The sequence below is a fragment of the Triturus cristatus genome, chromosome 8 (assembly GCF_964204655.1).
Source record: "Triturus cristatus chromosome 8, aTriCri1.1, whole genome shotgun sequence".
NCBI classification, from domain to species: Eukaryota; Metazoa; Chordata; class Amphibia; order Caudata; family Salamandridae; genus Triturus; species Triturus cristatus.
The window spans coordinates 1,494,738,449-1,494,882,627 of record NC_140591.1 but is presented as its reverse complement, the minus strand read 5'-3'; the positions used below and the strand labels follow the sequence as shown (position 1 = coordinate 1,494,882,627).

Here is a 144,179-nt window from a genome sequence, read left to right as displayed (position 1 = left end):
AACTTAGACCCTGTCAGAACCCCTTTCGGAGCATGCATGTATTACTGGGCCAAGCTGTGGGGGTTGAGACCTTTTACTCATGATGTCCTAGATTCTCAGCAACTAGGCCAAGTACCCCGTCTGCACTAGACGCTCAGTGGCAGCATGATCAAGCAGTCAAAGGCTCCCTCAAGAGGGGTAGACACAGGAAAGTAGACACAGGCTCACAACTCAAAATGTGCATAATAGCAGCAATAAACCATTGTCCATCGAAATAATCTCTTTTGTAGAAAAAGATGAGTATTACATCTCTGCCTTTAAAACATAGGAGAAATACAGCATGGACACACCAACATACAGTTTCTTGAAGTCAGGGCTCTAGACTCTCTTTAGGTGGTTTCCCCAGGTCCCATTTCCTCCTTGTGATAGTTATTTCCCATTCACTATAAGCAACATCTAAGGCAAGCCCAACTAGTAGTTCCAGTCTCAAGAGTCCACTTTTACTCTAATTTAAAGTCAACAATGTTCCAGCACTGAACCACTAGCTAGCAGCATGTTCTCTGGGATTGAGAGGATACAATCAAGCTTACCTGCACCAGCAAGTGTGAAGTATCTGTAGTTCTTGAGCGTATTCAATCCAAGGTCGATTTGAAAGGCAGCAGGTGAGTTCAGGTGAGTTTGCTGCATGCATACCAGGTGGGCTGCACTCACAGGGTACAGTGTTCCTCACATACAGTTGAGCTCCCGAAATAACCAGAGGTTCTTTGTGAGTCCTACTATAGGGTAACAAACTGATCCATCTCCCAGTGAGGATTTGCTCTGATGATCCTGTTGCAGGTCTTTATCCTTTGTAATTTTGTCTCACTTTTCTGGTGGAAGGTTGCAGATCAGGTCATACTTTTTGATGTTCCTGCATACCCCCTCTGGCATATGGGGTTACTGTATCCTCACAGTTGACAGGTTCCCGGTCGATCATCACAGTGCTATGCATGGCTTAATTCACTGCAGCTCTCCTCTGGTACAAGGGAGTCACCAAATTCATCCTGCACACAGGCAATGACTAGGGGTGGAGGGGACCAGCAGAGTCCATGGATTTTCGCCCACTTCACGCTCCGCTTGGAGCGTGGTGGAGTTTTTTCTCAAACGTGACTCACTTATGGTAAGTTGGCAAGTGCAAGCATGAAAATTGAGAGCTAGACCACCTCCAGGTGAGATTTCTCCATGCAGGTGATCACATCAGGTCGCACCCACTTATGTTGAGAAAGCTGATGCTCACGTTGAGAAAGCTGCAGCTTGAATAGAAAATCTACTTGAGCGGCAGAAAGAAGCCGCGCCCTCTGACACGCTATGTGGTCCTACTCACAATGATTTTACGGTACAGGACAAGCTCCCAGTGCAAAAAATCAGAGAAAGCAGTGTGGCATACCGAAGTCCGCCACTCACGTATCTCTGCGGAATACTACAGAGTTTTAGATAACTCCGCTGAATTCTGCAGAGTGAAATTCTGTAAGTTCCGCCCACCTCCAGCATTGACCCAATCGGGTCTGCTTCTTTTGCGGTGCCCACACCTCTGCTCTTTCTTCCTCACAGGAGGAGCAACACCAAAGCTAATACCCCACAACACAGGCCATAGGAGTGATTAGAGTTTATACCTGAATGTCGGCCACAGTGATATGTGATTCAAAACGTTAGCCCTGGGCCCCAGCAGATCTCTTTATGATTCTCTTGTTAACGTCATCTACCTCCTGAGATGTGTCCTGGCTCCTTCCTTATGATCACTCACAGAATCGAAAAGCACTCTATGAAGTGTACAGTGTTTGTCACAACAATCTTACAGGAATGCAGCAATACACAAATCTGTCTAGGGCAATTGACCTACTGCCTCTTCTCATATTTCCATGCAGACATGAGTCTCCCAGAATGGAACACAGGGCCCTTCATGTATTGTACCATTCACAGGCACACATATACCTAGTTCACGTATTCAGCATACATACACTGCACAGCACAGTATCTTCCCTGCACTGTAGGGCTCATAGGCACACATACATTTAACATGCATGCACTGCTTAGCACTGTTTTCCTTTATGTATTGTATCCTTCATAGGCACATTTATACCCAGTGCCTACATTTACCATGCACACACTGCCTAGCGCTTTATCCTTTGTGTATGGTACCACTCATAGTCACACATTCATCCAGTACATATATCTAACATCATGCACTAGAAAAGGCTACATCCTTCATGTTGTGTACCACTTGCAGGCACACATACACCCAGCATATGCACTCAACCTGCACACACTGCACAGCACATCATTGTCATTGTATTGTATCCTTCAAAGGCATACATACACCCACCACAGAGACAACAATCATGTGCTGCACAGCACTACACATCAAACCAGTGTAGGCAAAGGGATGAGTCAAGCACACAGCAGCTGGACTTTAAAGTGAGTGAGCCTGTAGCCCCCATTCCTGTGACATAGGTTTAAAATGACCTGTCACTCTTATTGAATACTACATGGTATGCTGTCCCCACTGCACTCATGCTGCTTAACTCCTGATGAAGGCAGTAGCCTTTCATCACCATGAGGTTGTTCCAAATTGGGTTACTGATTGAATGGAGTGTGAGCCCTGGCCAAGCAGCAGCCACAATCCTAGCCAGGGTAAGGCTTAAGCAAACCCCAAATTAACCTGCGCTAAACTCCCTGGTAGCTTGACACAGAGCAGTCAGGCTTAACTTAAAAGCAATGTGCAAAGTATGTGTGAAACATTTTAAACAGTAACACAGTGAAAACACAACACAAAACGATCTCACTCCAGGTTAGGAAAATGGAGCTACCCCCTCTTCATTGAATGAAATGCCCATCTTACTAGAAAGCAGCAATAAACAAATCTGTCTGGGGGCATTGCTCTACTCCCGCTCCTTATGTTTCACCATGCAGGCTTAGCTCTTCCAAAATGGAACTCAAGGGCCTTCCGTGTTTTGTAACATGTACATACACACATACTGAGTGTAGGTATACATCATATATACACTGCACAGCACTCTATCCTTCCTGTACTGAACCACACATATATTTAATGTGCATGCACTGCTCAGTACTGTTTCCTTTATTTATAGTGCCCCTCATAAGTACACAATTACCATACAAGACCTGCCTAGCAATTTATCCTTTGCTCATGGTCCACTTACATGTACACATACACCCAGCACAGGCATTCAACATGCATGTACTACACAGTACTCCATTATCCTTCACATTCTGTACTACTCATAGGCACACATACATCCAGTATATGCATCTAACATACACACACTGCACAGCACTACATCCTTCATGTACTGTACCACTTGCAGCCACATATACATACAGCACATGCACTCTTCATACACACACTGAACGGAAATGAGTTGTCCTTGTATTGTGCAATTCCCAAGCATACTTACACCCAGTGCAGAAACACAACTCATGCACTGTGTAGCACTACACACCAAACCAATGAAGGCCAACGGGTGAGTCAACCACACAGCAGCAGAATTTTAAAATGAGTGAGCCTGTATGCCTCACTCCCATAACACAGGTTAACAAGCATTGGCATAGCCAATAGGTCTTGCTTTTGGGACCGTATAGGTATTTAGTTATGCAGCACAATATCCTTGGTGCAACAACATCAACTGTTGCATGGCTAAACACATATAAGGTTCCAAAGGCGAGATCTATTGGCTATGCCAATGCTTGTTTTGTTTGATGTGGTCTGTTAGGGTTTTTAGATCTATTGTGACATCATTCACTGAACGGCCCATTTAAAGGAATGTGGTGAAAGAGTTGACCCTGGCAGCTTTGTGGGTGCTGTTACATGCACATGAAGGGGAATTCTCATCTCTCGTGGCTTTGATTACATTACTTCGGTGTTAATGCCTCAGGACAAGGGTCAGTGGTGCCCGAAACAGTATATATTAAGGGCCCATCTAATGCAAAACACACCAGGTGACTCAGCGAGGAAGCAGGTAAGCTTTTTCGGGCACAGACCTGTGTAAAACGCTCAGGGGCCCGATTTGGCCTTTTAGGTACTTCTATAAAACATTGAAATAAATAAATACGGAATGTTGACAAACGGAAAAATCCCACTGTATCGTGCAGCAAAAGAGGCACATTTGTCAAGGCAATCCGTGCACAGTGCTGTTCCCAGCAGCCTCAAATAGTCCATCAGGGGACCATGAGTCTCAAACACCAGGCAGCCATCAGCAAAGCAACATTCTAGAACGCCAATTGTTGGGGAGTATTAGAAAAGCTGGACTGGGTAAAGAGAAGTTTTTTTCTCTGCACACAATCTCTCAAGGTACCAGCTGATGCTCCGAGTATGCAAATATTTGATCCCCAACTAACCTCATGCTAATTAATGCCTGCCAAAGTCAGACTTCTCTCAAACATGTCCAATTATCACTGACAGATTTTTGTCCTGTTGGGGGTTCTTGGTGTGAGGATGATGGAAAAGGCCCCTATTTTTCAACCAGTAATGTTTCGTGTTTGATCTTCCTAGGAGTGAGGGGTTTGACAACGTGTTAATACTTCTGCAGGAATAAGAGTGGCAGCTGTAACCCGCCCAGCCCAGTCTCGTGGGACAGGTAAAGGTGAAAGAAAGTAAAGAATATTTGTAGAATGTCTGCGTGAGTAAATGTTCCGAATTAACGAGAGGATGTTTCCATGGGTACTTGTATTTCAATAGCTGGCCTGTGTCTAAAGTAATTAGGAAGCCCGCAGACCTGCGATGAATGACGGCGGATTATGTTTGTGCCAAAATTACATAATATATGTGTAACAATACCCTGAAGTATGTAAACAGGAAAAAAAAAGTTTCCTTCTTTTCCGGATCACGGTTTGTGTTGTGTTTTGTGTACACTACCTTAGAAACAAGTTTGACGAGAAGAGGAGGAGGCAGCAGGGGGAGGGGAGAGAGGAGGGGGACTGTGCCTGGTTAACGAGGGGGTGTTTCCATGGGTACTTGTATTTTACTGGCTTGCCTCCCTCTTACCTAAATTGGAAGCCCTCAGGCCTGCAATGAATGACGGCAGCTGATGTTCATGCCAAATTTGCATAATGTTTGTGTAACAATACCCTGAAGTATATAAATAGGAAAAAAAGTTTACTTATTTTCCGGAACACGGTTTTTGTCGTGTTTTGCGTACACTACCTGAGAAACAAGTTTGACAAGGAGAGGAGGAGGCAGCAGGAGGAGGGGAGAGAGGAGGGGACCTGCGCCTGTTTCCCTTACAAGTTAATTAGAAACAGATGGTTTCAAAGCTCGCTCCCGCATTGAAAGCAATGCAAAGAGGGCACGTTTTTGGCCCAAAAAGTGAATCTATTCCTAAAGGTCTCCTCCTTTGCAAAGCATGCGTGCTGCGTAGGCGAGACCTAAAAAGGACCTGCTCACTCTTACTTATCAGTACACTGTAGGCTACCACCACAGCGCTCATGCTGCTTTCGTCATGGTGAAGGCAATAGCCTTTCACCACAATAACGGTTGCGCATTGGGAGCCCCTCCAGATCCAACAAGCCTACAATCCATGAGATAGGCTTATTTCATTTCGCACATACATAATCAGTGTTTGCCTTTGATAGCAAAAATTAGAATAAGGGATCCTAACAGCAATACAGTTGGGCTCTCAGGGCATGGATGCAGGTCCATTAACAAGGATGTTTTGTCCCAATATTCACATCATAGAGAGGGTACAAAGAATGAGGAAAAATACCCTAATTTTATTGCTTGACAGTGTGAAGGCATTTGACAGAGTGAATTGGACATACATGACAACACTTCTTCAAAAGAAGGGTATGGGGCATTGTTTTCTTTGCTGGATTCAGGTGAACTATCAAGCTCCTTGCCCTTGGATTAGGGTAAATGAGAGAACCTTAAACAATTTCAATAAAGAGGGGAACAAGACAAGAGTGTCCTGTATCTCATCTCTTGCTTGCCCTCACCCTGTAATGGTTCACAAACACTGTTTGACATAATAAAGACATTGAAGGGGTTACCATAGGGAAAGGCACGTTTGAACTTATCATGCACGCAGATGATATGCTTTTATCTTCAAAACTGGAACGCTCGCTACCCCGATACTGCAGACAATCCAAAGGGTCTTTGAATAGCAAATTAATATATGTAAGTCTGAGTCCCTGCTAAACCCAACCCCACAACAGCTATAACACTAACAGCCCTGCCCAACACAGTCAAGAAACTCTAGCAAGAGATTAACTCCTATGTGTTGCATGGAAAACCCCCCCACATTGCGGCTAAAATACTTTATAGGCTCCCGTAGCTTGCAGGACTGGTGATCCCGCACATAAATTCCTACATCCAAGCAGCACAGTTCCATTTTCTGAAAGAATGGAGAAGAAGGAAACCTCAAAACAATGGTGTTTTATTTCAATCAATAGCTGGAACTCCACTGTGGCTCACCCCATGGTTGAAGAGGCTGCGAAGAAAAGTTTTTTTCCACAGTTTTATATAGCACAAACTTGACCCGAAGGTATCAGATATCCGAGTGCTTTACATGAGCACCAGTTGCATTACACAAGGACACATTCATTTTTGTTAGGCATGGGCATTTTCCCAGAATCACAGGATGTTAAGCATCATCGCCGAGACTCTGACATGGTTCCCCAGATTTGAGATTGACCGCCCTAGCTGTTAGGCCACATCCTCTTGGGGTCCATACTCAACCCACATCACCAGGGTTACTTTTGCATTCTATTGTAGTCTGAGATAAAATGCATATTAGGGCAAGCTTTGCCAAATTTTCCTCCCCGTTCACACCTGTCCCCTTGAATATGGATTGTACTCCTGGAGTGGACCACAGAATATTTAAATTGTGGAAGGAAATGGGGTGTCTGATAGTAGGCTCGCTTTTTAAAACCACACAGTTTCTCCTGTTTGAATCTATTCGACAAACATTTGGTCTTCCACAATAGGAGATGTTTGCCTACATACAGGTACATCATTGACCCAGCAATGGAAGAGGGAACCTCATAGCATTCATCCCTGTAGGGTGCTGGTTAAAGGACACTCTGTTAGAGGGGATGTGGACTAGGGGTGGGCGGAATTTGCAAAGTCGCATTTAGGCCTGGGCGGTAAATTCCGTTCCGCTTGCGGAATTTGCGTAATTTGCGTAATTTCGCGTTCCGCGGAGAACGCGAAATTGCTAAAAAGTCTGCTTTCCGCGATTTCGCGAAATTTTTGCTTGTTCGCGATCTCAAAATGCGTGTTCGCGAGATATTTCTCCCCGAGCACGCAAACAGCAATTGTGAACAGGAAAAAAGCATCGCGAACAAGCAATTCCGCGTGTTCGCGGAATTTCTGCGTGTTCGCGGAGATTTTTTACCGTTTCGCGGAGATTTGCGTAACGCCATTCCGCAAATTCCGCCCACCCCTAGGCGCATTACGCAAATCTCCGCGAAATGGTTTAAAATCTCCGCGAACACGCAGAAATTCCGCGAACACGTGGAATTGCTTGTTCGCGATGCTTTTTTCCTGTTCGCGACCTCTGTTTGCGTGCTCGGGGGAAAATATCTCGCGAACACGCAGTTTGAGATCACGAACAAGCAAAAATTCCGTGAAGCCGCGGAAAGCAGAATTTTGGACAATTCCGCGTTCTCCGCGGAACGCAAAATCACCTAAATTCAGCAAGCGGAACGGAATTTACCGCCCAGGCCTAATGTGGACCTAGGAGGTCCCTATTACACCTCTTTTGGCATCTCTTGCATCACTGTCCTAAGCTGGGGGGATATTGAGAAGACATACTATCAGAGCTTTATGGAGTCTTAAAGATACAGATACAGACAGATGCTGAAGTGGTCCTACTGGGAAAGACATTCACGTCTACAAGATCACAGGCATCCATCAAAGGCAAACACCTGACTCTGGCAATGGTGGCAGCAGCACTGGTTATTTTGGTGCTCTGGCACAGGGTAACAACCCGCCCACTTTTAGAGTGCAGTCGGTGTCTGTAGGATTCCTACACTATGGAAAAAATGACTCTCACTATAGACAATGATCTCAACTCCTATGATACCACTTGGCATCCATTCATACAGCTTTTATCATATGAATTTAGAGAACTGATTAGCCCAAGTATCTTAGAGCCCTGCAACCTATTCTTAAACATGTGCCCTGACCTGCTATCAGACACCACCTCGCGACTCCCTGATTGCCTTCACACATCACTTCAACACCACAAATATGCATAAATCTGCACAGAGTATCTCTACCTTTTATTTCATAATACTAGCACAGTTGGGAATGGGGGAGGGGGTTAGTGGGAGGGAGGAAAACTGCTACAGTTACAATTCATTATCTGTTATGCTATGTATAATGGTAACCTTCACCGGCCTGAAGGAATAATATATAGGTGAGCATAAAATATCTATCTCATTCATTTGGTGGGATTTAAAGTGACATACCTCCTGTCCTGACATTTTGAAAATTTTACATAGCATGTTCTGTGTGTTTTTAAATTGGTATGGCTGGGTTGCACAAACAATTTCAAAGCCAATAGGGTCTGGCCTAGGCAAGCTGCTATGTTTTTTCGTAATATTATTTCATGTGCCACAGAAATAAAAAGAAAACATGCATACATTTTGCAGAAAAATTTTACATTTAAGGCAATAACATTTTCAAATAATTTTAAAACAACAGCACAATTGATTCCTGGTTTGATCCATTTCTATCATGGGTACTTGGACCAGCCACACAGGATAAACCTCTTGCCAGGCATAAACCTTCCCTTTTTATACATTCAAGTCACTCCTAAGTTAGGCCCTATATGTCCCACAAGGCAGAGTGCAATGTATTTAAAAGGAATGACAATCTTTTAAGTTTTACATGTCTTGGTATTGAAAAACTCCTAAATTAATTTTTGACTACTGCGAGTTCTATATATCCCACAGGATAACATTGGGGACTTCTTATGACATCTTTTAAGTGTAATTCCCAATTGTGAACAGATAGACTTTTCAAGATTAGTGTAACTGAACACTGAGCAATTTAAAATCACAACTTATGGTGAAGCTGGATTTTATGTTACAGTTTAGCAAATGCCACTGTTAAAAAGTTTGCATTTAATTACACATGCCATTTGGTGCCTGCTGCCTGTCTCTAAATACTATGCCTGGGCCAAAATTCCGTTCCGCTTGCGGAAATTGCGATAATTTGGCATTTTCGCGTTCCGCGGAAAGCGCGAAAATATCAAAATTTCCGCAACCCGCATCTTACCAGTAATTTTCTCGCTCGCGCTGTAAAAAAATACATTCTTGCGTGTGCTCGATCGCCTTACCTGAATCCCCGCTTTCGCCGACAAGTTCTCCCGACCCGGTCACGTTCTCCACGAGATGTTGGATTGTTGGTAGCTATTTTGCGCTGTCTCGCGACAGTTCGCGCCTGCATTAACGTCATTTGTCACGCGATCACGTCATTTGTAGCGCGATCAATTCTTTCTTCTCGCGATCTTGCACCGCGAGAGTATGAGAAGATTGAGATCTCCAACACGTCATTCTCCACTGCGAGCAAGAGCGTGAGGACACGGGCATGTCTAATCGAACGCGAAAAGGAGAAAGAGACCCCGAACGCATCATATCCAACGCGACAGGGAGTGAGAGAAAGTCATTTTGGACACGCCATCGACATCCGGCGGAAGTAATGTGAAGCTCGAGAACTCGAACATGTAAAATTTTCAATTTGGAGAAGAATATCAGCTCTAGCAGCATGAAACCTTCTGCAAATGATGATTTTGGGTGAAAACAACTCCTCAGATTGACATTTGGCTGTCCTTTTTTGTGCAATGAGTCCTTTTTTAAAAAGCTGGGGAGAGAGAGGAAGTGCCACTGAATCTCCAACTTCCTGTTCCTGTCCAGCAGGCTCCTCCCAGTGCTTTGTCCATCTCCTGCTCATTCTGCCTTTGGATTTGGAGCTGGAAAGATCATTCTTTTTGTCTGCTGCATCATTGCAATTGGATTTGAGGATTTTTTAATTGGATATTTTACAAGTAAGTGGTTGTTGTGTCTGTTTGATTGCGGGCATTGCAGTTGTAACCACAATGTATTTTCGGTAACTATCATCATTCCTTTTTTTTAAAAATGTTGTGGGTAGTAGTAGTCAGTAGTAAGCCCAAGCTAGTCATGGCCTCATGGGTGTGTGCATGATGAAGCAACTGTTCCTTTGGTGTTTTTTTAATGTATTTCATTTCCAAGCATCATTTAGGGCCTGGATGGCATTGGAATTAGTTGGGAAATGTGTTTTTTTGGGGTGGGCTTTCACATGTTGTTGGGCCTGGCCATGTGGCTGGTGGCCATTTTGAAGCCTAGGCCAGCAAGTTTGCCTGGCCTTGTCTGCCAACAGGCCTGCTTTCATCCAGTAGGATCAGAGCAGGTAGCCACAGCTTTATTAATCAAGTGTTTTGTTTTGTGTGGTCTGTTGAATTTAGACATCATTTAGGGCATGGATGGCATTGGATTGAGTTGGGGAAGTGTGTTTTTTTTGGGGTGGGCTTTGTGGTAAATTTTATATTACCTGTACTTAATTTATGCGGTAAAATTCAATAAGGATAACTCAGAATAAATAAGAGGCAGAATCCGTGATATTAGAGGTTTTAAAAGGGGATTTATTCCTTACAAAGGAATTGGTTCGAACCAGGCAATCGGATTCCGTCACCATGAGGGTTCGGGAAGGGATTAACGCATACTTTATTGACAGGTTATCATATATATAGTCAATGCATTTACAGTAAAGGCAGATGCAGGAGGCGTAACAGCTGAGAAGAGAGATAAGAATACACATACGTAATGAAAAAGGCGTTACAATAGGCGTGCATGAGGGCGTGTACTAGAAACGTCATTATGAAGATGTCACAGGTGGGTGGATCCATAAGAGAATCCTGCAAGGTCAGCAGAAATACATGGCAGAGATGCGCGCACAGTAGCATGACGTGTGATTGACGTGTAACTGGAGGGTGAAGGGGACTTGACATTTAGCCCTACATGAAGAGACAGAAGTCTGGGATGTCAGAACAACCTAATCCCAAATCGTATCTAATATCTTGTGTTTAAGGAACTGTATTATCTGGAAGGAAAGGTCTCTCAGGCAGAGGCTATCCTATACTGACTGCTAGTGCGTGTATAAGCGTCTAAGTGTCTACATGAGATGCGAGGGGGCATGGGCCTACCATGGTAACAGGAGCTATGAATTACTTGCACGGAGACAGTAAGGCCGGGCCCTTTGCTCTGCAGCTGAAAGGATGTTTACCTAAACTACTAGACAGGAATGTATTTCTCGAGGAGCGGAGCAGATAACTTGAAGGCTGAATACAGTCTTGGCAGGCAACAGGCCGAGCCGGGCACCGTTAGCCGCGCAGGGAGTAAGACAAAGGTCATGGATACAGATGCAGGTCCAGGCTGGAGCATTCAGAGGCAGAAGGCAGAAAAAGGCTCGATGGCAGAATTCAGGGCCTAACTTGCCAGAGCTGAAATACGTGAAAGGTGCACCATATAAAGACGGTGGCAAAGCATACTTAGGAACGGAATATTCGACCCATTCAGGGTGGATCTGAAAGAGGACATGTTAACGTTGGACGCAATTGTATTTGCGTCTTCATAGCTGGAAGTGGAGGGAACATACATGTACTTGTAGCACGTACATGGAGCCGTTGGGGTCTAAGATAGGGGACACAATTGATCATAAAAATTCATATTTCCTCATTCCCTCCTTGTCCCCTACGGACCCTTCATGATATATCGATCCTCAGGAATCCATCAATCTGTTCATGTAACATCATTTGCTCTTCTTTCTTCTTACGGGATTTTGAATGAGAACTTGAACGTGGAATACATGATGTGGCACACAGGCCGCAAATCGCTGGCCCATATTGTAGACACAGGCAGCAACTGAATACTATGAGAAGGGCAATACCTAGGAAGGATAGGACTTTCCATCCCCAGGCTGACAACACACTCCAGAACCAACCGGACCAGGTCCAGGTGCCTGGATTCTGGTGTATCTGACTTGCAATCTTATGAAGACAAGTTATGGCTTTATATACTGATGGCGCGTTTTCTGGAATGAAAACACAGCAACTCGATCCGATGACTCTACAAGCTCCGCCCCTATCGGCCAGGATGACGTCAAGGACAAGACGATTTTGGAGAACAACAATCCGCATCGCAGACTGCTCCTCTGTTAAGTTGCCTAGGGCAGAGGTAGTTTCATTCACTACTGCTTCAAGGGTTCTGGTTAATTTACGTATCAGTTTACTATTAGAGACAACACCTATGTAGGGAAAGAGACCTTTATTGAAGTCTGTGTATTGTTCCCATGCCGTTTCAGTGTAGTCGACAATCGGGAGATCTCTCTGGGGTCTATTGTGTACTAGATGGGTATTTCTATGATAATCAGGAGGGGCTAGGAAAACAGGTGGCAGAAGGAATGCAATGTAACAGGTACCATCCCAATCTAGGAGTAAACGTATATATGCGGTATGACCACAAATGAAGTAGGAATGACGGGAAACTCTAAATGTAGACTTGCCTTGATCACTGAATTCGATCACAGTAGTACATTTACTATGACCCAGGTGTACTGAACCATTTTTTCTTACGCATAATTCACCTTTGATTGGTAATACTGACATAGCAGGCAAGACTGGTGCAGTTTCGGATTCAACATTTAGAATCATGAGGTTAAGTGTAAAATTACCTAATCCATATACTTCATTTTCTAGATCAGTTCCTGTCCTTTTGGGAAGTCCCTCTTTGTTAGGGTAGCAGACTTTAAGCAAAACTAAGTTCAGGTTTCCCCATACCCATTTGCTCTGGTAAACTACGGTATTTGAATCTAAAGAATTAATCAAACTAAACCATGCACCACAGGAACCATTGTGTGTGAATGGATACGGAAAGAGGGGCAGAACTCCCCTGTATTTCTGGTAGGGAGGGAGTCGGCCACATATCCAACAATTTGTAGCGTTGTTGGTCTGATGGGAGTGATGTAACATACTAATGAATGTGTTGTTGCGCAGCGCAAGTCTGTAGGGCAACTCATGCGGAGGTAATTCGCTAAAGGAGTGTTTGGCAGTAACATTGAAAGCAGAATGTGCACGCTTGAAAATAGGATAGTATATGTGCAACAGTATACTTGCAGCAATAATCAGAAGATTTAGAAAAAACATAATCAATAATGTCACTATACAGTGACTACGAAGTGATTTACACTATGCACGTTTCTTGAGCTGTTTCTGTCTATCTCTCTCTCTATTTCGGTCTAGAGGATACATGTCAGAGACTAATTTAACCGATTCACCTAGGAGAGGACTTAAACAATTAAATTGTCTGACTTGCTAGACCTTAGTTTCAGTTTATATTCCTGGGAAGCAGTTTTCTCGACCAGGGGGAGTTTTGAGTCAGTCTGTGGAGGAGGGCAGGGCTGAGAGTTCAAATCAGAAGGCAGTCCGTGAAATTTCTTGATATGGCTCGAATGCAGCCAACCCTTCCGACCCTCAATCTTCACTGCTGTCCTCGTGGTCAGAAGTACTAGTTTCGGCGTTTGCCAGCGAGGCTCCAGCGGGCTCCTCCTGTCGAAATTTCTTATAAACACGTAGTCTCCGGGAACCACTTCATGGGGCTTCACCTCGGTGTTGTCGGGAAAGGCTGCAGCTACCTGTGAACGGCAAAATTGTAGTGCAGACATCAAGGAAGCAAGGTAATCTGTCAGCATATTACAATCAACATCAGTGATTTTACGAGGTATAGGCGTCCCCCACATATTTGGTGGCCTACCGAAGACCACCTCGTACGGGGATAGCCCTGTTCGAGAATGTGCTATCATTCTCATGTAAAAGAGCGCAACTGGTAAAGCTACTATCCAGTCGACGCCTTTCTCTCTGCAGATTTTAGAAAGTCGAATTTTCAGAGTCTGATTATGACGCTCCACGAGACCTGCTGCCTCGGGATGCCGGACACAGTGGAATTTCCACTGATAGCCTAACAGGAGTGTAATGTGTTTTACTAGCTCGGATGAGAACGGCTGACCGTTATCTGAGTACACGATACGGGGCAAACCATACCGTGGGAAGAATTCACGAACCAGCTGCTTGGCAGTGGTCGGAGCAGTGTAATCTGGGACTGGATATGCTTCTGTCCAACGAGAAAGTGCGCATACAACTACGAGGACATATTTGAATCCTCGACAACGTTCCATCTGGATATAATCCATCTGGAGGACTTCAAAAGGGTGATCGGGAGGTTGAAATCCACCTTGCTCTACAGGAATGCTTTTACCTGGGTTGAACTGACAACAAATCATGCAAGTACGCACTTTCTGTTTGGCTGCTGCTCGTAAGTGTTTATTGGACCAAATGTTTTGAATACTGTCTAACATAGCTTTCTCTCCTAGATGCGCTGGACTATGTATTGTGTTAATGATAACTTGAACCATGGAGTCGGGGAGAAACCATGTAGATTTTCCCTTCGTCATCCATCCCTGTTCTGTTTGGATCCCTCCTAGTTCAGTCCATTTCTTGATTTCCTCTGGTGTAGCATGTGTCTGTATGTCAATTACATCAAGGGCGGGATCCCTAACTGTCATGCAGTGTGTCGATGTCGGAACTATTGTCTTTGTCAAGTCAGTTGCATGAGTCCGATTCTGCGCTGTTTGCTTAGCTGTTCGGTCTGCCAGGTCGTTACCCTGGGAAATGATATCGGTGACCTTTGTATGGGCCTTGCACTTCATGATAGATATCGTAGTAGGCAGATGTATTGCATCTAACAGAGCTTGAATGAGGGGACCATGTTGAATGTTGGCACCGTGAGAAGTTAAGTAACCTCTCTCTCGCCAGAGGACTCCGAAGTCGTGTACAACTCCGAATGCATAACGTGAATCTGTGTATATGTTGACTCTCTTATTTTTGGCTTGAATACAGGCTTGTGTCAGAGCGATGAGCTCTGCTGCTTGAGCTGACAATGTGTCAATACAATTCGTTTCAATAACTTCGGTGTCTGTCGTGACTGCGTAAGCGGCCACTAACTCTCCTGTACTTGTTCTCATGCATGAACCATCCACATAAAGTGTCAGGTCTGGATCTGGTAATGGAATGTCTGTCAAGTCTTGTCTGGGTTTCGTCGTAATAGTAATGACTTCAATACAATCATGTGCCAATGGGTCTGTTCCACTTAATGGCAAAAGTGTGGCAGGATTTAATGTACTACAGCGTCTGATTTCTATGTGTGGCTGAAACAATGTCAATTCGTAACCTGTCAGTCGTGCTATAGTCAAGTGCTGGGTCTGAGTTCGGTTTAAAAGAACTTCCACGGAATTTAGGGCATGGATGGCATTGGATTGAGTTGGGGAAGTGTGTTTTTTTTGGGGTGGGCTTTGTGGTAAATTTTATATTACCTGTACTTAATTTATGCGGTAAAATTCAATAAGGATAACTCAGAATAAATAAGAGGCAGAATCCGTGATATTAGAGGTTTTAAAAGGGGATTTATTCCTTACAAAGGACTTGGTTCGAACCAGGCAATCGGATTCCGTCACCATGAGGGTTCGGGAAGGGATTAACGCATACTTTATTGACAGGTTATCATATATATAGTCAATGCATTTACAGTAAAGGCAGATGCAGGAGGCGTAACAGCTGAGAAGAGAGATAAGAATACACATACGTAATGAAAAAGGCGTTACAATAGGCGTGCATGAGGGCGTGTACTAGAAACGTCATTATGAAGATGTCACAGGTGGGTGGATCCATAAGAGAATCCTGCAAGGTCAGCAGAAATACATGGCAGAGATGCGCGCACAGTAGCATGACGTGTGATTGACGTGTAACTGGAGGGTGAAGGGGACTTGACATTTAGCCCTACATGAAGAGACAGAAGTCTGGGATGTCAGAACAACCTAATCCCAAATCGTATCTAATATCTTGTGTTTAAGGAACTGTATTATCTGGAAGGAAAGGTCTCTCAGGCAGAGGCTATCCTATACTGACTGCTAGTGCATGTATAAGCGTCTAAGTGTCTACATGAGATGCGAGGGGGCATGGGCCTACCATGGTAACAGGAGCTATGAATTACTTGCACGGAGACAGTAAGGCCGGGCCCTTTGCTCTGCAGCTGAAAGGATGTTTACCTAAACTACTAGACAGGAATGTATTTCTCGAGGAGCGGAGCAGATAACTTGAAGGCTGAATACAGTCTTGGCAGGCAACAGGCCGAGCCGGGCACCGTTAGCCGCGCAGGGAGTAAGACAAAGGTCATGGATACAGATGCAGGTCCAGGCTGGAGCATTCAGAGGCAGAAGGCAGGAAAAGGCTCGATGGCAGAATTCAGGGCCTAACTTGCCAGAGCTGAAATACGTGAAAGGTGCACCATATAAAGACGGTGGCAAAGCATACTTAGGAACGGAATATTCGACCCATTCAGGGTGGATCTGAAAGAGGACATGTTAACGTTGGACGCAATTGTATTTGCGTCTTCATAGCTGGAAGTGGAGGGAACATACATGTACTTGTAGCACGTACATGGAGCCGTTGGGGTCTAAGATAGGGGACACAATTGATCATAAAAATTCATATTTCCTCATTCCCTCCTTGTCCCCTACGGACCCTTCATGATATATCGATCCTCAGGAATCCATCAATCTGTTCATGTAACATCATTTGCTCTTCTTTCTTCTTACGGGATTTTGAATGAGAACTTGAACGTGGAATACATGATGTGGCACACAGGCCGCAAATCGCTGGCCCACATTGTAGACACAGGCAGCAACTGAATACTATGAGAAGGGCAATACCTAGGAAGGATAGGACTTTCCATCCCCAGGCTGACAACACACTCCAGAACCAACCGGACCAGGTCCAGGTGCCTGGATTCTGGTGTATCTGACTTGCAATCTTATGAAGACGAGTTATGGCTTTATATACTGATGGCGCGTTTTCTGGAATGAAAACACAGCAACTCGATCCAATGACTCTACAAGCTCCGCCCCTATCGGCCAGGATGACGTCAAGGACAAGACGATTTTGGAGAACAACAATCCGCATCGCAGACTGCTCCTCTGTTAAGTTGCCTAGGGCAGAGGTAGTTTCATTCACTACTGCTTCAAGGGTTCTGGTTAATTTACGTATCAGTTTACTATTAGAGACAACACCTATGTAGGGAAAGAGACCTTTATTGAAGTCTGTGTATTGTTCCCATGCCGTTTCAGTGTAGTCGACAATCGGGAGATCTCTCTGGGGTCTATTGTGTACTAGATGGGTATTTCTATGATAATCAGGAGGGGCTAGGAAAACAGGTGGCAGAAGGAATGCAATGTAACAGGTACCATCCCAATCTAGGGGTAAACGTATATATGCGGTATGACCACAAATGAAGTAGGAATGACGGGAAACTCTAAATGTAGACTTGCCTTGATCACTGAATACGATCACAGTAGTACATTTACTATGACCCAGGTGTACTGAACCATTTTTTCTTACGCATAATTCACCTTTGACTGGTAATACTGACATAGCAGGCAAGACTGGTGCAGTTTCGGATTCAACATTTAGAATCATGAGGTTAAGTGTAAAATTACCTAATCCATATACTTTATTTTCTAGATCAGTTCCTGTCCTTTTGGGAAGTCCCTCTTTGTTAGGGTAGCAGGCTTTAAGCAAAACTAAGTTCAGGTTTCCCCATACCCATTTGCTCTGGTAAACTACGGTATTTGAATCTAAAGAATTAATCAAACTAAACCATGCACCACAGGAACCATTGTGTGTGAATGGATACGGAAAGAGGGGCAGAACTCCCCTGTATTTCTGGTAGGGAGGGAGTCGGCCACATATCCAACAATTTGTAGCGTTGTTGGTCTGATGGGAGTGATGTAACATACTAATGAATGTGTTGTTGCGCAGCGCAAGTCTGTAGGGCAACTCATGCGGAGGTAATTCGCTAAAGGAGTGTTCGGCAGTAACATTGAAAGCAGAATGTGCACGCTGGAAAATAGGATAGTATATGTGCAACAGTATACTTGCAGCAATAATCAGAAGATTTAGAAAAAACATAATCAATAATGTCACTATACAGTGACTACGAAGTGATTTACACTATGCACGTTTCTTGAGCTGTTTCTGTCTATCTCTCTCTCTATTTCGGTCTAGAGGATACATGTCAGAGACTAATTTAACCGATTCACCTAGGAGAGGACTTAAACAATTAAATTGTCTGACTTGCTAGACCTTAGTTTCAGTTTATATTCCTGGGAAGCAGTTTTCTCGACCAGGGGGAGTTTTGAGTCAGTCTGTGGAGGAGGGCAGGGCTGAGAGTTCAAATCAGAAGGCAGTCCGTGAAATTTCTTGATATGGCTCGAATGCAGCCAACCCTTGCGACCCTCAATCTTCACTGCTGTCCTCGTGGTCAGAAGTACTAGTTTCGGCGTTTGCCAGCGAGGCTCCAGCGGGCTCCTCCTGTCGAAATTTCTTATAAACACGTAGTCTCCGGGAACCACTTCATGGGGCTTCACCTCGGTGTTGTCGGGAAAGGCTGCAGCTACCTGTGAACGGCAAGATTGTAGTGCAGACATCAAGGAAGCAAGGTAATCTGTCAGCATATTACAATCAACATCAGTGATTTTACGAGGTATAGGCGTCCCCCACATATTTGGTGGCCTACCGAAGACCACCTCGTACGGGGATAGCCCTGTTCGAGAATGTGCTATCATTCTCATGTAAAAGAGCGCAACTGGTAAAGCTACTATCCAGTCGACGCCTTTCTCTCTGCAGATTTTAGAAAGTCGAATTTTCAGAGTCTGATTATGACGCTCCACGAGACCTGCTGCCTCGGGATGCCGGACACAGTGGAATTTCCACTGATAGCCTAACAGGAGTGTAATGTGTTTTACTAGCTCGGATGAGAACGGCTGACCGTTATCTGAGTACACGATACGGGGCAAACCATACCGTGGGAAGAATTCACGAACCAGCTGCTTGGCAGTGGTCGGAGCAGTGTAATCTGGGACTGGATATGCTTCTGTCCAACGAGAAAGTGCGCATACAACTACGAGGACATATTTGAATCCTCAACAACGTTCCATCTGGATATAATCCATCTGGAGGACTTCAAAAGGGTGATCGGGAGGTTGAAATCCACCTTGCTCTACAGGAATGCTTTTACCTGGGTTGAACTGACAACAAATCATGCAAGTACGCACTTTCTGTTTGGCTGCTGCTCGTAAGTGTTTATTGGACCAAATGTTTTGAATACTGTCTAACATAGCTTTCTCTCCTGGATGCGCTGGACTATGTATTGTGTTAATGATAACTTGAACCATGGAGTCGGGGAGAAACCATGTAGATTTTCCCTTCGTCATCCATCCCTGATCTGTTTGGATCCCTCCTAGTTCAGTCCATTTCTTGATTTCCTCTGGTGTAGCATGTGTCTGTATGTCAATTACATCAAGGGCGGGATCCCTAACTGTCATGCAGTGTGTCGATGTCGGAACTATTGTCTTTGTCAAGTCAGTTGCATGAGTCCGATTCTGCGCTGTTTGCTTAGCTGTTCGGTCTGCCAGGTCGTTACCCTGGGAAATGATATCGGTGACCTTTGTATGGGCCTTGCACTTCATGATAGATATCGTAGTAGGCAGATGTATTGCATCTAACAGAGCTTGAATGAGGGGACCGTGTTGAATGTTGGCACCGTGAGAAGTTAAGTAACCTCTCTCTCGCCAGAGGACTCCGAAGTCGTGTACAACTCCGAATGCATAACGTGAATCTGTGTATATGTTGACTCTCTTATTTTTGGCTTGAATACAGGCTTGTGTCAGAGCGATGAGCTCTGCTGCTTGAGCTGACAATGTGTCAATACAATTCGTTTCAATAACTTCGGTGTCTGTCGTGACTGCGTAAGCGGCCACTAACTCTCCTGTACTTGTTCTCATGCATGAACCATCCACATAAAGTGTCAGGTCTGGATGTGATAATGGAATGTCTGTCAAGTCTTGTCTGGGTTTCGTCGTAATAGTAATGACTTCAATACAATCATGTGCCAATGGGTCTGTTCCACTTAATGGCAAAAGTGTGGCAGGATTTAATGTACTACAGCGTCTGATTTCTATGTGTGGCTGAAACAATGTCAATTCGTAACCTGTCAGTCGTGCTATAGTCAAGTGCTGGGTCTGAGTTCGGTTTAAAAGAACTTCCACGGAATGTGGAACTTGCACTGTCAATTGATGTCCTAATACTATGGAATCGCTTTGTCTGATCGCTAAAGCTGTCGCTGCGACTGATTTCAGGCACGTAGGCAGAGCCTGGGCTACTGGATCTAATGTGCTAGAAAAGTAAGCACACGGTTTGTGTGAACCTGCTTGTTCCTGAGTGAGTACTGACAAGGCAGTACCTTCGCGTTCTGTAACAAAAAGTGTAAAAGGCTTACTGTAACATGGTGTCGCTAAAACAGGTGCTTGACATAAGGCTTTCTTTAAGTCATCAAAAGCTTGTGTATGTTCCTGAGTCCAAGGGAGGACAGTCGAAGTCGCTGCCTCCTGGGTTGTCAACTGAATGAGTGGCTTTACTAGAAATGCATATTGGGGAATCCATTGTCTACAGTACGAAGTGAGACCTATGAAGGCCCGCACCTCCTTTTGTGTCTTGGGTGGTGACATGTTTACAATTAACTGGATGCGGTCAGGTGTGAGCTGTCTCCCCCCTTTGGACAGCAAGTGCCCAAGGTACACAACTTGCTGAACACAGAATTGCAGCTTCGAAGGGGACACCTTGTGCCCCTTGTCGGCCAGAAAATGTAAAACCGTCAGTGATGCTTTTTCACATTCGGGCTCGCTTCGGGCGGTGATCAGCAGATCATCGACATACTGAAGCAGGGTAGTGTTAACAGGCATGTGGATACTGTCAAGTTGTCTTTTCAGTGCTTGGCTGTAGATGCTGGGGCTTTCTGTGAATCCTTGAGGTGCGCGTGCAAATTTGAAGCTTCGTCCATTTAAACAGAATCCGAACAAATATTGGCTTTCCGGATCGATTGGGACGCTAAAGAAGGCGTTCTTGAGGTCAATTACAGTAAAGAACGTTGCTTCTGAATCAATAGCTGTCAATAATGAAGAGATATCTGGAACCACGGGATACTGTGGTACAATACATTTATTCAATTCGCGCAGATCAATAATTAATCGATAAACTGGGGGCGCATTTGGATCAGTACGTTTAAGAATTGGAATTATAGGAGAATTACATACATTGGAGTCGGTTTCCACAACCACTCCTTGTGCAATGAGCTCGTCAATGATCTGCAGCAAAGCCACTACAGCATCTGGAGGTAACTTGTATTGTCGAATTCGTGGTAATACCACTCCTGCTTTGAGTGTGACTCGATATGGTGTAATGTGCATACAACCTACATCAGTGGGGCCTTGTGCCCATAAATGTGCAGGGACATTCTGTAACCGGTGATCCATGTCTCTAAATACGTAGTGACCTTTAAAGTCATGCAAAAATAGTCGTACCCCTTCCGGGGAACAACATATTACAGCTCCTAGAGCTTTCAGTGTCTTTATACCTAACAAGTTTTCTGGGCATGATTTTGTAAGCAATAAATCTGTAGTCCGTGTCAATGGACCAACTGCAAGAGGAAGAGGTTGCGATACTTCGTTAACAATAGGCTTTCCTGAAAATCCAAGGGAAACATTCTGTGAGCCTGAGAGGGGTGCCCCTGGAACCTCGTCGTGACTTATAGTTGTTCTACTTGCCCCTGTATCAATTAAAAACTTTCTGTCTTTCCCTAATACTTGACTATGTACATAAGGACCCTCTTGATCTACAGGAACCTCAATAAGAGGCAAGCCAACCTCCCTCTCTAGGCTGTTTCATGTGTATCGCTGATACTCGGGATAGTCATTTTGTGCATACTGGTACATCTGTTGTGTCGTGTTTTGTGTTGCGGCACTAGGCTGTGGCTGTGGTACTGCTACAGTCTGTTGTGAAGCTTGCATAGGCTGTACATTCTGAGGTACTTGTGGTTGGATCTGATCCTGTCTAGGTGGACGCGGTCTCTCCTTGGTTTTACCCATAGAGATATTGTGTTTCAGAACTGCACAATCGTTTATATAATGACCTGGCTGTTTACAATAGTTGCATGTCCCTTTAACAGGAGCCGCTGAATTACTGGACTGTGTCGCACCCTTTTTGTGACCGTCAGCTGGAACTGACTGGGCAACGAGCATTTTCATTTTCGTGTCTTTCATACGTCTTTGTTCGTGTTCATGTTCTTCTCTAATTCTATTCTGGTGGTACTGTAACATTTGTAACATTTGTGAAGGGGTATTAGCTTGCCAAGAGCTCTCGACTTTTAATACTCTGTTCTTAACCTGGGGCAGGGAATTCTCGACTAATTTTGTTACAAAAAGATGTGGATATGAATCGCTACTTGCTTTCAGACCGCTATTAATACCAAAACATTTTTCAAATCGGGAATAAAAATCACTAGTGTCTTCATCGGGTTTCTGTTTGCAGGCTGAGATTGCACCCCAGTCTTCCTTTTTCGTAGTTAATAAGCGTGGCAATACTTGTACTAACAATCCTGGTAACGCTTTAGTTTTGTCCCCAAGCCCTAGGCCTGGAGTTCGGGTATTTTCTTCGTTTTCTAATGCTGTCCAATCTATCTTTTGCTCTCCCACCTCCCATTCTTTTTCTTTGAGTTTCTCGTAAATACCGGCAGGCAATAACACTTTTAATATTTTCATAATGTCAGGATAGGTATAATCACCCATGAGTAACATGTCTTTTATTTCTCGGTGAAAACCTGCTGGATCTATGTCATGGCTGGGCACTAATTTTTTCATTTCCAATAGTTCTATTTTAGTTATGGGCGTGTACACAAACACGCGTCTAAAAGTATTATCATCATTTCTAACTGGGTGCACTTCGCGTAAGGGATTCTGTCTGTCTATGTAATACATTTTTCTTTCCATGGAGGGAGCTGGATCAAGCTGTGAACACAGGAAGGCACTGTATCTGTGCCGATGTTCTAGAATTACTTTAATTAGATCGGTACTTAGACCTCTCCATTTCTTCATGAGTAGTTCTATCAGTATATCAGGTAGGGGACCAGGATCGGAGTGTTGGCCTTTATACAATATAAGGAGGTGTTGTATCATGTACATACCAGCTAAACGCTGTTCGTCTGGTGAAAGATTCAAAAACGTGTGTGCCAGCGCGTCATCACTATATTTATCAGAACTGTCAGCCCATTGTACTGCTGACCTGGCTAATTCTTGTTCATCCATAGAATCGAGTACATGGTACCCCATTCGTTCTTGAAGTATTTTATCAGTAGCCTGAAATAAGTGTTCAGGGGTCTTTGGATTTGACATGGCTGCTTGAAAAATTCTCTTACTTTCTGGACGTATCGGACGCATTGAATTATTAAAGGATCTTCCCTTACCTACATAAGCTATCATTTCTCTAGCTGGTAATTGTAATTGTCCTGTTGTCGTTTCTGGTTGTTCCTCCTCCTCCGAGGATTCTGTCTTATCTGCATCTATTTCTCTTTCAGGCTGTTCTCTTTCACGTATTTGTTCTACTGTTTTTCGGATCCTTCGATACATATTTTTTATACTATTCTGTTTATCATGTTTTCCGTCTGCTATATTCTGACCCCATTTGTTAAGTGCTTTCATTTCTTCCGGGTCTACACTAGGCCTATCTCTGTTTCTTATCAGGCAGTTTATGAAGAAGCGTAACAACAGTTTTTGTGTGTCCACTTTCTGGTATGCCATGGCCTCGCCAATACTTTCAGGACCTTGCCCTGTTTGGACAAAGTGATATATTTTGTCTAGATGATCAACCATTCCTGGTAGTATCATTAAATAGTTCGCAACTCGTCGTAGACGTACTGATGATAACATCATTCTGTCGTCTTTACCGGGTACTGGATCATATCTACAATCTGTAAGAGGCTCTTTAAGTATGTCGTAATTCGCTGTTTGAGGTGTACGTTGGTGTGCTAAATCCCTATAAGTCAATCGACGTGTTAGTGGTGGCGTATGAAAACCTCCTGTCGCACCTCCTGAGGTGCCAGGTCCAAAAGGATTTGTTGGGTGTATGGTAGGGAGAATAGGTGCAGGAAGGAGCGGAGGAACAGGCGGAAGGTTTGGAACGGGAGGAGTAGTATGTAGCTGCAGAGGTGGGGGCAGATTATCTCGGGGTCGAGCGCCGTTAGCAGGTGGTGTGCGTGGCGGCGGGACATTAACATATTCGGGGGCTGCATCGTCTAAATAGGAAGAAAGGAAAATGTCCTTTGCGGTCTTGTGGTGCAATTTAGTCGGAAGCAATGGAGATGGTAGATCTTCTGGTATTTCCAGGGTGGCCTTAGGTAAACCCTCGGCCAGAAGAGGATACATACCATTCATAAGAGTGTTTCGTTGTCTGTCTACTTGTTCTGCTTTTACTCGGATACCTTCCTCAATTAATACGTTTTCTCGGGCTTTGTCTGAATCCTCCCTACTTTTCTCTTCTTTTCTGAGCGCTTTCTCTGTGCGTCTATGCGATTCTTTACGCCATAATTCAATGGCATCTTTCTGTGACTGTCTGGCTTTCTTTTTCCATAATACTTCTTCTACTCTCATGATGCAATCTGCATCCCATGTCCCAGCAGCGGGCCATCTCTGATTCTCTGCTAAATCCTTGGTGTAGTCCACCCACAAAGCGAGATATAATACGGCATCTAGGCCATGTTTATGGTACATAAAGTACCCTGGAGTGTCCCTAGGTGGAATGGGAACGGCTTCCTCGAGTATCCCTTTTCTAGTTTTTATCTGTCTTAATTTTGAGAATAACGGCATCTTAAACCTTGTTACTTGATTCTTACTCGGACTTGAACACAATTAATACAATAAACACAGTAATGAAGATCGAACAATCACTCATACCACGACATTTAAAACACATTAAAACATTTTAAAACGAACAATGATAATTAGAATAAAACTAGCTAACTGCATAATACTGGATGTACTGCTAAACAGTACAGATACACTGCTAAAACAGTGCAGACCGGATCTGTGTACCCAAACCCGTCTTGACCGGCACAAACTAATGCGCACGTCTAGATGCGTCCCCAGCAACGGTACTCACCGGGAAGCACGGAACGGAAGGCCTCGGAAACTCTGAACTGGACTGGACCGGACTGGACTGGACTCGACTCGTGACTTAGGTACTTCGGAACTTCGGAACTTGGTGGGCCTCTGTATACCTCGGATCTTGCTCTCTCAGCTAGGCTCTGGTCGGGATCCTCCGCACTCCTCACCGCCTCGTCTGGGTGTTGATCGCAGCCTCAGTCACCTCCGTTGGCCTGAGGGAGGTACAGGAAATCCTGCTGGTACGCGTAGTTGTCCGTCCGGCTGTGGCAGGAGACCAGGTCTGCAACGCACCTCCGGCGCGTGGGGTGGGGGAGGAGTCCCTATTCGGGCGCCAATTATGTGGTAAATTTTATATTACCTGTACTTAATTTATGCGGTAAAATTCAATAAGGATAACTCAGAATAAATAAGAGGCAGAATCCGTGATATTAGAGGTTTTAAAAGGGGATTTATTCCTTACAAAGGAATTGGTTCGAACCAGGCAATCGGATTCCGTCACCATGAGGGTTCGGGAAGGGATTAACGCATACTTTATTGACAGGTTATCATATATATAGTCAATGCATTTACAGTAAAGGCAGATGCAGGAGGCGTAACAGCTGAGAAGAGAGATAAGAATACACATACGTAATGAAAAAGGCGTTACAATAGGCGTGCATGAGGGCGTGTACTAGAAACGTCATTATGAAGATGTCACAGGTGGGTGGATCCATAAGAGAATCCTGCAAGGTCAGCAGAAATACATGGCAGAGATGCGCGCACAGTAGCATGACGTGTGATTGACGTGTAACTGGAGGGTGAAGGGGACTTGACATTTAGCCCTACATGAAGAGACAGAAGTCTGGGATGTCAGAACAACCTAATCCCAAATCGTATCTAATATCTTGTGTTTAAGGAACTGTATTATCTGGAAGGAAAGGTCTCTCAGGCAGAGGCTATCCTATACTGACTGCTAGTGCGTGTATAAGCGTCTAAGTGTCTACATGAGATGCGAGGGGGCATGGGCCTACCATGGTAACAGGAGCTATGAATTACTTGCACTGAGACAGTAAGGCCGGGCCCTTTGCTCTGCAGCTGAAAGGATGTTTACCTAAACTACTAGACAGGAATGTATTTCTCGAGGAGCGGAGCAGATAACTTGAAGGCTGAATACAGTCTTGGCAGGCAACAGGCCGAGCCGGGCACCGTTAGCCGCGCAGGGAGTAAGACAAATGTCATGGATACAGATGCAGGTCCAGGCTGGAGCATTCAGAGGCAGAAGGCAGGAAAAGGCTTGATGGCAGAATTCAGGGCCTAACTTGCCAGAGCTGAAATACGTGAAAGGTGCACCATATAAAGACGGTGGCAAAGCATACTTAGGAACGGAATATTCGACCCATTCAGGGTGGATCTGAAAGAGGACATGTTAACGTTGGACGCAATTGTATTTGCGTCTTCATAACTGGAAGTGGAGGGAACATACATGTACTTGTAGCACGTACATGGAGCCGTTGGGGTCTAAGATAGGGGACACAATTGATCATAAAAATTCATATTTCCTCAGCTTTCTGATATTGTTGGGCCTGGCCATTTGGCTGGTGGCCATTTTGAAGCCTAGGCCTGCAAGTTTGCCTGGCCTTGTCTGCCAACAGGCCTGCTTTCACCCAGTAGGATCAGAGCAGTTAGCCACAGCTTTATTGATCAAGTGTTTTGTTTTGTGTGGTCTGTTGAATTTAGACATCATTTAGGGCATGGATGGCATTGGATTGAGTTGGGGAAGTGTGTTTTTTTGGGGTGGGCTTTCTGATGTTGTTGGTCCTGGCCATGTGGCTGGTGGCCATTTTGAAGCCTAGGCCTGCATATTTGCCTGGCCTTGTCTGCCAACAGGCCTGCTTTCATCCAGTAGGATCAGAGAGCAGGTAGCCAAAGATGTATTAATCGTGTTTTGTTATGTGTGATCTGTTGATTTTAGACATCATTTAGGGCATGGATGGCATTGGATTGAGTTGGGGAAGTGTGTTTTTTTGTGGTGGGCTTTCAGATGTTGTTGGGCTTGGCCATGTGGCTGGTGGCCATTTTGAAGCCTAGTCCTGCAAGCTTGCCTGGCCTTGTCTGCCCACAGGCCTGCTTTCATCCAGTAGGATCAGAGCAGGTAGCCACAGCTTTATTAATCAAGTGTTTTCTGTGTGGTCTGTTGAACTTAGACATCATTTAGGGCATGGATGGCATTGGATTACGTTGGGGAAGTGTGTTTTTTTGGGGTGGGCTTTCTGATGTTGGACCTGGCCATGTGGCTGGTGGCCATTTTGAAGCCTAGGCCTACAAGTTTGCCTGGCCTTGTCTGCCAACGGGCCTGCTTTCATCCAGTAGGATCAGAGCAGCTAGCCACAGCTTTATTAATCAAGTGTTTTGTTTTGTGTGGTCTGTTGAATTTAGACATCATTTAGGGCATGGATGGCATTGGATTAAGTTGGGAAAGTGTGTTTTTTTGGGGTGGGCTTTCTGATGTTGGTTGTCTTAAAGACATGCTTTTGTTGTGTGTGTCTGGTGTATGTTGGTGTGCAATGCATGCACCCTGCAGACCTTTTTGGGGCCTGTGAATGTTCGTACTTGCATTTTGTTGCATTAAAAAGGCAGAGCAGTGTGCTTTAGCATGCATCCTTTACCTGGCTTTTATAGGCCTTTTGTCAGCTCCTGGTGATTCCCAGGCCCCCTGCTTGTTTGTGATTTGCGAGTGTCCATGTGACTGATGGCCTTTTTTGTGTTGGGAGTTATTACTGTCCTGCTTTTGCCATATAGGCCTGCATGGTTTTCCTATTGGCTTACTGCTTCCATCCATCCACCCCCTTTGCCAGCAGCAGCTCCATGGATGCTGAGATGCACAAATAATTTAATGGCAAATAGTGTCCACCCCACTTTCATTACATTTTTATTTTGTTGGGTCTTATTAACTTTCCTATCCTTCCTGAGAGTGTAGTGTGTGACTGTACACAGTAGTATAACATAGCCCTTGTTGAAAAAAAGTCCTAAATGGCTAGACTATATCTTTTGTTTGCACCAGTACAGTACTAAGTAACTGAACAACAACAACAAATGCAACATTTCACTGATGTTCTTCTCCTGGCTTATTTGCTTTTAGGTGCACAAAAAGCCAGAGGAGGAGGTGTCATCAGCATCACCCGACTACCCGTTGTAGTGCCAGCCAGACAGAAGTCCTGCTGCACATCACATCCACGTGTGACCAGAACTTGTTGTGCATCTGCATCCTGCCTGACATCTGAAGAAGATGGCCCCAAAGAAAGGTAACAGGTCCAGTACCAAGAAAGTTGCCGGTGAGAAGAAGGAACAGAAAAAGGAAGTGCCATTAACCACGACTGGTGGTGTGTCGGCCAATGTTTTTTTTGGCACCAAAAAAGTTACACCTGCAGCAGCATTGTCCGGGAACCAAGCTGGGAGCAGCACCTCAGCACCAGCGGTCCAACTTACCAACCTAGGCCCAAGGGCTTTAGTGTCGCAGAGGTAGCCAGTCTACTAACGAGCAGCGATGTTGAAATGTCATTATCGCAAAGTAGTACACAATCAACGCAGGCGCAAACTCAGCAGATAAGTGTGCAGCCGCAACAAGAACAGCAGCAGCCACAACAAGAACAGCAGCAGCAGCAACAAGAAGAGCAGTGGCCACAACAAGAGCAGCAGCAGCCGCAACAAAAACAGCAGCAGCCGCAACAAGAACAGCAGCAGCCGCAAAAACAGTCCACCATAGTAGTTGTTGCTCCTGGCGTAGGGGCATTTCAGGAAATCGAGCTTCCTGCAGACAAAGTGGAGCAAAGTCAAACCACTGTTTCAGAAGATCTATTGTCTTCCAGACCACCAGCAAGGAAAAGGAGGCTTAGTCCATCATCTTCTTCTTCAAGCCCCACTTGGCATCCACCAGCTCAGTCTGAGAGTGATATACGCTACAAGACAATGCTTCTGAAAAGGAAGGTCCCAGAAAAACTTAGAGGTATGGAGGTAGATGTAGAAGAGGGGGGTGATGTTGATGAAGACGAGCCAGTCATCATGCACATCACTCCCGCCCCATAGGGATTGGAGACCAACATTCTCACCCTATCCAGAAAGGCTGCTACTGAGCGGGATGTAGCACGGATATCACCAACACAGGTTACACCACCACTACCTCCAGCTGCCATATTTTCCAAGGCCCGGCAGGGACCTACATCCAGCTCAACCATCTCAGTAGGTAGTGGTAGCAAAAGTCACAGTCTAGGTGCACAGGGTCACATTCCAAGCACACCCTCCAGTTCATCTGGTATTGAAAGTGGCACAGCCAGCAGTGCCAGAAAGTTCTCCTCCCCAGTTTGGGACTTCTTTTCTGTTAGCACCAAAGAGGAGAACGTTGCTATATACTCAATTTGTCGACAAGGTGTTCGGCGGGGGAAGCTTAGTACAAACTATGGTACCGGAGGCCAAGCAAGTCATCACACTATCGTGTGGGAGAATCACCTACTTCAGTTAAAGAAAGTAGAAAAACTCAACCCATTGAAGTTGGGCAGGAAGAATCAGGGAGCGATATTATTGCGGTGGAAGGCGAAGAAGAGGGAGGCATTTCTAGCCCTGTCTCCAGTAGTACCGCCCACATCCTCCTCAGTAAGGTCTGAGTGGCAACGCAGTAAGAGCCATACTCAGAGTCAGGATGAGACACCAAGGCGACCGAGTATTGCAATGAGACAAACTGTGTCTTTGAGCCTAAGTGGGTTAATGAAAAGAGCACCACAAAGGAAAGTAATCCAGCCTACCATTGAGAGCATGCTTAGGTTGGAGGGGCAGTTCCAACGCAACCACCCAACGGAACCGTTGTACAATTCGAAGCTGGCTAAAATGTTAGTGCTGGACCTTCTTCCTTTTTCATTCGTGGAAGGGGTGGGTTTCCTTGAATTTGTGTCAGCCGTCTGCCCTAAATGGAAGGTCCTATTTCGCAAGAATTGCTGTTCCGGCACTACATCATGATGTGCTGGAATTGGTTGGACAAGCTTTGCAGCAGAGTGCTGTTCACAATATCCACCTGACAACAGAAATGTGGACCAGTTGCGAAGCCACAGATTACATGTGCATCAATGCACACTGGGTCTCTTTTGTGGGGGTTAGAGAAAAGCTATCTGCACGAGGTGCTGTTGACACAGCTGCTATTTTAAAAGGTACTCGGAAACATGCAACTGTAGCCATGTTCGCCATGGAGAAATCTCATACAGCTGTAAACATTTTGCAAGAGTTTCACTGCAAGGTTTTGGAATGGCTGCGCCCAAGAGGGCTTAGTATTGGTTTTGTTGCCACAGACGATGGCAGTAATGTACTTAAGGCCATGGAACTTGGTTCCTATTTCAGGGTTCAGTGTTTGGCGCACTGCATAAACATTATTGTTCAAGACTTTCTGAAAAAAGAACCCATAGTCAGCAAATTACTGCCCATCTGCCGAAGATTATGCACTCATTTCAGCCTTTCTTTTCAAGCTCGGAAGCAGCTGAGGATCATCCAACGTGACAATAGGGTGCCAGTCAAGGCACTCATCCGCGAGGTGGCAACACGTTGGAACTCAATGTTTTACATGTTTGATCGTCTGGATGAGCAGTACAGGTCTCCCCATGAATATGTCTGGAAAAGAGGGGATGCTACTGTTAAATGCATGAACCTTGAGATGGAGCAATGGAGCCTGACTGAGATGCTTCGTCCTTTTGACGTCTTCACACGTGAAGTCAGCAAGGAGGACTGTACAATGGGCCAAGCTATCCCATTATTGCGAATGCTAGAGCATCAGCTGAAGAAGGTGTCTGAATCATACACAGGTATAGAGGACAAAAGGGAAGCCTATGACTTGGTGGAGAGCTTAGCCCGTCGCTTACCTTAAAATAAAAGGATAGAAAATTAAATTTTGTCACAAGAACATTACATTTGTGCCACAATTCTGGATCCATGTGCAAAATTTGGACTGAAGACATTCTTTGCTTTTTCAGAGATTGATGTTGCCCGCTACAAAACTTGTATTGCTGAGGCAGCCAGTAAGTTGGAAAACCAACGGCTGCTAATTAAAATCCCGCAAGATCAACCCACAAGAAGTACTGCAGCAGGGCATGCAGGATCAAGTGCAACTTCGTCGGCTGAGGGCAGTGCGTTTGGATCACAACACTCACCATCACTATCAACAACAGCAACAATAACTGGATCATTAGGCCGAGTACAATCATTAAACGATTGGTATGTAAAGTTAGGCATTAATAAGCACAGTGCTGATGCACAGAGAAAAGAGCCCGAAAGCTTACCAGCAGCAACCCTGAACATTGAGCGGATGGTCCAGGCCTATCTGGACAACCCAACAGAGGTGTACATTGATCAAAACCCATTGCAGTATTGGTATAGGAAAAGGTCTGAATGGCCACTGCTCAGCAGGCTGGCGATAAGCTATCTGGCGTGCCCTGTGTCTCTTCCGAACGTGTTTTCAGTGATGCTGGTTCCATTGTAACATTGAGAAGGACCAGTCTCTCGGCCAAAAACATGGAGAGGTTAACAATGATCAAAATGAATTAGCACTTCATACCACCGAATTACACAATACATGAAGCAATGGAGGAAGATGAGGACAGCGGCTCAGGTGACAGAAGTAGTGTGTCACATGATTACCTACTACTGGCTGAACCCCCAGAGTTTGAGGATGAGCTATACTTCCCTGACAATTAGGCTTGCACTTACTGTCTTCCTCCCTTTTTTCCCCCTTTATTTGTGTGTCTGTCGTTCCGGTTAGAAACTTGTGAATCACAACAAATCCATTACCACCATCTTCTATTCTTCTTATTTAATATACAAGTTTCAGGTGTCTGCAATTTGACAGTACAGTCCTCCGAATCCAGCTCCTCCGCTCCATCATACTGAATCTCCCGCCCAAATCCATTGCCCTCATGAATGATGATTGGATGATGGTAAATAGAAGAAAAAATTAAAACTTTCCTAGTCCCGCGAAAAGAAGTGGAGCATGAATCAGATGACTACTATAGCTATCCTCCTTTCAGAGCCGAGAGAGACTGCCCATTAACTGAAAATGAGATGGAACAGGTAATGATTGATGCCATGCATTGGACGCAGAGTCGCAGACTGAGCGATTTTGTTGAGTTTGTTGTGCATGAAGTTATGTCATTGTGCACTAATCATCTTTCTACAGTACACACTAAACTTAACTCAAGGTGAATTTTCCCAATCTTGCAAATAAGAAATTTGTACTTCTCCTGTAGGAAGGGGACTCAATCTGCGCACTGAGTATGATTGACAACAGCACCGTCCATGATGATGATGGCGAAATAGACGGCCCGACAACTTAAGATGAGAAGGAACAGGTAATGACAATTAATGGCATACATTCGACACCAGACTCTGAGTGATTTGTGTTTGTGTTTTCGTTGTTTGTTTGTTGTGCACAAGGTGAAGTCAAAGTGTACTAGTAATCTATCTTTATGTACACACTAAAGAGTTACTCAAGTCAATAATATTTCTACTCTTGTTGTGTAATAACAATTTTACTTCTACTGCAGGCCGATCTTCCCAGTCAGTCAGTACAAGTATCCGAGATGATGATTGATGGAATAATAACAAGTCAGAGGACGTTTCATAAGTGGCATAAAACTTAAAAGCCTAAAGGTAAACACATGAACAACAACCACAGCAGACCCAATTGTCTGTGTAGAAGTGGAGTCGAGTGTAGCGGTGGGATGACTGCGGTGCATTGATTTACTAACTTAAACTGTAAAATGCTATGTTTGAAATGGATAATGAGCTATGCCTTTGTCCAACTCTTTAAAAAAAAAAAAGTTCTCTAAAGTCTAAACGTAGGATGTGCTACTGCTAAGCAACCTGCCGTCAGGCCTGTCACTGTGGGCCTGCTCTCTCCTGTTATTGTTGAAGGTCAATGCTGGAAACAGACTAGAGTAGAGATGATGCATACATGCCACCTCGAAAAGTGTTCTTGTTGCACTACACCATAACTTGTGCATTTGTTTCAACTTTGTTTCTCAGTGTCCCCTTTGTTTTTCCATCTACAATTACAGGCCGGGCCTTGCCCTATACTTGGGAAAACATTACAATGCACACTTACCTTACTAACAAATCGACATTTTTTTTCCAGCCGGGCAGTGGCAAGTGGCGACACCCAAGATTGATGGACGAGAGGACCAACAGGAATGCCGAGATGCAAATCCAGTCCACATTTTTGACCAGGATAACACAGTAACAGTATCAACTTTCATCTTCTTTTAAATAATTTGAATCATTTTTTTGTCTACAATCTTTACAACAGTGTGTTCTTGTTGTTGTTATTATCATCATTAGGTTTACTCTCTGTTTACGATTCTTCCCTACCAATATTTAAAATTTCTATTTGCTATCTGTAAAAGTTTTAAGGCCGGAACAACAGAACAAGAAGTGTATGTAATCTGGGTCTCTCATCATCATGCATGCATTTCCTTTTTCTCCCTTAACATATGGATATGGTAGTCTTCATTTGTTTGTCCGTGCATACTGTTTTTCAATGTCAAACCTTTCCCCAAACCCCCTTCCCATCCATTCAACAAACCCTAACCCTCTTCCCCCGGGCTGTGTGACTTATTGTCGAGGTGTGACTAAATTAAATGTACACCAATACTTAATCACAAGCTTGCTGGGGCGGATGTGGCGAAAGCATCAGTACTTCAATTTCAAGGCAGAGCGATGATCTTCTTCTGCTTGCCCACCCATGAGTAGTATATTTTAGAGGTGATTTTATTTAACAAAGGAACATATACCTCAGCATTAATTGCCGGCATTGATTGGATTTGTTTGTTGGCATTCCTCATACACAGCACTAACTGTTAGGCTGTAGGCCTAGTCAAGTGACTCGACACAACTAAAGTTTGTAACTCTGTCTAGTTGGCTATCCCAACCACCATTATGTTTTGTTGTAAAATATTTTAGCATATTATTGTTGCTCGGTAAGTTCTGTACTGTACTTGATTCTACTACACCTCGAACAGTCTCTCAAAGGCGATTGACTGTCTCATTTTCTTTTTTTGCAAATGCTGCTGCCCTGCCAGTGTCTACTACTACTACTATACTACCACCACCACCCCAATCATGGCATGTTAGAAAAAGGAAACCATCTTCACCAGGCAGCCATTGCTGTGTCTAAGTTAAACATCAAGCACAGGTAAGAGAAGTTTGGGGGAGGCAGAATTAATAATGCACATGTTTTCAATGAATTCAATTTCACACACCCCTTTGAGTCCAGATAAAGAATGCATAGACTAGAGGAGAGACTGAAAGTACTAATAGGACAAGTCAATCAATGAGGGGCGTCGCATCTATCTGTTTGTGTCTTACACATTCAGCCAATTATTTAAATCAAACAATGGCTATGGGCGGCCCTGCACCAGCAAGGAAACAGTGTGATGTCAAACACCTACAAAACATTAACCACATTGCATGTAATGTCGAAAAATATATTTAATTGACCCTAACAAAAATAAACTAAAAACCCACAAAAGCTGACCCACCCCCCTCCCTAACCCCAACCAATGTCCGTAGGAAAGTCCAGAAAATACAAGTCCAAAAAGCAAAAACCCAATGCCCAAACCAGTTCCCACCCACCCAAACAAGAATTAAAAAAGGGGCAGAAGACAGGGACTAAGGTGTGGGGCGGGATTGAAGGAGGACACGCATCTGCTCTTCTAGATGGGCGACGCGGCATCTGAGGGCGCGGTAGTTGCACCCACAGTGGGGGTTGAACAGTGCACCAGGTGCTCTTCTCCATAAAACTTTCAAAGCAGAGTTGAAATCAGATAGATGAGGCCATTGGTTACTCAATACTCCCGCCCCTATGCCAATTAAAGGGATTCTAGTCTTCTAGTTCAATCTTCAAACGTTCACAACAACTCATACTTACTTAGGACATCGGATGGCGGGTGGACTTTGTCCGCCCACAATCCTCACGCTAAAAAGGGTGGGGGTCCCGTGGGGACAATTAGGAGGATGCGCCCGTCACAGTGGCGGGCGCATCCTGTTTCTTTCACATTCTGGTGGGCGGTACCGAAAGCAATGCTAAAAATACATGTTGTGCTGCTTTTCTAAGCACAACATGACAGGCACCGTGTGGAGCCTGTCACGTTTTGCTTTGAAAGGCAGGGGGGTACCATAACATAGGTACCCTCCATGGGAGCCCCCAAGCATACTCTGCATGCCTTTCCGTGGCGGCCGGCAATGCCGCCACGCAAAGGCATTCCAAAATGCAGATTATATGGCTGTCAGTGTGTTCAGAGAGACACCACATCCATATTGAACGCTTCTGGTCGACATGTGGGGGGTCTGACTCTTTTCTACAGTGATGGCGGGAGGTTTGCCCCTGCGGTGTAGGCGGTGATTACCGCCGGCCCGGTGGGGGCAATCCACCCGCCATCCTAATGGGGCCCTAAGTCTCAATAGTACAGTATACATACAGTACACCCTTGCAGTGAGTGTACTGTCAACAATAGTTAAGGATTATGAATCTAATTCACCACCAACAGCCACTGGTGCTGGCACTCCCCCTACCGCTCCATTGTCGGTATCTGCAGCAACTGCCGCATCCTCTCCCTCTGCATCGCCTTCGCTGGCCCCGGCAATGGTGGTCCGTAGTGCGCCTAGAAAACATTACACATTTATTAGGCGTCATATACACCTCCCCCTATTGGTCAGTAGCAAGATTGAAAAATGAGTTAATACTAACATACATCACTAGTACAAATCAGGTAGTAGTAGAGTAGACACTAATAGTTATATATGGTCCCCCCTAGGGTCATTCTAGCCTTTGCTTAGTTAGCCCGAGCCATGCAACCATTTTACCTTTGTGTCTTTTATTTTTACACATGTGACGTCACCTTGCAGCTTTTTGTATAAGACACCTTTGAGCCCACATGATCTGCCTCACACTGCTACTGTCTACGCGCTGCGTACAAGCGGTCAACAAAACATTAATAAGCCACTTTTTTATGAAGTACTGGTGTACTGTTAGTCCATATTGCTTATCCATAAATGCTACACTTTTTGGCACGGCTGAGAAATGCAAGTTGCAATATACTAACGTGCACCATTTCATTTTTTGCATTACAGACGGAAGAGTCCCTTCTACGAACCAGAGCTTTGCAGAGCTTATGAATGTTGCAACAACTACCAGTACTAGGTTCTTCTAAGGTGAGGGGTCCCTTCAGAGATCTTCATTTATAAATTTATATACACTAAATTCCTAGGGGATGGTGGTGCTGCCTTAAGTTCCACCACTGTTCAGTTATCATGATTTAATTCCCAATGTAAGTAAGTGTAACAATGTTTATTGTTTTAATGTTATTGATTTTCCGGTTGGTGCTGCATTATATAATAGAAGAATGTACAGAGCTTCTCAATTCAAAATAAATATTTTGAACTTACATAGACTTGGTGGTATGTGGTGTGGACTAACTTACACGAGTGAGCAAATTAAAGGAAGGGTGTGCATGTGCATTGCCTCCACGACTGAGAGGTTGGGTGTGTTATGTTATAGGTTGTCTACTTGTTGGGTATCTTGGGGGGAGGGTTTGGAGACCTAATAGTTATGACAAGACAGCACTATAGTCGAGCAGGGGATTGTAGTGGGTTCTGAATTTCGAATTGAGGTGTGTGAGGAAGGTCCAACCTGCCATCACCAACATCCTATTTTCTTGTTCAAAGGTCTGTATGTGCAAGATCCCTACACCAGTAGTAGTATGTCCTATAGGCTATCATATAAAAATAGTAATAAATCTGGTTGGGCATTTGTTGCTGTGAATTGTCAAAGCCTCAAGATTAACAAAGACTCAAGATCAATAAGACTAGAAGTCGTACAAGAGGACGACCCAAAGGACTGGACTCAATGGCTAGAGCTACTGGTGAATCTGAGTTTTATTACAACCTTTCAAATAAAGAGTGGCACTGGCCAACTGGGCAAGCTTAGCTACTACAGTACAGACAGACTGATAGTAGTAGTAGTACAGAGAGTCATCATAGCAGAGGCAGGGATAACAAGATTTTTGAAACCATACAGATCAAAGGATAATTGTTGGTAAAAATTAACATTGGGAAACTAAAACAATAGTTTGTGAAAAATATGTTGCAGTAAAAGTTATGGAATAAGAATTATTATTAAGAACAAGAAGACTTACTGGGGCCAGCAGAGGAGCCCTCGTTGGTGTCCTCCGGGTGGTGGTGTTCTCCCGCCGACTGTCCACTCTCTGTCTGTCTGCCCCTGGGTGCTGATGAACAGGAAAGATATAAGAAAGAGACAAACATTGATGGATGGTGTCTTACAAATACAATATTTTTAAAGAACGGTCAAAAAACACTTATGTAACCAACAATTGCAATAACTAAATTGACCGATCTCATCTGGTCAACAAGTAGTACCGAGGGATTCGCGGATCGATTACTTAAGTTACTATTTATCAACAGTAATCCAGTCTCCCATTCTGATTCCAGAATATTAAGTTACAACTAAGCCTAAGTACAACGTGCCACCCGACCAAGCCCACCTATTCCAGGCATGCCAATTGTACATTAAGTATGCATTTCCACTTCTTTTAGTCCTCGACAATGCATATGGTCAAATGGAGGAAACATGACTACATTCTTTGTATACACCAAATTTTGGGTTGATTGATTGATGCTGATGTCCTGCTAGTGCTAAGCCAATTACCACCACTCATTGAACAGACTAGAATCGGTTCTAATAAAGACTGGCGTACTAGCAGCACGTGACGTAACTGAGGGGGCATCATGCATACCACTAAAAAATTACAAACTCATCGAAAGTACCTAAACCTAAGTATCAATCTGCCCCTATCTCTTAGTGACAGGACAAAGTAAGGACTAGAGTCACTGTAGCATTACGTAACTTAATTTCTCTAAAATAAACTCTTACAGAATCACGCTAAGCGAGCGAAAACGCAAAGTTGCAAACAAGTAAGTTTAGTAGTAGCGCAGAGGAGCACCTGTGTCACAATCACAGAAGACTTTTAAACGTAATTAACCTGGAATGTAAGCAGCAACATTCTAGCTGGTTGGAAGAAAAAAAAGATATTCGCAATATATAACACAGAGCAGAAGAACAGACACAAAGTACTAATAATTTAATAGTTCCTCACCAAGACCCAGGACCTCCACTCCTAGCAGGTCCAGCAGGTCCTGCTCACGGTCCAGGATGTCGGACCACCGGTGCGTCAACTGCGCGTGGGTGCGCCGGACCCCAGAGCAGCGCAACACTGCCTGGCGCACCTTCCCCCACCGCTGTCGACACTCCCGGAAGCAGTACCCGGACCCAGGCCTGCCACCTGCTACCAGGGTTGAGGGGAGGTGGCACTGCACAAAGAAAATGAATGCAGCTAATTCCACCTTCCCAAATAAGGCCTGTGCCTGCGACGACGAGCCCTACCCTTTGACACGGTTCTGGGACGGGGCGGGAAAGAAAAGGTAATAAAATTAAAAAAGGAAGTAAAGGAAATAAATAGCAGGCAATAGAATGAGTGAAAAAGTAGCTAAAAAAACAAAAAAAGTAGAAAAAAACAAAAAATATAGAAGCAGGAAAATAGTTTGAGAAATAATAAATAACAAAATTTAAAAAAGTGGCTTCAAACAAAGGATTGAAAAGATGCAGGGAGGATTCAAAATCAGGCCCCAGAACCATGCAATAGAGTGAAAAACAAGATGGCCGCGCCCATTGTTACCACGTGCGCGCGATATTTCTCCCCGAGCAAGCAAAAAGCAACCCGAGCAAGCAAAAAGCAACGCGAGCAAGAAAAAGCGTTCGCGAACAGGAAATATCTACCGCGAACGGGCGTGAACATGCATTGCGCGACCCGGTACAGGAAGTAAGTATTGCGAGAGGGCGGGACAAGTGAAAATAAGATGGCCGCGCCCGTGAGCAACTGCATGGGTAAGTTGGCGAGCCGCGATCATGCAAAAAATACCGCGAGAAGGCGGGAAAAAAACTTCTTGTCTTCGCGATATTTACGGCGTGTTTGCGGAGATTTTCAACATTTTCGCGATAGTTTGCGAAAGCGAATTTCGCAAATTCCGCCCACCCCTACTAAATACACATTTGGAGAGGGTGACAGCTGAACTTTGTACAGTTCCTACGGAGAGCCACACACAAGAGGAGTTTTGGTGTGACCAATGGGCCATCAACATCCTGATGGGCCTTCCCTGGCAGGATGGGAGGGAGGGGCTGACACACCTGAATAGTATGTGTCCTGTCCCCCCACAAAGGGCTGCATACACCCCTGTAGTGAGTCCCGAGCCCGAGCAGGAAGGTAGGACCCTTGTGAACTTCAAAGTTTTCTTTAAATTCTCCCCCACTTCAAAAACACAAACGGGTATAAGTACTGGACCTCTGACACCATGACATCAGTACACTTCTGAGACTGTGATCACTCTGTCAAGAAGAAGAACTGCTGTGCTACTGGAAGGGGACAGCCAATCAGCTGGACTGCTTCTTTACTGGACTCTTGCCTCGCTGTGTGTCTGCCTTGCTAAGCTGTCTTACTGCCTGCTGTTCTCCTGGCTGGGGAAGAAGGACTGAACCTGCATTACTTGAACCCAGAGTGACTCCAAGGGCTTCCTGGCTTGCCTCTTGTTCAAAGTCTCATGGACTTCAAAGACTTGAACTCATCCTGCTACAGCACCTGGACTTTGCTTGCTGCACTTTTTGCCCTGACAAGTGGTGCCAACCCAGTCCTGGGCCATTGGAATATTCTCAAAATCAATTCCCATAAAGCACACTTTCTTAAAATGGATTCAACTTCACTCTAAATAGATGTAAGTAATCAGTGTGATTCTTCAAGAAAACACTGCTAATTTACTGACAGGGTGAGCTGAAGTAATATTGACAATAATGACCAACGTATCTATCCAAATCATGGTACATTAAGAAAAGTACAATCAGAATACAGGGCTGAAAATTTGGTGAACTACAGGAAAGGGTTGCAATAGTAATTAAAGTGGGAATGATTTTAGCATTATGGAAAATGAATGCAAATAATGAACTATATATTGTAAAATGCATTAGAGGTCAAAGCACAAAAAATATGGACCAATGTGGAAATATTATTTTAACAAACATAACTCCATAGTATCTATGGACATCTAAGATGCCGGAAAATACTAGTGCATTCTCACGGGGCTGGTGGAAAGCATCACATATAGGGTGGGAAACTTGCTTTACTTCCGAGTCTGCGGTGGACTTTGAATACACCAAATGCAGAAAGTGCTGAGTACAATGTTAAATGAATGAACAAGCTGCAGATGAATCACATCTAACATCTTCACTTAGACTTTCCTTGAACATATACTGATGCAATTATACAACGTTATGATCTATTTCCGTTATTAAACAAGCATCAACAAAACTGAAAGGCCTTGCTTTATAGTATTTATTTATTTATTTATTTTAGCATTTATTAAGCGCGAACAATTGCCCGCAGGCGTCTCGGCGCTGTACTTTTGTTGCTCTCCTGAATGATCTTATGAATTTTTCAGAGGTTAAATAACCATGTCTTCAGTTTCTTCCTAAAGGACATGAGATTTGGGCTGGATCTTACGGTTTGCGGGAGTGTATTCCATAGTCTTGGGGCGACAACTAGGAAACGTCTGTCTCCCCAGTTGACCAGCCTAGTCCGTGGCACTACCAGGTCATTCTGTCTTGCTGATCGTAACGTTCGAGTGGGAATGTGTGGGACAAGATGGTCGCACAAGAATTGAGGCGCTTGATGGTGTAGTGACTTGTAAACGATGCATAATGTTTTGAATTTAATTCTATTCCTAACAGGAAGCCAGTGGAGACTCCTTAAGGTCTCAGCTATTGGCTTGAATTTAGGGATGTTAAGGAGAAGTCTGGCTGCTGCATTTTGGATTGTCTGCATTTTCTTGATAATCCTGACTTGAGCATTAGCGAACAAGCCACTGCAGTAATCCAATGCTGATAGGACCAAAGCGCTGACCAATGTCTTTCCCACATTTTTGGGAAGAAAAGAAAGGATCTTCCTGACCAGTCGTAACTTATAGAAGGCAGTGGAGGCCATCTGATTGGCATGAGCCATGAAATTTAGATTGTCATCAAAGATGACACCCAAATTTCTCACTTTCGTGACTGGTTTGGGTACAGCTCCAAAAGAAGAAGGCCACCAAGTTGGGGACCAGCTAGGGCTGAGATGGCCAAAAGTGAAATTCAGCATTTATAGTTACCTGAGCTAACTATAGCTTAAGCCTTGTGCTCACCAATTACATCATGCAGGACTTGGTCAGTGACCTCCCTGATGACTATAACACACCCCCGGCCATGCACAGTGTTCTTATCAGTAATAGTTTAACAGCAAATGTTCAAGTGATATTATCCAGGATGTCTTAGAAGATGTTGTCATTGATATAATACATGGTATGATTAGCAGTGCATGGTGAGGGTGCAAATTATAGTTACCTTAGGGCACAAGTTATAGTTACTTCAGCCAACCATAACTATAGCTGCTCAATTTCTATGCTTTTGTGAGTAAATTGAGAACCAAACCTTAACAACCCTGTAACCTTTGTCTTTTTAAGTAAACTTCTGTTTTTTAATTCTATTTCCTAACTTTAACATCCCTGTAACCTTTGTTTTTTTCAGTGAATTTCTATGTTTTTCTTCACAGTAAGTAATTTATATTACTTTACATTAATACAACTGCTGCCATGCATGACCTTCGACCATGCTGTTGGTCTCAGGAACTGACCTGCAGCCAGGCCCTGCAACCAACCCCCTATAAGTATCAAACCCTGAGCAATGTACAGCTTCTGCTGAGTCCCCAAAAAAAAGGAAAAGGAAAAGGGGCCAGGGTAGAAATCTCCTGACTACCTAGCCCTGGTGCTGATGTCCCGTAGGGACCTGCTGGAGTCCTGTAAGGATCTTGCCAGAGCAAAAGAGCATTTAATTTTTTTTTTTTTTTGCCATTTACTAAAAATAAATTGTAAATTCGCAGCAAACAGTAAAAAAACGGAAGCACGGTTTCACGCGCTTCTTTAAAACTCAGCCCTTGGGAAGGGAGTGCATGCAGCCCATATTGGCCAGTTTTTGCCCTAGGAACCACCACCTCCACAGGACTTTTGTTTTTTAAATGGAGGGTGGCCAGGTAGAACCCATTCTTTGGACAACCACCTCCCTTGGGTAACATAATTAAAAAAGTTACAGGGGAGCCACACAGACCCCCAGAGGTCCTGGGAACCACCACTTCCCTGGGACAACATTAAACACAATATATGGGGGGCTTCATGGATTCCCCCTGTACCCCTGGGACCTCCACCTCCCCGGTGCTAGATTAAATAAATATAAGGGGAAGCCAAGCGGACCCTCCAGTCCCATGGGCAACATAGATAAAAAAGTGAGGTGGGCCACACAGACGTCCACCTATCCAGGACCAAATAAATATTTTTTAAATGGGAGTGGGGCACGTGCCCCTCCTCCCTTGGCCGATTTTGTCCCCAGGAACCCCATTTCCTCTTAGGTGATCTGGCCCCACCCAGAACACCCTGGACAATGCATTGGGGACACTGGGGGGCTGGCAGTCCGCAGGTCCATCCATGTCTCTATGAGGGGGGCCTCATAGCCCCACCATCCATTGTAGTATTTTGCACCGGGAGGTGGTGTTCCCTGGAGCTTGGGGTCTGTGATGGAACCCCTGTATTGACAGTCTTCAGACCCAAAGAGATGGCAGTCCCCAGGACTGCGTAGGGCCCTGCAGGCCATCATATTATTTTATAACAATTTACTCCAGTGAGGTGGCGGTACTTGGAACACGGTGAAGCCCAGCAGGCACCCCACATACATATTTGTAAGTGCCCTGTGGAGGTGGCGCCCCCCAAAATGCAGATGGGTCCCAATTGCCTCCTTGCACAATGTATTTTGTAATTTGTCATGGTGAGATGGTGGTACACAGGGCTGCGTGGGGGACACATGTGCGCTCTGCTTTCATTAATACAGATTTGCCACAGGGCTTTCATAAGCCCTAAGAGGAAGGGCCTGTGCATCCCTTCCTATTTTGATATTATGTCCCCAGCCCTGGTCCAATGGAGATCATATTAAAAACAAGCGCGGGAGACCATGCTTGATTTCTTTTTATTTTATCACAGATTTACAACCCTGTCGCTGTAAAAATAATTCAAAAAAATATTTCATGGTTTTCCTAACCTCCCCCATTCTCTTTTTTAAATGTTTTTTGTGAGGCTCAGCAGAAGCCAAGTCCAAAGACAGCTGCGAGCACTTCCTGCTTAAAGTGTTGGCAGCCAATCAGATTTCAGCATGAGATCTGAAGTGTTCACATAGCCTTTGCATCTTTGGATATACACATTTGGATTTTCTTTAATATCACCCAAACTACTGAACATATTTACACCAAACAACAAAATTAATATTTGCGGAAGGAGAGCTAGCTTTCTGGCAAATGTGTTGAAATTCTGTCCAGTGGTTCTAGTTGTAGGCATGCTCAAAATTCCCTATGGAAGTTAACATTGGAAAAGCTCTCTTTTTGACCCCCTATTTTCTCAGTTCCTGGTTGATGGATCACCCCAAAACAAGAACCACTAGTGCATGTTTGTAGTAAACGTTTGTGTGGAAACATGATCCTAACTATAATTACCTACTGGCCGAGTGGCGAGTGCCCTAAAGTAATAGGTATATGTGTCTTTACATATATATCTATATATATATAAATACCTATATGTATATATATATATATATATATATATATATATATATATATATATATATATATCAACAGAACCTCCTCCTTGCGAAAAGAGCAGAGGCCACGCAGGGAAACTTGGAAGCGCTTTAATACAAACTGCGGCAAATGCATTTCGGCCTGACCGGCCTTCTTCAGTGCCAGAAGTAATGAGGAGGCTGCCACCCACCGCGTTAAGTTAGACCTGCCATGTCTCCATTGGTGGAAAGCCCGCTCCTCCCCCATCAGATGTAAGCTCACCCAAACGCAGTTCACGGAGTACTGGTGAACTACATGTCCCAAGATGCACTTTTGTCGAGGTAGGTGATGCATGGGGTAATTGTGACCAAGTGAGCAGCGGCAGGCAGGGTAGCGGTGTCAGTGAGAGCCAATATCCTTGAAAGTTCAAATTGAAGCGCCTCCTCGGGTCCCCAAAACCGCTGCAGCCCCCAAGACGAGGATTAGTATGGGTGGGGGCAGGAATGCCCAGGCACGAAGTCAATGACCCCAATACACCGCCTCTTCTTCTCCCAGACCTGGAGGCGGGCTGAGACCAACCAATACCTTGGAGAATCAAATGGAACCGCCGTAGCAGACACCATTAATGTCTCAGCCAACTTGCACAGCAGGGGCCTCTGAATCGCGTCACTGGCGGACACGCATCAAATCAACAGAACCTCCTCCTTGCGAAAAGAGCAGAGGCCACGCAGGGGAATCTTGGAAGCGCTTTAATACAAACTGCGGCAAATGCATTTCGGCCTGACCGGCCTTCTTCAGTGCCAGAAGTAATGAGGAGGCTGCAACCCACCGCGTTAAGTTAGTCCTGCCATGTCTCCATTGGTGGAAAGCCCGCTCCTCCCCCATCAGATGTAAGCTCACCCAAACGCAGTTCACGGAATACTGGTGAACTACATGTCCCAAGATGCACTTTTGTCGAGGTAGGTGATGCATGGGGTAATTGTGACCAAGTGAGCAGCAGCAGGCAGGGTAGCGGTGTCAGTGAGAGCCAATATCCTTGAAAGTTCAAATTGAAGCGCCTCCTCGGGTCCCCAAAACCGCTGCAGCCCCCAAGACGAGGATTAGTATGGGTGGGGGCAGGAATGCCCAGGCACGAAGTCAATGACCCCAATACACCGCCTCTTCTTCTCCCAGACCTGGAGGCGGGCTGAGACCAACCAATACCTTGGAGAATCAAATAGAACCGCCGTAGCAGACACCATTAATGTCTCAGCCAACTTGCACAGCAGGGGCCTCTGAATCGCGTCACTGGCTGACACGCATCAAATCAACAGAACCTCCTCCTTGCGAAAAGAGCAGAGGCCACGCAGGGGAATCTTGGAAGCGCTTTAATACAAACTGCGGCAAATGCATTTCGGCCTGACCGGCCTTCTTCAGTGCCAGAAGTAATGAGGAGGCTGCAACCCACCGGGTTAAACTAGTCCTGCCATGTCTCCATTGGTGGAAAGCCCGCTCCTCCCCCATCAGATGTAAGCTCACCCAAATGCAGTTCACGGAGTACTGGTGAACTACATTTCCCAAGATGCACTTTTGTCGAGGTAGGTGATGCGTGGAGTAATTGTGACCAAGTGATCAGCGGCAGGCAGGGTAGCGGTGTCAGTGAGAGCCAATATCCTTGAAAGTTCAAATTGAAGCGCCTCCTCGGGTCCCCAAAACCGCTGCAGCACCCAAGACGAGGATTAGTATGGGCGGGGGCAGGGGCAGGAATGCCCAGGCATGAAGTCAATGACCCCAATACACCGCCTCTTCTTCTCCCAGACCTGGAGGCGGGCTGAGACCAACCAATACCTTGGAGAATCAAAAGGAAACTCCGTAGCAGACACCAGTAATGTCTCAGCAAACTTGCACAGCAGGGGCCTCTGAATCGCGTCACTGGCTGACGCGCATCAAATCAACAGAACCTCCTCCTTGCGAAAAGAGCAGAGGCCACGCAGGGGAATCTTGGAAGCGCTTTAATACAAACTGCGGCAAATGCATTTCGGCCTGACCGGCCTTCTTCAGTGCCAGAAGTAATGAGGAGGCTGCCACCCACCGCGTTAAATTAGTCCTGCCATGTCTCCATTGGTGGAAAGCCCGCTCCTCCCCCATCAGATGTAAGCTCACCCAAACGCAGTTCACGGAGTATTGGTGAACTACATGTCCCAAGATGCACTTTTGTCGAGGTAGGTGATGTGTGGGGTAATTGTGACCAAGTGATCAGCGGCAGGCAGGGTAGCGGTGTCAGTGAGAGCCAATATCCTTGAAAGTTCAAATTGAAGCGCCTCCTCGGGTCCCCAAAACCGCTGCAGCCCCCAAGACGAGGATTAGTATGGGCGGGGGCAGGAATGCCCAGGCACGAAGTCAATGACCCCAATACACCGCCTCTTCTTCTCCCAGACCTGGAGGCGGGCTGAGACCAACCAATACCTTGGAGAATCAAACGGAATCGCCGTAGCAGACACCAGTAATGTCTCAGCCAACTTGCACAGCAGGGGCCTCTGCATCGCGTCACTGGCTGACACACATCAAATCAACAGAAACTCCTCCTTGCGAAAAGAGCAGAGGCCACGCAGGGGAATCTTGGAAGCGCTTTAATACAAACTGCGGCAAATGCATTTTGGCCTGACCGGCCTTCTTCAGTGCCAGAAGTAATGAGGAGGCTGCCACCCACCGCGTTATATTAGTCCTGCCATGTCTCCATTGGTGGAAAGCCCGCTCCTTCCCCATCAGATGTAAGCTCACCCAAACGCAGTTCACGGAGTACTGGTGAACTACATGTCCCAAGATGCACTTTTGTCGAGGTAGGTGATGCGTGGGGTAATTGTGACCAAGTGATCAGCGGCAGGCAGGGTAGCGGTGTCAGTGAGATCCAATATCCTTGAAAGTTCAAATTGAAGAGCCTCCTCTTCTCCCAGACCTGGAGGCGGGCTGAGACCAACCAATACATTGGAGAATGAAACGGAACCGTTGTAGCAGACACCAGTAATGTCTCATCCAACTTGTATATATATATATATATACATATATACATATATATATTACCTACTGGCGATAGCCAGTAGGTAGTTATAGTTAGGACCACGTTTCCATAGGAAAACCTCAACATTCTATTTTGAATAACTTTGGCGCCGGTCGACGAATCCTCGCAAATTTTTCAAAATAGGTGGGGCGCTACGCTCCGCTCCTACCCTGAAAGTCTCGGGGGGATCCGTCAAGCGGGGGCTGAGATAAAAGGGGGGTCCCAAAACGCGTTTTTCCCATGCATTTTTCCATAGGACCTTTAGAACGAGCTACAGCCCGAACGGCTGAACAGAATTACTCAAAATTTGGCAGAGAGGTAGTCCCTAGGTCAAGGAAGTGCCTTTTGTAGGTTTGGTGTAAATCTGTTCAGTAGATTCTGAGAAAATAGCCTTTAAATCAATATATATATCTGAGCCAGCTTACGGTACGCTTACCGTACGCTTACGGTAAGCGTACGGTGGCGTGCGCGAGCGCGATTCTGATTGGCTCTTAGATCTTAGTAAACATTCGAATCGGCCGAAACCAGGAAGCGGCGGCCGCCATTTTGTCTCTCGCACTGAGAGTGATTTTTAAAATATCAAGCCCAAAAACATGTAAAGGGGCTGTTTTGACAACTCCCTCCCACATAGTCATGTTGAGGGAGTCCCCAAACATCCCCCAAGTGCAAAAACGGTTTTATTTTTTTTTCGGCAATTTCGCAGGGTACCCTTACCGTACGCTTACCGTAAGCGTACGGTCAAAAAATAAAAATAAAAAAAACACTATCCACACTTACCCCACCCCCTGTGCTTTTGGTGGCCGAAGGCCACCAAATGTACAGGGCTTATGTTAAGGGCAAAAAACACTATCCACACTTACCCCACCCCCTGTGCTTTTGGTGGCCGAAGGCCACCAAATGTACAGGGCTTATTATAAGGGAAAAAAACTTAGCATTTAAAAAACCGTACTAATTCACTGAAAAAACCATAGGTTTCACACACGTTATAGTTAGGAATTAGCATTTAAAAAACCTTGCAAATTCACTGAAAAAACCATAGGTTTCACACATGTTATAGTTAGCGGAAATTTTACTGATAAAAAACCAGTGAAATTCCCCCGTTATAGTTTGCGCAGGCAACTATAACTCACGCGACTGCAATCTTCTGCTGATGACATATGTGTCTTTATGAAAAAAAAATATTTGTAATATATGTATAGCTAAAAATGTATGGAAGAAGACATGGGCAAATAAGTGTCTAAATACAGTATTAGCATCAGCAGAGGATTGCGGTCGCGTGAGTTATAGTTGCCTGCGCTAACTATAACGGGGGAATTTCACTGGTTTTTTATCAGTAAAATTTCCGCTAACTATAACATGTGTGAAACCTATGGTTTTTTCAGTGAATATATATATATATATATATACATATATATATATATATATATTATCTACTGGCAGTCGCCAGTAGATAGTTATACTTAGAACTTATTTTCCATAGGAAATCTGCAACATTCTATTGGGAATATCTTTGCGAAATTCTCCGAACTTTTGGCCAGCTCCGCTCCGCTCCTACCATGACAGTTTTGTGGTGATTTGTCAAGCAGGGGCTGAGAAAAAAGGGGGGTCCCAAAACGCGTTTTCCCCATGCAATTTCCCATAGGATCTGTTGTCGCAGCTACAGCCCGAACCGCTGAATGGAATGACACCAAATTTGGCAAAGAGGTAGTCCTCAGTTCGGACTCGTGCCTTTTGCATATTTGATGTGAATCTGTTCAGTAGTTCCTGAGAAAATTAGGGTAAAAAAGTTAGTGATATCTATGGCCGCGGAGGACCCGTGGACCATACCCGCACCGTAAGTGCACCCTCCCCGAACTGAGCACGCACCGTCCCGATCACGCACTGAATGCTAATTGGCTGTCGAGTGTCTCTCTACATTCGAAACCAGGAACTGTTGGCGGCCATATAAAGTGGGCAGAGTAGAAATAGAAATACTCTGACCCCTCTACAGGTGCTTAGGGGGTCCCAGAAGGACCCCCTGGGGCCCCCTTTTAAAAAAAAAAAAACAGCAAAATGCGCGCACAGTGCGCGCATCCTATCGCATTGGATGCACGGATTCTCTCGCGGTGGGTTCGCGGATCCATGGAAATTTTTGGGGAAAAACAACAAGAAATCATTGGTTGTATGACTACTTTCTACACTGAAAGGTAGGGTGTATATTTCTGTTTTTTAAAGGTATGATTCTTATTGGTTGACAAAAACAGATTGTAAGGAACATTATATATGAAAAGCTGATATGTGAAAAGTCAAGCACACTTCCTGTCTTGTTTAGAAACATTGTGTGCTGACCTGTGTGCTCAGTGCAGTGTTCCATGACCTGTTTCTATGGTAATAGGCAGAAGGCAGATTGGGGGAAGGGTTGAAATGTATTTCAGTTGGAAAGGGTTGAAATGTTTAACCAATAGAAATGTGTGTTTGCTTTTGAGTTTATATGTGAAGGATTGTGATTTGATGTTTACTTGTATATGTGTGGAAAATGAAAGGGAAACGTTTCCATTCTTTGTTTTTGCTGAGAGGTGCACATTGCAGAGATTCTGTAAAAGAAAATATGATGACTGACTGATATACTTCTTAATCTACAAAAGAACTTGAAAGATGAGTTATTTAATTGTGAGGGGATGTATGTAGACTATTTTGATTTTAATCAGAGTAATGTATTTCTCCTGCAAACGTGTAGGGAGTATTTTTTTCTCTACAATCTTATTGACAGTGTGTGTGCATGTAGAAACCATTCTGTGATAAGCATTTGTGTTTTTCATGTGTTTGCAGACAGATAACTGTGCTGATTTTATATTTTGGTAGAATTAGAAACCAGTCATTGTTTATGAATTTGTGAAATGAGTTATGTTTCTGCACTAAAATGTAGTACTCCTTGTAGATGAAGAAATGTGTTTTGGTATAGTGCAATGGATAGTGTTGTTTGTCTGGAATCACACAGTGAGTCTGTGTGCATTTGGGAGTGACTGTGAGAGAAGCATTTGGTAACATTGTGTATTTGCTGACAGATAAATGTTTTAAAACCGGTCATGTTGTCAAGTTTTAGTAGCATAGGAAGCCAGTCTTTGCTCATGCTTTTATTAAATGAGTCGGGCTTAGGCACAAAGGTGCAGTCATGAAATATGAAGATTGTGTGCATTTGCCTTACCACTTGCACTGTAGTGAATGAGTTTTGGTAAACTCCGACGTATAGTGGTGTTTGTCTAGAATCACACTGGGAACCACTGTGAGAGAAGCATTTGGTAACATCGTGTATTTGCTGACAGAGAAGTATTTTAAAACCTTTCATGTTGTGAAGTTTTAGTAGCATTAGAAGCCAGTCATTGCTTATACGTTGATTAAATGAGTCAGGCATTGACACTAAAGTGCTGTCGTGAAATATGTAGATTGTGTGCAGTTCCCTTACCACTTCCACTGTAGTGAATGAGTTTTGGTAAGCTGCTAGGGTTAGTGTTGTTTGTCTAGAATCACACTGTGAGTCTGTGTGCATTTGGGAACCACTGTGAGAGAAGTGTTTGGTAACATCGTGTATTTGCTGACGGATAACTGTTTTAAAACATGTCATGTTGTCGAGTTTTAGTAGCATTAGAAGATAGTTTTGGCTTATGCTTTATAATCCAGTCTTTGCTGTATTACAACAACTGGTGGAGTGTTTGGTGGTCAGTTGTAGCTGTTCGTAAGCAGTTATATAATCAGCCTTGAAGAATGACCACTGCTCCTGTAACTGGTCGGAAGTCCCTTGTCGGCACATTAGACCAATTTTTGGTAAGAGTCTCATCTATTCTGGACAAGGAGATTGATGTTACCGAGAAACGATTGTCGCTGGGTTCTCTTACTAATAAACGCTCCTCGTTGGGCTATTTGTCACAAATATGTTCCCCTGTTCGTAATGTGGAACAGGTAACCGATACCAACGATGCTAGCCTTGTGCTGGATGTATCCGGAAACAATTCCCCCTGCCATGTTACATCAATGCATTGCATCCCAGAATCTGATGGAGCCAACCTTAATACCAGAGCGAAAAAGGGCCCTTCAAATTTGACCCACATCATCGGTGTTTCTGAGAGTGTAAAGACTCGGTCCGCTACGAACTTAAAGGCTAAAACACCCGTTTCAAACAATAAAGAATGTCTGAAACCCCTGAAAACCAAGAGAAAGCGGCGAGAACCGCCAAATGCCGGACATACAGCAAAGTCTAGAAGAATCACCCCCGGGGTCATACCTGAGAATATCCCTGTTCCCCAAGGAGTAACTTTAGTTGGTGGGAAGGAGAGCGCCTTAATGTCGCCTCCTCTGGCCCCACCCAAGGACTTGCATAACCCGGGAGAAGACTTTTGGGGGAAATTGGAGACAATCTTTTATAAAACTTGCCGACCAATCTATGATAGGCTGGATAGTATCGAAAATAGATTGACTTGTTTGGAGCTGATGTATTCATCAACGCAGTCTCGGCAAAAATATGCCACTAATTGCCAGGGGTGTAATAAATTATCTGCGAAGCCTCCCAATAAAAACGCCCCAACTGTTGATACTGCACTCATTTCCAACCCAACTATTGCTAAAACGAACCCGTCAGTGCTGGGTAAGGTAACTAGGAATATAACCCACACTCCAACTGTAGGTAGCTTAGCGAGTGGGGGGAATACATTAGCGACAGCTAATAGTAGTCAAGCGATAAAAGAACCAGGAAGGGAAATACCTAGCCTCCTAGCAACTAGGAAACTACCAAGCATACACCTCCCTCCCGAGTCAAGTCCTTACATGATAATACTGGCAGGAGTCAAGCCCTTGGGTCCAGACTCTAGGGAGGACTACAGGGAACTGAAGAACAAGTGTGTGTATTGGCTAAATTCCAACCGCCCCTTACCACAGAATGTATCAACAGAAATCCTCTTTGTGCGTCGAGTCAACTGGGTGGGCCCAAAAAAGAAAAATATAGAAGGAGATTGCATAATAATCAACTTTAGAGATTTAAGAGCAGTGGAGCACATTTGTCATTGGCCGAACTTCAACTCTTGTACTCCTATTCTTTCTCTGCCCTTGTCCTTCTTCTATGGTAATTGCCAACAGCCCAACATAGAGGTCTCTGGGCATAGAGGTACCGATACGTGGCCCAGGAACATTAGATGCCCCAATGTGCAGTCTGAGGAAATTAGGTCTTCCGGTTTGGAAGACTGCGATTGACGATCAAACCCCTACTGTATGAGGAAATTTCCAAGCAATGCAGTTATAACCCTTGTAGAAAACCAGGTAGCTTTTACCGCTTTAACCGAGGATGATAATGTTAGCAATAAAACCACTAACAAAACAAAACTGGACCAGGGCCAGTCGGGGGAAAAACACCGGCCATTGAGTGGGACCGGGTTAATATCCCCACTGAGTTCTGTTACAGTATCAGATGGTACAACTGGTAAAACGGAGTTTGGTACTACAATTAATGTGAGTACCTACAGTACCAATAATCTGACTCCTTTATCAAGGGAAAATCCAAGCCCATCACAAGGGAACCCAAGACCTCACAAGGGAGGATTGTTAGAAAGTGGCCAACTGACAATAATGTCTTGGAACATAGCAGGCCTAGGCCAAAAAATAGCAGACCCTGACTGGCTGGGTTTTATAGCTAAATTCGACATATGTCTCTTTCAAGAGACTTGGCTGACAGATCCCCTGTTATGCAGTGGATTTCTTAACTATTATATCCCAGCCCTAAAAAATGTAAGAGGTCGCCCATCCGGCGGGCCAACTATATGGCTAAAACAAGATTTAGGATGTCGAGTCACCCAAAGACCTAATACTAGCGACAATATTTTATCTGTAAAGATTGTTTCAAAGGATGGGACAAACCTTGACATTTTTAACGTCTACGCTCGAGGTTTGCCGGGGGGAAAAAAGTCCCCAGTAGTACAATTACTGGAAGAAATAATCGACTCTCTGCCCTCGAATTACTTACCCATTATAGCAGGCGACTTTAATGCCTCGTTTGAGCCCCTGGATCATGATATATCCCAGCTTACTGCTGAGGAAGACGCAAGCTGGGGAATTCCACCCCTTGAGATTGCACCAGTAAAAAGGTGGACAGGGGCAGCAATCCAGTTAAGTGGATTATGCCTAGGGAACCATCTGAGAGCAGCTAATGGCAGGAGTCTGTCTGACAAAAGCGGTTTAAATACTTTTGATAATGGTCGTAGGGCAAGCAGAATCGATTACTTATTGATTCACATCAAACTCTGGCCCTATTTTATAGATATGGAGGTAGTCAACCGACCTGAGAGCGACCATCACCCGCTAGTCTCTTCATTTAACACGTCCTTACTTGGCCTTACATTAAAGCCACAAGGTATATATGAGTCAGAGCACCATCTGTCTAATGATATGCGCCACCTAAAATGGGATCGGATTGCCGATGACCCGATGGCTTTACTAGCAATTAAAGAAGAAGTCATCTCCGCACTAGAAGAATCGGGCTTAATGGTAGAGGGACAAGACCCTCATCAACTTATAGTGAGAATACACGCAAGGCTTTTTGCGGGCCTGCGGAAATATTTCCTTAAACCCGCCCCTACCAGAAATTTTAAGCCTCAAAAAAAAGAGGGTCGGTACAATAATAAGTGCAGGAAAGCCCGGGACGAATTAGGCAGCGCACTCAAGCAGAAAGATCCAATACTCGTAAGATCTGCCAGGTCATATTATGGGAAGTCTCTTAAAGAGGCAAAGGTAACCTGGGAAAATGAAATCTGGAAGGATCTTCTTGAAGCCTCAAGGAACAAGAATAGCAAAGTCTTCTGGGACACATACAAATGGGACAGGGGTGGTATAGCAGAGCGTCCCCAAAATAATGTGGCAAAGAACGCTTGGATAGATTATTTCAAGCCCCAGTACGCCGCGCCCCTTCAAAATCCTCCTATTGAGACCTTTCCCAACGTATTTTACAAAAAGGCTATATTTTCATTAAAGGATGTGGATAGAGCTCTAGATGGAGTGATTAGGGGAAAGGCCCCCGGTAGGGACGGAATCCCTGCAGACATGTTTCTGAATGACAGAAGTCTTTGGTCTAGCTATATTATGCGACTAGCCAATGCAATTGCCCAGGGAGCGAATATTCCACCCTCGTGGAAGGGTGCTGAAATTGTCCCTGTATTCAAAAAAAGGGGACAAATCAACCCCAAGCAATTACAGACCAATCAGTTTAATTGACTCGGTCCAAAAGATCATAGGCCGCATGTTTCTCCACATAATCCAATCTTGGATGGATGACCATGACATTTTAAGCCCAATGCAGGCAGGGTTCCGTTCCCGGATAAGTACAATTGACCAAGTCTTCCGTTTTGTCAACTTATATCGGAAGACGGTGGTCTTGGGGAACGGTGCCCTTTACGCGGTCTTTGTGGACCTAAAAGCAGCATTTGACTTGGTCCCAAGAAGTAAGCTCTGACAGGTCCTGATGGAACTAGGAATTGCACCCGAACTCCTCACCGTGATCATCCGCTTGCATGAAGGAAATGTTGCCAGGGTGCGGTGGGGGGTGCGGGAGAGGTGACCGAGGACTTCCCGGTTGGCAGAGGAGTGAGACAGGGGTGCGTCTTGGCGCCGACCCTGTTCTCGCTTTTTGTCAACGGGGTGGCCGGTCGGCTCTCGCAGACCCCCACCGACGCGCTGGTTCTGGCAGGAGTACGCATCCCTATCCTCATGTTTGCGGATGACACGCTGATTATTTCTAAGACCCCTAGCGGCCTGCAAAAGGCTGTCGGGTGTTTTGAAGAATTCTGCACAGAAAGGGGTCTGGAAGTAAACACGGGGAAGACGAAGTTCATGTCATTCAATGGATCAAAATCTTTTAAAGGGAAAATATACATGAACAAGTTACCCCTGGAGGAAGTTACCTCATTTATATATCTGGGGATATCACTACAAAAAGATATGCGATGGGGAAGCCAACTAGACCGCGCTGCGCTACAACATAAGCAAAAAGCAGGGGCCTTGTTGACTAGATTCAAAACCTCACTCACAAAGCCAATCTCCCCAGCCCTAGAAATTTATGAAACCAAGGTCCTGGGCTCGTGCCTCTATGGGGCCGAGCTCTGGGGCTTTAATAATTTGAATAGTTTGAAGGCTTTAGAAAGCGCTTTTTTGCGTAAAGTCACAAACCTCCCTCCCAGTACACCACTGCGACCCTTACTATTGGATTTGGGCAAAAAACCTTTGGAACATCTGGTGAAGCTACACCCAATATTATATTGGCGTCGTCTCTGGTGTACTGATGAACTAATTCATTATAGGAGTGGCTTTGTGGATATCATAGAATCTGACAGGTCCCAAAAAATATCTTGGCTGCTTGGGTTAAAATCTCTCCTGGGCAATATAGGCCTGACTGAACTTTGGAAAAACCCTGCAAACACTGTTTTCCCATCTAATGAAAACCTGAAAAAGATGTATTGGGAATGGGTTTACAAGTTGGAAACTACCCAAGGCCTTTCTACCCATCTAACATCCTGCTTTCTTGATCTAAAAGCTCATCCCCAGTTAGAGAAGTACTGGGACATTATTGAAAAAACCTCTGATCGCAAGTTATATTTCCAGCTGCGGGTGGGTACACTACCCGTTGCAGAATTCACTTCTAGATGGGGGAGGCAAGGTACTAACAATGATAAGTGTTACAGATGTGTCGAAGTATGTGAGAACATTGGACACGTATTATTTTTCTGCCCAATGTATGTGGTACCCCGGAAAAAATGGCTAAAACCCATTTGTAAGCTTTTGGGTATCAGAAGATATGCTATTGCCCTTCGCATTCTGTGCACTGATCCCGCTCCCCCAATATGTATAGCAGTGGCTAAGTTTCTGGGGTGGGCCTGGAGTATAAGAACAAAAGCTCTGAGGTAAATTGCCAACTCTCCCCCCGTGAAATAGCATTGTATTTTGTAAATATTTCTTGCAGTAACTACCTCACGTAGATAGCTAAATATCGGGTCTATAAAGTTATGTCTAGCTACCGTCTGTACATTACAAGTTGATATGGGCCGGTCTTATCCCCACGTCTTGACTTTTTATTCACCTTTTCAAAAAATTAACTAAGCTTGACGGCTATCTATATATTTAATTGTAATTTTAATGTTTTAGGTAATTTATATGTATTTATATGTAATGTTTGTAAATGTGCTTTTATGACTTAATTGCCGAATAAAGCTAATTGAATTGATTAAATGAGTCATGCTTTGACACTGATGTGCTGTACTTAAATATGTAGATTGTGTGCAGTACCATTAACTCTTCCAGACTACTGAATGAGTTTTGTTAAACTCCTAGGATAGTGTTGCTTGTCTAAAATCACACTGTGAGTCTGTGTGCATTTGGGTAAGGATTCTGAGAGAAGCATTTGGTAACATTGTGTATTTGTTGACAGATAACTGTTTTGAAACCGGTCATGTTGTCAAGTTTTAGTCGCATTAGAAGCCAGTCTTTGCTTATGGTTTGATTAAATGAGTCAGGCTTTGATACAAAAGTGCAGTCCTGAAATATGAAGATTGTGTGCAGTTCCCTTACCACTTCCACAGTAGTGAATGATTTTTGGTAAACTCCTAGGTAAAGTGGTTGTTGTCTAGATTCACACTGTGAGTCTGTGTGCATTTGGGAAGCACTGTGAGAAAAGCATTTGGTAACATTGTGTATTTTTTAGCAGATAACTCTTTTAAAACCTGTCATGTTGTCAAGTTTTAGTAGCATTAGAAGCTAGTCTTTGCTTATGCATTGATACAAATGAGTCAGGGTTTGACACTAAGGTGTAGTACCATGTACTATTCTGTTCACTGTGGCAGAATTGTAAATTTAAAAGTTTTACCTAAGCACTGTCCTAGAAGTAGTCTGATTCTTTAGTTAGTTTCTAAGTACCAAATATATTGCTTCAAATGTCTATGCAGTATGCTTGTAGTGTTCTAACATACTATACACTTGTCTTTTACACCTTCAAATCCCCAGTCAGTATCCATACACTTCCAGGAAACACGCTGTCACTTCCTTTGCAGTCCTCTAGAGACCCATTAAACAGCATGTACTAATCCATTCACTGTGCCAAAACCCAAACACTTATAAATTCACCAAGACACTCTCTTACCAGTACTCTAATGATTCAGTCACTGCCTAACTATTCATGCACTGAGCCAGGTCTTAGCACATGGACTTCTTCAAACCCCTATCCACTATACACGCAGTCCTCTAACCACCTCAACACTTGTCTTTCACACCTTCAATTCCCCAGTCAGTATCCATTCACTTCCAGCAAACACCCTGTCACTCCCGTTGCACTCTTCTAGTGATCCATTCAGCATCATGTACTAATCCATTCACTGCGCCAAACCATAATGAATTCACCTAGGCACTCTCCTTGCAGTACTCTAATCATTCAGTCAGTACTCAAGTACTCATCGAGTGACCCAGGCCTTATTATATGGACTGCTTCAAACCCCTATCCACTATGCATGCAGTCCTCTAACCACCTACACAATTGTCTTTCACACCTTCAATTCCCTAGTCAGTATCCATACACTTCCAGGAAACACCCTGTCACTCCCTTTGCAGTCTTCTAGTGACCTATTCAGCATCATGTACTAATCCATTCACTCTGCCAAATCCCAAACACTCATAAATTCTCCAAGACACTCTCTTTGCAGTACTCTAATCATTCAGTCAGTGCTTAAGTATTCATGCACTGAGCCGGGCCTTTGCACATGGACTGCTTCAAACCCCTATTCACTATGCATGGAGTCTTCTAACCACCTAGACACTTGTCTTTCACACTTTCAATTTATTAGTCAGTATCCATACAGTCCAGCAAAAATCTTGTCACTGCCTTTGCACTCCTCTAGTGACCCATTTAGTACCAAGTGCTAATCCATTCCATGTGCGAAAAGCCTAGCACTTATAAATTCATCTAGGCACTCTCCTTACAGTACTCTAATCATTCAGTCAGTGCCTAAGTAGTCATGCAGTGAGCCAGGCCTTAGCACATGGACTGCTTTAAATGCCTATCCGGTATGGATGCAGTCCTCTAATCACCTACACAGTTGTTTCATACCTTCAATTTCCTAGTAAGTATTCATACTCTTCTAGCAAACACTCTGTCACTCACCCAGTGTGTTTCCTTATAGTACTGTAATCATTTAGTTAGTTGGCATGTAGAGTTTTAGTGAGGTAGGCTTTAGGGCATGAACTGCTTCAAAGCGACATGCACTATGCATGTAGTGTTTTAACCATTGTCACACTTGTGGTTCAGGGACTTGGGGGCATATCAACAACAACCGGCGATAATTATCGCTAAGCGCACTTAGCGCTAGGATAATTATCGCCGGCTAGCGTTGATTTTTATCGCTGAGATAGCGTGCTATTAGCAACGTTTATCTCAATAGCGATAAAAATCCTCACGCTAAGTGGCTAAAGTGAGATTATCGCTGGAAACCCAGTGATAATCTCACGTTAGCTTGTTGATAGGGACAGACATGTCATGGCAGCATTAGCCATGATATCCTCCTTCCATAGGATATCATTGTTAAGTCAGAAAAATGCCAGACGTAAACAAGCAGCGTTCACCGCGGTTAGCGCTGCTTTTTTTGTCTCTAACAGGGTTAGCGATATTTTTGATGATAGGAGAAATGTCGCTTTACTCTGGAACGCCCACTTTGCATCTCATTAGAGATGCAAGGGGAAGCGAAGAGTAAAAGGGTGCTAACATGCAAATTTGCATGTTAGCACCCTGTTGTTGATAGGGTGCTAGTTTTATCTCTGCTTTTTTGGCTTTTAAAGGCCCTTGTTGATATGCCCCATAGTTTCTTAGTCAGTATTTATAATAAAATGTGTTTGTACAGTAATGGAATAGTATAATTTTGAAAGTTATTAATATACATTTATTTGTGATTCTTTTTTATAGATACAGAATAGGAGTGTTTCTCATCTGATTGCACTCTTCTCATGCAAGATTGTTCGGATGAAAGGTCCTTGGGTGTTTCACCATACTTGCCATGCCGTACGAGTATATTTTGTTAGGATCCCCTCTTGAGAGAACTCTTTTGCAAATCTTGCTCGTGATCAAGGTGGCATTGGTCTTTGTTTGCCCCTTGGGGAAAAAAAAAATCCTCACCACTGATGAAAAACGTGGTGGGCGTGGTGCCTTCTGCAAAAAAATTACCTTACATTCGGTAAATATTTTAAAGCGGCAACATTTACAGTTTTTGTAAGTTAAACTTATAAAATGTTTTTAGCTGTATGCATTTTATATATCTGGGATTTGTTTCTTGTGGTATTTTGTTGAGAATAGCATGTTGTTTTTTTTAACAATCTTTCTAATTTTCCAGGTCTGTCGTCGACATCCATGGTCCCCACAGGAGTGTTCTGCCTTGTTGTTTTGTCTTATTGTTGTCACATTTTGTTTATTAGTTTATCGTTTATATATTTGTTATTATAAAAAATAAAGTTTGAAAAAAAAATTAATAACATTTTTAGTTGTTCTCTTAACTGCTGTGTGACTCTTTCTTTTTCTTATTACTGTTATTTGATGGAGTCCACCATGGGGCACTTATCTCTGGAATACTGGTGATTTCTGCAGTTTGCACCAACTTCTGAATAGTGTGTTAGATTTATCTCAACTTTACTTCCGTTAAAGTGCTGATAATGAAATGGAGAGTAGCCGTTCTAGTACAAAAAGACACGAGGTGCACCTTTCCAATTTATTCTAAATACTAAAATCCTGTATTGAATTGCACTGAGGTATTTGCTGCACTTACAGTGTACACACAAAATCTATTAAGTAATCTCATTGTATTTATATTGATTGGGAATAGTGCATCAGGTGCTGGATATTGACGAGATACACTGCTCAGTTCGTATATTGTTCTGCACACAAAAGAAATCACATCACAACTTTCACACTAATTGCAATGTGAAATAAATTCCTGAAATAAGATACGTTAGCACCAGGGATTTTACATCTGCTTTATGCTGGTGTTAAGTAGGACAACTATGTGCACCATGAAAGGGAACATAGCCAAGAGCCACACCAGAACACCCACAGGTGCCATAGAGTAAATGAGCATGATACAGGGATACCCATGCGGGCCAGAAGACTCATCTCAACAACTCCAGTACCGCCAATCTCCCCAAACCCACATCTTAGCAAGTGTGTCCCTGTGGTTATTATCTTAGCATGATAGGCACGAGCCCTGCAACATCACAGTGTGCTGTCATCTCAGCGTTGGCAGTGAGCCTGGATGTGTAGCTACGCACGCATCCTCCTGCATGCACAACTGGCGTGTGCTGGTCTGGGGTTCACAGGTCAGTGCAGGGGTGGGGCTATCTGGCAAGGGGAACGGAGTGTCTCGGACATGTCCGTGTACAGGAAGTGCGGTAAGTGTGTCTCTGTGTTCTGGTGTGGCCTTCTACAAGAGCCGCAGCAGTCGATGTTGTAAAGTGGCATGCACCACCTCCAAAAGTCACTATGATGGTGTAGTTGGAATGTAGCAGGACATACTTGTATAGTGCACGAGATGCAACAGCGCACCGTACAAAAGTGTGGGGGCTTGTGGGAGGGAAGAGCAGCCGTTTGGCAACATAACCTACATTGAACTCGAACATGTGCCACATGCTGGGCATCTTATCTATGATGATAACGGTCGCAGACATCTCACAACACCAATGACTGGCCTTTGTACACATCCTGTATGAATGCAGCGTGGTTTTCACTTCTATGCTCATTCAGTGGTTTGATGTTGGCGGGTTTTGTGACTTGTGCTCCTTGTTGGTGTGTTTCTTTTTGGCCATTGTTAGTCTAAATGTGTGTTGTACTTTATTGTGCATGTGTGCCATTCTGCCCATCTCCCCCTCTCCCCCCACTCCTTGCTTCTTACTCTTCCTAGTGCTGTTGTGTCTATAATTGTGTTGCTCCACACATAAATACATGTAAAGAATAAATTGGAATAGTTCCTTGATTCTTTTAGGTTTTAAAACTCCTCTATTGGTTTCTTTTTAATTTTCCATATGAACCGTTTTTTTTAATATTCAACAACACATAGAAGTCAAACGTGCAAAGTATTCTATCAACACACTTTGTAGAACATTCTACAACACGTGCAGGTTAAAAGTTCATCAATTTTTTACAACTTAACGATATTTTTTTGCAACATTTTCTTGAACATTTAATGACACGTGCAGGTTAAAAGTTCACGATTGTTTTAAGTTCGAACAGTGCCTTCCAAAAACTTTTAAAAAAGAATGCTTTTCATGATATCTTTAGAGATAAGTTAGAGATAGAAATTAGCGTTTTAAAAACCTTTGAAATTCACAGAAAAAAACATAGGTTTCAGGCATGTTATAGTTAGGAATTGGCATTTAAAAAGCCTTAGAAATTTACTGAAAAAAACATAGGTTTCAGGGGCGTTATAGTTAGCTGGACATTTCCCTCGTACAAAACCCTAGAAATACCCATGTTATAGTTAGTTCAGCTAACTATAACTCGCGCCCCCGCAATGCACTGTTGATGACGTCACATATTACATCACTCATGACATGGTCAGTGACATCACTGATGACATCACTGATGACATCTCAAATGACATAGTTTATACCATATACTATATCTAGTTTTCATTTTCAATCGTGCTCTCAGTGCTCTCAGGACTATGTTCTATATAACACTGCGTCCACCTACCCTTTTCACGGGCATTACATTTTGCGATGGGGGGTGGAGGGTCAGGAGGTGTTTCTGCCAAGTGAGCCCGGGGTCACAGTCACAAACGTCCTCTTCTTCCTGAATAAAGTTGAGATTATGCTGCATACTTGTTCATATTTTGAGTAGTTTGCATAGACACACATTTTAAAAACAATAAAGTCATATAAAAACTGAAAGTATTTCCTACTGAGGAGACTGCAGTAAATGAGGAAATTAGGAATCTTCGTAACAAAAAAGTCTCCCAAGATGGCCACCAGAGACAAAAGAGCCCAAATGTAGCACAAATATCACCCACATGTAGCCCACATGTAGCCCAATGACAGAATGTCCCAGAGTGTTCTAAAGAACAACTACAGTGCTCACAGTCTTACTTATGGCAAAAGTATGGCACACCTGAAGCCATCTTGATTGGAATAAAGTGGTAACGCTTAAAACATTTAATTTGCAAAGGACCAAAATGAGTAGATTCATTTTGCCATAGAAATTATGATTAGTGCTGCAGAAAGAAAAATTAGGGCACATTTTGACTTCTCAAATCATTTTCTATTTCATTAAAAAATTCTGACATGCAGACTGAAACATTCACTTTGAATACCAGCAGCATTCTTCCCTGGTGAGCAGTTACAGTGATCTAATGAGCAACTAGAGTGCTAACATTCAGAATTTATGGCAAATGTGTGACACATCTGAATGCCTTCTGGATGGAAACAAAGTAAACAAGCATTGCAAATGCAATAGGTCTCGCCCTCGTTTAAGTTAAAGCAATTCTGTTTGCAATTAGGTGGCTTTTTAGCTTTGCTTGTATTAGTGTTTTTCAAACTTTCATGTACATATCATGTAATGTATGCATATATGTATATGTATATGTGTGCATGCATTTATATTTGTATTTATTTCAATTCAATTCAATAATCTTTATTCTCGATCATCTCGATCATCAAAGATGCAAATACATAACAATTATTAAAAAGTAGAATTTTTCAATACACTACACAATTTCATTTGCACTTAAGTTTTGTACAGAAAAAAGCCCATGAGTGAAACATTAGAAAAGACATGAATCAATAAAACAATATCTTGAGGGTCATACAATACCCCCCACTTTCAAAATGCGGGACCGAATGTGCCACATGGCCGTTAGATACTTTGCCACAGCAAAAACAATCGGGGGTGACAGATCAGTTTTAAGGATTCTAAATGCAGGGCGGTAGTTCCTAAAACCCATGTTCTTAAGGATAGGTAAGAGCCAGTACCTCCTTGCTCTTCGATAGGCTTTACAAAAAAGGACCACATGCAAATCACTCTCCTTGGAATGTGTACAGGCAGGGCACTGGTCTGTTGTTAAAATGCGGGACCAGGAACTAGTAAAGGCCCTCAAGGGTAGGGAGCCATACCTCCACTGTAAATAAAGTTTTCGTGTCAACACAGGACCCATACCATCTAAAACAATTTCCAAATGGTAAGAATCTTTCAGTTGAATAAATGTGTGGGTCAAAGATCCCGCACGTGTATTTGCTATATCAGTGGTCAGCTTTGACTGAAAGCAGAATTGTGTGAGTGCCTTTCGAGAGATCCTCCTACTGAAATTGGCAGGGTCAGTCCATAGTTCCGGGAGGCCTAAACCTTCACAGGTGCTCCCTATATATTTTAGCCAGGGAATGTTGTTGGCGTTTGGTAAAGCCAAGAACTCCTGGAGCTCGCAACTGTAGTCGCTGAGGTCCTGGCTACTCCATATTCGTCGCCAAAAAGCTAGGGGCTTCAAACTTAACACATCGGCGATTGGCCTTAGACCTAGATCTAATCTCAGGGGGAACAGTGGGGTACTGGAGGGGAGGGCCACCAGTTGCCTGAGAAATTTATTCTCTGTTGTTGTTAGATTTTTTACAGGAACATGGCCCCAAAGTTCCGCCCCATAGACAACTGAACCCCGGGCCTGAGATTTGTAAATCTGTATTATTGGGCCGAGTGGGCGGTATATAGATTTGCCCATCATTCTTAAAATGCCCCCCACTTTCTGTGTTAATTTCAGGTTAGCCTTAGTCGTGTGTGTAGTCCATGTCATCTTCTCATTCAGGGTTACCCCGAGATATTCAAATGTGGAAACCCTCTCCAATCGCACCGTACCCAACAGAGGGTTTGGGCGTGATGAGGGGGTGGGGTTTAAAATCATAAACTTTGTCTTGGAGGCGTTTGTATTTATATAGATATGCAGATTATATATATGATTGTCACAGAGGCGGAAGGAGGGGCAAGTGATCAGCTGACTGGATGTGGTCACCATTTAAAGATCGTAGTAGCTGACCCCCAGAGATGGAAGGAGAACATGGAAACGGGCACTGAGGAAAGCTATTGAAGGCTGAAACGCGTCTGCCAGCGTTTCATGGACTCGTAATGCCAGCGCTTTTTAACTAATAAAGCCACTTTTTCTGCACTCCGGAGCTGTCCCGCACTCTTTCTTAGTGAGAGGGAGTATTGGCTTGATGTTGTACCAGCGTGCAGGTTGCTGGTGTAGCGGGACGCCCTCTCGGTCAGGAGTGACGCGTAGTGCCTGCAACTTGGGTTGTCGCATGAAACTGCAACGCGCCACCCCCCCTGGTATGGTGGATTTCCAATTGGACGTTATCGTTACCTGGGGAGAGAGGAGGCGAGATTGATCCGCCTGATAAGGGGTGCCAAGAATGGCTTGAGCTTTCCGGACAACTGCTGTGGAGTGAGGGTCAGCAGCCACACAGTGGGACATCACATGGTGTTGTGCAATACCCCATCACTGTATGGGATTGCTCTGAGGACTCCATCTACCAGCATGCAGTAGACTGGGAAGAGCTGCGCGTGGTGCCGCCGTGTCACAGAGGCGGAAGGAGGGGCAAGTGATCAGCTGACTGGATGTGGTCACCATTTAAAGATCGTAGTAGCTGACCCCCAGAGATGGAAGGAGAACATGGAAACGGGCACTGAGGAAAGCTATTGAAGGCTGAAACGCGTCTGCCAGCGTTTCATGGACTCGTAATGCCAGCGCTTTTTAACTAATAAAGCCACTTTTTCTGCACTCCGGAGCTGTCCCGCACTCTTTCTTAGTGAGAGGGAGTATTGGCTTGATGTTGTACCAGCGTGCAGGTTGCTGGTGTAGCGGGACGCCCTCTCGGTCAGGAGTGACGCGTAGTGCCTGCAACTTGGGTTGTCGCATGAAACTGCAACGCGCCACCCCCCCTGGTATGGTGGATTTCCAATTGGACGTTATCGTTACCTGGGGAGAGAGGAGGCGAGATTGATCCGCCTGATAAGGGGTGCCAAGAATGGCTTGAGCTTTCCGGACAACTGCTGTGGAGTGAGGGTCAGCAGCCACACAGTGGGACATCACATGGTGTTGTGCAATACCCCATCACTGTATGGGATTGCTCTGAGGACTCCATCTACCAGCATGCAGTAGACTGGGAAGAGCTGCGCGTGGTGCCGCCGTGTCACAGAGGCGGAAGGAGGGGCAAGTGATCAGCTGACTGGATGTGGTCACCATTTAAAGATCGTAGTAGCTGACCCCCAGAGATGGAAGGAGAACATGGAAACGGGCACTGAGGAAAGCTATTGAAGGCTGAAACGCGTCTGCCAGCGTTTCATGGACTCGTAATGCCAGCGCTTTTTAACTAATAAAGCCACTTTTTCTGCACTCCGGAGCTGTCCCGCACTCTTTCTTAGTGAGAGGGAGTATTGGCTTGATGATTATATATGTATATATATATATAAATTCACTTAAAAAACTCACGCGACCGCGACAGCAATCCTCTGCTGATGCTACTACTTTATTTAGACACTTATTTACCCATGTCTTCTTCCATTAATTTTTAGCTATACATATATTACAAATATTTTTTTTTCAGAAAGACACATATGTCATCAGTGATGTAATATCTGACGTCATCAGCAGAGGATTGCGGTCGCGTGAGTTATAGTTGCCTGCACTAACTATAACGGGGGAATTTCAATGGTTTTTCACGAGTGAAATGCCCAGCTAACTATAACATGTGTGAAACCTATGGTTTTTTAAGTGAATTTGCAAGGTTTTTTAAATGTTAATTCCTAACTATAACGTGTGTGAAACCTATGGTTTTTTCAGTGAATTTGTACGTTTTTTTAAATGCTAAGTTATGTATTTATTTATTTATTTTTTTTAAGGTTTTGCACCGTGCACGCACTGTGCGCGCACCGCGCGCCCACGTTACGTAGTTTGCGGAATTTTTCAGTTTCTACCGTGCGCGCACGCTACGCGCACTCCGCGATTTTTCGTAAAAAATGTAAAATACATTTTTGCCCTTGGGGGTCCTTCTGGGACCCCCTGACCAAGGCTAGGGGGTCAGGAACTGTCCACCCTGCCCCCTTTTCACGTTCTCCACCTTTGTTTTTCACCCCCTCAGACTGCGAGAGACAAAATGGCGGCCAACACTTCCTGGTTTCGACCGATTCGAATGTTTACTAAGATCTAACAAACAATCAGAATCGCGCTCGCGCACGGCAGCGAGCGCGTACGGTAAGGATTACCGTGCGCGCACGGTGCGCGCCTATAGATATATATATTGATTTAAATGCTATTTTCTCAGGAAATACTGAACAGATTTACACCAGACCTGCAAAAGGCACATCCCTGACCTGAGGACTACCTCTCTGCCAAATTTCAAGTAATTCTGTTCAGCCGTACGGGCTGTAGCTTGGACTAAAGGTCCTATGGAAAAATGCATGGGGAAAACGCGTTTTGGTACCCCCCTTTTTCTCAGCCCCCACTTGACGAATCCCCCCGAGACTTTCAGGGAAGGAGTGGAGCGGAGCGCCCCACCTATTTTGAAAATTTCACGAGGATTCGTCAATCGGCGCCAAAGTTATTCAAAATAGAATGTTGCGGATTTCCTATGGAGACACGATCCTAACTATATATATATGACACAAAAAACTCCTCCTCCTCCAAAGAACGAGCAGAGGCCTCAGCGGGGATTGAAGGAAACTCCTTTATTGAATAAGCGGAATGATGCATTTCGGCCCAATCGGCCTTCGTTGGTTGCCTTAATGTTCAGAGGCTTGTCACAATGGTATTTAACACAGTCCTACCACTTTCCCATTGGCGGGAACTCGCTCCACCCTAAACCAGTGTCCGCTCACCACCCTTAGTTCATTGGAACTACGTATTCCAGAGTTCACCTGTACCAGGTAGGTGCTGCATGGGGATGTGTTTGTTTCTGCCCGTGTGGGCTGGCGAGGTGCAGGATTGTCCACGTTGTTGACAATGCCAATATCCTGCCGAGATTGAATCTCGGAGCCTCCTCTAGTCCCCAAACCATTCCAGCCACCAAATCCAAGACGCCACAGGGCAGGAACAGGAGTGACAGTGCACCCTGTGCCTCCGTGAAGTCACGTACCGCAATGCAGCCACCCTTGCTTTGCCTTAGGTTGAGGGGGTGGGCCCGGACCATTCCAGTACCCTGGACGAAAAAAATAATCCTCAAAAGCAGAAGCCAGTGATATCCGGGCCAACTTACGGAACAGGGGCCTCTGAGACGCATCTCCGGCTGACGCGTACAATATGACACAACAAACTCAGAATTCACCTGTAGCAGGTAGGTGCTGCGTGTGGATGTGTTATTTACTGCCCGTGTGGGCTGCGAGGTGCAGGATTGTCCACGATGTTGACAATGCCAATATCCTGCTGAGATTGAATCTCGGAGCCTCCTTTAGTTCACAAACATATATACAAACATATATATAAATGCATATGCAGATGAGCATATGCATATGAGCATATGTGTGCGTGTAGAGAGAGTTAGAGAGAGGTAGAGAGGTAAAGGTGTAGAGGTAGAGGTGTAGACGTAGAGAGGTAGAGAGTAGTAAAGAGTAGTAGAGAGTGAGTAGTAGAGAGTAGTAGAGAGGGAGTAGTAGAGAGTAGTAGAGAGTGAGTAGTAGAGAGAGAGTAGTAGAAAGTAGTGGAGCAGTAGAGAGTGAGTAGTAGAGTGAGTAGCAGAGAGTAGGAGAGAACGAGTAGTAGAGAGTGAGTAGTGGAGAGTGAGTAGTAGAGAGTAGTGCAGAGTGAGTAGTAGAGAGTGAGTAGTAGAGAGAATAGTAGAGAGAGTGTAGTAGAGAATGAGTAGTAGAGAGTAGTAGAGTGAGTAGTAGAGAGCGAGTAGTAGAGAGAGAGCAGTAGAGAGTAGAAGAGAGTGAGTAGAAGAGAAGTAGAGAGTGAGTAGTAGAGAGTAGTAGAGAGTGAGTGGTAGAGAGTGAGTAGTAGAGAGAGAGTAGTAGAAAGTAGTGGAGCAGTAGAGAGTGAGTAGTAGAGTGAGTAGCAGAGAGTAGGAGAGAACGTGTAGTAGAGAGTGAGTAGTGGAGAGTGAGTAGTAGAGAGTAGTGCAGAGTGAGTAGTAGAGAGTGAGTAGTAGAGAGAGTTGTAGAGAGAGAGTAGTAGAGAGTGAGTAGTAGAGAGTAGTAGAGTGAGTAGTAGAGAGCGAGTAGTAGAGAGAGAGCAGTAGAGAGTAGAAGACAGTGAGTAGAAGAGAAGTAGAGAGTGAGTGGTAGAGAGTAGTAGAGTGAGTAGTAGAGAGTAGTAGAAAGTGAGTAGTAGAGAGTGAGTAGTAGAGAGTAGTAGTAGAGTGTAGTAGAGAGTGAGTAGTAGAGAGTGAGTAGTAGAGAGTAGTAGCGAGTGAGTAGCAGAGATTGAGTAGTAGAGAGTAGTAGAGAATGAGTAGTAGAGAGTGAATAGTAGAGAGTGAGTAGTAGAGAGAGAGAGTAGTAGTTAGTGAGTAGTAGAGAGTGAGTAGTAGAGAGTGGGTAGTAGAGAGTAGTAGAGTAGTAGAGAGTTAGTAAATATTAATAGAGAGTGAGTAGTAGAGAGAGAGTAGTAGAGAGTAGTAGAGAGTGAGTAGTAGAGTAATAGAGAGTAGTCAATCAGTGTCAGTCAGTGTCAGTCTGTCAGTGTCAGTCAGTGTCAGTCAGTCAGTGTCAGTGTCAGTCAGTCAGTCAGTGTCAGTCAGTGTCAGTCAATCAGTGTAAGTTAGTGTCAGTCAATTAGTGTCAGTCAGTGTCAGTCAGTCAGTGTCAGTCAATCAGTGTCAGTCAGTCAGTCAATCAGTGTCAGTGTCAGTCAGTGTCAGTGTCAGTCAATCAATGTCAGTGTCAGTCAATCAGTGTCAGTCAGTGTCAATCAGTCAGTGTTAGTCAGTGTCAGTCAGTCAGTGTCAGTCAGTCAGTGTCAGCTAGAGCAGCTCTGCTGACCTGGTTCTCTGGCTCTAAAGGAGCTCTGCTGACCTGGTTCTCTGGCTCTAAAGCAAATCTGCTGACCTGGTTATCTCCCTCTAAAGCAGCTCTGCTGACCTGGTTTATCTGGTTCTACAGCAAGTCTGCTGACCTGGTTCTCTGGCTCTAGAGAAGCTCTGCTGACCTAGTTCTTAGGCTACAGAGCAGCTCTGCTGACCTGGTTCTCTGGCTCTAAAGGAGCTCTGTTGACCTGGTTCTCTGGCTCTAAAGCGAATCTGCTGACCTGGTTCTCTCCCTCTAAAGCAGCTCTGCTGACCAGGTTTCTCTGGCTCTACAGCAGGTCTGCTGACCTGGTTCTCTGGCTCTACAACAGCTCTGCTGACCTGGTTATCTGGCTCTAAAGCAGCTCTGCTGACCCGGTTCTATGGCTCTAAAGCAGTTCTTCTGACTTGGTTCTCTGGCTCTAGAGCAGCTCTGCTGACCTGGTTCTTAGGTTCTAGAGCAGCTCTGCTGACCTGGTTCTCTCCCTCTAAATCAGCTCTGCTGACCTGGTTCTCTGCCTCTAGAGCAGCTCTGCTGACCTTGTTCTATTGCTCTAAAGCAGTTCTGCCGACCTGGTTCTCTGGCTCTAGAGCAGCTCTGGCGTCCTGGTTCTCTTCCTCTAAAGCAGCTCTGCTGATCTGGTTTCTCTGGCTCTAGAGCAGCTCTGCTGACCTGGTTCTCTGGCTCTATAGCAGCTCTGCTGACCTGGTTCTCTCCCTCTAAAGCAGCTCTGCTGACCTGGTTCTATGCCTCTAGAGCAGCTCTGCTGACCTGGTTCTATGGCTCTAAAGTAGCTCTGCTGACCTGGTTCTCTGGCTCTAGAGCATCTCTGCTGACCTGGTTCTCTCCCTCTACATCAGCTCTGGTAACCTGGTTCTCTGCCTCTAGAGCAGCTCTGCTGACCTAGTTCTATGGCTCTAGAGCAGCTCTACTGACATGGTTCTCTCCCTCTAAAGCAGCTCTGCTTACCTGTTTTCTCTGGCTCTAGAGCAGCTCTGCTGACCTGGGTCTCTGGCTCTAAAGCCGCTCTGCTGACCTGGTTCTCTCCCTCTAAAGAAGCTCTGCTGACCTGGTTCTCTGCCTCTAGAGCAACTCTGCTGACCTGGTTCTCTCCCTCTAGAGCAGCTCTGCTGACCTGGTTCTCTGGCTCTAAAGCAGGTCTGCTGACCTGGTTATATGGCTCTAAAGTACCTCTGCTGACCTGGTTCTCTGGTAGAGCAGCTCTGACCGGTCCTAGGATGCTTATTTCTAGTCCAGGGAGGACCTGGCCTGGCAGTTCGCACTGAACTGTTCCCATTGGGCACAGGGTCAAGACTGATTTGCATATGGCTGGGTCCAAACTGGTATGGCATGGTGTGCAAAAAACTATGGATTTAGGCCCAGATCTCTGCACTTGGGTGAATGTATGACAGTGTTCTGCATTCTGTCCATCAATTGTTCTTTTTGCATTTTTCACCCCGAATGGGATGGGTATGCCCGAACGTAGGTCCTGTGCTCTCCATGGCTGATGAGGGCTGAAAGCCCAAAACCGGTGCTAGGATGCTTGTTTCCAGTCCAGGGAGGACCTGACCTGGCAGTGCAGTCTGGACTGTTCCCCTTGGGCACAGGGTCGAGACTGATTTGCATATGACTGGGTCCAAACTGGTATGGCGAGCAAAAAAACGATGGATTTAGGCCCAGATCTCTGTACTGCGGTGAATGTATGACATTGTTCTGCATTCTGTCCATCAATTGTTCTTTTTGCATTTGTCAATCCGAGTGGGAACGGGTACGCCCGGGCGTGGGTTGCGTACTCTTCATGCCACTGGAGTCAAGCTATCATGGCTGATGAGGGCTGAAAGCCCAAAACCAGTCTTAGGATGCTTGTTTCCAGTCCAGGGAGGACCTGGCCTGGCAGTTTGGGCTGGACTGTTCCCATTGGGCACAGGGTCAAGACTGATTTGCATATGGCTGGGTCCAAACTGGGATGGCATGGTGAGCAAAAAAACAATGGATTTCGGCCCAGATCTCTGTACTGGGGTGAATGTATGACATTGTTCTTTTTGCACATGCAGTGATCAAGGCAGTCCCCATGCATTCATCCAATCACACATATACTATCCATGCACTCACCAAATGAGACAGGGACTACCCTTACACTCATCCATTTACTCAGGCACTACACGGGCACTTATACAATCACCCAGGCACTACCCATGCACTCTTCCAATCTTACAGGCACTACCCATGTATTCCTGTATTCACCCGGGCACTACCTATACACTCATGGAATTACCCAGGGACTACCCATGCACTCATGCAACCAAACAGGCACTGTGAAAGCATGTATCCAATCACCCAGGGACTACCCATACACTCATTCCTTAACTCAGCTACAATCATGCACACATGGAATCACCCAGACACTGCTCTTGCACTCACCCATCCATCCATCCATCCAGCAACTACACATGCACTCATCGATGCACTCAGGCACTGCTCATGTAGTCATGCAGTGATTGAGGCAGTCTCCATGCATCTGTGCAATCACATAGACACTACTCATTCACACACCAAATTAATCAGGCACTACCCTTATACTAATCCATTTACTCAGGTACTACCCGTGCACTTATGCAATCACCCAGGCACTACCCATGCACTCCTGTATTCACCCAGGCACTACCTATGCACTCATGGAATCACTCAGAGAGTACCCATGCACTCATTCCTTAACCCAGCTACTATCCATGTACTCATGGAATCACCACGGCACTGCTCTTGCACCCACCCATCCATCCAGCCATTACTCATGCACTCAACCATTTACTCAGGCACTATCCATGCAGTCATACAATCTTCCAGACACTACTCATGCTTTCAACAAATCACTCGGACACTACCCAAGCACTCACCCAATGAGCCAGGTACTACCCTTACACTAACCCGTTGACTCAGGCAGTACCTATACACTCATGCATTCACTCAGGCACTATTCTTGCAGTTATCCATTCACTCAGACACTACCCATGCACTTATCCATTCACTCAAGCACTCGACATGTACTCTTACAATCAGTCAGGTACTATCCGACAAGACAACCATTAACTCACACAGTACCCATACACTGATGAACTTACTCAGGAATTCCATTACGCACTACCCATGTACTCATCCAGTTTCTCAGTCACCACACTTGCAGCCATCCATGAACTCAGACACTACCCATGCACTCATCCAATCACCGAGATCCTACCTTTCTACTTATGCATTCAATGAGGCACAACCCATGCAGTCATGCAATCACTCAGACACTGCCCAGGCCCTTATCAAATGATCCAGGTATTACCCTTGCACTCCTTCATACAACACATACAAGTTTGTCTATCTCTAACCAAATAGTTTGTTCTAAAAAGAACCTTTTTTTTCTTTTTTAATTTTTGTGTATTTTACAAACTCTTTTATTTTTATTTTTTGGTGTTTTTAAAAACAAATCGGATACAAAAAACAAGGCAACAAACCGCAATAAAGTAATGAAAACACTTTACAATTGGATCGTTGTTGCAGAAACATCAGAATAACTATCATTTATGATTTCTTGCAGCTAGGATAATTGCTTCAATAGACTGCTCCCCAGCACAAAGTAGTTTTTTGCACTTTAAGCAGTGTTGCTCTAAACCAGAAAACTCAGGTACGAGCAATGTTGTATCAGCTGTTAATGTAGAAGCCGCAGATGTACTGGGTCCTGGAACTTCAGCATCCTGTGATTGCAGCTGCAGTGGTACTGTTCTCTTGCGAGTTGGTTTGGTGGCATAGTCTGCAGGTGCTTCATCATTGATGAGGTTCCACAGGAGTATTTTTTCTCAGAGCCCGAGATAATACCTTTTCACACATTGTGCAAGTCACTTTCCACACATTTACATTTTTCTCCCCTTCGCGGAATAGAGAAAAAGGTCCAGACAGTGCTTTCCTTTCTTTTTTTCACAGACTCCTCCAGCTCCTTCACACTTTCAACTACATCTGTGGGTGGATTCCCAGATGCTATTTCCAGTGTTGAGTAAAAACCCTCAAAAAATAAATTCAGAGTAAAAGAGAACAAAAGAGGTGTTTATTCTAAAGATGCTCCAGAAGGAAAGAACAAATTGATTGGGGCTCTCGAAGTTCTAGAACAGAAAGTTTCTTAACCAATGATATAATTTCTTTTGAAGTCAGATGGGATTTGCGTGCCGGAAGAGTATTTACCGCACACTGGACGTGAATCCGTAAAATATTGTAAACAATATTATATATTTATTCCAGTCACAAATATAGTAGATTTACAAATTTGAAAGTAAATCTGTTGGTAAAATTTATACTATAAAATTATATATATATATGTGCTTTTAGATCTACATAATTTGTGCTGAAGTCGCGAATCTATCACGCACTCGGAAAAACGTGCAGGAGGGTACATGAGAGCGTTGCGGCTTCCGTAACTTCTTCAGAAGAAGTCAAATATTCAAAATATTTATATCAATGTCACTTTTATAACTCTTTCTACAAAACACATATGATTGATTTCAAAATTATAAAGCATTATCATGTATTACATTTTAAACAATTGAAAAATTTGGGAACTGCGCAACCATCGCACACCCTACGCACAGTGTACGTGAACATACAAATATAGATGACACGATGTTTGGACTTGTGCACCCACCGCAACCGGTGCGCGATTAGTATGCGATTCTAACAGTTTCTTTAAAAATTATATAAATTTGTAAATTTATATAAAAAAATGGTTAGAAATTACTTTAACTTTATGAATGTAAAATAATTTTAACAAGCCTACTTAACACATACTGTAACTTGTACACAATGCAATTCTTCAGAAATGATTGAACATGCAGCACCATTTCTGTTCCACTCTGAAAATTCAAGCACAAGTTACAAAACCTTAGAAAATTCACTGAAAAAAACACAGGTTTCAGGGACGTTATAGTTAGAAATTAGCTTTCAAGAAACCTTAGAAATTCAGTGAAAAAACTACAGGTTTCAGGGACGTTAGAGTTAGCCTGACCAGAGAAATTCAGCTGTTAACTATAACTTGGCCCCCGCAATGCAATGCTTATGACCTCACTTATTACATTACTCATGACATGGTCAGTGACATACTGACAACATCACTCATGACATCTCAAATGACACCACTCATGACATCACTTATGATATCCTCCAGAGTATTAATGACACACCCAATCACCCCACCATGTAACCTTTCATACACCCACTGCAACTTTAACACTAGCATTCTTGAAACCATTGACATGCCTATACCAGTATTTAAACACCCACTCACTGATTCATAGGTCTACACACACACATCCACTCACTGACTCATACAGCCACTCATTCACCAACTCACTCACTTATACAGCCACTGATATATCCGCTCAAACAACCATACAGCTGCTCACACACTGTCAGTCACTCATAGAGCTACTCACGCACATACATACTCACCTATATAGTCAATCAGAGAGCTATTTACTCACCTACAAAGTTGTACACACACCCAGTCACTTACACATGCAGATGCACTATATAATCACTGACCCATAGACACCCTCACCCATGCACTCACTAACCCATACAGCCACTATCACAATCCATCACTCACAAATACAGTCACTAATATTTTCCAACACTTACATATACTACCATTCACATATCCACTTACTCACCCATATACCACTGACACATCCATTCACCCACTGACACACCCATAGACACACTCAATCACTTATACAACCCTTCTCTCACACTCACTAACCCATGTACCAACTGATTCATGCACTCACTCATCCATACAGGGAATCACAAACCCTCTCAGACACTCATACACCATAAAGATACTCAGACCCACTCACTGATTCATAGGTCTACACACACACATCCACTCACTGACTCATACAGCCACTCATTCACCAACTCACTCACTTATACAGCCACTGATATATCCGCTCAAACAAACATACAGCTGCTCACACACTGTCAGTCACTCATAGAGCTACTCACGCACATACATACTCACCTATATAGTCAATCAGAGAGCTATTTACTCACCTACAAAGTTGTACACACACCCAGTCACTTACACATGCAGATGCACTATATAATCACTGACCCATAGACACCCTCACCCATGCACTCACTAACCCATACAGCCACTATCACAATCCATCACTCACAAATACAGTCACTAATATTTTCCAACACTTACATATACTACCATTCACATATCCACTTACTCACCCATATACCACTGACACATCCATTCACCCACTGACACACCCATAGACACACTCAATCACTTATACAACCCTTCTCTCACACTCACTAACCCATGTACCAACTGATTCATGCACTCACTCATCCATACAGGGAATCACAAACCCTCTCAGACACTCATACACCATACAGATACTCAGACAACCGATCAATCACCCAAACACCCACTCATGTACCCACTCACCGACCCATACAGACACTTCACCAACTGACATACAATCAAGTCAGTGAGCCATACATTCCCTGTTACCTAATCCTCACCTATACAGTCAGTCACACACCTACTGAAGCATTGATACAGGTGCCCATACACCCGCTGAATCATCAATACACTTAGGTATATATAACACTCATAAACATTTTAAAAACACACACAGTCGCTGAATGATGTCATCACTGATGTCATTTGAGATGTCATTAGTGATGTCATCAGTGACGTCACTGACCATTTCATGAGTGATGTAATAGTGAGGTCATAAGCGGTGCATTGCGGGGTCGCAAGCTATAGTTTGCTTAGCTAACTATAATGGCTGAATTCCTCTGGTTTTGCATTGGTGAAATGTCAGCCTAACTATTATGTACCTGAAACCTGTTTTTTATCACTGAATTTCTAAGGTTTTATATGCTAATTTCTAACTATAACATCCCTGAAAACTTTTTCAATGAATATGAATATGTATATATATAAATTACCTACTGGCGGTCGCCAGTAGCTAGTTATAGTTCGGACCTATTATCCGTAGGAAAAGAGTTTTTTGTTGTCCCAATGCCATTGGCACCGGATCACGAATCTTTGTGAAATTTTCAAAACTAGTGGGACGTTCTGGTCAGCTTCTATACTGAATGTTTGGGGGTGATTCGTCAAGTGGGGGCCAGGAAAAAAGGGGGTCCCAAAATGTGTTTTCCCCATGTTATTTCCCATAGGAAAATTTAGAAACAGTTACAGCCCACACTGCTGAACGGAATTACACCAAATTTGGCAAAAAGGTAGCCTATGGTTCAGAAAGCGCCCTTTTTTTAAATGGTGTAAATCCGTTCAGTAGTTCCTGAGAAATTCAAAAAATAGAAGTCAAAAAACAATTTCCCATAAGAAAGTTTAGAAACGGCTACAGCCAAAACTGCTGAACGGAATTACACCAAATTTGGCAAAAAGGTACTGCTTGGCTCAGAAAGCGAACTTTTTCAAAATGGTGTAGATACGGTCAGTAGTTTTTGATAAATTCAAAAAATAAAGATAGTGATATCTATGGCCGCGGTGGATCCACGCACCCTTCCGATCACGAGCTACATTGTAATTGGCTGTCAACACTGCAAACCAGGAAGTGTTGGCAGCCATCTTGTGCCAAGGTAGAACCGAGGCCCTAGAAAACAGAAAAACAAAGGCAAAAAAGAAGAAAAGGGGACAGGGTAGAAACACCCTGACCCCCTAGGTCTGCTCAGGGGGTCCCACAAGCACGCCCAGGGTCCAAAAAACCATTACAAAAAACTTGGTCGAACTTGTGCTGGGTGCGCGAATCCGGCCACGAAAATGAAAAAAACAAAGCACGGGCTCCCACGCTTTGTTATTAAATAGCCCCCGGGTGAGCCAAGACCCGGGGGCATGTCAAAAATAATTGAGGGGGCCCAGGGGGACCCCCCCAGCCCCGGGTACCACCACACCCCAAGGTTTTCTATGAATATTTGCAGGGGGGCACATAGCCCTGCCCGCAGCCCCAGGGACCACCACCCCCGGGGCTCTAATTTAAAAAAAAAATACCTGTGAGGGGGGAATCGAGCCCCCCACACACCCCGGGGACTGCCACTTCCCCCGGACACTAAGTGTTAAATTCTGGGGGTCTATGATGGACCCCTGAGACCACCACATCCTCGGGGTTTTGAAATTGTTGGGAGGGGTGCGTGCACCCCCCTTTTGGAGCCTTTGATGGCCCTGGGGACCGCCACCCCCCAGGGCCGGCTCCTGCAGTGTCCCGGGGTGCCCACCCCCGGGACATTGCTGTTTGATATGGTAGGGTGGGAGCCATGTGGCTCCAGCCCTACCATAGCAAACTCTGCTTTGTATTTTGGAAGCAAGAGCAGGGAAACCTGCTCTCGCTTTCAAAGTCCAAAGCAGAATTGCTTTTCCACACGTGGAGCTGAATGTCAGCAGTTCCTCATGTGGAAAAGCAATGCCGGCTCCCAAAGGTCGCGGGGAGCCGGCGGGACTGTGGGGGCATTGGGGATCCCCCCACGGTCCCCAATGTATTACATAGGCCCCGGGGGATGGGGTCCCCGGGGCAAATAGAAATTAATGGTAGGAGCAGTTTTTTTAATGGAAATATTAGGAGTCGTGTACCTAGCGCGGCACTCAGCGTGGCCCCCTAGTGTGCACGCAAGGGGTACGTGACTCCAATTCGCGCTGGGTGCACGACTCCAAGCAAAAATATTTTTTTAAATTAATATAATCCTAGGTTATATATTAGGATATTGGGTGGCTCTAAAAAGAGCCCTTGTGTTTATTGGGAGATTTTTGTAGCTACATATAAGTGCCGATGCAGAGTCTTAAATTGTTGAGAAGGACTCAGTTTCCCTTATCTATGAAATGTACACCATCAGTCCTGTAGATGCCATTCATATTAAAACATAGATTGTTGTTGTATATGGACCCAATACTATGGTCTCTGAGATAAGCAGAAACAGCGTTATTAACATTTTTTCTAGCTTTCTCAATCTGTGGACAAAATTGATAGTACCTTCCATTTCTGTCTTTGGCATATGTTAGAGTACACAAAGGCAGTTTGGGGGAAAAGCAACATCAATTCTGCAAAGGTGTCCTTCATTAGCATTTCAAGACCAACCCCAGTCAATGTGTCTAGGTCATTGCCACCACTGTGCAAAATCATGAGGTCAGGTGGTTGGAGATGCATAAAAGATTTAACCAATGGCATCAATTGGTGCCACTTTAATCCTCTCTGTCCAATCCATTTAATGTCTACATTTTGCAAAGCTAGGTCTTTGTCAATACCTCTGCTTTCAGCATACCTTTTGCACCAGAAAACATTGCTGTATCCAATAATCCACACAGAAAGCATCTTTAAAGGATTTCTGTTGGTAATCAGAAGATGTCTGCAGCTGAGGTAGGCAGGTGGAAGAATAAAATCTATCTAAAATGGTGGACAATATGCTGTTTTTAAGAAAGTAAAGATGTGATTGGCCATTGAAATATAGGGTGCATTTTACTTTTTTTACAAATCATGTTTCTTATTGGTTATTAACATATGTTGGAAAGGTACAGCAGAAAGGATAAGAGCAAGCATTGCAAAACCAACCACACCTGCTGTTGTCATTTGCAACATTGTGTGGTGAACTTGTGACCTAGCAGCTAAGTTGAATGTTACATGCACTGTTGCTATGGACACTGACATTAAGGACAAGGGGTGAAGATGTCAGTTGAAAAGTATTATTCTATATGACCAATGGAAATTCTTTTTTCAATTTGAAAAACACTGGGAAGCAGTGCCATTTGTTGCGGATGTCTATATGTATGGAAAATAGAAGGAACGTTTGACAATACTGTGTGTTGATTTACATTCTCTGTGTGAAAAAGAAAATCCTGAGTGAGTGTGTGAGATTTTGCATTCAACACATTTTTTAAATAGGTGAGTTACATATTTTTGAGGTAAATTTAAAAAAGATTTAACAATTTTCTGAAACTGTGTTGTTTGAAATATATTATTAAATGCAGAGATGTATATTGGGATTATTTTTATTGTACTTTGAAGTTTGTTTAACCCCTTGCGTGCTCATGACGGAACCACTCCGTCATGAGCCACGGGCGGCATTTGCTCATGACGGAGTGCTTCCATCATGCTGCGGCCGCCGCGCCCACACGTCACTGATTCCCCGCCTGTGCGGGCGAATTAGCGAGTGGGCGGAGTCGTGACGGAACCACTCCGTCATGAGCACAGCACGCCCGTGACTCATGACGGAGTGGTTCCGTCACGAGCATGGTGGCGCCACGCTCACCCCGCACCCCCCAGCGCCGAAGTGTGTTAAAAGGTATAGTTGAATGAAGTCTCTTATTTACTATTAATTGGTTAAATATGTACTAAGAAGGTGTATTTTCTAAAATATTAATATAAGGTGTAGTTTAATACGCATGATTATTTCTTCTGTGTAAAAAGGTATTGTTTAAAAATATTGTATAATTATAGATAGTTTGGAAAAAGGAGGTACAATTGTGCTGTTTGCAAGATGATCATATAAGGTGTTAATAATTATGATTCTGTTATTAGTTTGCACAGATTGTGCAGTTTTAAAAATACTCATAAAAAAGTGTTCTTTATAACTCTTCTTCATTAAGTCTGTTGAGAGGTACAGTTTGATGATGTTGCATATTTCTACATTTAATGGACAATATGTTGCTCAAAAGAAAGTCAGTACATGTTATTATTTCTGGTATGTAGTAGTTATCGCCTTAAGTAGATAGTATGTCATGAGTCATGTATTTGTTTAAATTGTATTTATATACTTGTATGCATATTTTTCGAATTAATGAGAGGTACCTGATACATTAGAGGACTGTAAAGGTAGTGAAAATGTGATTTTATAAGTGCATGAGACGTGATTTTGTGGTTCTAGAATATAAGTAAATGTGCACAATCTATGCAGTCCCCTACCCCCTGCACACTACTGATTCACTCCAGCAAAAATCCATGCAGTAACCATGCAGATCAGCAATCACACTGTCACTCCCTGTCCACTCCTCCTAGCTTCCTGACAGAACCATGTCCGTATCTGCACCCTGTGCCAAAACACAAGCACTTAAAAACTCACCCTCCTGTCAACTACCAGAACGCTCACTATTCAGTCACTGCTTGTACAGCTGTACAATGCCTTAGGCATTAAGACACACAGAGCTACACTCAAATGTGCACAATCTATGCAGGCATCTAACCCCCAGAAGACTACTGATTCACCCTTGCAATAAGCCAGGTAGTATTCATGTAGTGCCCCAATCAGACTGTCACTCTCTGTCCACTCCTGAAATCATACTGATAGAAGCATGTCCTTAACTACTCTGTGCCAAAAAACAAGCATTTATAAACTCTCCCTACTGTCAACTACCACCACTCTAAATATCCACTCAGTATCCATGCACTTATAGAATGATTCAGGCATTAAGACACGCAGTGCTACAGTCAAATGTGTGCAAAATATGCAGGCCCATAACCCCCAGCAGAGTAATGATTCACCCTTGCAATAAGCCAGTTAGTATTCATGTAGTGCCCCAATCAGACTGTCAGTCTCTGTCCACTCCTGCAATTATCCTGAAAGAACCATGTCCTTCGCTAATCCCCGGGGCAACACAAAAGCACTTATAAACTCTCCCTGCTGTCAACAACCAGCACTATAACTATCCACTCAGTATCCATCCACTTGTAGAATTACTCAGGCATTAAGACACGCAGTGCTACAATCAAATGTGCACAATCTCTCTGCAGGCCCCTAAACCCCTGCAAACAACTGATTCACTCTTGTTGTAAGCCAGGTAGTAATCATGCAGTGTCCAAATCAGACTGTCACTCTCTGTTCACTCCTGCAATCATCCTGACAAAAGCATGTCCTTATCTAATCTCTGTGCCAACACACAAGCACTTATAAACTCTCCCTGCTGTGAACTACCACCACTCTAACTATCCTCTCAGTATCCATGCACTTGTACAATGACTCAGGCATTAACACATGCAGTGCTACAATCAAATGTACACAATCTATGCAGGCCCCTAAACCCCAGCCAAATTATTATTCACTCTTATAGTAAGCCAGGTAATATTCATGCAGTGTCCCAATCAGACTGTCACTCTATGTCCACTCATGCAATCATCCTAACAGAACCATGTCCTTATCTAATCTCTGTGCCAACACACAAGCCCTTATAAACTCTCCCTGCTATCAACTACCACCACTGTAACTATCCACTCAGTATCCATACACTTGTAGAATGACTCAGGCATTAAGACACGCAGTGCTACAGTGAAATGTGCACAATGTATGCATGCCCCTAACCCCCAGCAGAGTACTGATTCTGCCTTGCAAAAAGCTAGGTAGTATTCATTTGGTGCCCCAATCAGACTGTGACACTCTCTTCACTCCTGCAATCATCCTGACGGAAGCATGTCCTTATCTAATCTCTGTGCCAACACACAAGCACTTATAAACTCTCCCTGCTGTCAGCTACAACCACTCTAACTATCCACTCAGTATTTATTCACATGTAGAATGACTCAGGCATTAGGACACGCAGTGCTACAGTCAAATGTGCGCAATGTATGCAAGCCCCGAGCCCCCAGGATAGTACTGATTCACCCCTGCAATATGCCAAGTAGTATTCATTTGGTGCCTCAATCAGTCTGTGACTCTCTGTTCACTCCTGCAATAATCGTCACAGAAGCATGTCCTTATCAAGTCTCTGTGCCAACCACACAAGCACTTATAAACTCTCCCGGTTGTCTACTACCACCAATTAAACTATCCACTCAGTATCCATGCACGTTTAGAATGACTCAGGCATTAAGACACGCAGTGCTACTGTCAAATGTGGGCAATGTATGCAGGCCCCTAACCCCCAGCAGTGTACTGATTCTCCCTTGCAATAAGCCAGGTAGTATTCATTTGGTGCCCCAATCAGACTGACTCTCTGTTCACTCCTGCAATCATCCTCACAGAAGCATGTCCTTATCAAGTCTTTGTACCAACACACAAGCACCTATAAACTCTCCCTGTTTTCTACTACCACCACTCTAACTATCCACTCAGTATTCATGCACATGTAGAATGACTCAGGCATTAAGACAGGCAGTGCTACAGTCACATATGCGCAATGTATGCAGCCCCTAACCCGCAGCAGAGTACTGATTCACCCTTGCAATAAGCCAGGTAGTATTCATGTAGTGCCCCAATCAGACTGAATGTCTCTGTCCACTCCTGCAAATATCCTGACAGAACCATGTCCTTACATAATCTCTGTATCAAAACACAAGCACTTATAAACTCTCCCTGCCGTCAACTACCAGCACTCTAACTATCCATTCAGTATCCATGCACTGCTCAGACATTAAGACATGCAGTGCTAAAGTCAAATGTGCGCAATGTATGCAGGCCCCTAACCCCCAGCAGAGTGCTGATTAACCCTTGCAATAAGCCAGGTAGTATTCATTTGGTGCCCCAATCAGACTGTGACTCTCTGTTCACTCCTGCAATCATCCTCACAGAAGCATGTCCTTATCAAGTCTTTGTACCAACACACAAGCACTTATGAACTCTCCCTGTTTTCTACTACCACCACTTAAACTATCCACTCAGTATCCATGCACTTGTAGAATGACTCAGGCATTAAGACACGCAGTGCTACAGCCAAATGTGCACAATGTATGCAGGCCCCTAACCCCCAGCAGAGTACTGATTCACCCTTGCAATAAGCCTGGAATTCTTCATGCAGTGCCCCAATCAGACTGTGACTCTCTGTTCACTCCTGCAATCATCCTGACAAAAGCATGTCCTTATCTAATCTCTGTGCGAACACACAAGCACTTATAAACTCTCCCTGCTGTCAACTTCCACCACTCTAACTATCCACTCAGTATCCATGGACTGCTCAGACATTAAGACATGCAGTGCTATAGTCAAATGTGCGCAATGTATGCAGGCCCCTAACCCCCAGCAGATTACTGATTAACCCATGCAATAAGCCAGGTAGTATTCATTTGGTGCCCCAATCAGAGTGTCAGTCTCTGTCCACTCCTGCAATTATCCTTATCTAATCTCTGTGGCAACACACAAGCACTTATAAACTCTCCCTTCTGTCAGCAACTAGCACTCTAACTACCAACTCAGTATCCAAGCACCTATAGAATGACTCAGGCATTAAGACATGCAGTGCTACAATCAAATGTACACAATCTTTGTAAGCCCCTAAACCTCTGCCAATTTATGATTCATTCTTATAGTAAACCAGGTAATATTGATGCACTGTCCCAATCAGACTGTCACTCTCAGTCCACTCCTGCAATCATCCTAACAGAAAGATGTCCTTATCTAATCTCTGTGCCAAAACACAAGCACTTATAAACTCTCCCTACTGTCAACTACCAGCACTCTAACGATCCACTCAGTATCCATGCACCTGTAGAATGACTCAGGTATTAAGACACGCAGTACTACAGTCATGTGTGCAATCTATGCATGCCCCTAACCCCCTGCAGACTACTGATTCACACTTGCAATAAGCCTGGTAGTATTCATGCAATGCCCCAATCAGACTGTGTCTCTCTGTTCACTCCTGCAATCATACTCACAGAAACCTGTCCTTATCTAGTGTCTGTGCCCACACACAAGCACTTAGAAACTCTTCCTGCTATCAACTACCACCACTCTAATAAGCCCGTCACTATCCAATCACTTGTACAATAACTGAGGCACTAAGACACAAGTGCTACAGTCAAGTGTGCCCAATGTATGCAGGACCCTAACCCCCAGCAGAGAACTTATTCACCTTTGCAATAAGCCAGGTAGTATTCATGTAGTTCCCCAATAAGAACAACATGTGGTAAAAAAAATCTTGCGGTAATAGAACAACATAATTTATTAGAAAACTTTCAGAGGCTAGAAACAGTGTGCACACTGTGGAAAGTAGAACAAATGCCTCACGAAGAAAGAACAATAACAAGAAGAATTGAGAAATTAATGGGAAATTATGTTTTCAAGAAAAAATATATTGTAAAAGGAGAAAGAATCAATTTACTGAAATAAGGAAAATAATGTTTTGTAATGGATTTGTCTTTAATTTGTTGAAAGATATGAGGAAATATAAAAAAATCTGCATTTTATAAAAAGAAAAAACAGATTGAAACTATTGTTGAAAAGGCTTTAGAATTAAAAAGGAAATTATTCATTTTAGTATTAAACAGAATTAGATCATTAGATAAGCCAATACGTTTTATGAAGACCAAAAGTAAAAAGAAGAGAGTAATTAACAGAACTAACTTTTGTGATGTTTTTTTGGGTGAATGGAAACACAGTTCAAGTTCAGAGCCTTTTTTTAATGAAGAGAGCTATTTTCAAACCAGTTCATTATTGTATGCAGTTGATACCAATTGTCGTGCTTATGAGGTTAAACACGGCTGTCCACTTGAAAAAGAAAAAATGGTTCCTAGAAATGTAGAAGAAGTGGTAGCTGATAAAGTTCTAGAGAGACGTACTAAAGCCCCAGTGTATACTTGGGATTGTAGTAGTATATGCAGTATACATCAGGAATCTATTGATATTTTAAGGAATTTCTTACGAGAGTATAGTAAAAAAAGTCTTACACAAAAGATTAACATGTTGCAAGGACTAGACCCTTGCATAGTGAGAAAAAATACTGGTTTGCAAGGTCATTCTCTCGCTTGTCTTTCTAGAAAAGCATGTCAAAGTGTTTTTCATCATTTTAGAATGTTAGCAGTACATCATTCTCAAATGCGGAAGTTAGTCAGAAGATTGTATTACACCAAAAGTCCAGCAATATTTTTAAATGAATTAAAAAGTTTGTGATGAAATAGAGTTTTGTTACTTTTGTCCTGAAGACGAGAGTAGACAAAGTGAGACATTGATAGAAGTGGGCGTTGAAGAAAAGGTGGCAAAGATTAGTACAGAGAAATTTGAAGAAGAAACTACAAAGGTAATTTTGTGTGAAAGGCCAAATTATACTTGTATTTGTTGTCGATGAACTCACTATAAGATTCAGACTAGGACTGTTGATCTGTATTTAAAAAGTGAAAAAGAAAATGATAAGTGGAAGGAATTTGCAACATATTTGTTGGTAGAGGATTGCTTTGATTTAGGTACTAATCAACGTATATGTAAATGTTGTTATAACAAATTAGATGATAATAAAATGCCAGGGAGAGATGTCCATAATGATCTGGAATTGGTAGCTATTCCTCAAGAACTGATGGATTTAAACACGTATGAGTCTATTCTGATTCAATCTTTGCACCCGTTTCAGGCTATTGTTCGTATAGAGCCTAAAACAGTTAAATTGCCTTCCACAGATTTACAGAGAGGATTAAAAGGAAGAGTTGTATATTTACCTCTAGATTTAAAGAAAAATATTGAAAGTATTGGTGAAGAGAAAGAAGAAAGTGAAGCATTAATTATTCTAGTGAATGGTGTTCCTACTATGAGTAAGAAAATCTGGCAGGAATTAGTGGATGTCAGGAAAGTGCAAAAGGCAACATTGTATCACAAAAAAGAATGATTACTACAAGAATGTGTATGTGGAAAAAAAAGAAATACTTTTAGGAGATGTTAGTGAAATGTCCAAAAGTAAAGAAACATATGAACATTATAGTGTACATCCTTTACATTCTAAAGAAGTGTTGGGGAATGCTATTGAATTATTCCAAATGAAAAAAGTGAAGGGGAATCCCTTGAGTGTTTGGGAAAAAAGTTTGGAAGCTCATTGTTTTCCCCAGCTGTTCCCAACTGGAAAAGGTGGATGATATGACAAACGATCAATACAGATTCCTGCATCAGAATATCGGACAACAACAATGTAGGCAGAAGATCCTAGATTTCGACAATGTATCCCATATATATTTAATCTTTTGTTTGAGAGTGATTTGTCTGGACTTTCATATGCAGTCAACCACATATTAAAAACATATTTGAAAGATGATCATTTAGACTCTCAACTGATTAATTTGATGGCATGTCAGCGTGGTACTAATGAGTATTGGTATCATAGTCATGGAGAACTTAAATGCGTCCTAAGGAATTTAAGAACTCCAATGTGGTTTGTTACCTTAAGCTGTGCTGAGTACGCATGGGATGATTTACTTCAATTTCTTCAAGAAGCAAATTCAAATATTAAAACATTGAATTCAAGACTTCTGGAGAATTGTGTTCTTTGGATCCTGTAAATGTATGCAGATATTTCTATCATAGGTTTGAAGCTATGATGTCTTTTATCTGCAACAAAAAGAATACTCCTCTTGGAGAAGTTATTGATTTTTTGGGGAGAAAGGAGTATCAAGCTGGAGGTGCTCCTCATATACATATGCTTTTATGGATCAAGGATGCAGCCTCATTTGGAACTGATTCGGATGACACTGTTTTATCCTTTATTGAAGATTATGTTACATTTGCTATACCTAAAAGAAAACACCTTAAGGCAACAAGTGTTAAGATTCCAAAGTTATCGATGTGGGAAATACTATCGACGGAAATACAAGTCGAAGGAAAAGTTTTATACCAAATGTCGTTTTGGATTTCCACGTCCAGTAATATTCAAAGGAAGAGTGAAAAGTTTCATGTCAGCAGTGAGACATACCATCACTAGAAAATCACCCACAAATACTTACAATTTGAAAAGAAGTGAAGAATCAAAGTATATTAATGATTATAATCCAGTTATACTGTCAATGTGGAATGTTAACATGGATATCTAGTATGTTGCGGATAATTCCATTGCTATGGCTCGGTATATAACATCATACATAACTAAATCAGAAAAGACGGAGTTGAAAGAAATGTTGAAATACATTTCCCATGAGAAGAGTCTTAGTAAGAAATTACATAGTTTTAGTTGAAGATGTTATCCCATCGAGAGATGGGAGCATTTGAATGCTTGGATTGGTTGTTGTATGCAAGCCTATATTCAAAGTCAAGAAGAATCATTTGGGTGAGTCTAGGTCTTGCTGCAGTGCGAAACTGAGTACTTAAACCTGTACAAGAAATCAAATATTTAGCAATAAATGAACCAGGAAGTACAGATATTCTCAAAATAAACATGTTGGATACATACTATCCAAAAAGAAGTCGTCATCTTGAGAACATATATCTCTATGAATTGCTGCAATTTTACAGTTTTTAGAAAAATACTACAGAAAACATACAGGAAGGAAAATATGTAGTGATTGTTTCAGAAGGATGTTTGGTGAAACATAGTAAAGGAAATCTGATTAATCACAGGAAACGGAGTTGTGATACTCCTGATAAAATTACTATTTAGCACGTTTGCAACTCTACAAGCCTTGGCGTACAGAAATAGAATTACTTGGAGATTTTGAGTGCTATGTAGATTCTTTCAATGCATGTAAAGATAGCATTGAATGCACAGTTTTTGCAAATGATCTGAAAATGTTGAATGAAGAAATCAATCAAGAAGCTACTATTGCAGCGGAGATTGCCTGAGATAGTTATCAAGATAGTCAAAGTTCTGCTCCACTGAGTCAGGATCCACTAGAACAACCGATTCTTGAAAATGAAGCAGCCATCGCCACATCAGTGATGTCACTGACCATGTCATGAATGATGTAATATGTGACATCATCAGCAGTGGATTGCGGGCGCGCGAGATGTAGTTAGTACAACTAACTATATTGGAGGAATTTCAATGGTTTTGTTCGAGTGAAATGTTCAGCTAAGTATAAAACCCCTAAAACCAATTGTTTTTTCAGTGAATTTCTAAGGTTTTTTAAATGCTAATTCCTAACTATATCATGCCTGAAACCTATGTTTTTTTCTGTGAATTTCAAAGGTTTTTTAAATGCTAATTCCTAACTATATCAGGCCTGAAACCTATGGTTTTTTAAGTGAATTTCAAAGGTTTTGTAAATGACAATTTTTGATACTGATTTACTACATTTTTCAAACTATTTATTTTTAGATATGTTTTTTTAATTACATTATAATTACATTATACATTACAATGCAAAATATACTTTCTCAGAATGAAGTACTTTAGTTTAAATACTTTGCAAATAGGCAATAGACTTTTAAGTACAGAAGTTACAGTTGTTGCAATGGGCAACACAATTTCAAACACAATGCAACATTGAGCTCAATGTGAATTTCTAGTCAAATGCAATTAGTTACTTTATGGATTACTTTTCTAACCACAGGACTGGATCCTAGATTCAGTCCTTGGACATCTCCTGTAAACAGTTGAGTAAAAGCGTTTTCTTTACAGTAGTGATTTTTAAGGAATATTATTGTATTTTAAAAGTTGACACTTAGAAATGTTTTCACATAGATTCACCAATGTTATTCTATGGCAGAAAATTCACTTAGCAGGTAAGTAGTGTTATCATTACTTTTTCTTACTCAGTGGTGGATCCTGGATCCAGCACTGGTTAACCTCCTGTAAACAGTTGAAAGAATGTGTTTAAGTCATACAGACAATTTTTTAGGAATATTTTTAGTTTGAAAATAGACACTAATCGTTTCTGCTGAAAACCACTCAATGGATTCCTATAGAAGGAAATACCAGTTACTGGTAAGTATGCTTAGAATTACTTTTCAGGGTCAGTGCTGAGATAAAAGATGCACCCCTGGGTTCTCTCCTTATAACAGGTGAGTAAATCGGAATTCGTAGTTCGGCTGATTTTAGAGGAATATTTTTACGTTTCAAAAATCGACACTTAGAAACTTTTCTGGTGAAAACCACACAATGGATTCCTATAGAAGGAAATACAAGTTACTGGTAAGTACGCTTAGAATTACTTTTCAGTTTCAGTGCTGGGCTAAAAGATGCAGCACTGGGTTCTCTCCTGATAACAGATGAGTAAATCGGAATTCAAAGTTCGACTGATTTTAGAGGAATATTTTGTACGTTTCAAAAATCGACACTTTGAAACTTTTCTGCTGAAAACCACACAATGGATTCCTATAGAAGGAAATACAAGTTACTGGTAAGTACGCTTAGAATTACTTTTCAGTTTCAGTGCTGGGCTAAAAGATGCAGCCCTGGGTTCTCTCCTGATAACAGGTTAGTAATTTGGAATTCGTAATTCGGTTGATTTTAGAGGAATATTTGTACAATGGTGAAGGTAGGGGGCGGAGCCTGAGGTGACGGGTGCAAACACGCCCTGTGGCGCGTTTTAAGTTGGGGAATTAATTCCTCTGCAATCCTGTGGTCCCTGGGGGCCAACTAACCCACCAGTTACCTCCAGTATGCGCCAGGGAGCTGCGTTGCAGAGAGGTGTTCAGAGGCCACGCCCCTTTTTACAACACTCTGTAAAAAGGGGCATGGCCTCATTACACCTCCCTGCAACACAGCCCCCTGGCGCATGCTGGAGGTTCCTGGTGGGCTAGTTGGCCCCCAGGGACCCCCAGTATTCAGGGGGATTAGTTCCCCCTCTGCAAACGCGCCAGGGGGCGCGTTTACAGAGTGGTGTAAGGAGGGGGCGTGGCCTTCAGCCCGATCCCGTCTTTTTTTATTTATTTTGTTAGAAGGGGGGCTGTGTAGCCCTCCTTCTTTTTCTAATTTATTGGCCCTGGGGACCCCATCATTTTTTTAAATCAGGAAGGGGGCCACGTGACCTCTCTCCCGACTCCAACATTTGCCCCGGGCACCCCATCCCCCGGAGCATGGCCTTTTTATTTTACATTTTTTATTTTGGTGGGGGGCTGCCTTGCCCCACCCCCGGGCCGTGTTTTTTTGGTGCCTTTTTTTAATGTTTTTAGGAGGGGGCCCCCCTCCCGGGCTAATACTAGCCCCGGGGACCCCATCTCCTGGGGCTGGCGCTCTTCATTGTGGGCCGTGGAGTGGTCCCCAATCCCCCCACGGTCCTAGCCGGCTCCCGGTGTCCTGCGGGAGCCGGCATTGCTTTTCCACATGGGGAGAAGTTAACATGCTGCTCCCCATGTGGAAAAGCAATCTGCTTTGGTTGTATTGAAGCGAGAGCAGGTTTCCCTGCTCTCGCTTCAATAAAGCAAAGCAGTTTGCAATGACAGGGTGGGAGCCGCGAGGCAGTGTCCCGGGGGTGGGCAGGAGCCGGCCCTGGGGGGTGGTGGTACCCAGGGCCACAACAAGGCTCCAGGAGGGGGCCGTGTGGCCCCCCTCCCATATCTGTTAGAAGCCCGGGGGTGGCGGTCCCTGGGGCAGGGGGTCTTCAGAGCCTCCCCACATCCAATTTTTTGTAGCCCCAGTGGGTGGCGGTCCCCGGGGCAGTGTGCGGGGCATTGGGACCCCCCACACTTTTTTTTTAAAATGCCCCCGAGATTTGCCCACCCCGGAGGCAAATTACCAATTTCTGCCGAAATTCGCGCTAGGTGAGTGAATCTCGCCGATTTATTTCTTAAAAAAATGCAATTTTTGTCCCAGGCATAGGGGGTCAGGGTGTTTCTACCCTGCCCCCTTTTCGTGCTTTGTGCATTTGTTTCTTAGGTTTCTTGTGCCTCGGTTCTACCGAGGCACAGGATGGCTGCCAACACTTGGTGTAATTCCGTTCAGCAGTTCGGGCTGAAGATGCGGCTAAAGGTCCTATGGGATATCCGCAACATTCTATTTGGAATATCTTTAGTGCCGATTGCCGAATCTTCGGAAATTTTTAAATCTTTTTAGCCAGCGCACAGTCCGCTCCTATCCTGAATGTTTCACGGTGATTCATAAAGCGGGGGCTGAGAAAAAAGGGGGGTCCCAAAACGCATTTTCCCAATGCATTTTTCCATAGGGACCTTTAGTCCAAGGTACAGCCCAAACGGCTGAACAGAATTACTTGAAATTTGGCAGAGAGGTAGTCCTCAGGTGAGGGATGTGGTTTTGCATGTCTGGAGTCAATCTGTTCAGTATTTCCTGAGAAAATTGCAGTTAAAAGCATATACATATCTATAGCCGCGCACTGTGCGTGCACGGTGCCAGCACCCTGCCGTGCGCGAGCGCACTTCTGATTGGTTGTTAGATCTTAGTAAACATTCGAATCGGTCGAAACCAGGAAGTGTCGGCCGCCATTTTGTCTCTCGCAGTCTGAGGGGGTGAAAAACAAAGGTGGAGAACGTGAAAAGGGGCAGGGTGGACAGTTCCTGACCTCCTAGCCGTTGTCAGGGGGTCCCATAAGGACCCCCAAGGGCCAAAATGTTCTTTATTTTTTTTGCTAAAAATCGCGGAGCGCGCACAGCGTGCGCGCACATCAGAAACGAAAAAAATTCTGTGAAGTTCGCGCACCGTGCGCGCACGGCTCGCGCAAGCTGAAAATTACATTAAAAAAAACATACATTAGCATTTAAAAAACCTTTGAAATTCACTGAAAAAACCATAGGTTTTACACACATTATAGTTAGGAATTAGCATTTAAAAAACCTTGCAAATTCACTTAAAAAAACCATAGGTTTCACACATGTTATAGTTAGCAGGACATTTCACTCGGAAAAAAACAATGAAATTCCCCCGGTATAGTTAGTTCAGGCAACTATAACTCACGCGACCGCAATCCACTGCTGATGACGTCAGATATTACATCACTGATGACATATGTGTCTTTCTGTAAAATAAATATTTGTAATATATGTATAGCTAAAGGTAAATGGAAGAATAAATGGGTAAATAAGTGTCTAAATACAGTGATGTAATATCTGACGTCATCAGCAGTGGATTGCGGTCGCGTGAGTTATAGTTGCCTAAACTAACTATAACGGGGAAATTTCATTGTTTTTTTTCGAGTGAAATGTCCTGCTAACTATAACATGTGTGAAACCTATGGTTTTGTAAGTGAATATATAGATATATATATATATATATATATATATATATATATATATATATATATATATATTACCTTATCATCTCCAACCCTTAACCCTACTCACCCTAAACCCTCGCCATAGAACCCTAAGGATACCCTTGCTACCCAAATACTCTCACACACCTAAAACCTTAAACAAACTTTTGCCACCCAAATACCCACACCCTCCCTAAACCCAAAAAATAACCTTGGCACTCAAACACCTTTACCCCCCATAAATACTTTAAATGTTATTGCCATGCAAATATCCTTACCCACCCTAAACCCTAAAAATACCCTAACTACCCAAACATGCTACCCACTCTAAACGCTAGAAATCTCCTTGTCACTCAAATACCTTTACTCACCCTAACCCTTAAAAATACCTTGCAACCTAAATCCACCTACCCTCCCTAAACCCTAACACTATCCTTGCCACCCAAATACTCTTACCTACCCTAAACCCTAAAATAAACCTTTGTCACCCAACAAGTCTCACCTATCCTTAACTGTAAACATACCCTGGCCACCCAATATGCTCACCAACCACTAAACCATAACAATGCCCTTCTACTAATATATACATATATATCAATTGGGTTTTGGCTTATCACTTGATCCTGTGGTCTACTCATGTCCAGAGTGAGGTGTTCTTCGACACCCAGGATTGAGTGCTCCATATGAACATTCTGTGTAAAAGATCCCTCCACACAATGGGGCGTACTTTATCCAGTGGTTTCTCAAATAAGCATTCTGGATGCTCCATACAAACACAGGGTTGTCTCTCCTCTCCCAGTACCTACTAATCCCTCCTATGATCTCCTCATCTTGACCCTTTAGGGCTCCTAAAAGTGAGAGGCTCCTCACTTCCTGTACTCTAGATGGACACTCCACTCAAACACTGGAAATGTTCCCTTTTTCTTCCCTTTTCATTTCTCTCACCCGGATTTTCTTTTTTTTGGTCTTTTGACTGAATTTTATGGCAGTGCATGGTGGGAGAACAATTTATACTTATCACAGAGAACTATAAATGGTACATTTCAGATTTGTTTCATGTTTACAACATAATTATTTCGGAGAAATGTGACACTTAATTGTCTCCTTAACTTTAGGTTTTTTCAATGAATTTCTTTGGGTTTTTCAACATTAAGGGCCCGATTCCGATGTTATTAGGAAAGCCCTCCATATGACTCAGAGCTGGAGAGATTTCCAAACAAATCGTGCTCCATGAGTCCGAGCGACCGATTTCGATGTGTACGTATAGTGACAGACTCGGTTCTGTCAGATTCCCTTGGAACTCAATGGGAGCCCGTGTTCATAACGAGAACATAGGCTCCCATTGTAGAATGGGGTGGTTGGGGAAATCCTCGCACCGTGTGACTGGCACCCCATGGTGCCTGCCACACTATGATTGGCTTGAAAGGGGGGTCCCTTGGGTACCCCCATGGGCCTGATTTGGAGGCCCTGAGAAAAGGGGAGACAATTAGTTCTGGAGAAAACGATTCGGAACGGCTGTCCAAATAGCTTACCATACTCGCTCACTCGGAAACAAACCCATTGAGCTATAGGAATCGGATCTGAAAGGCTTGACCTGTACAAATGCCTTTCAGAACCGATTTGGACAGACCAAATGGTTTTCCAGGCATTGTACTCAGTCATTGGGAAGTGCGTATAAATCGATCCGAAACAAGTGCTCTAGATTGGATTTGGCAAACATGAATCAGATTTGTAGCCCTTACAAACAACATCAGAATCAACCCCTTAATGTTTAACTATACTTTACATGTGCACATAACTATAACGTACCTTTAACTTTTAGGTTTTTCAGTGAATGTCATTGGTTTCTAAAATAAGCTTAAAATATAAAGTTAATTTACATGTACTCCTAACTATAACTCCCCTTTAACATTTGGGTTTTTTCACTGAATTTCAGTTTTTTTTAATGCAAAGTCAAATATTATTACCATACCTAACTATAACGTCATTTTAACCATTGCTATTTTCTAAGATTTTGTAGGCTTTTTTCACATTACATTTATTTCCGTATGTAATGCCAATCCCATGCTGCACTCAACCTTCACTATGTGCAACCTGGGTTTGGCCATAGAGTCTGCCCGATGGCCAGTCCCTGCGTGCAGTTCTCTGTGTGTTACAAACTCTCTGCCATGCATGTGGTAGGTTTTGCATTCACTTTCTATAATTCAATTTGCCTAAATGTATTCTTAACTTAATTTATTTTACAATGAGTACTTAGGGGCATATTTACGAAATTCTAATGCAGTGCAGAAAGTCACCTTGCTGCCCCATGCCAAAGGGAAACAGAAGGGATGTGTCATATTTATGGCCAAACAACACATCCCTGTCCTTCCAATGACAGATTTTTAAGGACTAGATTCAGATTGGATCTTTTACATCACATCTTAGCAGTCCCCGCAGGGTTCACAAGAGATATTGGATCAAAGGGTCCGTGCGGCTGCGATCTGGGATCTCCGCAGGATACCCTCCATTTTGTATTCTTTTGTCCATTATACGAATACCCACGGGCAGTTTTCTTAAAAACCATCCTAAGAGTGAACAAATTTACCCAGGTAAGAGTAGCGCTCCTATACCTGAAACTCTCCTCGGAACCTCTTACTTTGTTTTGCACCGTGAACTTCTTAAGACTAGCTGCAAAATTAAGGAAGTCCAGACATGAGGTGTAAGCAACTTTGCTTTTTGGGCATAGAGGGTTGGGTTCTATGATTACAGTTGCCTCTTAAAATTTGTATATATATCTTGCACACAATAGTAAATAGTACCGAGGATGTATGTAAATTATGAATTGTATGGTACAGTGCATTTGGGATGTTTTATGATGTTTAATATGTTATAACTTATTTTATAAGCTATTGTTTTAAACTGGCTATGATCATGCATTTTAAAAATAATTTTACTGTGCTGGTATCTCGTACTCTATAGCTGTTAACACCCTGCACTTTAAAATATTATGAATTCGCAGCCTCTTTATAAGTTTTCTTGTAATCCTGTTATTAAGGACCCGGACAAACCCCGCAGAAATGACTTATTTTTAATATTTTAAGATCATTTACTCGTATTATTGTATTATGAAATGTGTAAATGTATTGTTCTTTTCTTGGATGTTTCAATATCCGAATAAAGATATTTTGATGATGACTAGCTTTATTTAGGCAGCCTTGCACCATCACAGACAACCTTGTGCCATGGTGCAAGGATGCTTGTGTTGTAGTCAGTATTATTTTTGTGCAGGAAGGGGTATCTTCCTGCACAAAAAGATTCCTAAAAGGCTTTTTTCTCTTTCATTGTGTGCTACAGAATAGGGGTGGGTGGAATTTGCGTAGTCGCTGTACGCAAAGCTCAGCGAAACGGTAAAAAATCTCCACGAGCACGCAAACGTTCTGAGAACATGCGGAATTGCTTGTTCTGCCCATTCGCAATTCTTTTTCCTTGTTCGCGAATGCTGTTTGCATGCTCAGGGAGAAATATCTCACGAATACGCATTTTAAAAGTGCAAACAAGCAAACAAATTCCGCAAAGCTGCGGATCGCAGAATTTTGGGCAATTCCATGTTCTCCGCGGAACGCGAAATTACCCAAATTCTGTAAATTCCTTAAGCAGAATGGAATTTACTGCCCAGGCCTACTACAGAATGCAGCACAGGTAGAAAAAGGAAAGAAAGAGGGGGAAAGAAGGCGACATAGTGATAGTTCTCCTCATTGTGCCTCCCCTGAGGAGGCGCATCCCCAGTGGGCAAACTTACCAGAGACTTGTGTCACGTTTGCGCCACACAAAGCTTTCTTTTTGATCATCCAGTTAAACAATACCAAAATATCAAAGAAGGTTTAAAAAACAGAGGTTCTTTTTAGAACCACAATATTTTGGTAAAAGCAAATAATTAAGTATGTTGTTTGTGTTAGTGAATATTTGTTTGTGTGTGTGTGTATGAATGCAAATAAATGTTTATAGACATGCAACCATGTCCATGCCTGTGTATGTGTGTCTGAAAGTGTGTGGTTGTATTTTCGGGATAGGACAAGTGTGATAGTGTGTGGGAGTGTAATTGCATGTGTCTGAGGTTATGTATGTCTGTGTCCATTTGTGCATCTGCATGACTGAGTGTATGTATGTGGTTGTGTGGTAGAAATGAATGAAAATGGAGATTCCGGACCTCTCTGATGGCTAATTGTCACCCTATTTTCATCAACTTGGTGTAGAGTTCAGATGAGGGGTCTAGGGACTGACCCATAAGATACGCACTCTGAAAAGCCTGAAGCAGGGATGTTTACTTGCCTCTCTTGTTTTCCTTATTAAAAAGCAATCTACCACACAGCTTTTTAAAATTAAATAACTTCCATCCCAAAATCATCATGCTAAAATTCCTCCCACCATGTCATATGCACTAGAATATGTTTCCATAAACAAATGGCATATCTTGAACACGAATGAAGAGAAATGACTCTGCAAAAGAAACTACTCCAGTTCAAGCACTATGTCTAGAACTCTCGATAACTAGTGCCTACTCAAGACTCTTGACCAACATAATTAGATGGGCATATGACCTATTGCATGCAGAAGAAAGCTCTTGGAGAGCCCTCTTAAAGCACAAAACTTTCAAGGTAAAACAAGAAAATCTCACAACAGGTTTAGAGCTTTTTCAATGCTCTATAACACTCTTGCAGTTTTTGTCACCTGCACATTTGCAGTTATTTTTTTAAAAACATGACTCCGCGACTAAGTTTAGGCCTATCCATTGCACAATGTTCCCAGTTATCACACTATAGATCTTTCACAGTTACTCTTGAGTATAAGACTTACCAAAAATATTTGAGATACACCCTAGAACACATCATCCAAAACTGTATCATTATGCTTTATTTAGGGATCTTACCAATAAATGTCTACACAAAATATTGGAGCGATACAATTGACAAGATAGGATTATGCAAGCTCCGTAGAGGAGGAGTTCAAGATATAGCCCATGTATTATATATCTGCCCCAACAAAGTCCTGATAAAAGCTCGGCATCAATTTTTTAAAATCGATATGTTTTAGATATAACCTATTTACTATCAACAACCTGATCACCTTAATTAGATCACCTCCAAATGAATTTGTTTGTTATATTTTGTATATATTTTAAAAATATTTTTTCACTATTGTAAGAATAATTTATGTATATAGTTTGTTATATTTATAATGATGTATCAATTTTGTATTCATTTTAAATTGTTGATCTTTCCTCATTTTTCTTCTTTCTTTCCATGCTGTGAAAGAGGAAAATGTAACCAATTATTGTTTTTGTGCAGTAAGGTGTCCCTTTCTGCACAAAAGCAGTCATCATCACAATGCAGCACCCTTGCAACATGACAGAAGGGTGCCTGCTCTGGCGAATGACAGCTAATTGTGCCCTAGCACAGGGAAAACCACACGGACATTGTTGTTAATACGATGCATCCCTGTAATTTAAAATGCACAGCTTCGTGCAGCAAAATGGATTGCGGGGCAGTGCTGTGTCAGCTTTTGTAAATGAGGCCCTCAGTTTGATTATACAAATGATTTGTTGATTTTTTGTAATTTAACATCCCTCTCCATTTAGTTCCTCTGCTTCATGTGCCTTCCTTCCTGTTCACTGAAATATCAATATAACATTTTAGATCTGTTAAATGAATTTGCTTTAATGTTAGAGACAGGTGCCTTGGTGCAGACATTTTTGAGTCTGTCTCTTCTAAAATAACAGATAGTTCATCCAAAGCACTGGTATTGGAATTCACATGCAACAAAACAAGTCAGAGAACACTTCATAAAGTAACAGCATATATGAACAGTACATTTGTCACTTCTTTTTACCTGTGGACGGGAGTCAACGAAGTCTACAAAAAATAAAATAGAAATAGACACAAAGAAGGTAATAAATATTGCAGTTAATATATTTGCTCATTATTGATAAATTGATCAGCAATAGTAATCACATCTCTTGCATATCCTGTCTATCTGATAGCTTCTTTATACATAACGTCAAAAGTTAATGTAAAACTACCCACTGTTGTACTTTTATTGAAAAACCCATGAACAGAGTTTACAGAAGAGAGTTTGGTATTGATTAGCGAAACAAAGGATTCGTGTATTAAAGGCTCTACAGACTGCCAAATGTCCAAACAACTTACACAAGGAGCGACAATATTTAAAGGGGGAGTGCAAAGTTCAGCTTTAGCTTTTTGAATATGCGATGTTACATCGCATGCGCTACAACGCATGTGATTACAACGCGGTCGTTACAATGACCATGTTGTTACAACGCAAACCATTACAATGCAAGTTGTTTCTACAACTTGCTGTAGGGGGCATGCTGGACTTAGGAACAGTATAATTTACCATTCCAACTCCAGGGTGTGCAACAGTAGGGAAGGTGTTGGAATAGTAAATTATACTATTGCTTGGTTTAGCGTGCCCGCCACAGCAAGTTATAGAAATTACTTGCGATGTAATGGCTTGCGTTGTAACAACGCGGTCGTTGTAATGACCTCGTTGTAATCTCATGCATTGTAGCGAATGCCATGTAAACACTGTTTCCGTAGTTTTTCTTATGCTAGGATTTTAGCAGATAATTGAAAATATTTAATAAAAGACTATCCTGCCCTAAAAAACTTACCACTTGCGCCATACTCCATCATTGACCACTGATACAACAAATAATGTGTAGGTCGATAACCAATTTGTCTTCCTGGAAGTGTATTCAGAAAATGAAGGTATGTCTTGAGATGTGACGTCCTACTCATTACTAGTGAAACTCATTGGGAGAATGGTTTGAATTAGAATTTCGCATTTTACTTTTTAAAGGGCATAAAACCAAAAAGGCATCAAAGCAATATAACCAGCAAGGGCAAACAGGGGAGACCAGCCGCAGCAATTATGGTTGTAAAAAGTGCCAAGTATTTACTTGCCTGTGGATCACGGAATAAGAATTAAGGCTCAAAATATGCAGAGGGATAGTGTTCCAGAGCCTGGCCTCTGCCACAGATTAGGCACGCTCACCCCATCTTGCCTTCCAGAACCTGGAAACAGTCACTTTCCTCTGAGCAGCTGATCTCAACTGTCTGTTTGAAAGATATCAGTTGAAAGCACTTCTCGCATAGCAAGAGCCCTGCTATTGAGGGCCTTAAAAACCGAACACAGGGCTTAAAAATAAGCCTCTTCCTCACTGGGAGCCAATGTAGTGTCGGCAAACCCTTCCTCACCAAGAGATGTTTAGGAAATCCCAACACCAAGCAAGCAGCCGTTTAAAGTTTTACTGTTGTTCAGCTTCCGGGAGCTGATGATGTTGCAACTCATTACAAGGGCAGCCCATGAATGAGACAAGCTACTTAGGATACACCTTATTGCTTCTCCAATTCAGTGGGCTAATATAAGTCTAGTGTTTAGTCTAGGCACCTCCATGTAGTATCCATTCGGTGTTGCAAGACAAGAACCTATTTTAGCTTGATTGAAATATTTTATTAATTTAACATTTTTTGCTCTTATCATTTGACTAATGTCACTTTCTGTCTTGTCAATAACGTAAACTGTTGTGTTACATACCTTCTTTCTGTGTTGTATTGTATTGTATGGTACTGACATTTGTATAGTTATTTCCATACCTATAGTAATGCCTAAAGTGCTTTTCTGATTTTTCAGTTTTTTTGTCTTCTTTATATAACGCTTCAGACCCCTCACAAAATTAAAATGTTATCTAATATTTATCAGGGTCATGGGTACCCTGGTTCTTTGTGGTGTGACTTATGTGAAAAATATTTTGCTCCCCTTCAGCACAAACACTGATAATAAATGCAACCATATATGCAGTTATTTCACTTCTTTTGGGAGAGGTTGGTTCCATCGAGGTTTATGGGGTCACCAAGTAGCATCAAAGAGTTAAACCTTTGAAGGCACTTTTAAACCAGCAAGGATTATCGTTATATAGAGAAGTACCCACAGCTACACAGGAGCTAGAGAAGAGCAACACATTGGAGGCGCTGTTAAACATTAGGGAGTTTTATCCGGAGTCTCTCCAGGAACAACAGAAAAGCAACTCATTAAAGTCACTTTTACACCATCAAGAAATAAAATTATATGGAAGTCTGTCTAGGACTGGCGGAAATTAAACAGAAGTGCAACCGAGTGGAAGTATAGTTAACCCTACAAAGAGCATTATATAAAATCAGCCATGGAGCAACAACACAAAAAAACAAGCATTGGCATAGCCAATAGGTCTCGCTTTTGGAACCTTATAAGTATTTAGTTATGCAACTGTTGCATGGCTAAACACTTATAAGGTCCCAAAGGTGAGACCTATTGACTATGCCAATGCTTGTTTTCTTTCTAATCGCGGCACAGGTGCTTTACTTTTAACATTAAAAGTAAAGAACGGGTGCCGATATTGTAGCAAAAGTAAAGAAATAGATATTAGTTTCTATTTCTTTACTTTTGCTATAATCGCGGCACCAGCACTTTACTTTTAACAGTAAACGTAAAGCGCGGGTGCCGCGATTATAGCAAAAGTAAAGAAATAGAAACAAACATCTATTTCTTTACTTTTGCTATAATCACGGCACCAGCGCTTTACTTTTAATGTTAAAAGTAAAGCACCTGTGCCGCGATTAGCAAGCTAAAAATGCTACCGCTGGCCACAGTTTGCAGTGCATGTGCGCGAGTGGTGCGCGCTCAGCAGTAATCACGCCATTAGGTGCCTCTGCTGAAGCGTGCGCCCGCGCACATGCACTGCCGGCGGTAACATTTTTTAAAGCCCTTACTAAAGTCTCTCCAAGCAGCCCATGCGCGCTGACTCAGCGAACCATATAATTTAAAGCATTGTTAAACCACCTATTAGTGTTATGTGGATTCTAGCCAGAAGTGACAGAGGAGCAACACAACAGTAACTATCAGATGCACTGGCAAACTACCAAAGTAGTCAATAATGGCGTTTGCCAGGAATCAAATGGGGAGAGATCATGGAGGATTTAATGAGGGTGGAAGACAGAGGGTCTGGTCCAACGCCCCTTTCAGGCCCTAACAGCCCCAAACTGGGATGATGCCACAAGAAGACAACCTTAATGTTTCAATCTTTACCTTATTGCCCTAGAAGGATGGGTTGAAAGGGAAAGGACAGGTGGTTTTGAGACCTCCATCAAAATGAAGTCCACACATCAGCCCCCTGCCTGATTTATATGCTCTAGTGGAACAAGGGTAGGGAGGTAGGCTAGAGATGGAGTGAAGAAATGGGAAAATGACACATGCATCAGTAAAGCCAATAGGTCTACCCGCTGAAACGTATTAGCTTTCTCAAGGCTTGTTCTTTTACCATTATGAGATGGATAGATGCCATCTTGCAATGGTACATTAAATAGAAATGAATAAAAGAAAATAATCACAGTTGGCTAACACATATGCATTCTCATGCACAGTGGCCATCATGGAAGTGATGTTCTTTCAGTGGATAATGATGCAGAGAGAGGGGGCATAAAAGTGAGCAGTCCATTAGCAGTGTGCAGCTGATGGGTTGTTGCTCAAAGAAAAAAATCAGTTAGTAAATGAAGACTGTGGGAGTTTGGAAAAGAGGTAGAAAAGTGATAAACTCATGTGAAGTTCTACAAGCAAAGAAAAAAAGGAATTCCTTGGAGGTCAATAGTGGGGGGATACAAGACAACCAATCACACTGTTAAGAAGAAGTAGCCCAAGAGCAGTACAAGTACAAAAATAGGGAGAAAATCCAGCGAATAAGGAGCAGAAAAATCATTAGAAAAGAAGGCCATCCGCTCGTGAGCAAGGGACTAACACAAAGCACACTCTGTGTATATTTTATGGTGGGTCTTTGCAACCAACAGCAACCTCTGTGTGTAAAAGCTGCATATAGGTTGAGACCCAATAACCTAGAAAAAATTCATTGTGGAGCAAATTAAAGGCACATAAAATTTCAGCAGTAGCTTATATTTGGAGATACAGTTCAGAGAATATAAATCTTTGATTAACAGTCAAATAGCAACATTCAAGCATTTACTCATCAAAGTGCATACTGCATATTAGGTTGAAATGATTTAAATGAAGTGAGAATGATATGAACAATAAAGAATAAACACCAGACCTTTCAGAACTGTTAATCAATGTGGAGTCAGGGCATTAGGAATACTCAGGCAGATAGGCCTCAGGTGTTTTTCCTCTGAAGGAGTCTCAAAAAATGCATTTAGTTCTGACAAATATGTCACAGTCCACAACAGGATAGTGAACAAATTATAGTTTCCCAAACTAATCAGATCCAAAATGAGGATGGCATCCTCCAATTAGGTTATTCACAGAGGCGTGCTGTTCCTAAGGACGGGGTAGTCTTTTCCAATGGTGCCCTCACACACCACGAAGGATGTCATGAATCATCATCGGGCTAGCTCCTCTTTGGGCGGGCGCTGCAATGGCCGACAGGCAACAGCGAAGCGGCTCTTTAGCGGATTCTTTTGGTTGATGAAGCTGGTGGATGAGTACGGGTGTGTGGTCTGGATAGTGCAGTGGGAGTGAAGGGTAAAATAGGTCTAGGAAATCATAACAGAGGGGCTCATTACGATGTCCTGACTTTTGCCATTGCCGAGCCAGCTGTGGCAACCATCACGACATCGTAACGAGTGAAACTCCCGCCATATGACAATGGTAGGGGGTTTTGCAGCGGATGCAATGTGCGTCCGCGGCTTTTCCGCCGGTTGGTGATCGTTACGATTGCTGGCCGGGCGGAATGGGGCACTAATATGGTGGCGGTGCATCTGGCTGGAATTGCTTTGGGGGCCCATTGTGGGCCTATGGGGAGTGGGGGGCTGCACTTGGGGGGTACCTATTGTACCCCCTACATTGCCATGCTCAAGGTGGCAGGTACCGTGCGTTATCAGCCACACTGTGTATGGCAATACACAAAGTGCCTATTTGGCATTGCGGTGGCTGCTGCTTACAGCAGCATCCACCTCAATGTTAAAGATGTGGATTGCGACCGCCAGGGTGGGATCCTAATTGCCGGTGTGGGACCACCGCACCTCTGGCAGCCGGTCCCAACACCGCTAGGGTGGCAGGCAGACTGAAGTCCGACCGCCGTTCTAATGGGGCCCTTAATGAGTTTATTGTCACAGGGCCCAATCCTAACTAAAAAATGTCAGCCATGGCTGGAAAATTATGTTCCTAAAGGGTCAGTATGGTATCTAAGGTCAACATGTTTTTTGCCTTGCAGCCCGTAACGGGTCAATTGGCACTTCATCAGGACCAAAGTGTATAGAAAAGGGTACTCTTCGCACTATAGCATTACTGGTTTGTCATTTGGCCTATTGCTAACCAGATGCGGGTAATGCCAATGGTAACTGAGTCCCGAGGTGGAAGACCTAAAGGAAGGGGGAAACAAGGGGTGGGGATAAAAACAACAAGAAAAGAAACATAGTCTAATTAGACAAAGCAATTGCGTACGGCTATAATCAGCAGTAGGTGCAGTATGACCAGTGAGACTGACTACAAGTACGGGGGGATTTAACCTGAGTTTGAGTGTACTTGAGCAGTGTCAATTAACGTGAAGGCTCTATTGTTAAAAAACATGGTGCCTAGGTACATAAGGCTGGCAGGTTAGTATCATTCATGTGCAAGCATAAAGAAAGGCTTGAGGTAGCAGGCTAATGTGGTTCCTCACAATGCCTACCGGTAGTTAGTAAAGACCAGGATGCCAGAAGGTAAGGTTCTTTGTTCGTTCTTAAAGGTGCATCTGGACATGGAGTTGAGGCTCGTGTGCATGATCGAGACTCCGGTGCTGCATAAGAGCGATTTTACCGGTAACTTGGTAAGCTAGGTATGCTGCGGCTAATTAGCATGTAAATGGACCAATATTCAAATGTGCTGACATAATGGCAGTGGCAATAACCATGAGGGCTACATGAATGAGTTAAAAAGGTTATGCGCCATCTGGAATCGAGGTAAGTGCTTAAAATGGTGTGAAGATTAGCAGTATCGGGACCAGTGCGGGTGTGCGCCGGTGATGTTGAAACACCGTCATGACTGAGGCAAACTCACCTCAACCAATTGTGGTTGATGGCCGACGGGGATGGCAGAGCGACGCTCTGATCTGCAATACAGGTAAGCCCATAGTTATTTAAGCTGCATTTATCTTACTGGATTTTTTGAAGGAGGTTTCTCAGGTAAATGCAGCAGTGTGGCATGGATCCATATTTACGGGAGGACTGCAGATCAAATAGCTTTGATCGTACCCTTACTCTGGGCCCCATACTGAATGCCGGTGGATCCGGAGACTAAGTAATGTCCTCGCGGCACGTTGCAGCCTAAACCTCTAGAACACTGACTGCGGCAGCCATCTTGGGGATGAAGTTTATTGATTAGGAGAGTGATAGTTTTTTGGAATGTGAAGCATTGCGGGTGATATGAGAAGATGTTTTGGAGCTGTCACAAATTAAAGGATGGTTGGAGGTATAGGATAGGTAACACCGCTCAGATTCAGGTGGCAGAAAAAATTACCGGTGTGGTGTGTACTATTGAGTAATGATCAATCTCTGTGGAAATGGGTCTTAAAAAAGGATGTTGTCATGCCCCAGGAGTCGCGCCCCGGACCGAAACCAGGTGGTGAGGGTATGGAGTTACTGTCTGATGTAATGAAGTGACAGTGGAGATGCCCTAGGCCATCCGTAGCTGACTGAACTTAGGGCTTTCCTGGAGTGGATAAGGTGATTGCCCGAAATCAAAAAAGATGTTTTAAGGGTGGTTGAGTTCTGCCCAGGTGATGTTGTCATTTAAGCACCGTGGGATGAGAGTCTAAAGACCCAGCTCTGTTCATTTCTGAAGAGGGCATCTTTAGAAGTTAATTGTAAAAGCTTCCAGGATAGTCCATTGGAAGTCATTCTGAGTGTGGTTATTTTCCAAGACGTGAGTGCACATTTTGGTGTTGTTTTTTTTGCACCTGATGTTACTTCTATGCTCTGTCATTCTGGTTTTCACAGGTGGTCATGCCTATGTATTGCAGTTGACAGGAGCAGGGATGAGGTAGATGCAATTGCGGATGTTGTAGTTCGTGTGTTGGTTTGATGCCATTTCCAGGTGTTGGTGAGTGTAATGGTCTTGTTTGCCTTAGTCAGGGGGCATACTACACACTGACTGCAAGGGAAATAGCCTTTGACAGGTGGAAGGTTCCACAGGGTATTCTGGGGTGGTGAAGTACTTTTCTTCTTTGGTCTGGCGTTGACCAACAGATCGTTGAAATTAGCAGTACATTTGAAAGCAAATCTTGGTTTGCTGAGAGTGTTACCACCTCCTTGGAGGATATTCCAGTGTTTAATACCTGCTTGTCTAATCCTGTTGAATTCAGGGGTGAAAGTTGTGGTCAGACTTATCTTTGGGTTGTCTTTCCAGAAGTGTATCTCTGTTAGTGTTATAAGCTCGCTTTTGAGCTTGTTTTATCTTGTTCAATAGATATTGCCAGTTGGCCAGATGGGAGGTTAGTTTAGATAACTGCAATTTAAAATCCTCCAAATTGCTGCAGTTACATCGTATGCGCAAGAACTGTCCATATGGCAGGTTCTCCCTTAGAGCTTTCGGGTGGAAGCTACTATATAGTAGAGGGCAATGGCTGTCGGTTGGTTTTTTGGAGGTGACAGTATCTAGTTTGCTGTCCCTCTGTATGATCATTAAGTCCAAGAAAGGGATTTCAGTGTCAGATGTATTTGCCATGAACCTGAGGAAGGTATTGAGACAGTTAACCCAATAGGTCTTCCAGGTCGAGGAATAATCCCCTTGTGAAATTTAGGCAGTGTGTAAAAGTAGGGTAGTCGTGGGTTATCGTTGATAAGAAATTCAGACTCATTTTTGGAGATCCATCATTGGTTAAGGGCAGATAATATCAAGAAATTGATTCGTAACAGGTAGCGTGCAGTGGGATCCTCCAAAAGGGACGTGTAATGTCTGTTGTCATGTAGTTGGAGTAGGTATTCTGGCCTGTAGTCGTCGGTTGACATTATAATAATGGCCCTGCCTTTATAGGCCTCCTTGATGGTTAAGTTGGTGTTGTCAGCCAGGTTTTTTATGGCCTCAGCTTTCCAAACTGTAAGTGGTGTGAAACCCTCTTACGGTGCGTATTCCTGCGACCTCTTGTAAGACTGACTTTTCAAATGTAAGCACTTCAGGGGGTACCATGCTTGAGTTTGGGGTGAACGTAGAGGGTTTTCGCAAACCTGAGTCAGTAGGCTGTGACTCAGTTTGATTGGCGAAGTAGGCTTTGAGGCGGACCTTCCTGAAGAAGTTCTGGAGTTCACAGTTAGTGCAAAAATTGTCACTGGAAGGGGTGGGCACAAAGCCAAGACCATGTTTCAGTACTGATTTTTCTACATCAGTGAGCTCTCTTTTTGATAAATTAACTATCAGTTTTTCTTCTGTTGGTGGCTCCTCAATTCCATGGGTGGTTCGTGTGCATGGTCCGGCCAATGTACCTGTTTCGGCTGGTTGTTGGCGCCTCTTCTTTTTCTGCTTCTCCCTCTGCCCTAGCCTCTGCCTAAAAAAGGTGGTTGAAAGGGGGCAAATGGAATTTGTTGGCCTGGGTTGAAGTTGGCATATGGCCACATTGGGGGGCCTTGGTAGGGGGGAGGGCCGCATCCATATGCCATATTTGTTTGAGTATGTGGATGGGATCATTGGCTACCTCATCTGTCAGTACCGGAGTTACTACTAGAGGAGTAGTTCCTTCTACGTTGGGCATCATCATCATCTGAGGAGTTATCTTCCGTTCCTGGAGTGTCGTCATCCTTCAGGTAGGGGTAGATCTTCTCCTTGCTGAATCGTGGAATATACTTTTGTAGTTTTGCGAACTTTCGTCTCATCAGGAAATCTTTGTTGTCTGCAATTTCGATGTTTATTTTGGCCAGTTTGGATTTGACGGCTGCAATGGTGGTACTATCTTTTAATGCTCCTTCTGCTATTGTGATTTTCATGATGAGGTTGTCTGCTAAGCGTTTCGCCGTTTTTATGATTAGCACCCAGAGGTCCCTGGTGCACTTTCAAGCAACCAGGGACCATTCCTCTTTACATTGTTTATCCTCCAGAAATATTCTTGGTGTATTGGAGACAATGAGGCCATTGGGAGATATAGTAGCCCGAAGGTACTCAGTCATAATAGCTCCATGCATTATAATTTTCATAAGTTGTCTCTTCATTGTTGTTATGGTATTCCAGTCGCCACCTTAGTTGCTGGAAGAGGCTCCCCCATCTGTGTTTAGCAGAGAGGGCATTCTCAGTATTTCTGAGACTAGGTTGTCGCTGAACGATAATCCTTGGTTAATCTCCATTGTTCATAGAGGGTTGTAAAGAGTGCAAACCACTGAAATATGGATCTGCTCAAAGCGTGCAAATCGCTGATAACTTACGCAAAGTATCTAGAATAGCAAGATATATATGGATTTGTTCAAAGTGAGCAAATTGCTGATAAACTTGCACAAAGTATTCAGGTCACCAGGATGTATCTTGAAAGCAAGCGTGCAAATCGCTGACGTATAGAATTGCACTGGTATAATTCAACAATGAAGCAGTGTAGTGAAATGGTACTCTATCATGAAATAAAGAAAGAGTGGAACCGGATGAGGAACAGAAACTCCGGGGTACTCAGCAGGATGCAGATATTTCTTGCAACGTAAGGTACACTTGAACTTAAAGTTTGATGCATCGTGAGTTCTCGGAAGATATATCAGCCTTTGTTGAGCCTTAAGCTTCACTGCGCTCAAGCTGGAAGCTGTGTCCTTTTTTGTGGCGAGAGCTTAACTACACTCGAGCTAGGAACCACTGTGCACTATAGAGCCAAAAACAGCTACAGCGCAAAGTAATTAATTTTTCAAAGAAGCGGTAGCCGAGTAACAGTTGCGACGATCAAATCATGTAGTAATTAAAGTTATTGTAAGCTTTTCAATTTTCTTCAAGAAATCCTCGATGGACAATCTGTGTAAAGTTTTGTAATTCAAGAGAAACAGTAGGTTTGAATGATTTCTAGGCAACCAGTGCGACAAAAGTTAGTGCAAAACCTTTCAGTTTTCAGTTGAATAACTCAGACAGAAAATAGCAAGAAAAGAGACCTCTCCTTGTGTGTTCACTTACAAGTGAAAACGACAGTTGGCACTTCTGAATGTTGTGGACTGCTCTCTGGCCCCTTCAGACCCTTATTCTGATTAATTTTCTGCGTGATGGATAGATGAAAATCCAATGAAGATCTGCCGGACAGTCAGATTCCAAATCGTCGCAAGATATGTAAATATGACACCAATTAGGTGTAATGGAGTCGGTGGTGGTTTAATAAAGTGAGAGTACATCCATCAATGAAAGGGGTACTGGAGCAACTGAGAGATAGAACACGTAGCTCCAGTGACCTCATAACATTCCATGCATAAAGCTTACACAATACCACATGAACTTGTAATTTCGATTTGTGAATACTTGGCTGATACTGATGAGCTCCTCTCTTATAAACCCTCCCTTTTGTTCTGGGTCTCGGTTGCTCATTCCCGCTCCAGTCTAGTTTGGAGGAGTTGCTATCCCTTTCTGCTAAAAAACAACCATGTATAGTATACCATATTTCTATATACTCCTCAAAGTAAAGAAAGGGACACAAATATTTCAGGCATTGGATCTGCCTTAGAACCTCTTTCAAAATTTTGTGATTGGTTCTGCAGACCATTAGTAAAAAAAGTTTTCCTACTTAAAATCTATGAAGGATATGTTCAGTATATTTGAGGGAATATAGATTAATTTGTCTCAGGAACTGCTCATTAGCATGGTCGAGGAAGCATTCTACAGAAATATTTCTCAAGAGGTATTCATGTGAGTAGGAGATTTAATATTGCCCAATGTAATGAGGAAACCCCAAGCTAACACACAAGATCCTAGTAATTTTTTACCTTTCTCGCAGCTCTCTTAACTTGTAGAAAGGCACACTAATAAAATACTGGCAATTGTTATAGAATCAAATCACCTACTTGAACCACAACAGAAGGTTTTCAACCATCCCATGGCATGGAGTCTGCGCTAAATATACCAACAGAAGAGTTGAGGCGGTGAACTGACGAGGTAAAGTCAGCAGTCTTGATACTGTTAGACTTGTCAGCGGCGTTTGACACCGTCAACCACCGAATCCTCGCAGTATACAAGCCACTACCAGCAGCAAGACACATAAACCTAAAACAGTTAGCATTGTTGCACGTCCATACATTATAAAGGGAGATGTCATCTTATAAAGAATGTGGATAAGGGAATATAAGACCTAACCACCCTCCCCATGGAAAGAAGCAGTATTATTATATAATAGAATATCTCTGGGCTTTGTCAGCAGACCCCACACCTTAGTGCCTAGATGGTATATCTATATCATAGGAACTGCATGGCTCTTCTTCCTAGAAAGGTCCATCTCCAATTGTGTGTTTACCAAACATGCATCCCCATAATATCAAAGCACAAGCTTCCAGCAGCCGCAGCTGTGTTAGCATGTTTTGTCTAGGTGCTAGGGACTAACCAGAACAGAATAATAAAGAGCGGTGTTTATCGACCTTGCTCACAGTGTTCAGACTAAACTCCAGGAAAAGGCATTGAACACATGAAGCAGTTGGTTCTTATGTGAAAGGCATAAACAGAGTCTTGCAAAATAATGTCATGTAGTAACATGCGCAAAAGCTGCTTCATGGCAGCAGAGCTCATGCTAACTTAGCGATGTCAATAAAGTCCCTGGTCATGGGCCAATTATGGACCCCCCAACAGATCAAAATCCAGGTCAGCGTATAATGTATTGGAGAGGCATAAATCTAAGGCACAATAAAAAGGGCACTGCTGGCAGTAGAACACAGGTTGCACGCAAGTGAAGTAGGCAAAGCAAAAAGTTAGTCCACAACTTATGCCAAGGCCGCTAATGGCAATCATCCAAAACGTTGTTGCACCTGGCCACGGTACAGTTGCAATTGGCTGGGTCTGTGCAGTACCACAAGATGGGCAGCCATTGCGTCATATGAGCAGAAGTATCAGCACATCAGCTGCCAGTGCTAGTATTAGGGGTAACCCTCCGAAGGCGCTGGAAAAAAATAGAATGGATAAAGGCTAGTATTACTCCAAAAACTGTCTGAAAATGGGTTACACGGCCGGATTCCACAAGTTAAAAGAAATTAGCAAGGCCTTCTATGTCAGATGCATTAAATATTAGATGTATCAGTTTGCCAAAATGGAGTGGGAGATTCGTATTCAGGAGTGACTGAATCTCACTAGACATTCTCGCCACCTGCAATTCAAAGGTCTCTCGAGCTGAAGTGAAAACCACTTCCTGTTGAAACAATAGTGCTTTGAGTCTTCTAAGTTTATTGAAATCTGTTTTCAAAGTCGGAATGGAAGGCCAAAGAGACCTATCTACAATTCCATGCTGGAGTGGAAAAAGCACATTGCTACAGAAAGTAACACACTGTGAAACTGTTACTGCATACGGGATGCCTCCCCGTAAGCCACAGCAGTCGTGGTTATTTAAAATAGGATAAATGCCATTCAAAAGCAAGGTGAGTGAGGGAATTATTGCTGGGACAGGCATACCTTTCAAAAAACAAGCCAGATTAGGAGCGGACAAGTTCCAAGCACCATGCAACTTAACTTGTTTGTAAACTAAGGTATATCCAACTGTGGAATCGCACTTCTGCCCTTTGAGGAATACGTCATTATCCTTCCATTGACATCTGTAGGCAAAAGGCAAGGATCACAATTCATGAATAATTGGACTCCCTAGGTGTTCAAAGCGGCCTATAGGGAAATGTTTCATGCAAGATTTAAACTGAAATAGCAAGAATGGCAGAGAAATAACGCTATGAATTAACCATACAGCCGAATCAGTCTCTACCGCAGAAAATGGTAAATGTTCTACTTCTTCAATGTGTAATAGCATGTACGTAGCGTCTTTCATTGACATGAACCTCTGCTTATCAGTTAAGTTGTATGTCATAAATAGTGCTGAAGCGTTCAAATAATCCCATGGTACTTTTTCCATTTTGAGAATTTGCAACGTCCATGCAAATTGCATCACAGATCACAATTGATTCTGACCATGGTGTAACACACAGATACATCACTTTGAACAATATGAATAACAGATGAAACAATGTTATCTAATGATTAAATGGGGGAAGAGAATGTATTTATGCTATTGTCGACAACTGCAAGAACTTTTTCCAAATTTGCTTAGTCATTTTGGCGCAGTTGCAACGCGGCCTCTATCTGCGAACATTTCCATAATTCATTATAAGCTGCATTGATAAACCCTTTTGATTGTGGGGATTTAGGACCCAAGATAAAATCTGCCAAATTGATATCGCTTCACAAGAGAGACAGGGGTTGTTTCACTGATGACAGTGTGGAGTGTTCCTACCATTGCTGACACAATTTCCCCACTGAATATGTGGTGACCAAATGAGAATGCGGGAAACGTGAATCAAGTCTAGTTTGAGTGAAACCTGTTGTTGCATTATGAAAAAGCAGTTGACAAGCGTTTGAGCTGGTTTGCCACAACAACCATCCGGAGGAGTCAACGTCAGAGATATTTAAAGTGCCATTTCAAAACCGGGCTTGCAGGACATTGATCGTATGATTGGTGTGTTCATGCCAATTATCATACTCAGCCAATGAAGTAATGGATGGAATATTTACATTTCTGGCTGTAGCCAGGCCAAAACGAGTGGTTTGGTGCACCGTGTCATTTAAAAACAATAATTGAGTCTTCAAGGGTTCCTGCCACTCTACCAATGTGGGGGGCCTCCTAGAGTGACTCCTGTCACTTTTCACTGGTGAAAGAGGTCTGGGAAAGGGTGGAGAGCTCTGTTCCTCACCTTCTTCCCTATCATCCTCAATATCATCTAGGGCATTCTTCTCATCCTCTTCAGGGTCTGAGGAGGACCCTCCCTCTCTAATCTTTTTTGCAGATAGGAGCTTAGGGGGTTTTCCAGTTGCTCATTTTTTGCAGTAACCCTATGGCTAATGCGACATGTTTTGCACAGAGCCCTCAGATCACTGATCCTCAGGGCTGGGATGACGGAAAAGTCAAGATCCTGACCAGCTCTTTTTGTGTCTAACTTTTTACTTGGAAGTTGGGAACTTTAAAACATTTTGAAAAGCTTTTAAACCTTTGCCTAACACACCTAAGCTTTTTACATTTACTTATTGGAATTTGGGGTCGACACAGGGCCTTAGAATTCCAATGTTAAACAATCAGAAAACATTCTGAAAAATGAATTTTAGAGTCTAGAGTCAGTTTTGTGGATTTCTCGTGCAAAACTCACTTATGAACAAGTGGAACTGCAAAATGCAAGTTCAGGATCCCACTGCTGTAACACCAATGTATGAAGTTGGAATATTATGGGGTGATGCTGGTTAGGTTTCACCCTGCAATACTATCACAAACCCCAAAGATGGTCCGCGTATTCACAGTAATACATCTTTAGCTCAGTCTGTTGGTGTGGTAAAGAGCAGGCAGGCTTTACAAGAGGAGGATGTTTAAGCACTGCAGGATACCAACATAGACGATAAGTAATTGACATGACTAAAAAGAAATATGACACCAATTTAAAAAAATAAAGCATATTTTTTCTTAATTTAGACACAAAAGCAAATTTGATCAGCTATATATAACTGCAGTTATGACTTTTAGAAGCAGTTTACAATCAGTGCAAAATAATACAGTAAAAATATTCAAATGCCCTCAAAGGTAAAAACCACTGAACAAACGATCACTTGCAGGTCTGGTTGCATGGAACTCTTGCAGGGTAAAGGTGATGCAGATCCCAGGACCAAGACACAGTCAGTACACTTTTACCTGGCCAATGGAGCCCGGGTGAAGAGATGTCCTAGCTGTCCCTGGTTATGAATGGGAGCCACGGCGGAGCTCCTTTTACCACTTACATGGTGCTGTGGGAGAACAGGGTGAAAAATGTCAACAAGTACATCGCTGCTGATGTCAGATGAAAGTCTTACAGAGTGTCCTCTAGCTGTAACATCGAGGGAAGGTGTCAGTTGCTGGACTTGCGACCAATAAGCCTTGGAAATGGTAAGTTCAGCAAGGAGCTTTTTCGACATCCAGAGGTCTGGGGGAACACGATAGCAGCCTAAAATTTTATGGAAGGCAAGACTACAGTTACCAGAATGCATTAGACCATCTGGTTTGGAGTGATCCTTTGGAGGGCCCGATGGCCAACGATCCTTTGGATTCTGAACATTGATTTGCCTGCAGTGTGCAGGGGACTAGTCCCACTAGTCCTAGGGAGTCTTTTGTTGCTTCTGGCACTAACAGGGGTCCCTCTATCTTCAGGAGCCAACCTTTAGGTTAGGACAAGCCTCGCTAGAGAAGTTCCAGGAGTGTTGTAATAGGTACAGAGTCTCCCTCTGTTGGTGTGTGCATAATCCTGTTGTGGTCTTCTCATGTCTCCTCTTTGATTCAAGTTGGATAAGAACTGAGGGTCTGGTCTCAGTTGTGTCCCTTAAATCTTAGATTTAGGAGATTTATGGGAGTGGGAGGAAGTAACCCATGGGCTGCTAGTCCCTGCAGCTAATAAGCCCTTGAGGTGACACCATCTGGGGTTGTATATCACTTTTTCTACCCATAGGCCACTATTTCTACCACTTTTAAAAATGGCAGTCTTCCTTTGATGTACAGAATAGGAAACCCACCCTGGAGGTGTGGCTACCCTTCTGGGAGTGTAGACCTCCTGCATAGTTGATGTCCCACATGTCCTGGAGAAGGTATGCCTGAGGCAATGATGGGCTGTTTACGTCTCTGGGGAACAGCCTGGATGTATATCAGAGGCAGTGCAGCATTTGGAGCTCACTGCCTTGATGTGCCACTTCACTAGCCTGACTGGGAGGGGGGAGGTGTGACCTCCTTATTGCCCATGCTTTTCTTCCTGACTCCTGGAGGTGCTTGGCAGGAGGTCAGAATCCTGTCTTGGGGGGAGCAAGCGCGGGCTGCAGCCAGAGCGTTGGAAAGCTGAGGCTAACAGGTGGGCCACATCTAAAGTAGCCACCTGCCTACATGCCACATTGCTCCTGGCATGAGATTTGTGTCAGGAGTGAGAAGGCACATTGTTAAATACCAAACTCAACATATTTAGGTGGTACCATATGGAGCTAATCACCCCAGGGATGCCGCGTAAGCCCATGTTCACCTATGAACCTCCTTTCACTTATAGTGTACTTAAATGGTAAATTCTATTAGAGAGACATATAAACTTGCACTTGCAAGCCTACATCCTTAGCATACTGCCTTCTGGGCTCAGGAGGACTTCTTAGGGGCGACTGACATTTATTAAAAGCAGTGCATTTACTTTGCAATACATGGTGATGACTAAGTCAAAACGGAGCAGTTTACACTGGTACTGCAGTCAGCAATGGCAGGCCTGCTCTCAGTAGTTTATCTGGGTCGCTCGGGTTGGCTCAAACTGTACTGCAAGCACTGGGGACCCCTTTACTACCCTTGCCCTGGGTACCACTAATACCATACACTAGGGGCTTATGATGGGGGTAAAGTCCTTGTCAATTCAGATTGCCAATTCACATATATCAGTTCTGGGAAAAGAATACTGGCACCAGGGCCTGGTTAACAGGCTCCAGTGCAGTGTCAAAGTCAAAAACCAGCATCTAGTAGTCCAACTGGGGGCAAAAAGTGGGGGGACACTGAAAAAAGGCCTGTTTTCTTACACTCAAGAATATATGGATCAATTAAAGTAAGTGTTTATTATACAATCAATTAAAATCATTACAATTGATTAGAAACATTGCAGATGAACACCATAAGAAAATAATTGGGAGAAATGATTTTGTTTGTGTGCCTCTTAAAATCAAAGCATAGTTTAACCACGCGTGTCCTACTCTTCTTTATTGGAGGGATGCTGATAGAGGCTGTCTGAATTTGGCACAAGCAATTGTTAAGAATATTAGAAATTTGCCAGTAAGTTGGGGGTCTGATCCAGTAACTCATTCACCCCCGTGTCTATGCATCTCAGAGTATTCAGCTGCAGAAGCCTTGCTCTTGACAAGGCATTATTTCTGTTCCCAGCAATAAACATATATAAATTATCGACAATAGAAACTCAGCAGCCTAGAAACATATGAGAAAAGGTGGTCAGAGCCTTCCTTCAAATGTTCAATATAATAAATACGTGAAGGGAATCTAAATTTGGTATTATTCCCTTTTGTGTTAAGGTATAGGGAGGATTGAGAAATGGATGCTCTCTGTCATATTTGTATAAATTTAAAACCATCCAGGCATGATTTTTTCTTCACAATTTACCTGATCTTCATGATACGATATCAGCTAGTCCTGCTTCATTGCTCAATATTTTATTTGGAGTACAGGCAATATTTTCCCAGATCTCCTTAACCTGTAATGTTTTTACAACATTATCCAGATATATACTCCATGAGATCTTTACCTTCACCAACATTTTCCTTAATATTCCCTGTAAAATTAATGTTAAGGATGCTCTCATCTTTGCACAATATGTCACACATGCTGCCTGCAAAATGTAAAGTTGCCTCCACAAATTAAACTTCAGACTCACCTGCGCCTGTGATGTGCAGTCTAGCAGTAGTAACAATAATCTGTGTCTCCACACTGTGCAAAGTCAATCCAACCTCCAAATTTCTCATGAAAATCTGCCACACCATATGTCAAAGCGATATAGAACATGTACCTGCCATTATCTATAGCACTAGAGAAAGGGTCAGACCTGATAATTTGTTGGACTAGTAAGCAAAAGTGGAATTCAAAGATTTATATAGATAGATGCCACCCTTCCCACAAGGTAAAGCCCTGGATATTAGTAAATATTTATTTGCTCAAAGAATTCATTTTCTAGCTGCTATTTGCCTTTTTAAGTAGCTTTCCCCAAAAGATTACAATATGATTTTTTTATTGATCATTTTTTATTTTTTACTTAAGATATAGCTTAGTGGATTGGCACAATTCATAAGAATGTGCTTTAATGTGGAGGTAAAGGGCTGTCATAGTTCAGCTTAATTTTATAGCTTACTATACCAAAGATGTTTGCTGTAGATGCATTTTTAGGTAAATGTACACAGTCAGAACCCAGAACAAATTCAACATTGCTTTTGTATATTTATGTGCACTGAGACTGCAGATCTCTATTTTCCAGACCTAAAAATGAATATAAACTTTCTTTCAAACTCTATGAAAAGGTCTCTGATGATCAACCCCATGTATAGAAGGAAACACAACTCACCAAGGCTGCTGGTAAGCGCCATAAAAACGAGGACAACAAATAGTTTCATGATGAGAGAGATGGTTGATCCTGTTGCTGCAAAACTCAGCTCAATCTCAATGTGATTATTTACTAGCAGAGCTTATATAATTATACAGAAATTGGCTTCTCACACTCCAAGCAGAGTCACATGACAGATCAGTGTGCTCCATCAACAGTGTTTTGTGTTTGGAAGCACACCAGAAATACTAACAACACCTCCTCCTTCAGACTACTTTTATATGGATAATGGATTACTGTGCCAGACAGTCTTCAAAGTCCTGAGTGATAGAAAGTACTATTTTCTCTTCAAATTCTAATAAATGGCCTTGTTCCCACACCCAAACCCTACTCCCCCATTCATAAATTACAAAGATTATCATTCTGATTTAAATCTTCTCTGAGGAATCTGTTGATTATTCACAGTGTAGCATGTCTGTTAGTGTGGATGATTTTTCGCTGTGGATGACATCCTTCCAGTGATATTTTGAGACAATCCTTCATGGTCCACTGACAAAATATCGACTAAAAAAACATTGACCTACAAAACATATTGAGACAAAAATATTGGCTACAAAAATATCGACTACCTACACTGAAAAAGGTAAGCACAAAAATATTGAAAGAAATATTGTTTACAATAAAATAGCTATATTAAATATCGATTTTTCAATATATACAAATGAAAATATTAAGAATAAAATATATTAAATACCAACATGAATTTAATAAAAATGAAATATATTTGATATTTGCCCTCCTGGGGCGATCCCCAAGCAGATTCTCCCCTTTCCAATGATACCTCTCCCGTCTTTCTACGTGCTCAGGGGGCTATCTCAACCCACCCCCCCGCAAAAATGTCAGCCTTTCTGCCCCCTGGGGCACACGAGTGTGGTATCATTTTTATTTTGAGACCTGGGGGAAAGCTGGGTGGGAGGAAATTTGTGGATCCATGTAGATTTTAGAACTTTCCCAAGCAGAAATTAGAGAAAAAGTGTTTTTTTCAGCTAAATTTGAGGTTTGCAGGGGATTCTGGGTAGAAAAACTTTAGGGGACCCACGCAACCCATACCTCGCTGGACTCCCCTGAGTGTCTAGTTTTCAGAAATGTGTGGGTTTGGTAGGTTTCCCTACATGGTTGCCAACCCCGGGGCCAAAAACTCACGGGACTTCCCTTGCAAAACCAGGTTGTTTTGTGATAGGTAATTTTGATGTCACCTCAATAGGTTTTGACCCCTTGCCTGTCGCGGGCTATTGACCCATCATTTTTTTTGGGAGACCTGGGGGAATGCTGAGTGGTAGGAAATTTGTGTGAGCCCGGTGATCCCACACTTTTCCACACAAAAATGTGTGAAGAAAGTGATTTTTTCAGCTAAAATTGAGGTTTGCAGGGAATTCTGGGTAAGGAAATGTTGGGGATTCACGCAAGCCATACCTCCCTGGAAGCCCTCGGGTGTCTAGTTTTCAAAAATGTATAGGTTTGCTTGGTTTCCCTATGTCCCGGCAGAGCTAGGGTTCAAATACTATAGCAAGGCACTTTGCCAAAAAAGGGTCATTTTTCACTGCGAAATTGAGGTGTGACCATGTTGCGTTTTGCGCCGTTTCCTGTCACGGGCACTAGGCCGACCCACACAAGTGAGGTACCATTTTTCTCGGAAGTCTTTGGGGAACACAGGGTGCATGGAAATGTGTGGATCCACGCAGATTCCAGAACTTTCCACCACAGAAATGTGGGAAAAATGTGTTTTTTTTTACCATTTTTTAGGTTTGCAAGGGATTCTGGGTAACAGTACCTGGTGGGAAGCAGTCACGTCACCCCATCCTGGATTCCCTTGGGTATCTAGTTTTCAAAAATGTAAAGGTTTGGTAGGTTTCCCTAGGTGCCGGCAGACCTAGGGTTAAAAAACTACAGCTAGGCACTTTGCCAAAAAAGGGTAATTTTTCTCTGCGAAATTGAGGTGTTACCACGTTGTGTTTTGCGCCGTTTCCTGTTGCAGGAACTAGGCTGACCCACACAAGCAAGGTACCATTTTTCTCGGAAGACTTTGGGGAACACGGGGTGGGTGGAAATTTGTGGGTCCATGCAGAACCCAGAACTTTCCACCACAGAAATGTGAGGAAAATGTGAATTTTTTGACCACTTTTAAGGTTTGCAAGGGATTCTGGGTAACAGAACCTGGTGGAAGTCAGTCAAGTCACCCCATGCTGGATTCCCTTGGGTGTCTAGTTTTCAAAAATGTAAAGGTTTGGTAGGTTTCCCTAGGTGCCGGCAGAGCTAGGGTTAAAAAACTACAGCTAGGCACTTTGCCAAAAAAGGATAATTTTTCACTGCGAAATTGAGGTGTTACCATGTTGCGTTTTGCGCAATTTCCTGCCGCAGGAACTAGGCCGACCCACACAAGTGAGGTACCATTTTTCTTGGAAGACGTTGGGGAACACAGGGTGCGTGGAAATTTGTGGGTCCATGCAGATTCCAGAACTTTCACAACAGAAATGTGAGGAAAATGTGTTTTTTTTACAACATTTCAGGTTTGCAAGTGATTATGGGTAACAGACACTGGTGGGAGGCAGTCAAGTCACCCCATCCTGGATTCCCCTGGGTGTCTAGTTTTCAAAAATGTATAGGTTTGCTATGTTTCCCTAGGTGCCACCAGAGCTAGGGTTCGAAAACTACAGCTAAGCACTTTGCCAAAAAGGGTAATTTTTCACTGCAAAATTGAGGTGTGACCACGTTGCGTTTTGCGCCGTTTCCTGTTGCGGACACTAAGCCGACCCACACAAGTGAGGTACCATTTTTCTCGTAAGACTTGCGGGAACGCGGGGTGGTGGAAATTTTTAAATCCACACAGATTCCAGAACTTTCCACCACAGAAATGTGGGGAAAATGTGTATTTTTTGACAAGTTTTTTTAGTTTTGCAAGGGATTCTGGGTAACAAAACCTGGTGGGAGGCAGTCAAGTCACCCCAACCTGGATTTCGCTGGATATCTAGTTTTCAAAAATGTATAGGTTTGGTAGGGGTCCCTTTGTGCCACCAGAGCTAGGGTTCCAAAATTTCAGCTAGGTACTTTGCCAAAAAAGGGTCATTTTTAACTGCGAAATTGAAGTGTGACCATGTTGCGATTTGCGCCGTTTCCTGCCGCGGGCACCAGGCCGATCTACACAAGTGAGGTACCATTTTTCTCGTAAGACTTTGGGGAACGTGGTGTGGGTGGAAATTTGTTGATCCACGCAGATTCCAGAACTTTCCACCACAGAAATGTGGGAAAAATGTGTTTTTTTTAAAAAAAATTTAGGTTTGCAAGGGATTCTGGGTAACAGAACCTGGTGGGAGGCAGTCAAGTCACCCTATCCTGAATTTCCCTGGGTGTCTAGTTTTCAAAAATATATAGGTTTGCTAGGTTTCCCTAGGTGCCGGAAGAGCTAGCATTCAAGAACTATGGCCAGGCACTTTCCATCACAGAAATGTTGGGAAAATTTGTTTTTTTTGGACAATTTTTTTAGTTTTGCAAGGGATTCTGGGTAACAAAACCTGGTGGGAGGCAGTCAAGTTACCCCAACCTGGATTCCGCTTGATATCTAGTTTTTAAAAATGTATAGGTTTGGTAGGGGTCCCTAGGTGCTGGCAGAGCTAGGGTTAAAAAACTACAGCTAGGCACTTTGCCAAAAAAGGATAATTTTTCACTGCGAAATTGAGGTATGACCATGTTGCGATTTGCGCCGTTTCCTGTCGCGGGCACTAGGCCGATCCACACAAGTGAGGTACCATTTTTCTCGGAAGACTTTGGGGAACGTGGTGTGGGTGGAAATTTGTTGATCCACGCAGATTCCAGAACTTTCCACCACAGAAATGTGGGAATTTCTTTTTTTTTTACAACATTTTAGGTTTGCAAGGGATTCTGGGTAACAGACACTGGTGGGAGGCAGTCAAGTCACCCCATCCTGGATTCCCCAGGGTGTTTAGTTTTCAAAAATGTATAGGTTTGCTATGTTTCCCTAGGTGCCACCAGAGCTAGGGTTCAAAAACTATAGCTAAGCACTTTGCCAAAAAGGGTAATTTTTCACTGCGAAATTGAGGTTTGACCACATTGCGTTTTGAGCCGTTTCCTTTTGCGGACACTAAGCCGACCCACACAAGTGAGGTACCATTTTTCTCGTAAGACTTTCGGGCACGCGGGGTGGTGGAAATTTGTGGATCCACACAGATTCCAGAACTTTCCACCACAGAAATGTGGGGAAAATGTGTATTTTTTGACAATTTTTTTAGTTTTGCAAGGGATTCTGGGTAACAAAACCTGGTGGGAGGTAGTCAAGTCACCCCAACCTGGATTCCGCTGGATATCTAGTTTTCAAAAATGTATAGGTTTTTTAGGGGTCCCTAGGTGCTGGCAGAGCTAGGATTAAAAAACTACAGCTTGGCACTTTGCCAAAAAAGGATCATTTTTTACTGCGAAATTGAGGTGTTACCATGTTGCATTTTGCGCCGTTTCCTGTTGCAGGCACTAGGCCTACCCACACAAGTGAGGTACCATTTTTCTCGGAAGTTTTTGGGGAACGCGGGGTGCATGGAAATTTGTGGGTCCATGCAGATTCCAGAACTTTTCACAACAGAAATGTGAGGAAAATGTGTTTTTTTTTTATAGAAACTCAGCAGCCTAGAAACATATGAGAAAAGGTGGTCAGAGCCTTCCTTCAAATGTTCAATATAATAAATATGTGAAGGGAATCTAAATTTGGTATTATTCCCTTTTGTGTTAAGGTATAGGGAGGATTGAGAAATGGATGCTCTCTGTCATATTTGTATAAATTTAAAACCATCCAGGCATGATTTTTTCTTCACAATTTACCTGATCTTCATGATACGATATCAGCTAGTCCTGCTTCATTGCTCAATATTTTATTTGGAGTACAGGCAATATTTTCCCAGATCTCCTTAAACTGTAATGTTTTTACAACATTATCCAGATATATACTCCATGAGATCTTTACCTTCACCAACATTTTCCTTAATATTCCCTGTAAAATTAATGTTAAGGATGCTCTCATCTTTGCACAATATGTCACACATGCTGCCTGCAAAATGTAAAGTTGCCTCCACAAATTAAACTTCAGACTCACCTGCGCCTGTGGTGTGCAGTCTAGCAGTAGTAACAATAATCTGTGTCTCCACATTGTGCAAAGTCAATCCAACCTCCAAATTTCTCATGAAAATCTGCCACACCATATGTCAAAGCGATATAGAACATGTACCTGCCATTATCTATAGCACTAGAGAAAGGGTCAGACCTGACAATTTGTTGGACTAGTAAGCAAAAGTGGAATTCAAAGATTTATATAGATAGATGCCACCATTCCCACAAGGTAAAGCCCTGGATATTAGTAAATATTTATTTGCTCAAAGAATTCATTTTCTAGCTGATATTTGCCTTTTTAAGTAGCTTTCCCCAAAAGATTACAATATGATTTTTTTATTGATTATTTTTTATTTTTTACTTAAGATATAGCTTAGTGGATTGGCACAATTCATAAGAATGTGCTTTAATGTGGAGGTAAAGGGCTGTCATAGTTCAGCTTAATGTTATAGCTTACTATACCAAAGATGTTTGCTGTAGATGCATTTTTAGGTAAATGTACACAGTCAGAACCCAGAACAAATTCAACATTGCTTTTGTATATTTATGTGCACTGAGACTGCAGATCTCTATTTTCCAGACCTAAAAATGAATATAAACTTTCTTTCAAACTCTATGAAAAGGTCTCTGATGATCAACCCCATGTATAGAAGGAAACACAACTCACCAAGGCTGCTGGTAAGCGCCACAAAAACGAGGACAACAAATAGTTTCATGATGAGAGAGATGGTTGATCCTGTTGCTGCAAAACTCAGCTCAATCTCAAAGTGATTATTTACTAGCAGAGCTTATATAATTATACAGAAATTGGCTTCTCACACTCCAAGCAGAGTCACATGACAGATCAGTGTGTTCCATCAACAGTGTTTTGTGTTTGGAAGCACACCAGAAATACTAACAACACCTCCTCCTTCAGACTACTTTTATATGGATAATGGATTACTGTGCCAGACAGGCTTCAAAGTCCTGAGTGATAGAAAGTACTATTTTCTCTTCAAATTCTAATAAATGGCCTTGCTCCCACACCCAAACCCTACTCCCCCATTCATAAATTACAAAGATTATCATTCTGATTTAAATCTTCTCTGAGGAATCTGTTGATTATTCACAATGTAGCATGTCTGTTAGTGTGGATGATGTTTCGCTGTGGATGACATCCTTCCAGTGATATTTTGAGACAATCCTTCATGGTCCACTGACAAAATATCGACTAAAAAAACATTGATCTACAAAACATATTGAGACAAAAATATTGGCTACAAAAATATCGACTACCTACACTTAAAAAGGTAAGCACAAAAATATTGAAAGAAATATTGTTTACAATAAAATAGCTATATTAAATATCGATTTTTCAATATATACAAATGAAAATATTAAGAATAAAATATATTAAATACCAACATGAATTTAATAAAAATGAAATATATTTGATATTTGCCCTCCTAGGGCGATCCCCAAGCAGATTCTCCCCTTTCCAATGATACCTCTCCCGTCTTTCTACGTGCTCAGGGGGCTATCTCAACCCACCCCCCCGCAAAAATGTCAGCCTTTCTGCCCCCTGGGGCACACGAGTGTGATATCATTTTTATCTTGAGACCTGGGGGAAAGCTTTGTGGGAGGAAATTTGTGGATCCATGTAGATTGTAGAACTTTCCCACGCAGAAATTAGAGAAAAAGTGTTTTTTTTTAGCTAAATTTGAGGTTTGCAGGGGATTCTGGGTAGGAAAACTTTAGGGGACCCACGCAACCCATACCTCGCTGGACTCCCCTGAGTGTCTAGTTTTCAGAAATGTGTGGGTTTGGTAGGTTTCCCTAGATGGTTGCCAACCCCGGGTTCAAAAACTCATGGGACTTCCCTGGCAAAACCAGGTTGTTTTGTGATAGGTAATTTTGATGTTGCCTCAATAGGTTTTGAGCCCTTGCCTGTCGCGGGCTATTGACCCATCATTTTTTTGGGGAGACCTGGGGGAACGCTGAGTGGTAGGAAATTTGTGTGAGCCCGGTGATCCCACACTTTCCCACACAAAAATGTGTGAAAGAAGTGATTTTTTCAGCTAAAACTGAGGTTTGCAGGGAATTCTGGGTAAGGAAAAGTTGGGGGATCCACGCAAGCCATACCTCCCTGGAAGCCCCCGGGTGTATAGTTTTCAGAAATGTGTGGGTTTGGTAGGTTTCCCTAGAAGGCCCGCTGAGCATGTGGCTAAAAACCCAGGTGACCCCCCGTGCAAAACCAGGTGGTTTTGATGTCGCCTCACGAAGTTTTGGGCCTTGCCTGTCGCTGGTACTTGGGCCTCCAACACAAGTGAGGTACCATTTTTATTGGGAGACCTGGGGGCATGCAGGGAGGTAGTAAATTTGTGTGAGCCTGGTGATGCCACAATTTCCCACACAAAAATATGTGAAGAAAGTGATTTTTTCAGCTAAAATTGAGGTTTGCAGGGAATTCTGGGTAAGGAAATGTTGGGGATTCACGCAAGCCATACCTCCCTGGAAGCCCTCGGGTGTCTAGTTTTCAAAAATGTATAGGTTTGCTTGGTTTCCCTATGTCCCGGCAGAGCTAGGGTTCAAATACTATAGCAAGGCACTTTGCCAAAAAAGGGTCATTTTTCACTGCGAAATTGAGGTGTGACCATGTTGCGTTTTGCGCCGTTTCCTGTCACGGGCACTAGGCCGACCCACACAAGTGAGGTACCATTTTTCTCGGAAGTCTTTGGGGAACACGGGGTGCGTGGAAATGTGTGGATCCACGCAGATTCCAGAACTTTCCACCACAGAAATGTGGGAAAAATGTGTTTTTTTGGACAATTTTTTAGGTTTGCAAGGGATTCTGGGTAACAGTACCTGGTGGGAAGCAGTCACGTCACCCCATCCTGGATTCCCTTGGGTGTCTAGTTTTCAAAAATGTAAAGGTTTGGTAGGTTTCCCTAGGTGCCGGCAGAGCTAGGGTTAAAAAACTACAGCTAGGCACTTTGCCAAAAAAGGGTAATTTTTCTCTGCGAAATTGAGGTGTTACCACGTTGTGTTTTGCGCCGTTTCCTGTCGCAGGAACTAGGCTGACCCACACAAGTGAGGTACCATTTTTCTCGGAAGACTTTGGGGAACACGGGGTGGGTGGAAATTTGTGGGTCCATGCAGATCCCAGAACTTTCCACCACAGAAATGTGGGAAAAATTTGTTTTTTTTGACAATTTTTTAGGTTTGCAAGGGATTCTGGGTAACAGTACCTGGTGGGAAGCAGTCACGTCACCCCATCCTGGGTTCCCTTGGGTGTCTAGTTTTCAAAAATGTAAAGGTTTGGTAGGTTTCCCTAGGTGCCGGCAGAGCTAGGGTTAAAAAACTACAGCTAGGCACTTTGCCAAAAAAGGGTCATTTTTGACTGCGAATTTGAGGTGTTACCACGTTGCATTTTGCGCCGCTTCGTGTCGCGGGCACTAGGCCGACCCACACAAGTGAGGTACCATTTTTCTCAGAAGACTTTGGGGAACGTGGAGAGGGTGGAAATTTGTGGATCCACGCAGATTCCATAACTTTCCACCAATGAAATGTGGGAAAAATTGTTTTTTTTTCAAAATGATTAGGTTTGCAAGAGATTCTGGGTAACACAACCTGGTGGGAGGCAGTCAAGTCACCCCAACCTGGATTCCCTTGGGTGTCTAGTTTTCAAAAATGTAAAGGTTTGGTAGGTTTCCCTAGGTGCCGGCAGAGCTAGGGTTAAAAAACTACAGCTAGGCACTTTGCCAAAAAAGGGTAATTTTTCTCTGCGAAATTGAGGTGTTACCACGTTGTGTTTTGCGCCGTTTCCTGTCGCAGGAACTAGGCTGACCCACACAAGTGAGGTACCATTTTTCTCGGAAGACTTTGGGGAACACGGGGTGGGTGGAAATTTGTGGGTCCATGCAGATCCCAGAACTTTCCACCACAGAAATGTGGGAAAAATTTGTTTTTTTTGACAATTTTTTAGGTTTGCAAGGGATTCTGGGTAACAGTACCTGGTGGGAAGCAGTCACGTCACCCCATCCTGGGTTCCCTTGGGTGTCTAGTTTTCAAAAATGTAAAGGTTTGGTAGGTTTCCCTAGGTGCCGGCAGAGCTAGGGTTAAAAAACTACAGCTAGGCACTTTGCCAAAAAAGGGTCATTTTTGACTGCGAATTTGAGGTGTTACCACGTTGCATTTTGCGCCGCTTCGTGTCGCGGGCACTAGGCCGACCCACACAAGTGAGGTACCATTTTTCTCAGAAGACTTTGGGGAACGTGGAGAGGGTGGAAATTTGTGGATCCACGCAGATTCCATAACTTTCCACCAATGAAATGTGGGAAAAATTGTTTTTTTTTCAAAATGATTAGGTTTGCAAGAGATTCTGGGTAACACAACCTGGTGGGAGGCAGTCAAGTCACCCCAACCTGGATTCAACTGGATATCTAGTTTTCAAAAATATATAGGTTTGCTAGGTTTCCCAGGTGCCGGCAGAGCTACTGGTAACAAAATACAGCTAGGCACTTTGCCAAAAAAGGGTAATTTTTCTCTGCGAAATTGAGGTGTTACCACGTTGTGTTTTGTGCCGTTTCCTGTTGCAGGAACTAGGCTGACCCACACAAGTGAGGTACCTTTTTTCTCGGAAGACTTTGGGGAACACGGGGTGGGTGGACATTTGTGGGTCCATGCAGATCCCAGAACTTTCCCCCACAGAAATGTGAGGAAAATGTGAATTTTTTGACAACTTTTTAGGTTTGCAAGGGATTCTGGGTAACAGAACCTGGTGGAAGTCAGTCAAGTCACCCCATGCTGGATTCCCCTGCGTGTCTCGTTTTAAAAAATATATGGGTTTGTTAGGTTTCCCTATGTGCCACCAGAGCTAGGGTTCAAAAACTGCAGCTAGGTATTTTGCCCAAAAAGTGTTATTTTTAACTGCGAAATTGAGGTGTGACCATGTTGCAATTTGCGCCATTTCCTGTCGCGGGCACTAGGCCGATCCACACAAGTGAGGTACTATTTTTCTCGTAAGACTTTGGGGAACGCGGGGTGGGTGGAAATTTGTTGATCCATGCAGATTCCAGAACTTTCCCCCACAGAAATGTAGGAAAAATGTGTTTTTAAAAAAAAATGTTTTGGTTTGCAATGGATTCTGGGTAACAGAACCTGGTGGGAGGCAGTCAAGTCACCCCATCCTCGATTTGCCTGGGTGTCTAGTTTTTAGAAATGTATAGGTTTGATAGGTTTCCCTAGGTGCCGGAAGAGCTAGCATTCAAAAACTACAGCCACGCACTTTGCCAAAAAGTGTCATTTTTCACTGTGAAATTAAGGTGACCACGTTGAGTTTTCGCCATTTCCTGTCACGGGCACTAGGCCGACCCACACAAGTGAGGTACCATTTTTCTCGTAAGACGTTGGGGAATGCGGGGTGGGTGGAAATTTGGGGATCCACACAGATTCCAGAACTTTTCCCAACAGAAATGTGGGGCAAATGTGTTTTTTTTGGATAATTTTTTTAGATTTGCAAGGGATTCTGGGTAACAAAACCTGGTGGGAGGCAGTCAAGTCACCCCAACCTGGATTCCGCTGGATATCTAGTTTTTAAAAATGTATAGGTTTCGTAGGTTTCCCTAGGTGCTGGCAGAGCTAGGGTTAAAAAACTACAGCTAGGAACTTTGCCAAAAAAGGATAATTTTTCACTGCGAAATTGAGGTGTTACCATGTTGCGTTTTGCGCCATTTCCTGCCGCAGGAACTAGGCCAACCCACACAAGTGAGGTACCATTTTTCTCGGAAGACTTTGGGGAACACGGGGTGTGTGGAAATTTGTGGATCCATGCAGATTCCAAAACTTTCACAACAGAAATGTGAGGAAAATGTGTTTTTTTTTTACAACATTTCAGGTTTGCAAGTGATTATGGGTAACAGACACTGGTGGGAGGCAGTCAAGTCACCCCAACCTGGATTTCGCTGGGTGTCTAGTTTTCAAAAATGTATAGGTTTGCTATGTTTCCCTAGGTGCCACCAGAGCTAGGGTTCAAAAACTACAGCTAAGCACTTTGCCAAAAAGGGTAATTTTTCACTGCAAAATTGAGGTGTGACCACGTTGCGTTTTGCGCCGTTTCCTGTTGCGGACACTAAGCCGACCCACACAAGTGAGGTACCATTTTTCTCGTAAGACTTGCGGGAACGTGGGGTGGTGGAAATTTGTGGATCCATACAGATTCCAGAACTTTCCACCACAGAAATGTGGGGAAAATGTGTATTTTTTGACAAGTTTTTTTAGTTTTGCCAGGGATTCTGGGTAACAAAACCTGGTGGGAGGCAGTCAAGTCACCCCAACCTGGATTTCGCTGGATATCTAGTTTTCAAAAATGTATAGGTTTGGTAGGGGTCCCTTTGTGCCACCAGAGCTAGGGTTCCAAAATTTCAGCTAGGTACTTTGCCAAAAAAAGGTCATTTTTAACTGCGAAATTGAGGTGTGACCATGTTGCGATTTGCGCCGTTTCCTGTCGCGGGCACCAGGCTGATCTACACAAGTGAGGTACCATTTTTCTCGTAAGAATTTGGGGAACGTGGTGTGGGTGGAAATTTGTTGATTCACGCAGATTCCAGAACTTTCCACCACAGAAATGTGGGAAAAATGTGTTTTTTTTAAAAAATGTTTAGGTTTGCAAGGGATTCTGGGTAACAGAACCTGGTGGGAGGCAGTCAAGTCACCCTATCCTGGGTTTCCCTGGGTGTCTAGTTTTCAAAAATGTATAGGTTTGCTATGTTTCCCTAGGTGCCACCAGAGCTAGGGTTCAAAAACTACAGCTAAGCACTTTGCCAAAAAGGGTAATTTTTCACTGCGAAATTGAGGTGTGACCACATTGCGTTTTGAGCCGTTTCCTTTTGCGGACACTAAGCCGACCCACACAAGTGAGGTACCATTTTTCTCGTAAGACTTTCGGGCACGCGGGGTGGTGGAAATTTGTGGATCCACACAGATTCCAGAACTTTCCACCACAGAAATGTGGGGAAAATGTGTATTTTTTGACAATTTTTTTAGTTTTGCAAGGGATTCTGGGTAACAAAACCTGGTGGGAGGCAGTCAAGTCACCCCAACCTGGATTCCGCTAGATATCTAGTTTTCAAAAATGTATAGGTTTTTTAGGGGTCCCTAGGTGCTGGCAGAGCTAGGATTAAAAAACTACAGCTAGGCACTTTGCCAAATAAGGATCATTTTTTACTGCGAAATTGGGGTGTTACCATGTTGCATTTTGCGCCGTTTCCTGTTGCAGGCACTAGGCCTACCCACACAAGTGAGGTACCATTTTTCTCGGAAGTTTTTGGGGAACGCGAGGTACATGGAAATTTGTGGGTCCATGCAGATTCCAGAACTTTTCACAACAGAAATGTGAGGAAAATGTGTTTTTTTTTTTATAACATTTTAGGTTTGCAAGGGATTCTGGGTAACAGAACCTGGTGGGAGGCAGTCAAGTCAAATCAAGTCAAGCCAAAACTGTGTAAAAAATGTTGGGTTTCTGACAAAAGTCTGTCATTCCCTAAAAGCTGGGGAAATGGTGATTTCAGCCCCATAAACCCTTTTTTGATAACATTTGCAGGGAAAAACCCAGACGCTTTCATTTGCAGCTCGTTTTTCCCATTTTTCCCCCAAAAAACTAAATGTTGCTGTATTTTGGCTAATTTCTGGGACCCCTCAAGGGAAATCTACAAACCCTGGGTACCTTTAGAATCCCCATGATGTTGGAAGAAAAGGACGCTAATTTGGCGTGGATACCTTATGTGGTCAAATAGTTACAGGGGCCTAAGCGCGCACTATCCCAAATTGCCAAAAAACTGCTTAGCACAGGGGGGGAAATGCCTAGCAGAGAAGGGGTTAAAAAGTTAATTATTTACACTGTTAATACAAATACTTACATAATAAAATAAATAATTATCAATTAAATAACTATTATCAATTATTTATCAATTAATTAAAATTAAATTACTTCCCAACCTGTACCCCTATAAACCCCACAACCCACATAAACAATTTAAATAGAATAAAATGATTAACACTAACAACATCATTAATTATCAATTAAATATTTATTATTTAACAAATAATTGTTAATTAATTAAAATGTAATTACTTCCCACGCTATGCCCCTATAAACCCGACAACCCACACATGACATGTAAAAAAAAAAGTCGATATTTACAACTCAATATTTTGTCTCATCACCAATCCTTCATATGTTATAGTGGAGGAGCATGTAGGTAGTTTTTCTTACTACTATATCTAATTGATGCAAATATTTAACATTTCAAAATGTGATGCTCTGATGCTGCCTTATTTCACAAACAATAAATCACACAATCAATCTGCAAGCACATTGGAAAAACACTGCATTATAGGATTGGAGCCTAGAAACAAACCTGTACAAACGGCCTATGAAAGAGTGGTTGAAGTCATAGAAATTTTTCATTGAGTATTTACTTTATGGGCAGTAGGGGACTAAGCCCATAAGCACCAATCAAAAAAATATTCTAATTTGATGCCCTCATGAAAGGGTACCACTTGCATATCATAATCATCAGTCAGTGCCAAATTTATGAAAGCATAAGTGGAGATGCCCAAAAATCTTCTCAAAAGCCTTTGGCTGGTGCAATTAAATGTTGGTTTGCCAAATTCCAAGGCCGTATAGTATTAAATCGAAACTGTGCATATTTAATCCGCTGTCTGACATTCCCCTCCCCTTTATCTCACTCTTGCACGTTTCTGGTTGGTGTCTCTATGATGGTTTTTCCAACTTTCTATTTTTCCCTCATTCCGTTTTGTATGTTTTCCTATCTTTTGTTTTCAGTAAGGGCCTCATGTAGGTAGCTAAATACCGGTCGGTAATGGCTGAAATTCGGTAAATATCCCGTTACCGACCGGTATTTAGGCATTTGTTATGTAGGGGGCATGATTTAAGGATTTGGTAATTTACCGAATCGGTAATGGATCGGTAAAATGCCGATTCGGTAAAATACAGATTCGGTAAATTACCGAATCCTTAAATCATATGTAGGGAGCCCTCCAAAGAGTGAATATTAGTATTAAGAATTCGGTATTTACCACCAAATACAGGTTGGTGATAAATAACGAATACCTTGCAAAAAGCTACATTTTGCTGATTTAAAAGTGCCATGTGGCAGATATACATGCCCTTAGGGCATGTATGTGCGCCACCTGTGCACACATGCACGATTCAGGGGTGCAACAGGGTGTCAATGTGACACCCTGCCACCCATGAATATGCTTCCCCTATTACCGATTCGGTATTTACCGATTCAGTAATAGTGAATGGCTTCCCATTCATTCCTATGGGCCTCCAGGCCCATAGGAATGAATGGGAAGGGATGCATTATTACCGAATCGGTAAATACCTATTCATAAATACCGATTATTACCGATTCGGTAATAATTTCCGAATGTTACCTACATACTATTTACCGATTCATAAATACCGAATCGGTAAAATTCGGTATTTATGCATCGGTAAATAGTATGTTACCTACATATGGCCCTAAATGTCTTATACAGAAAAATAAGTGACAGCCCCCAAATATAAGTGGAACAGCTGAACATGTAACAGAGACCTGCAACACTTGTATACATCCGTGGTCATGTCTAACTGGACTCATTTGCCTATTGTCCTTGGAATAACTTAAACATTGAAGATTCGAGCTGCAAAATGCTGCAGAGAGCGGCTAATTCGGTGTTGAATACATTGCTATATCTGAAAATACAGATTGGTGGTAGGGCAGTGTATGGATTGTGGGATAATTCGCCATCACCCTACTGCAGTCTGAAAAGATTAGACGTTCTTTCCTTAAAGGCTTTTCAAATTATTTAATGAGAAAGACGTCCCTCCCTTTCCAAGGTTCCAAAAATAGCCTTAATACATGAATGCATTTATCCCCGGAAGTATCGGAAAAATTGAGATGGAATTTGGTGGATAACATGATTTTTGTGTGTAGGTCATATTACACCAGTCACAACCAGTAGCTTCATTTAACCATTGGAAAAAAGGTGTTGTGATATTGCACTGTAAATACCTATCTATGAGAGATCTATATACCTGTTACAGCATATTGGAGAGTGTAGGGAATTGAGGTATCAGTTGTATGGCCTGCACAAGTAATAGGTCCACAATTTCCTCTTATTGGGAAACAAGCACCCCATTGTAGCAGTGGACTTTCTCAAGGTATAGAAGCAGAGCCGTCCATGGCCTACTCAGGAGAGGTAGTGTGGGTTAGTAATCACTGTTTGCTGGCACACAATAATAACACCCAATAAATGAAAGTCCAGTTAGTGCTTTTTCATTAGAAAAAGGAAAAGTACATTTATTACACACACACTACTAAATACTGTGTAGTAATTTACAAATGCCTAGTATATAAATTATAATATTTCAAAAAAGATTATACTCATTTACTTTTCATCTCTACTCTGCTGTTTGCCAGTTTGTCGAGACAGCCGAATAGCTAGATTAATAATTTCATTGATTTGTCCTCATTTCAGAAATATTATTTGCACTATTGAAAAATGTATTGATATTTTAAAGCACTGCAGATATTGTTGATGCAAAACTTTTATCAGCCCACCTGGGCAAAAATCCTAATTTGTATAAGTGCACAAGGACACAGGCATCCCGAATACAACCTTGTTATACAAGTGATATTTTCAAAGTTTTGCAACAAGCAAATATAGATAAATAGTTGTATTGGCATTCCTAAGATGGCACTATTCAAAAGCAAAGAAGCAACGTGCGTACAAGTCAATACAAACATTAAGCAAATAATTTCAAAATGCATGTTTTCTTGGTTAGTGATGACAAGTAATCACAACTACCATGCTTTCTATATATATGTTTAGCAATGGCGGCTGCCGCTATGGGAACAAGGGTTTTGAGAAGCCGAAATGTGCCGTGAGGATAAAATAAAGTAAAATTGCAGCAAACTGTCTTGAGCGTGGAGACTGACTACTGTCACAGTTTGGAGGTAATTTACAAATATGTACATAAGCAAATGGAAAATACCATAGATGACAATACATAATCACCATTGACCCATTAAAGGGATCAAATAAACATATGAGGTAAGTCTACCGGCGTGGTCAAGATCAACAAACCATGTTTAGGACATCATTTGTAATGATCAATAATGATAATCATGTGTAAATTCCCTTATCACTATTAATAAAACGTGTTCACTGTGGTGAATGATCATTATCAACATTATTATCTCAATAAAGCATTTAAAATGAGTAGAACATGTGTCTGTGTATGGTTTATGGTTTTCCAACCATGAAAATGCAATCAAAAGCAGTCTCTCGAGAGCATCATGTTTTTACTACATTACATAAAACCAGAGACTTAGGGGAATATTTATCAGATTTATAAGGTCACCTTGCGTGGCCCTAAGTTGCATCCTAAATCCTGAGTGAAGCAACACAGTTGGCAACCCTTGATAGCCCTGGCGAGAAATGTAAGGAGCTTGCAGACTATTTTAACATAAAAATAGTTAACATTCTTAGCACCCTTCCACAGGTTGCCCAAACCACACTTATAGACAACCAACCTCGAGGTGCCCATGGCTACTTGGATACTCTTGGGCCAGTTTCAGTGGATGAAGTCCACAGCAAATTGGGTTCATTGAAAAGCGGTTCTCCTAGGGACTCGGTCCTTATGAGATTTTTGAAATTGGTATCAACTACTATCGCAGCCCCAGTTGCAGACCTTATCAATGCCTCCTTTGCGCAGGGTTTGGTACCTCCGAGCTGGAAAAGGGCAGTGGTAAAGGCTCTGTTGAAAAAACCGAATCTAGATTCGTCTGATTTGGCAAATTTCAGGCCTATTTCCCTCCTCCCTGGTCTTAGTAAGATTGCCGAAAGACTAGCGAACCGGCAGCTGTCATACTTCCTGGAGGTGATTGGCTTGTTACGAGGTTCCCAAACTGGCTTTTGGCCAGGACAGGGCACTGACACTGCTCTTCTGGCAGTCGTTGAGGAAGCGAGGAGCATTTTAGATTCGGGAGGGTCAGTGGCAGTGATCCTCCTGGATCTTAGCGCGGCTTTCGACATGGTGAACCATCAAGTGTTGATCCAACGGCTGGCAGATATAGGGGTGGCAGGTGCGGCATTGAATTGGCTTAAGTCATTTCTTTGCGACCGGACGTATCAGGTCTGGGAAGGTAGCGAACGTTCGCCCTCCATCCCCCTCCAGTGTGGTGTGCCTCAGGGCTCCTCTCTGAGCCCTACATTATTTAATGTATACATGGCTCCCCTGGAGGACGTGGTGGCCCCATTCGGCATTAAGATCGTCAGCTATGCCGACGATACGCAGTTGGTGGTCACCCTATCCCAACTGGTGGAGAATCCCGACTCGCTGCATTCCTGTATGTCTAAGGTTCACACCTGGATGTGCGATTCAGCGTTGAAGCTAAATGGTTCAAAGACCGAACTAATTCTGCTTGGACGCAAAACCCCCTCTCTTCCTCTTTCCAGCTGGCCCAGTTGCATGGGGGCTTTGCCGAGCCCTAAAGAAGAGATTAAAAGCTTGGGTTTTTGGCTGGAACGTGATCTGTCCTTTAGGACTCAGGCTAAAAAGAAGGCAGGAGTGTGCTTTGGTCTTCTCCGTGCAGCTCGGAAAGTTCTCCCCCTGCTACCTTGGCCGTCTAGGAAGCTTCTTGTTCAGGGGCTTATTGTATCTAGATTAGATTACAGTAATATCATCTTTCTAGGTGCCCCTGAAGTCACGTTTAATAAACTTCAGCAAGTACAAAATGCTGCGGCGAGGCTTCTTATGAATACACCAAGGTCGCAATCAGCCAGACCCGCTCTGATAGCCTTGCACTAGCTTCCGGTGCGCGAAAGGGTCAAATTTAAGGCTCTTTGTACTGCGCACAAAATTCTTCAGGGTAAGGGACCTCCCATCCTGCGGAATCTAGCCGTGCCTTATAAAGCTAACAGGGCCCTTCGTTCGGACCAAAAACATTTTCTTCAAGTCCCCAGAGTCAGAAGGGCGCGGGCTGGGGGGCGGAGATATTCAGTGAATATAGCCATTTTGTGGAACAATCTTCCCCTATGTTTGAGCACAGAGACGTGTTTCTTACGTTTTCGGAAACTTCTGAAAACTCATCTCTTCCCGGCGTAATGCGGTGGACCTGTCAGCTTCTTCTTGTTGGTCACTCTGGATGAAGCGCTGGGATGCCCGAGGGTAACTATGCGCTATATAAATCTTCCATTCATTCATTCATTCAGCTCAAATCACTGCGTTGCCTTACTCTGTGCAAGGGAGGCATCCCATGGGCATTGCCTGGGTGTTCCCATGCCCCACCATGGTTTTTGATGCATTTCCCGGTTTACCAGAAATTGATAAACCTAGGAATGTGCGAAAGAGATATGCCTTTCCAGGATAGATTATTTCTCCTTGTTGCCTACTCTTTCTTTTCCTATGTGTGATAGACATAGATAGAGGAATTGACCTCTCAGGATTGTTTTTTGTGCAGAAAAGTGCCCCTTCTTTCACTCGCTGCTTCCGCCTTGAGTGATCGCTCCCCTCGCTGCTCCTCACAGCGTGGTATCGTATTGCTGCATTGTAACCAAGTTGTGATATCTGCATAGCTCCATTTTTAGTAAGCTTCGTAATTTCATAGCGCTATTATCCCACAGCGCTTACATTGCTTTGATTGCATTGTTGTGTGTGATTTCCCCCGGCGCCCTGCTCTGACCTCCCCTCCATTTTGATCCTGCTGTTGTTGTGTTCCCCTGAGCCCGCCACGCCTCCCAGCTGAGCCGCCCTCCCACAAGCACCCAAAAGCATTCCCCAAACCTCGCAGCGCTGTGATTCACTCGCTGCTTCCGCCTTGAGTGATCGCTCCCCTCGCTGCTCCTCACAGCGTGGTATCGTATTGCTGCATTGTAACCAAGTTGTGATATCTGCATAGCTCCATTTTTAGTAAGCTTCGTAATTTCATAGCGCTATTATCCCACAGCGCTTACATTGCTTTGATTGCATTGTTGTGTGTGATTTCCCCCGGCGCCCTGCTCTGACCTCCCCTCCATTTTGATCCTGCTGTTGTTGTGTTCCCCTGAGCCCGCCACGCCTCCCAGCTGAGCCGCCCTCCCACAAGCACCCAAAAGCATTCCCCAAACCTCGCAGCGCTGTGATTCACTCGCTGCTTCCGCCTTGAGTGATCGCTCCCCTCGCTGCTCCTCACAGCGTGGTATCGTATTGCTGCATTGTAACCAAGTTGTGATATCTGCATAGCTCCATTTTTAGTAAGCTTCGTAATTTCATAGCGCTATTATCCCACAGCGCTTACATTGCTTTGATTGCATTGTTGTGTGTGATTTCCCCCGGCGCCCTGCTCTGACCTCCCCTCCATTTTGATCCTGCTGTTGTTGTGTTCCCCTGAGCCAGCCACGCCTCCCAGCTGAGCCGCCCTCCCACAAGCACCCAAAAGCATTCCCCAAACCTCGCAGCGCTGTGATTCACTCGCTGCTTCCGCCTTGAGTGATCGCTCCCCTCGCTGCTCCTCACAGCGTGGTATCGTATTGCTGCATTGTAACCAAGTTGTGATATCTGCATAGCTCCATTTTTAGTAAGCTTCGTAATTTCATAGCGCTATTATCCCACAGCGCTTACATTGCTTTGATTGCATTGTTGTGTGTGATTTCCCCCGGCGCCCTGCTCTGACCTCCCCTCCATTTTGATCCTGCTGTTGTTGTGTTCCCCTGAGCCCGCCACGCCTCCCAGCTGAGCCGCCCTCCCACAAGCACCCAAAAGCATTCCCCAAACCTCGCAGCGCTGTGATTCACTCGCTGCTTCCGCCTTGAGTGATTGCTCCCCTCGCTGCTCCTCACAGCGTGGTATCGTATTGCTGCATTGTAACCAAGTTGTGATATCTGCATAGCTCCATTTTTAGTAAGCTTCGTAATTTCATAGCGCTATTATCCCACAGCGCTTACATTGCTTTGATTGCATTGTTGTGTGTGATTTCCCCCGGCGCCCTGCTCTGACCTCCCCTCCATTTTGATCCTGCTGTTGTTGTGTTCCCCTGAGCCCGCCACGCCTCCCAGCTGAGCCGCCCTCGCCCCTCCCCCTCCGCTATCCATATATGACAGTAGTTCCCGCGCGCAGCGCCCACGCGCAGCGCCCGCGCCCAACCCGCGCCGAAGGTGCGCCAAAGGTAAGCCCGTCTACGCCCGTCCGCGCCTGGACCGCGCCCAGCGCCAGACCCCCTGCCCCTCGCGCTGCGCTGCCCTCCCGCATCACCTACGATGCCGCCACCCTCCTAGCCCTCAACCCCGGTCGCGCCCCCAACTGCGTCCAAGCCGCTCCTGGACACACTCATGGACCTTTCTCCTGCTACTCCTGCAAATTCAGCGGCACCGACAACATCTCTGCTACGTCCACACCACAGATTCCCGACCCCAACCACCTACAATGCATCCTTCTCAACACCCGATCGGTCCATAGGCATGCCATTGACCTATGGAATCTACTAGACACCATTTCCCCGGACATCGCCTTCCTTACGGAAACATGGATGAATGCTTCCTCCGCACCAGACATCACCATTGCCATCCCTGAAGACTATAAGATCACCCGCAAAGACCGTACCAGCCACACAGGAGGAGGAATCGCCATCGTCCACAAGAAATCTATCCGCATCTCAACCAGCTCTGACGTCAATCTCGCCAACTCCGAACATCTTCACTTCCAGATCCACATCGACCCCAAAACAACACTCAGAGGCACTCTCCTCTACAGACCACCAGGACCCCGCGCAAAATTCAGTGAAGACATCACAGACTTCATCACCCCACACGCGCTCCCCTCCAAAGATTACATCCTTCTGGGAGACCTCAACTTTCACCTTGAAAAGACCAACGACCACAACACCTCCACCCTCGTGGACAACCTCGCCAACCTCGGACTTAAACAACTAGTCACTTCCCCCACCCACATCGCAGGTCACACACTCGACCCCATCTTCACATCCAGCAATCATATCTCCTTCTGCCACACTACGGATCTCCTCTGGACCGACCACAGCTGCGTTCACTTCATCTACAACAAGCCGAAACCCATCATCCACTCCCAACCTACCCTGCAAAGAAACTGGAACAAAATCACCACGGACCAAATCTCCGCATCGCTCCTTCGAAACTCCCCAGCCCTCTCTTCTAACGCCAACGAAGCCGCCGCCAACCTCACCCTATGGTTATCCAACACCGCCGACACCTTAGCTCCACTGAAAAAACGTCAAAGCAAACCTGGCAGCAAGAAAGCCTCATGGTTCAACGATGATCTCAAGAAGTCCAAGAAACTCTGCCGCTCCCTTGAAAAGGCCTGGAAAAAAGACCCAACCACCAGCACCAAGGACGCCTTCAAAAGCGCCACCCGCACCCACCACCAACTGATCCGAAAAGCCAAGAAAACAGCTTTCAAGGATCGACTTGACAACAACGCTCACAACAGCAAGGAACTTTTCAACATCGTCAAGGAATTTTCCAATCCCTCGGCCAACTCCAACGACATCACCCCCTCTCAAACCCTCTGCGACTCCCTAGCCTCTTTTTTCCACAACAAGATTGCAGACATCCACAACAGCTTTGACAACCAACCCGGAAACCAACCCCCACAGACCCATGCCCTCACCACATCTTCAACAAAGCAGACTCCGTCATAGCACCGCACCTCCGAGACGTCATCAACTGCTCCTTCAACTCCGCTACCTTCCCAGAAGACTGGAAACACGCCGAACTCACTGCCCTTCTGAAAAAACCAACAGCGGACCCCACCGAACTCAAAAATTACCGCCCCATCTCGCTTCTTCCATTCCCGGCCAAAGTCATCGAGAAAGCCGTCAACAACCAGCTCGCCGCTTTCCTCGAAGCCAACAAATCCCTCGACTCCTCACAGTCCGGCTTCCGAGCCAAACACAGCACTGAGACCGCCCTCATCGCAGCAACAGACGACATTCGAACTCTACTGGACAACGGAGACACAGTCGCCCTCATCCTCCTCGACCTCTCTGCAGCATTCGATACAGTCTGCCACAGCACCCTTCTACAACGCCTCAATAACATCGGAATCCAAGGAAAAGCACTTGAATGGATCACCTCGTTCCTCACCGGAAGAACCCAGAGAGTCCGCCTTCCTCCATTCAAGTCCGAGGCCTCTGAAGTCATCTGCGGCGTCCCTCAAGGATCCTCACTCAGTCCCACCCTCTTCAACGTATACATGAGCCCCCTCGCGGCCATCGCACGCCGACACAACCTCAACATCATCTCCTACGCGGACGACACTCAACTAATCCTTTCTCTCACCAATGACCCTAGCACCGCCAAAACTAACCTACACGAAGGAATGAAAGAAGTTGCCGAATGGATGAAACAAAGCCGTCTGAAACTGAACTCAGACAAAACTGAAGTCCTCATCTTAGGTACATCCCCCTCTGCATGGGACGATTCCTGGTGGCCTGAAGCCCTCGGAAAAGCACCCATCCCGACAGATCACGCACAGAACCTAGGCGTCATCCTGGATTCTTCACTCTCAATGAACAGACAAGTCAGCGCCGTATCCTCTTCCTGCTTCAACATTCTTCGCATGCTCAGAAAAACATTTCGCTGGATCCCCCTCGAAACAAGGAAAACAGTTACCCACGCTCTAGTCACGAGCCGACTGGACTACGGAAACACCCTCTACGCGGGTACTACCGCAAAGCTCCAGAAGAAACTCCAACGAATCCAAAACGCATCAGCCAGGCTCATATTAGACATCCCTCGCAACGAACACATCTCTGATCACCTTCAAGACCTCCACTGGCTACCCGTCAATAAGAGGATCACCTTCCGACTGCTTACCCACGCACACAAATCACTCTACGACATCGGACCAGATTGCCTCAACTCTCGACTGTCCTTCTACACCCCCTCCCGCCAACTACGATCTTCCAGCCAAGCCCTCGCCACTATACCTCGCATCAACAAGACCACCATGGGAGGCAGATCCTTTGCATACCTGGCTGCTAAAACATGGAACTCACTCCCCGCCTACCTTCGCCTCACCCAGAACCACCTAGCGTTCAGAAAGCAGCTTAAAACGTGGATATTTGACAAATAATCCTCCTCCCCTTCCTAAGCGCCTTGAAACCCTCTGGGTACGTAGTGCGCTATACAAATTTTATGACTTGACTTGACTTGACCTTCCTGCACAAAAACAATCCTGCATGCAACACAGGCACCCTTGCACCATGGTGCAAAGGTGCCTGCGTTAGCACTAGGCAGCTAAAAAGGCAACAACGCAGGAGAAAAGTCAGGAATGTACCATATTTTTAAAACACAGCACATTCCTGCTCTTTCCCCATCACACAATGCAGCGCTGCACTGTGTGACAAATCTCATAAATATGTCCCTGAGGGCCATGTGTATCAAATTAGGAAATTGTGATTACCTAATTGCGATTTTCTAAGAGTCACAATTAGGTAATCGCTATTTCCAATGCATGAAACTCCATGAGTTTCATAAACCGATTCCTAGTAGTTTGCAAATCAGCCTACCTCATTAATATTAATGACGTAGATCGCAATTTGCTAACCCCTACGAATGGCTGAAATTATGTGAGTGGTGACATGCTGGGGTCAGCAGACCACCATGTCCGTGACTGCTTTTGAATAAAGCAATCTTCTTTTTTAAAGCAGCTCGTATTCCTTAAAGGAAAACAGTTTGCGTTTAAAAAAAGGATGAAAAGTTTTCTTTTCATTTTTTAAGTGCAGACAGGTCCCTTTCAAATACCAAATTGCAAATCCATTTTGCGATTCAGTAACAGGTTATCAAATTGCAAAATAGGGTCTAATACATGTGAAAAGTATTTTTTGCGTTTGCAAATGGGACGATTCTGCGAATGTTTTTGTTGTGGATTACTCAGCAGCTGAGGATGACTCACTTTTGTTGTGCATGGCTGGGCAGCTGAGGATGACTCACTTTTGTTGTCGATGGATCGTCAACTGCTGATGACTCACCAGTATTCAGCCCTCTGTCTCATGTTTGTTGTAAATGACATACCAGCACGATTCCCTGGCTGCAACAATGGTAGCTTCCCTTGAATCCCTAACAGTCATGGATTTCTTGACCCCATGAACATGGTGTCCGTACTTTGTACATTCTCCCCATGCTTCCTTTGTGGCGTTGGTGGTGCCCCTGCCAACCTGGGGCCACCACAAGGGGAGAAAAACATGTAAATGTCTAGAGCCCCACAGGGAAACATAGGGCGCTCCTCTGGGAGCAGTAAATACTTAATTGGCCACTCTCTCACTGTGCTGGGTAGAGCCAGCGGTTCACTTTCCCCATGCAGCGTACACTTCCTTTTGGCTTTTTTGGATTTTTTTGGGGGTGCCCAGTCCCACCCTGCCTCTTCTTTTGGTCAGCTGAGAGACCCCACCACTTGGTTCCCCACCGGCTCCTGCATAGCCTGAACCTCTCAGTACAGCTCAGGAACCTACAGTGTAAGTGGGTAGGGTACAACCTTCTGAGGTGACTGCCTCTCTCACCCTGGAGACAGGCACAGGGAGTGGGGGCACCATGGTACTCGTGCATTCTCCTCTGTTTTGAGGGCTGGGGATTGGGTCCTGGCTCTGGGTTTTAATATAAAATGGCCCAGGAAATGGGGTTCCCAGGCTATTAGAGAGAGAAGGAACTCCATGGACTCCCCTTCCCTGAGTAAAAAAAAAAAACTAAATTTTCTGTCAACCCTTGTGACCTGGCCCACCCCAGGGGTAAGGTAAGGGACAGTGGCAGAGCCCCACATGCTTGGTCAAAGAAAAGGTCAAAAGTCAACAAACTGTAAAATGCCAAAACTCTGTCCCTGTTGGGCTGATTCTGACAATCTTAGGCTCATTTTACTCCTGGTGGAGAACTCTAGCCAAATGGGGCAGCTACAGACCTCCTGACCTCCAGAGCAGTGTAATCATCAGATACCTGGTTCTCCTGGCTCACTGTGCCAGCCTGCCTCATGGTCTCTTATTCTGGGTGCAGTAGTCCAGGGCTTCACCAAAATGGTCCTCAAGAGTGTAAGGAATCGATGCCAGTCTTACTGGCCCTTGGGGAGACCCACTGGTCCTGGGATCAAATGGGAATTAGATCTTTGTGGGCATAAGGGGGTTGTTCATTCCAGTTGTCCAGGCAGCCTACCCCAAGTCAAAATCTATTCCTGCAGAGCCCCCCGCACCAGGCTACCTGTGCGCAATTACCACCTGCACACAACAGTAATCTACCATCCTCAGTGGGTACATGTGTGCACATCCATGTGCACACGTATTCACTTGTAACCAGCCTAGTGTCCCCTACCTTTGCTGCATCATAGTGGATGTAGCTTAAAAGGCAGACACTGGCAGTAAACACATGCAGTTGGTTTACAAAGGATGTGTTTTATAGCTTCCTACTCCTTAAGTAAATCAAGCCCTTTCTCCATTCAAATGACTTAAAAACTGCAATGCAAGCACTGGTCCTGTTCAGACCAGACTATGGAAATGCCACCCTGACAGGAGCAAAATACACACAGATGATGAACAGAACGCAGAGCAAATCAAACATTCAAACCCAGTCAATAGATCTGGGTTAAATCCATTGCTCTTTTGCTCACAATGCCGCCCCAGTTTAGACCCAGACTTATGCAAATCAGTCTTGACCCTGTGCCTCATGGGAGCTGTCCAGACTAAACTGCCAAGCCAGGTCCTCACTGGACTGGAAACAAGCATCCTGGGACCAGTTTCAGGACAGCATACCTCATCAGCCAGGCTAGCTTGAATCTAGTGAAACAGTGAGCCAGGGACCAACATCTTGGCATACCCGGTGCACTTAAGGCACGAAAGCAAAAGACACACAGATGATGGATGGAATGCAGTTCCCATTGGGCACAGGGTCAAGACTGTTTGCATATGGCTGGGTTCAAACTGGAATGACATGGGGTGCAAAGAAAACAATAGACTTGGACCCAGATCTCTGTACTGGGGTGAATGTAAGACATTGTATTACATTCTGTCCATCAATTGTTCTTTTTACACTGACAGGAGCAGCTAAAGCACACATAGCCTTCATTAGTGGCACCCTAAATGCAGCAGCAACAATAGTCACTGGAGCAAAGAAACATTGTCAAATCTCCCTGCCACTGCAAAATATAAAGTAGATACCAGTCGAAGCACTCTGCTGCTTCAAAACTACCTGTCTCACCTACAAAGCTCTACACACTGGTAAGCCAGAAACCTTGCAGCCAAAATCACATAAGCAGGTCAATTGAGAAACTTAAGAAGCTCCAACTCGCTTCCTCTCATCCTCCCCAAAAGGCATAAACAAAAAACCCTCTCTGACTATTTTTCAGGCAACACCCCAAAATATAGAGCTCTCTCCCAGTACAGAACTAATCCCTGCTTCACAACCTCCGAGAGACAACTAAAAGAATTTCTTCTAAACCGGCACCTCTATCCCTCCGAGAAGTAACAAACCAATCACACCATGGAAACTCCACCTAGTTACATGTACCTCTTCGGTAAGGTCTACACAATGACTTGACGCTCAACTCCACAATCATTATAGATTACTACTGAATGAGAATGACTAGTCCAGTCTCCAAAAACTGTATTCTTATTGTACTGTGATTGACTGACATTCGTCATAACATTGCTGTAAAGCGCTCTCATACCCCTCGGGTCTTGCAAGCACTATGTAAAACTACTAAAATAAATAAAAATAATAAAATAAAAAGTCCACAACTGGACAATCCAAAAAGCAAAAAATTCTGGTATACCGAATGGAAGAACTCAATTACAACAGAGAGTTTTGTTTTTGTGAAACTTCAGTTACAAATTTCAACTATCACCGGTCAGAGATAGAACAGACTTATTCTTGAGTGTGTGCCCCAAAAGATGTATCTTACATCCTTTGGAGAACACAATGGTATGTTTGAGTGGGGATTGGAAGTTAACAATGTAAGACACCTGAAAGAAATATATATAATGGGTGATGTTTTAACAAACCATGCAATGATTGATCCCTGACAACTGTTGAATCCAACGGAGATGACTACACTTGTACTTCTTATGTCTGTGGGATATATAGAATGATAATTTCCTAATCTCTACACCTCAAATCAGAGGCTTATTTTGACCTCATTCATCCTGGCTAGTGTGTCTGACCACATTTTGATTGAATTATGGCTGGACCCTGCCCTATTGGCCTCCCCACTAGGGCAAGGTGAATTATATGACACCAGTAAAGCTTATAGGTTTTAGTGGATGTTGCTCAAAACTATAGAGGAAATTTGTTTAAAAATTCCCCATTAATTTCATACCTAGGTCCGGAGCTAGTGCAGCTCCGTGCTCATTTTGTAATTGTCTTAATACATCTCAAAGAACTGCTAACAAGGGTGTACTATGCTTAGGTTAAAGTTCCGAAATGGAGGAAGGCTAGATGCCTCTCCTACCTGGGTCCCACACTCTGGAATAAGCTGCCTTTGGAGATTAGATCACAAACAATTTGGTCTAAATTCCTTGGCCTACCAAAAATGAGGATTTTCCAGTTTAGCAGTGCACTTTACCTCTTTGGGTTCCTCCTCTCCTCTGTGTTTTTCTCCAGCGCCAAGACACCACAGCAATCCAGCGCTATATAAAGCCCCTACTTACTTAGGGGCATTTCAACAAGGGCTTTATCTCTGCTTTTTTGGCTTTAAAAGCCAAAAAAGCAGAGATAAAACTAGCACCCTATCAACAACAGGGTGCTAACACGCAAATTTGCATGTTAGCACCCTTTTACTCTACGCTTCCCCTTGCATCTCTAATGAGATGCAAAGGGGGCGTTCCAGAGTAAAATAATAGGAGAAATGTCGCTAAGCGACATTTCTCCTATTATCAAGAATATCGCTAACCCTGTTAGAGACAAAA

General features: G+C 43.6%; 1 long non-coding RNA gene across 1 annotated transcript; it reads right to left on the bottom strand.

Annotated features, from left to right (window-relative positions):
- Positions 1-35,727: 35,727 nt before the first annotated feature.
- LOC146806006 (uncharacterized) lies at positions 35,728-121,988 on the bottom strand. The gene is made up of 4 exons (XR_014967953.1): positions 121,898-121,988; positions 97,652-97,674; positions 37,354-37,443; positions 35,728-35,820 (listed from the first exon to the last, which is right to left on the bottom strand). It is a non-coding gene; the product is annotated as an uncharacterized LOC146806006 (long non-coding RNA).
- Between the last annotated feature and the right edge of the window lie 22,191 nt (positions 121,989-144,179).